This window comes from Aquarana catesbeiana, linkage group LG01 (genome assembly GCF_042186555.1).
Source record: "Aquarana catesbeiana isolate 2022-GZ linkage group LG01, ASM4218655v1, whole genome shotgun sequence".
NCBI classification, from domain to species: Eukaryota; Metazoa; Chordata; class Amphibia; order Anura; family Ranidae; genus Aquarana; species Aquarana catesbeiana.
The window spans coordinates 873447044-873591222 of record NC_133324.1 but is presented as its reverse complement, the minus strand read 5'-3'; the positions used below and the strand labels follow the sequence as shown (position 1 = coordinate 873591222).

At 43.6% G+C, this 144179-nt stretch overlaps 1 protein-coding gene across 1 annotated transcript; it reads right to left on the bottom strand.

Annotated features, from left to right (window-relative positions):
* Positions 1-40747: 40747 nt before the first annotated feature.
* Positions 40748-118996, bottom strand: WDR1 (WD repeat domain 1). Its single transcript, XM_073610112.1, has 15 exons — positions 118750-118996; positions 107291-107412; positions 96295-96385; positions 93566-93713; positions 82747-82927; positions 72199-72276; positions 65496-65576; positions 58942-59175; positions 55211-55303; positions 52254-52405; positions 50927-51014; positions 49133-49240; positions 45606-45779; positions 42964-43108; positions 40748-41391 (listed from the first exon to the last, which is right to left on the bottom strand). The coding sequence occupies exons 1-15, from the start codon at positions 118763-118765 to the stop codon at positions 41282-41284; spliced, it is 1821 nt and encodes a 606-aa protein (XP_073466213.1). The 5' UTR covers positions 118766-118996; the 3' UTR covers positions 40748-41281.
* Between the last annotated feature and the right edge of the window lie 25183 nt (positions 118997-144179).

Sequence of the window (144179 nt, the reverse complement as noted above, 5' to 3'; positions counted from 1 at the left end):
CTTCCCCCGGTTGTTTACCCCAGACCAACACATATGCGTGGATGAGTCCCTTGTCAAATTTACTGGCAGGTTGGGCATAAAACAATTTATTCCCACAAAAGGGCCCGCTATGGGGTGAAAATGTATAAATTGTGCGACCGAGCTACAGGGTATACCTATGCCTTCATGGTATATGAAGGGAAGGACACCCAGCTACATCCTTCTAATTGCCCAGAAAACATTGGATCGAGTGGGAAAGTTGTTTGGGAACTCATAAACCCACTCCTAGAGAAAGGCTACCATTTGTATGTGGACAATTTTTACACTAGTTTGCCCCTGTTCCGCAACCTTCACAGCAAGAAGACTCTAGCATGTGGCACCGTAAGGAAGAACCGCAAGGGCTTTCCTCAAAGCCTCGTCAACAAGAAGCTAAGAAGAGGGGAGACGGCGAGTTTACGGAATGAGGAAATTCTGGCTGTGAAGTGGAGGGACAGAAGGGACGTCTACGTGCTTTCATCAATCCACAATAATACCGTCGTGGAGATAACAAGGAGGAATGGCCGAATCCAAAAGCCAACATGTATCCACGAATACAACATGTTTATGGGGGGTGTCGACTTCAACGACCAGATGCTCGAACCCTACCTTGCCACGAGACGAACATACCAGTTGTATAAAAAAGTCTCTATTTATTTAATTTGGCCATGTACAACAGCTACGTTATTTATCACAAATCCACTGCAAGCCCCAAATCCTTCCTTGGCTACCAGGAGGAAATCACCACTGCCCTTGTATTCCCAAATGGCCCACCAGAAACCATTCGATCCGATGTGATTAGTAGACTCTCCGAACGCCACTTTCCCGAAAAAATCCCTCCCAGACAAACAGGCCAAAAATGGCAGAAAAAATGCCGGGTGTGCATCAAAAGAGGAGTGAGAAGAGACTCCACTTTTTATTGTCCCCAATGTCCTTCCCAACCAGGCCTCTGCATAGTTGACTGTTTCCGCCGTTACCATACTTCACTAAATTATTAGTGAAGTATGGTAAACATAACCCTCACTTCCTGCCATTTACGTTCACACCCCTTATGCCTCTACTTGTTCTGTAACTGACCCTGGCTTGTTATTCGACCATGCTTCTGCCTACCAATTCTGTTCATATCTCTGCCTGATCTGGAACTGACCCTGGCTTGTTATTCGACCATGCTTCTGCCTAACGATTCTGTACATACCTCTGCCTGATCTGGAACTGACCCTGGATTGTTATTCGACCACGCTTCTGCCTAACGATTCTGTACATACCTCTGCCTGATCTGGAACTGACCCTGGCTTGTTATTCCACCACGCTTCTGCCTACCGATTCTGTACATACCTCTGCCTGATCTGGAACTGACCCTGGACTGTTTGACCATCCTTTTTGCCTGCCTCTTGGACTGATCTTATACTCTGCCACTGGACTAGTGGGATTCATAACACAGGGGGTCTCACATATGTGAGGGGCTCTTGAATTGTTTTTCTGGATGAAGAAAACTTTTTTTTGTTTTCTCATTCCTAGATGAGGGTCTGGAGACTCGGAGGCTTCAAAGAGATTTGGGTGGGAGAAGCCATTACCCCTGTCCCCATTCTGTCCTGAACGAGGCCCTACTTCTGCCTGCTGCCTGTAGGACCTATGCCATCATGCCTCTGCCTGTCGCATGAACTGACCACACCACATGGATGGACCATGTTCCTGCCTACTATCAGGATCAATATTTTGGCACTGCTGACAATCTCTGCCTGCACTGACCCTGGACTGTATATGGACAGTATCCCTGCCTGCTGCCTGTACTGACTATGGACAGTGTTCCTGCCTGTTGCCTGGACAATTGCGTTCGCTTTTGCTGACCAAGTCCCTGCCTGCTTCCTGGACCAGTGCTATGCTTCCGTGGACAACTGTGCTACTAAAACCACAGGTAATCTTTTTTTTTACCCTTTGCTCAGCAGAATGTATTTTGGGGTGTAATTCTTGGTATGTGCATGCTATGTGTCCCTAGAACACCTGACGGTGTTCCTTGTATGTGGCCAGGCTGTGTAAAAGTCTCACACATGTGGTATCACCATACTCAGGAGGAGTAGCAGAATGTATTTTGGGGTGTCATTTTTGCTATGTACGTGCTACGTGTTGGAAATATCTTATAAATGGACAACTTTCTGTAAAAAAAAAAAAAAAAGCGTTTTCATTTTTTTCCACATTTTCCAAAAACTTCTGGAAAAAATGAATCGTTCAAAAGACTCATTATGCCTGATAGATTATACGTTGGGGTGTTAGCTTTCCAAAATGGGGTCATTTTGTAGGCGTTTCCATTGTCCTGGTACTCCAGGGCCTTCAAAAGTGTAATAGGTGGTTGAGAAATGAGATGTGTAATTTATGCTCCTAAAACCCTTGAAGGTGCTATTTCAATATTGTGCCTCTGTATGTGGCCAGGCTGTGTAAAAGTCTCACACGTGGTATCGCCATATTCAGGAGGAGTAGCAGAATGTATTTCGGGGTGTCATTTTTGCTATGTACATGCTATGTGTTGGAAATATCTTATAAATGGACAACTTTGTGTAAAAAAAATGCCTCTTCATTTTCTTCCCACATTTTCCAAAAACTTCTGGAAAAAAATGAACCGTTCAAAAGACTCATTATGCCTCATAGATTATACGTTGGGGTGTTAGCTTTCCAAAATGGGGTCATTTTGTGGGCGTTTCCATTGTCCTGGTACTCCAGGGCCTTCAAAAGTGTAATAGGTGGTTAACAAGTTAGATGTGTCATTTATGCTCCTAGAACACTTGATGGTGCTCCCTGCATGTTGGGCCTCTCTATGTGGCTAGGCTGTGAAAAAGTCCCACACATGTGGTATCGTAATACTCAGGAGTAGAAGAATGTATTTTGGGGCATTATTTGTGGTATACACATGCCATGTGAGAGAAATAACCTATTACAATGACAATTTTGTGGGAGGAAAAAAAAAAATCCTCATTTTGCAAAGAATTGTGGGAAAAAATGACAACATCAAAAACCTCACCATGCATCTTACTGAATACCTTGGAATGTCTACTTCCAAAAAAGGGGTCATTTGGGGGGTATTTGTACTGTACTGACTTGTTCGGGTCACAAGAAATGAGATGGGCCACCAGTACATCAGGTGTGATCAATTTTTTATGATTTGCACCACAACTTGTAGACTCTATAACTTTCACACAGATCAAATAATATCCACTAATTTTGGTTATTTTTACCAAAGATATGTAGCAGTATAAATTGTGGCCAAAATTTATAAAGAAAAATTAATAATTTGCTACATTTTATCACAGAAACCAAGAAATATGCGTTTTTTTTCAAAATTTTCGATCTTTTTTCATTTATAGCGCAAAAAATAAAAAACCCAGAGGTGATCAAATACCACCAAAAGAAAGCTCTATTTGTATGAAAAAAAGGACACAAAATTAATTTGGGTACAGTATTACATGACTGAGTAATTGTCATTCAAAGTGTGAGAGCACTGAAAGATGAAAATTGGTCTAGTCACGAGGGGAGTTTAAGTGCCCAGTTGTCGAGTGGTTAACACACCAGAGGATTTATCTTTTTTACTACTACACTGGAGAGCTGTCCTGCGGGATCACAGAGGACATCCAGAGTGGCCGTGCAGCTTCCATTCAGCTTCCATGCAATATATGCCTTTATGACCTCCTGTAACAAGAGGTCCACCTTGTCTGGTAAGCACATTTATGTTTCTGGGGTGGTGATTATCGGTGTTTTACACAGAAGAACTTGTTTCCCCTTTTACTACGAGGGATTTTTTTATTCTCTTCTTCATATGGACTGTTTCTATAATTAATTTTATGCGCTGCACTAATATTGTTTTATAGACTAAAATGTTTTAGTCGTTTTAGTCAAGGAAATTAACACTGCTGTTAGACCCATGTTAATCCAGCAGAGTAACTGATATAAGTATACAGAACAGGAATGTCAGAAAAATGTCAAAACGCCTCATGCAGAACAGGAAAGTCAAGTGAAGTTTGAACTTTTTACCTATGCACTACCTCTGATTAGGAAAGTATTGAAAGCATTAGACCTTCATGACAGTCTCAGAAGTACACTATAATACCAAAAGTATTGGGACGCCTGCCTTTACAGACACATAAAATTTAATGGCATCCCAGTCTTAGTCTGTAGGGTTCAATATTAAGTTGGCCCACCCTTTGCAGCTACAGAGGAACCTTGGATTACGAGCATAATCTGTTCCAGGAGAATGCTTGTAATCCAAAGCACTTGCATATCAAAGCAACTTTCCCCATAGAAGTCAATAGAAAGAAGATAATTCGTTCCACATTGACGTCTATTGCATGCAATACCGCATGTGGCCAGAGTTGGGGGGGGCGCCAACTCGGAAATGGCTCAATTGCATTCGGAAAGGCTCAGAAACACTTTGGAGTATTTCCGGGTGTTTCCGAGTATTTCTGAGAGATTCCGGCGTCCCCGCACACCGCAGAGGCTTGAATCCTGCTCGTTTTGTGAGACACCATTCGCAAACCGAGTCAGGATTTTTTTTTTTTTTCTTAATAGCTTGTATTGTACTCGGAGTCAAACTGTGTAGGAAAGGAACAAAGAGCAACAGAGAACATAGACCTGAAGTGTGCCTGGGTCACGTGGTCAGTATGCCTAAAAGGGGGCAAAAATAAACCCAGTAGGATGAAAGCTTTAAGATTTATTACCCACTGAATAAACTTACAATCTGCCAAATTGACAACCGCTTGTGGCATCTCAAAAGTGGCTCTGGGACATACCCAGAGAAACAAGACGACCTCCACCTACCCAAATAAGGGCCGGGGCCCCCAGCACGAATTCACAGAAGCTGCTCCTATCTAGAATGAATGCCAAAGTATGCTTTATGGTGCAGACCCCGATTGGCCAAAAAAAAGGGGGCGGCAATGAAGTATGCAATGAGCTACGGAGAGGGGAGCACTAGGAAAAGGCAACCGAGGACCACCCCTGGGTTTATCAGATGTAGCACAGCCGAGCTGGTTTAAACCAACACCGGGCACCACGCCTTGCCAGGCTCCAAAAACCTGATAGTGCCGCCACCCGATTGCCGTGTCTTGCGAGCATGCAGATGTAAACACAAAAGGTAGAGGTGCAAAACCAGTTGATTTGGCCAAAAGTAAGAGAGACCCTGGGCCAGAAAAGCAACTCCCCTGGCCTCAGGACCCCCAAAAGGCCGGGTATAGCGCTGCCTTGAGCACCAAGCTGGTACCCAATGCAAAGGAGACCTTAAGAGCATGACAGATACGAAATGAAAATATGACCCATGGTGAGAAGTCTGCTGAGCACAGCAGGAGGGCTACTCTTCAGGATCCCTGAGGACGGCTTAATAGAGTGCGTAGAAAACAAAGAAAGGCCTGTCGGGTTCTACCAACAAGATGAAATGCTGAGTCCCAGCCAGATAAGCCCTGATAGTGCTGTAGGCCAATATGAGTTGAAAGAGGCAAAAAACAAAAAGTAAGTAGGAACTGGATGTTAACCATCAGGACTGGGAAATTTTGACTGGAGCAAGCAGTGTCATGAGCCTTCCTGGTATTCAAAATAAAGACTTAACGATGAAGGCTGTTGCGACAGCCAAATAGAAACCCAATCCAACACAAATGCTGGAACCGAAGAGAAGGCATGACGCCAGCATCTGCGTCCCAGACCTGAGCCTACTGGTACTGGCCACTGAGAATTAGGGATGAGCCGAACACCCCCCTGTTCGGTTCGCACCAGAACATGCGAACAGGAAAAAAGTTCGTTCGAACACGCGAACACCGTTAAAGTCTATGGGACACGAACATGAATAATCAAAAGTGCTAAATTTAAAAGGCTTATATGCAAGTTATTGTCATAAAAAGTGTTTGGGGACCTGGGTCCTGCCCCGGGGGACATGGATCAATGCAAAAAAAAAGTTTTAAAAACGGCCGTTTTTTCAGGAGCAGTGATTTTAATAATGCTTAAAGTCAAACAATAAACGTGTAATATCCCTTTAAATTTCGTACCTGGGGGGTGTCTATAGTATGCCTGTAAAGGGGCGCATGTTTCCCATGTTTAGAACAGTCTGACATCAAAATGACATTTCGAAGGAAAAAAGCCATTTAAAACTACTCGCGGCTATTGCATTGCCGGTCTGACAATACACATAGAAGTTCATTGATAAAAACGGCATGGGAATTCCCCACAGGGGAACCCCGAACCAAAATTTAAAAAAAAAATGACGTGGGGGTCCCCTAAATTCCATACCAGGCCCTTCAGGTCTGGTATGGAATTTAGGGGAACCCCGGCCAAAATTTTAAAAAAAATGACGTGGGGGTCCCCCTAAATTCCATACCAGACCCTTCAGGTCTGGTACGGATTTTAATGGGAACCCCGCGCCAAAAAAAAAAAAAACGGCGTGGGGTCCCCCCAAAAATTCATACCAGACCCTTGTCCGAGCACACAACCTGGCAGGCCGCAGGAAAAGAGGGGGGGACGAGAGAGTGGCCCCCCCCTCCTGAACCGTACCAGGCCACATGCCCTCAACATTGGGAGGGTGTTTTGGGGTAGCCCCCCAAAACACCTTGTCCCCATGTTGATGAGGTCAAGGGCCTCATCCCCACAACCCTGGCCGGTGGTTGTGGGGGTCTGCGGGCGGGGGGCTTATCGGAATCTGGAAGCCCACTTTAACAAGGGGACCTCCAGATCCCACCCCCCCGTGTGAAATGGTAAGGGGGTACAAAAGTACCCCTACCATTTCACTAAAAAACTGTCAAAAATGTTAAAAATGACAAGAGACAGTTTTTGACAATTCCTTCATTTAAATGCTTCTTCTTTCTTCTTTCTTCTATCTTCCATCTTCTTCTTCTTCTTCTGGTTCTTCTGGCTCTTCTGGTTCTTCTGGTTCTTCCTCCGGCGTTCTCGTCCAGCATCTCCTCCGCGGCATCTTCTATCTTCTTCTCCTCAGGCCGCTCCGCACCCATGGCATGGGGGGAGGCTCCCGCTCTTCTCCTCTTTTCTTCATCTTCTTCTTCATCTTCTTCTTTTCTTCTCTTCTTCATCTTCTTCTCCGGGCCGCTCCGCATCCATGCTGGCATGGAGGGAGGCTCCCGCTGTGTGACGGCGTCTCCTCGTCTGATGGTTCCTAAATAACGGGGGGCGGGGCCACCCGGTGACCCTGCCCCCCTCTGATGCACGGTGACTTGACAGGACATCCCTGTGATGTCACGGGGAATGCCACAGGGAAGTCCCATCATGTCCCGTGCGTCAGAGGGGGCGGGGTCACCGGGTGGCCCCGCCCCCCGTTATTTAAGAACCGTCAGCCGAGGAGACACCGTCACACAGCGGGAGCCTCCCTCCCTGCCAGCATGGATGCGGAGCGGCCCGGAGAAGAAGATGAAGAAGAGAAGAAGAGAAGAAGAGAAGAGGAGAAGAAGATGAAGAAGATGAAGAAGAAGATGAAGAAGAAGATGAAGAAGAAGATGAAGAAGAGAAGAAGATGAAGAGAAGAGCGGGAGCCTCCCGAGGAGAAGAAGATAGAAGACGGCGTGGAGGAGATGCTGGACGAGAACGCCGGAGGAAGAACCAGAAGAGCCAGAAGAACCAGAAGAAGAACCAGAAGAAGAAGAAGAAGAAGAAGAAGAAGAAGAAGAAGAAGAAGAAGAAGAAGAAGAAGAAGAAGAAGAAGATGAAGGAAGATAGAAGAAAGAAGAAGCATTTAAATAAAGGAATTGTCAAAAACTGTCTCTTGTCATTTTTAACATTTTTGACAGTTTTTTTAGTGAAATGGTAGGGGTAAAAATACCCCCTTACTATTTCACACAAGGGGGGGCCAGGATCTGGGGGTCCCCTTGTTAAAGTGGGCTTCCAGATTCCGATAAGCCCCCTGCCCGCAGACCCCTACAACCACCGGCCAGGGTTGTGGGGATGAGGCCCTTGTCCTCATCAACATGGGGACAAGGTGTTTTGGGGGGCTACCCCAAAGCACCCTCCCAATGTTGAGGGAATGTGGCCTGGTACCCCCCTCTTTTCCTGCGGCCTGCCAGGTTGCGTGCTCGGATAAGGGTCTGGTATGGAATTTAGGGGGGCCCCCACGTCATTTTTTTTTTAAATTTTGGCCGGGGTTCCCCTTAATATCCATACCAGACCTGAAGGGCCTGGTATGGAATTTAGGGGGACCCCCACGTCATTTTTTTTTTTTTTTAATTTTGGTTCGGGGTTCCCCTGTGGGGAATTCCCATGCCATTTTTATCAATGAACTTCTATGTGTATTGTCGGACCGGCAATGCAATAGCTGCGAGTAGTTTTAAATGGCTTTTTTCCTTCGAAATGTCATTTTGCTGTCAGACTGTTCTAAACACGGGAAACATGCGCCCCTTTACAGGCATACTATAGACACCCCCCAGGTACGAAATTTAAAGGGATATTACACTTTTATTGTTTGACTTTAAGCATTATTAAAATCACTGCTCCTGAAAAAACGGCCGTTTTTAAAACTTTTTTTTGCATTGATCCATGTCCCCTGGGGCAGGACCCAGGTCCCCAAACACTTTTTATGACAATAACTTGCATATAAGCCTTTAAAATTAGCACTTTTGATTTCTCCCATAGACTTTTAAAGGGTGTTCCGCCGCATTCGAATTTGCCGCGAACACCCCAAATTGTTCGCTGTTCGGCGAACTTGCGAACAGCCAATGTTCGAGTCGAACATGAGTTCGACTCGAACTCGAAGCTCATCCCTACTGAGAAAGTTCCAGAATCCACTGAAGCCCCTGAGCCCGTAGAGGCTGCTGGAGCTGCCATAGGCTGACTTACCAATAGTTCTATACTATTGCCACTCCTGGCCGGACGTAGCTAGGAAATTAAAGGTAGTGTGCATTAGGATAGGAAAGAAACTGCAGTCCGCTGGGTAACCAGCTCCGCACTTGCGCTTGACGAGCAAGGGATCAGTAACTTAAAAAGCTGGGTTTCCCACGCCGACGCCGGGAAAGCGGTCCACTGCGTAGGAATACTGCCATCGAGCCAAGAGTTGAAGCTAGCCGAGTGTGAAAGATGAAGCCTTGGGACGGACCAGGTTCTGAGAGAGGGTGAGCTACTTGATGAATTGATGAACAACGTGAGAAACATGAGAAACGAGAGTAACATTGGGAAAACATGAGAAACCTGGGAAAATGAGAAAAACATGCAAAATGTGAGTTGGCATAGAAACATCAAATAGCATGAGAAACGAAAATTGCATGAGAAACGTAAATTGCATGAGAAACGTGAGTTTGAATGAAATATGTAAGCAGTGTAAAAACAGATGAGGAGACTTGCCACCAAATAAGCCAATTAAAAACGGTCTCACCTCAATCTGTTAACCCATAAACGTGAAGGGTAACCTGCAGTGGAAGAACATGGACAACCCAGCTGTGTAAAAGTGACCAGAGAACATTACAGACATTACTGACATAACACCCCTACTACCTGACAAGTATGAGGATGTGGATGCAGACATGACAAGACAACAGCGCATGAATGTGAACCTAATGACAACACCACCCTACTGAATGCAGCAAGCCAGCCCGAGCAACCTGCAGCGCCAAGACAGGAAATTTAAAACGAACACTCAGGGCTAAAGTCCCCACAGACTGTGGTGGGTAGTAGTAAAGGTGTAATGGTGAAGAGGACGTATGACGTATGAACTACAGGTGAGAAGATTGTGGGACGACAATCAATTAAAACCTCAGCCTGTATTGGATCTGTAGACGTGAAAGATCCTGAATGCAAGCACTAACTAACGGAAATGCAGTGAACGAAAGACAATGACATGAAGTGTGAGAAACATGGGAAACGTGAGAAACGTAAAGCACATGGGAAACGTGAGAAACGTAAGGCACATGGTAAACGTGAGAAACGTAAGGCACATGGGAAACGTGAGAAACGTAAGGCACATGGGAAACGTGAGAAACGTAAGGCACATGGGAAACGTGAGAAACGTAAGGCACATGGGAAACGTGAGAAACGTGAGACACATGGGAAACGTGAGAAACGTGAGAAACGTAAGGCACATGGGAAACGTGAGAAACGTAAGGCACATGGGAAACGTGAGAAACATGGGAAACGTGAGAAACATGGGAAACGTGAGAAACATGGGAAACGTGAGAAACAATAAATTGCATGAGAAAAGCGAAAAAATTGCATAAGAAAGCGTAAATTGCATGAGAAAAGCGAAAAAATTGCATAAGAAAGCGTAAATTGCATGAGAAACTGTAAACTACATGAGAAAACCCCTAAAACTGCATGGAAAAAACCCTAAAACTGCATGGAAAAACCCTAAAACTGCATGAGAAATCGTAATTGACATGAGAACATAAATTGCATGAGAAATCGTAAATTGCAAGAGAAATCGTAAATTGCATGAGAACGTAAATAGCATGAGAAACTGTAAAATTGCCATGAGAAATCGTAACTGACGTGAGAAATCGTAACTGACGTGAGAAATCGTAACTGACGTGAGAAACTGTAAAATTGTATGAGAAATAGTAAACTGCATGAGGAATCGTAAATTGCATGAGAACATAAACTGCATGAGAATATAAATTGCATAAGAAAAAACATAAATTGCATGAGAAAACCGTAAAATCGCATGAGAAAGTAAATTGCATGAGAAACCGTAAATCGCATAAAAAAAGCTAAAAATGTCATAAGAAAGCGTAAAATTGCATGAGACACCGTAAACTACATGAGAAAGTCGTAAAATTGCATGAGAAAGCCCTAAAACTGCATGGAAAAACCGTAAAATTGCATGACAAAACCGTAAAATTGCATGAGAAATCGTAAATTGCCTGAGAACGTAAATTGCATGAGAAACATGAATTGCATGAGAAAACCGTAAAATCACATGAGAAAGTAAAATTGCATGAGAAACCGTAAATCGCATGAAAAAAGCGAAACATTTCATAAGAAAGCGTAAAATTGCATGAGAAACTACATGAGAAAGCTGTAAAATTACATGAGAAAACCCTAAAACTGCATGGAAAAACCGTAAAACTGCATGAAAAAAAAACGTAAAACTGCATGAAAAAAAACGTAAAATTGCATGAGAAATCGTAAATTACCTGAGAACGTAAATTGCATGAGAAAAACATAAATTGCATGAGAAAAACATAAATTGCATGAGAAAAACGTAAAATCGCATGAGAATGTAAATTGCATGAGAAACCGTAAAATTGCATGAGAAATCATACTATGCCAAGGACCCCCAAAGAACCTAATAAGATGACTGGCGATGAGCAAGTGTCATGTCATCCGCCTGAATTAACCCCTGAAGACCCACACTATAGACCAGGTGGAGCTCCGGGGGGGTTAGACACAACTCACTACGTGGCGCTCAGTAGGGGGGAACCCATCACACGAAGCTGAGGAGGAGGGGGGGGGAACCACCATGAGGCTGAGGAGGGAGGAGACCCTGTCCATACATACCTATGCTGCAACCTAACAGTGGTGACAGCGGACCCAAACACCAAAAACACTAATGCAGTCATGATCATCCCTAGTCCTGCCAACTCTGACCCCCGCCTCCAACAACAGAGACCCCCAGCCCTGCAGGCAACAGCAGAGCCAGCCTGAGTGCAGCCTGACAGCATCATGCATGCGAGTGACCTGCACACGTTCCCAGACACAAGCTCAGCCCTGAGAGTGCCAGAACCTACTACGTGGAGCTTAGGAGGACGTAGAACCTTACAGCATAAAGATACGATGATTTCCTGCACAATATTGAAGCCCATTCATACTATGTGCAATGACCTACGCTATTTCAAACTGGATAAACACTGCTAGAAAAGAGAGAAGCCCGTAGCTGAGAAGGAACGAGTCAGCGGAGGGGGACATGACAGGTTGTTAAGGCAAGCCAGCAAGGTTAGGTTAAATGTGTGGTATATAAGTTTAATTAAAAGGGTATTATTGGTCAATATTTGGTGCAAAGGGGGGGAGCCAGTAGTTAATAAAATAAGGATGAGTGGGTGGGGCTGTAACAGTCTTTTGAACTGGTCAAGAGCTTCAGGTGTCTCTGGAATTTAGGAGTGGAGTTCCTGTTTAAGATGAGCGAGCTACAGCATCTTTTAGCTCAGTTTAGAGCAGCTGCGGATGTCCATGGAGCGGACTGGATCCAGAGCCAAGCATCGGCTTCGCTGCAAGGGGTCCAGCAGAGTTCTTCCAGTATAGGACCTGCGCCCCAGTGCTCTAGGAGGTCTAAACCCCCGAGCGCTTCACACCAGATAGGACCCCTCAGACTCAGCGCCGCAACGGGAGCCCGCAAGCGGAACCTTCAGGCCCCCCTGCCAAGCGCATGCTGGCTTGGATGGGGTGAGCCTGGAAGGAATCCCCATCCTCCATCGTCAGGATACCGAATACTGCGGCTGGTGTGGGAGAGAAGGAGAGGCGAGGAAGGGCACGTCTGCCCGTGGAAGAGTTGCTGCTGCGCCGTGCACCTCCAGGCCACAGGTGGCGCCTGTGCGCCCGGGTCAGACCGGGGCACAGGCTGATGACGTCAGCGGCAGCGGAGGACAAAGGTCGGATCGGCACAGGCCGGCGAGCCTGTCAGTGCACCGTGCGGATGTAGCGACAGGAGAGGAGAGAGGACGGCCGACGCTGCGGCGGCTGCCTGAGCCTGGGAGACCTGTGGAGCAGCGGGGATTGGATGCCAGCAGTGGCGAAGATGGGGAGCTGGAGGAGGACCCCGGGGACGCCGTGAGGGAAGTCGGTCCGGCGGCTGGAGGGGTTTTCCGACCCATGCAGCCTGGTGAGTGTGCTCCTATTTTGCCTTTTCTTTCTCCTTTAGTGTTGTCAGGGTTGGGGACCCAGGGGCAAGGGGGGTGGTTGCTGGGGACCCGGGGACGGATGGGCTCACGAAAGAAGTGCTGCTGGGTTTAAGAGACTTACTGCAAAGGCTTGGCAGTGGGGGGGGGGGTGCTTGGAGGAGCAGCTGCAGTAGGGGACACATCCGTGGGACCGGCGGAGGCGGTGATGAGCCCCTCTACCCCTCCGACAGTAGTGACAACGGGGGATGTGCCTCAAGGGGCTAGTGTGGTGGAGACGGCGGAAAAGGAGAAGGATTCACAGGACAAGGCTGCAGATAAGGTGAGACTGGCTGACGCGGCGAAGTGCAAAGTATATGTATGCTTCGCAGAGGCGTATCTAGTGAAAATGGCGCCTATGGCAAGCACTGAAACTGCACCCCTGTCAAAAAAAAAAACAGAAAAAAAAACCAGCTAACAAAACTACAAGTCAATCTTTTTAATCTTTCTATTAACAAATTATGGATTAGTACTACATAAACTGCCCAATGGATCAGTTCGCCCCTGGTCATTAAACATTCTACATTCAGTGAAAGTTCATGTACTGCAAAGTTTGCACTGCATGAACTTTCACTGAATGTAGAATGTTTAAGGAGCTTGTTGCACAAATCACTTTATTAAACTTTATGATATCTATTTATTTAATCCATATTGAGCACTATTTGATTGTGTGTATATGCCAAGCAGAAGCAGCCAATCAAATATGGTGCTCAATATGGATTAAATTAATATGCATAGCCATAAATATCAGAAATAAAAGTGTAATAAAGTGATTTGTGCAACATCAGGTACTGCTTTTAACTAGACTGTGAATGTGACTACAGCAGATGACCAGACTGCGAATGTGACTACAGCTGATGACCAGACTGCAAATGTGACTACAGCTGATGACCAGACTGCGAATGTGACTACAGCCGATGACCAGACTGCGAATACAGGAGATGACCAGACTGCGAATGCGACATACTACAGGAGATGACCAGACTGCAAATGCGACATACTACAGGAGATGACCAGACTGCGAATGCGACATACTACAGGAGATGACCAGAATGCGAATGCGACTACAGCAGATGACCAGACTGCGAATGCGACTACAGCAGATGACTAGAATGCGAATGCGACTACAGCAGATGACCAGACTGCAAATGCGACTACAGAAGATGACCAGACTGCTAATGCGACTACAGCAGATGACCAGACTGCGAATGTGACATACTACAGGAGATGACCAGAGACTGCGAATGCGACTACAGCAGATGACCAGACTGCGAATGCGACATACTACAGGAGATGACCAGAGAATGCGACTACAGCAGATGACCAGACTGCGAATGCGACTACAGCAGATGACCAGACTGCGAATGCGACTACAGCAGATGACCAGATTGCGAATGTGACATACTACAGCAGATGACCAGACTGCGAATGTGACATACTACAGGAGATGACCAGACTGCGAATGTGACTACAGGAGATGACCAGAATGCGACTACAGCAGATGACCAGACTGCGAATGCGACTACAGCAGATGACCAGATTGCGAATGTGACACACTACAGCAGATGACCAGACTGCGAATGCGACATACTACAGGAGATGACCAGACTGCGAATGCGACTACAAGAGATGACCAGACTGCAAATGTGACTACAGGAGATGACCAGACTGCGAATGCGACTACAAGAGATGACCAGACTGCGAATGCGACTACAGGAGATGGCCAGAATGCGAATGCGACTACAGCAGATGACCAGACTGCCAATGCGACTACAGCAGATGACCAGATTGCGAATGTGACATACTACAGCAGATGACCAGACTGCGAATGCGACATACTACAGGAGATGACCAGACTGCAAATGCGACTACAAGAGATGACCAGACTGCGAATTCGACTACAGGAGATGACCAGACTGCGAATTCGACTACAGCAGATGACCAGACGGCGAATGCGACTACAGCAAATGACCAGATTGCGAATGTGACATACTACAGCAGATGACCAGACTGCGAATGTGACATACTACAGCAGATGACCAGACTGCGAATGCGACATACTACAGGAGATGACCAGACTGCGAATGCGACTACAGGAGATGACCAGACTGCGAATGTGACATACTACAGGAGATGACCAGACTGCGAATGCGACTACAACAGATGACCAGACTGCGAATGCGACTACAGCAGATGACCAGATTGCGAATGTGACATACTACAGCAGATGACCAGACTGCGAATGCGACATACTACAGGAGATGACCAGACTGCGAATGTGACTACAGCAGATGACCAGACTGCGAATGTGACTACAGCTGATGACCAGACTGCAAATGTGACTACAGCTGATGACCAGACTGCGAATGTGACTACAGCCGATGACCAGACTGCGAATACAGGAGGTGACCAGACTGCGAATACGACATACTACAGGAGATGACCAGACTGCGAATGCGACATACTACAGGAGATGACCAGACTGCGAATGCGGCATACTACAGGAGATGACCAGAATGCGAATGCGACTACAGCAGATGACCAGAATGTGAATGCGACTACAGCAGATGACCAGACTGCGAATGCGACTACAGCAGATGACTAGAATGCGAATGCGACTACAGCAGATGACCAGACTGCGAATGCGACTACAGAAGATGACCAGACTGTGAATGCGACTACAGCAGATGACCAGACTGCGAATGCGACATACTACAGGAGATGACCAGAGACTGCGAATGCGACTACAGCAGATGACCAGACTGCGAATGCGACATACTACAGGAGATGACCAGAGAATGTGACTACAGCAGATGACCAGACTGCGAATGCGACTACAGCAGATGACCAGACTGCGAATGCGACTACAGCAGATGACCAGATTGCGAATGTGACATACTACAGCAGATGACCAGACTGCGAATGTGACATACTACAGGAGATGACCAGACTGCGAATGTGACTACAGGAGATGACCAGAATGCGACTACAGCAGATGACCAGACTGCGAATGCGACTACAGCAGATGACCAGATTGCGAATGTGACATACTACAGCAGATGACCAGACTGCGAATGCGACATACTACAGGAGATGACCAGACTGCGAATGCGACTACAAGAGATGACCAGACTGCAAATGTGACTACAGGAGATGACCAGACTGCGAAAGCGACTACAAGAGATGACCAGACTGCGAATGCGACTACAGGAGATGGCCAGAATGCAAATGCGAATGCGACTACAGCAGATGACCAGACTGCCAATGCGACTACAGCAGATGACCAGATTGCGAATGTGACATACTACAGCAGATGACCAGACTGCGAATGCGACATACTACAGGAGATGACCAGACTGCGAATGCGACTTCAAGAGATGACCAGACTGCGAATGTGGCTACAGGAGATGACCAGACTGCGAATGCGACTACAAGAGATGACCAGACTGCGAATTCGACTACAGGAGATGACCAGACTGCGAATTCGACTACAGCAGATGACCAGACTGCAAATGCGACTACAGCAAATGACCAGATTGCGAATGTGACATACTACAGCAGATGACCAGACTGCGAATGTGACATACTACAGCAGATGACCAGACTGCGAATGCGACATACTACAGGAGATGACCAGACTGCGAATGCGACTACAGGAGATGACCAGACTGCGAATGTGACATACTACAGGAGATGACCAGACTGAGAATGCGACTACAGCAGATGACCAGACTGCGAATGCGACTACAGCAGATGACCAGATTGCGAATGTGACATACTACAGCAGATGACCAGACTGCGAATGCGACTACAGCAGATGACCAGATTGCGAATGTGGCATACTACAGCAGATGACCAGACTGCGAATGCGACATACTACAGGAGATGACCAGACTGCGAATGCGACTACAAGAGATGACCAGACTGCGAATGTGACATACTACAGCAGATGACCAGACTGCGAATGTGACTACAGCAGATGACCAGACTGCGAATGCGACATACTACAGGAGATGACCAGACTGCGAATGCGACTACAAGAGATGACCAGACTGCGAATGTGACATACTACAGGAGATGACCAGATTGCGAATGTGACTACAGCAGATGACCAGATTGCGAATGTGACATACTACAGCATGTGACCAGACTGCGAATGCAACATACTACAGGAGATGACCAGACTGCGAATGAGACTACAGGAGATGACCAGACTGCGAATGTGACATACTACAGGAGATGACCAGATTGCGAATGTGACATACTATAGCAGATGACCAGACTGCGAATGTGACTACAGCAGATGACCAGACTGCGAATGCGACATACTACAGCAGATGACCAGACTGCGAATGCCACTACAGCAGATGACCAGACCACGAATGCGACATACTACAGCAGATGACCAGGCCGCGAATGCGACATACTACAGCAGATGACCAGACTGCGAATGGGACTACAGCAGATGACCAGATTGCGAATGTGACATACTACAGCAGATGACCAGACTGCGAATGTGACATACTACAGCAGATGACCAAGTAGCCAGTTTTAAAATTTAAGCTTTCAGCAATGCACAGCTATACAGGGGGATAAAGAACATTGTCAGGGAGGGTTTAGTAACACTGAGTCTATAGGTAGAAAGACCTACCTGACCAGCCGGGCTCACCTCTCAGAGGTCTGGAGGCGGAGCTTTCCATGGTAGGGGTGGGGCTTACAGAGGTAGGGGCGGGCTTGCGGCGGTAGGGGGCGGCGCTTGCAGCGGTAGGGGGCGGGAATATTCGTGGTCCAGGAGAGGCGATGTCAGTGCTCCGAGCACATACAGAGTACATAGGGCGGGGCAGGGCAGGGTCAGAGCGTCAGTGGAGCTCCCTGCCCCGCCCCTCCCTGCTGACAGAGCCTCCCTCAGCCTAAACCGAGCCCGACAGCCATCTGAACACCAGCGCCGCGATCCTGCAGGCTGGCCGTGGTGCCGGGGCTATATTAGTCTGGGAGGACAGGTGGGGGTTTTTTCTTCATGCAGAGGGCGGCTTTTTGCCGCCCCTTCTCCCCATGGCGCCCATGGCACTTGCCATGGCTGCCATACCTTAGATACGCCACTGATGCTTTGAGGGGGCCCCTGGGAGCACACCTGAAAACGGAAGTTCGGCATAGGATTTGAAAAGGGGAGTATGTAGAGATATTTTCTCTACTTCCCCTGGAAAAATTTAATCTAGATGGCGTCAAGCCGGATGAAAGTAAGAAAGAGGATGAGGAAAGACGGAGGTATCGTCTGATTCCTCGCACGTTTAATAATTGGTTGCAAACTTTTGCAATTTTGGCCAGTGTGATTGGCGAGAAGGAACCGGCGAGCTGCTCGGCCTTGTTCTGTTATCTAGACGCGATCGGGAGGCTAATAGGGTTTATGGCGGCATGGCGTGGTTACGCTATGACGAGCAGTTTAGGCAAAGAAAGGCGGTCAGACCGGCTATCCGCTGGGATCACAAAGACATAGGGCTTTGGATGAAACTTATGACCCTGGCCAGGAGCGGGAATCAGTTTTTTCCAGGGAGGGCTGGCGGTGCTTCCACCTCAGGTTTGTCGGCCATTAGAAAGAAGGGGGTCTGCTGGCAATTCAACAACAGCTCTTGTTGTTTCAGAGGGTCCTGTCGCTTCAAACATGAATGCTCAGGATGCAGAGGCAGTCATGCCTTCACCAGGTGTTTTAAGGCCGGTAAGCACAAGGCAGGAGATGGGTCTGGAAAAAGGGAGGACGCCGGTGATGGTGGGAAGGATGTTTTCCTTTCCTAAATAGGTATCTGGACCGGGAGTCGGCTTGACTCCTCGGGGAGGGATTCTCTGTGGGTTTTAGAATCCCGTGCTCGTTGGATACGGTTCCCCCGATTCCGGCTAATTTACAGTCGGCTCGTCTTTTCCAAGGGGTGGTAACGGAGAAACTATGGAAGGAAGTTTCTTTGGGTAGGATGGGCAGTCCTTTTTCTTCCCTGCCATTTCAGGGATTAATAGTGTCCCCTTTGGGTGTGGTTCCCAAAAAGGAGCCGGGCAAGTTCCGTTTGATTCACCATCTTTCTTATCCAAAGGGGGGCATCGGTATATTATGGTATCGACCCGCAAGCCTGTGCGGTCACCTATACTTCCTTTGATGCCGCGATCACATGGGTACGGAGGTATGGCCGGGGCGATTTGTTGGCGAAAGTGGATGTGGAAGCAGCATTTCGTTTGCTTCCGGTTCATCCGGATAGCATGCACCTATTGGGCTGTCGATGGCAGGGGTCGTATTTCGTCGATCGTTGTCTGCCTATGGGGTGCTCCATTTCATGTGCGTTGTTCGAGACCTTCAGTTCCTTTGTGGAATGGGTAGTATGTGATGTCTCCATTACCTGGATGGTTTCCTGTGCATCGGCCCGGCAGATTCCAATGCTTGTGCGGTTCTGCTGGGGACGTTACAGCACATGGCGGCTCGTTTTGGAATTCCATTGGCACCCAAAAAAAACAGTAGGCCCCACGACTGAACTGTTTTTTTTGGGAATAACGATTGAGCCAGAAGACAAGCTAGTGGCTTTGAGGCAGGAAGTTAGGGACTTGGGGGGCAGACATAAGGTTCGGGTCAAAGAGTTACAGTCTCTGTTGGGCAAATTGAATTTTGCCTGCAGAATTATCCCGATGGGTAGGATGTTTTGCCGGCAACTTTTATTGGCGATGGCGGGTGTCAGCAACCCTAGGCATTTCATCCGTCTGACTCGGGATCATCAAGTGGATCTCGGGGTATGGGACGATTTCCTGGCTACTTACAATGGGAGATCAGTTTGGATGTCAGGCCCCGTTAGCAATGTGGACATGGAGTTGTTTACTGATGCGGCAGGGTCGGGAGGATATGGAGCGTTCTTCCAGGGTAAGTGGAGTGTGGGGGGCTGGCCTGATGATTGGAGGGAGGCGGGTTGATTGCGTAACCTAGCACTTTTGGAATTGTTTCCTATAGTGCTGGCAGTGGAAATTTGGGGTAGTACATTTCAGAATAAAAAAGTGCGTTTCCACTGTGACAATTTGGGAGTGGTTACTGCCATAAACAATTTATCGGCCTCTTCTCTTCCAGTGGTGCGCTTGCTGCGCCATTTGGTGTTGTTATGCCTTCGCCTTAATGTGTTCATCTATGCTGTTCACATTCCGGGGGTTTCTAACAGGATTGCGGATGCCTTGTCTCGTTCGCAGTGGAAGGAATTCTGTGTCTTGGCACCGGAGGCGGAGCAGCATGGTACCCCCTGTCCTCAGCAGTTATGGGCAATCGCATCGGAGTCGCAGCAGGATTGATTCGCAAGTCACTGAGTGAGGCGATGTGGACAGCATACATTGAGACATGGAAGGAATGGAATACGTTGGTGGCAGAGGTAGGGGGGCTTGAGCCCCGGGACGATGGGTCGACGTTGGTCTTGTACTTTATTGTAAATAATTTTATTCGGGGGGCCTCTGTGTCGTCGGTAGAACGTAAATTAGCAGGTTTGGCCTTCTGGTTCAAGATGCAGGGAGAGGTGGATGTCATAAAATCGTTCATAGTGCGTCAGGCCATGAAGGGCTATCGCAAGGGTTACAGGGCCAAGGATAAATCTTTCGATAAGTTACGAAAGATATTGTCGATTATACCGCGAGTGTGCATGACGAGGTACGAACAGCGGTTGTTTCAGGCGGCTTTTTTGTTAGCTTTCTTTGGGGCCCTACGCATAGGGGAGCTGGTCAGCCCTACTAAGCACGTTGCTGGGGGTCTCGGGAGAGAGGATGTAACGCTGCACGGTGAGTCAGTGAGTATTACCATTGGGAAGTCAAAATCAGATCAGACTGGTAAAGGGGCCATTTTGGAGCTGTTCCGGGATGTGGAGGCCGGACTGTGCCCGGTCATGGCTGTATTGCAGCTGGCGGCAGTCAGGCCTCATAGGACGGGACCTTTCTTGATGCACAAGCATGGCTCGTTCTTATCGCGTTTCCAGTTCATAGCGGTTTTCCGCAAGTGTCTGACGGTGGCAGGATTGGATCCGAGTCAGTTTGGTTCGCACTCTTTTCGGATTGGCGCAGCTACGGAGGTAGCTAGATGGGGCTTGGGGGCAGCGGTTATCAAACGGATCGGTAGATGGGAATCAGACAGGTTCAGGCTTTATGTTAGGCCTCATCTAATCTAACCAAGAGGGGTGTGTTTTTTCATTTTTCTTTCTGAATGTTTCCGCTTCTTGCTCCTTCTTTTCTGTGTGGTTTGTTTTTTGCATGTGAAGTGGTGTTTGGGTGTAGGTGGTGGGGCAATGTTTTTTCTTCTCTGTCTGTTTCAGGTCGCAGATGCCTGGTGTGGATCCTCGGGCATTCATTTGTTTACTGGGGGGCCAGGAGGGCGGAAGTCAGGCCCGCTGCTAGGCAGCTAGGTTTACCCTGGGAGGTGAGCAGTGTCCGTTGGATTGGAGTAAGGGGGATGATGTGGAATAGGGTGGTTCCTGAGGTTCATAGATTTGCACAGTGGGACAGGGCCCCAGATATTGTGGTTATCCATGCAGGGGTGAATGATCTGGGTGTCAGGCGTTCCGGGGAACTGATTCGCGACATTCGGTTTGATTTTCTCAGACTTAGATGTGATTTTCCGGGCACTATATTTATTTGGTCGGAGATTGTGGCACGTACTGTTTGGAGAGAGGCCAGATCTGTGGACCGAATCAATAAAGCCCGGGTGAAAGTCAACAAGGAGGTAGGAAGATTTTTTATCAGGAATGGAGGTCTGGTCATTAGGCACTTGGATTTAGAATCCGAGACTTGGAGGTTCCTCAGGGGTGATGGCGTTCACCTCAATGCAGTGGGTACTGATTTATGGTTTTTGGGCTTAGAAGACGGAGTGCAGAGGGCGTTTCAGGTGTGGCGGAGCGCGCAGGCATAAGGAGTCATACCTGCTGCGCTATGGCATTTTGGGATCCTTGGCGGTGGTAGAATGTGATGCTTTCTGGGTAAACGGTGGGGAACCATCAGGTATGGTATCCTCGAGTGGGAACGGTTCACTGGCTAGTGACCGTGTAGATTAAGGACCCTGGGGTGGCTGAGGTCAGCTGGGTTTAGGCCCTGAGTCTTTATAAATAGCGGCTGGGGTGACAACTCAGTTAGATGGGCCTCGGACACAAACAAAGAGGTTTGTGGATACATTGGTACCGCCTTGGATCTTAAAAGTTATACATTTCAGTGAGCATAGTGAAGTTTAGGTGGGTGTTTACAATGTGTAATGTTAAATAAAAGTTGGTTATTAATAAAGGCCATGTTGGCCATTTAACCCACCTCAGGTGTTGTGTGGTTATTTAAGTTTTGTTAAGGGATAGTATGGTATAAATAGGTAAGTGGTATTTAGCAGGGTAAGCTCTTAGCTACCCTTGTCAAGATGTTTCATTGGATTGCTAACCTGTACTCCTGGAATAAAGACGTGCTATGCAGTGCTAGTGACAGAGGCGGGACATCGTGTCATATGAGACTCTGCCGTCATCTGCTGAAACCCCCCCCCAAACACACTCCCCCCAACCTGCAACCCTAAAACATGGTGCTACCCGAACCCCAAGCTGACCGGAGTAAAGTGAAAACGGAGAAAAGAACACTACCCTTATCCCTGCGCCCGAAGCGCACAAGACCCTGTCGCATGGTAACGCTGCCGAGACCTGCCATGAGCAGAGAGAGCAGCCGCCGAACGTCCTCCTCGTTCAATCTGTGACCGGGAAGTGACGTCAGAGTCGCCCGGAAATGACGCTGACACGAGATCCTACGACCACAAGGAAGGAGGCAAAAGAGGGCAGGCTTTATGCAGCCTGACTCCTCATACAATTACAGGCTGACCTGCGGTCAGCCTTACACTTGCGTTACTCGCAATCCATGGTTCCACTGTATAACAGCTTCAACTCTTCTGGGAAAGCTGTCCACAAGGTTTAGGGGAATGTTTGACCATTCGTCCAGAAGCACATTTGTGAGGTCAGGCACTGATGTGGACGAGAAGGCTTGGCTCGCAGTCTCTGCTCCAATTCATCCCATAGGTGTTATATTGGGTTGAGGTCAGGACTCTGTGCAGACCAGTCAAGTTACTCCACCCCAAACTCACTCATCCATGACTTTATGGACCTTGGCAAGACTAAGACTGGGATGCCATTAAAGTTCATGTGTGTCCAAAGGCAGACGTCCCAATACTTTTGGCAATATAGTGTATTTCTATAATAGTCTCAGTACTTCTTTAAAACGCAACTAAACCCATCAATTTAACTGTTTACCAAAACTGTTAAATTCAACGCATACCTTTAAAAATAGCTGTCACAGTTGCTTGTGCTCTCAACTGAACTGTCAAAGCCATTAAAGCGTCACTTTTGTTAAGAAAAAAACATTCCCCTCTGGGTGGTCTATATACATTACAAGGATTTTAACAAACTTTGCTGCAGATTCCTACCTTTTGTAATTCTGAAGAAATCCCTGTTTGTTCCTCTGTGCCCCTGTGCTCAGTGAGTCTAATGAGAATGGTTTCATAATTATCAATCAGCTGCAGCACCTGCAGGGCTCTAATGAGGAAAACTGCTGGGCCTGCATCCCTTTAGCCGTGATGTCCTATTGAAAGTATCTCACCAAAAGTGACATTTTGTTGCAGGGGATGCCTGAAATCTGACTTGTATCTTAGTGCAGACTTCTGGGAAAATCAGTGAGCCAATCACACAAGCGGGAAATTATGTTTCTGGGGGACGTTCTGTACACATTTTCTGTACACATTTTGTGTACAGAACACCTCCAGGTAGCCATATTGCATGGCATTTTCAGAAAATTACAGTGCTGCAGATTGGAAAGGCAATGTAGTTTTTAATAACATTCAATTACAAGAATGACGTGTGTCACAATTGTATACGCCAGGGATGCAATTAGCGGACCTCCAGCTGTTGCAGAACTACAAGTCCCATGAGGCATAGCAAGACTCTGACAGCCACAAGCATGACACCCAGAGGCAGAACCATGATGGGACTTGTAGTTTTGCAACAGCTGGAGGTCCGCTAATTGCATATCCCTGGTATACGCTATATTATTTTTTCTTTATTTGCTATTTCTTTTCCCCAACTGATCAGATTTGTAGCATCATGGCAACTACAAATCACACAGAGGCCAAAATTGCAGTTTCCTTGGCTTTAAAAGATAGGAGGGTTTAGCTCCACTTTAATAAGTTTCCTTTTAATAGTCAAGTGCATGCATGAATGCCCAATCACATCTATGAATGTGTTTTACTGCAACTCCATATGATGCCATTCAATTTGAATGGCACCCCAATGCACCCACACCACAGTGTACCACAGCTGACATGTGCCAGGAAAAGAATAGCGTATGTCTGTTTTTGCCTGCATTGTGGAACGCTGGAAGCCTATTCAAATGAGTGGGCTGCTTTACCCAGCGATCGCATCATGGAGCCGCAGAACGGGGAGACACCTATGTAAACAAGACATTTCACCGTTCTGCCTAGTAACATGACAGAGATCACTGCTCCCTGTCATCAGGGGCAGTGATCGCTGTCATGTGGGTTGTAGCCCCCCCCCCCAGTTAGAATCACTCCCTAGGACACACTTAACCCCTTCATCGCCCCCTAGTGTTTAACCCCTTCCCTGCCAGTGTCATTTATACATTTTATAGTAATCAGTGCATTTTTATAGCACTGATCGCTGTATAAATGACACTGGTCCCAAAATAGTGTCAAAAGTGTCTGATGTGTCGCAGATCGCAGATCGCCGCCATTAATATAAAAAAAAAAGAATAATAATAAAAATGGCATAAAACTATCCCCTATTTTGTAGACGCGATAACTTTTGCTCAAATCAATCAATATACGATTATTGTGATTTTTTTTTACCAAAAATATGTAGAAGAATATGTATCGGCCTAAACTGAGGAAAAAAATAGTTTTTTTAAATATTTTTGGGGGGATATTTATTATAGCAAAAAGTAAAAAATATTGCTTTTTTTTGCAAAATTGTCGCTTTTTTTTGTTTATAGTGCAAAAAATAAAAACCGCAGAGATGATCAAATACCAACCAAAAAAGCTTTATTTGTGGGGGAAAAAAGGACGTCAATTTTGTTTGGCTGCAACGTCGCACGACCGCGCAATTGTCAGTTAAGGCACCGCAGTGCCGAATCGCAAAAAGTGCTTTGGTCAGGAAGGGGGTAAAATCTTCTGGGGCTGTGGTTAACACACTGCAAAGATGTGAATGGACCCTAAATATTCCTATGGGCACTGATGCATGCTTTTAACATATAGTGACGTGCACTTTATGAGCTACTTTTCGTGAAATAGATACAGGTAGGTAGGGTTATATGCAAATCTTGACTTTCCTGCAAAAAAAATCAAGTCCGGCCACATATCCTTCAAACTCCAGAGCCTCCAAACCGGTCATTGAAAAATACCATCACACTAAGTTGGGGAGAATAGGTCTGCTGATTGTTTTGATGCTGTTTTTATAAAGGATAATGATAGTTTATGTAGTGTTGATCATTTTCTCAGTTCAAACTCAACTCAGACTTCACTCTCGAACTTTCTTCCAGCATGGCTACTTTCTAGGTCACGTCCCTGCTCCTTTGACAGGCCTAACGTTGATGATTCACTGTTCAGTGAGTAGGCTAAAGGTAGAAAAGAATTTTTGGAAGGTTCTTTACATTCCCTTTGAATTTCTATCAGTGTTTCTTGCAGTTTTCTATCCAATTGTTTTTGATCCCGAAGCCAGTGTGTGATGCAGCTTACCACATTTTGGCCATAACCGAACCATTCGTTTTATATTAACTTCAGCAATTAAGGGCCCCAAACCACAATAAAAATATTTATGGTAAACAAAGGCCTTGATTGTAACAACTGAATTAAAAGTAAACAGTTTTGCCAGTAAAAGAATACCTGTTGATAACAGCAAACCATTCATACAGATAGTTGTTTCTATCTGTGCCCATGTACACTGTCAATATTAGTGACGGGTTTGTACAGTTCTCCAAAACACAAGAATTAGGCCTCATGCACACTGAATAATGTTATAAAAACGCCAGTAGCTTTGCGGTGAGTTTTTCACCTTTTTTAATGTTTTTGCAGTCACGTTTTTAGCGTTTATTAGTGTTTTTAGCATTTTTCCATGTTAAAGTTTTTTTGCCCTTTTTATTTTTTTTTTTCAATGGATCAAAAACATTAAAAAACGCTGGTAAAAACAGCGTTTTTGAGTGTTTATCGGCCTTTACCAGCGTTTTTTGACATTAGAGCATTTTCACAACTGAAAACTGCTGAAAAACTCCTCTCAGAATCCACTAGTTTTTGGTTTTCTTTAAAGCCAAAAAACGCCCCAGCCAAAAACTGCTGATAACAGCCTATGTGTGCATGGACACATAGGACAACATGATGGGGAGTTTAAGGCTCTATGCACACTGAAGCTCATAAACGGCAGTTTTTGGAGTTTGGGCAAATTTTTTTAACAGCCCATAAACTCCCCCTCTGTGTTATCCTACAGTGCCTTGCAAATGTATTCACCCCCTTTGGGTTTTTCCTATTTTGTTACATTACAGCCTTTAGTTCAATGTTTTTTTAATCTGAATTATATGTGATGGAGCAGAATATAATAGTTTAAGTTGGTGAAGTAAAATTAGAAAAATATATACATAAAACTATTTTTTAGAAATAAAAAATGGATAATTGGCATGTGCGTATGTATTCACCCCATTTGTTATGAAGCCCATAAAAAGCTCTGGTGCAACCATTTACCTTCAGAAGTCACATAATTAGTGAAATGATGTCCACCTGTGTGCAATCGAAGTATCACATGATCTGTCATTACATATACACACCTTTTTGAAAGGCCCCAGAGGCTGCAACACCTAAGCAAGAGGCACCACTAACCAAACACTGCCATGGAGACCAAGGAACTCTCCAAACAAGTAAGGGACAATGTTGTTGAGAAGTTCAAGTCAGGGTTAGGTTATAGCAAAATATCCAAATCTTTGATGATCCCTAGGCGCACCATCAAATCTATCATAACCAAATAGATAGAACATGGCACAACAGCAAACCTGCCAAGAGACGGCCTCACACCAAAACTCACGGACCGGGCAGGGAGGGCATTAATCAGAGAGGCAGCACAGAAACCTAAGGTAACCCTGGAGGAGCTGCAGAGTTCCACAGCAGAGACTGGAGTATCTGTACATAGGAGGACAATAAGCCGTACGCTCCATAGAGTTGGGCTTTAGGGCAGAGTGGCCCGAAGAAAGCCATTACATAGTTACATAGTTAGTAAGGTTGAATAAAGACACCAGTCCATCCAGTTCAACCTGAGTAAGTATGGGTGTGTGGCCACAACTGACCCCATCCCTGTACATTGTGTCTCACCAAGATGCTCCTCCATTATATATTATTTATTTAAGGTACCCATATAGCGCCATCAATTTATGCAGTGCTCCACACATACATCGCACACTCACATCGGTCCCTACCCTCAAGGAGCCCACAATCTAAGGTCCCCAATTATATACTAGGGCCAGTTTTGGACAGAAGCCAATTAACCTACCAGCATGTCTTTGGAGTGTGGGAGGAAACCAGAGTACCCGGAAGAAACACAGGCAGGCACAGGGAGAACATGCAAATTCCAGGCAGGTAGTGTCGTGGTTGGGATTACGTTCAGCAAAAAACAAAATGGCACGTTTTGAGTTTGCGAAAAGGCATGTGGGAGACTCCCAAAATGTATAGAGGAAGGTGCTCTGGTCTGATGAGACTAAAATGTAACTTTTTGGCCATCAAAGAAAATGCTATGTCTGGCACAAATCCAACACATCACCCAAAGAATACCAGCCCACATTGAAACATGGTGGTGGTAGCATCAGGCTGTGGGGATGTTTTTCAGCAGTCAGGACTGGGAAACTGGTCAGAGTTGAGGGAAAGATGGATGGTGCTAAATACAGGAACATTCTTGAGCAAAATCTGTATTCTTGAGCAAAACCTGTGATTTGAGGCTAGGATGGAAGTTCACCTTCCAGCAGGACAATGACCCCAAACACACTGCTAAAGCAACACTTGAGTGGTTTAGGGGAAACATGTAAATGTGTTGGAATGGCCTAGTCAAAGCCCAGACCTCAATCCAATAGAAAATCTGTGGTCAGACTTAAAGATTGCAGTTTACAAGCACAAACCATCCAACTTGAAGGAGCTGGAGCAATTTTGCAAGGAGGAATGGGCAAAAATCCCAGTGGTAAGATGTGGTAAGCTCATAGAGACTTATCCAAAGCGACTTGGAGCTATAATAGCCGCAAAAGGTGGCTCTACAAAGTATTCACTTTAGGGGGTGATGCACATTGACTTTTTCTGTTATTTTGTCCTATTTGTTGTTTGCTTCACAATAAAAAAAAAAAACATATTCAAAGTTGTGGGCATGTTCTGTAAATTAAATGATGCAAATCCTCAAACAATCCATGTTAATTCCAGGTTGTGAGGCAACAAAATGGCAAGGCAAGGCACTGTATGTGTTCATGCACACATAGATGGTTTTAGACATTTATCAGCAGTGGAGTTCATAGGCTGTTGTCTGAACGCCCTAAAATCTCGTTCAGGAGCTATTTTTGTGACCACAAAAAAAACGTTTAAAAACGCGCATAAACGCTGATAAACCTAGATAAACGCTCAAAAATGTGGCTCACCAGCACTTTTTAACGTTTTTGATCCATTAAAAAAATTAAAAATAAATAATTTTCTTTAAAAAAATAAAATGCTAAAAAACACTAATAAACTCTATTGCAAAAACGTTAAAAAACGTTGAAAAACTCACTGCGCAGCTACTAGCATTTTTATAACGTTATTTTAACGTCCAGTGTGCATGAGGCCTAATGACTGTAAAAAAAAAATGTCTGAAGCCAAAAACAGCTGCTGTAAAAACGTCCAAAAACATCCAGTGTGCATGAGGCCTAATCAATGTCCTTAAGACCAGGTACACACTGAGCTGCGGGAATGAAGCCGTGCGAGCTCAGCTGAAATCGCACAATTTCACTCCCGTATGTCAGTTACGATTTTGGCCGCGATTTCAGAGGCATCTGTGCAGGTTTCTGCATAGATGTCAATGTAAATTCACAGCCCGAAATCGCAAAAAGTAGTACAGAAACTACTTTTTGAAATCGATGTGGCATTGCACCGATTAGGACGGTGCTATTGCAGGCAATTGTGAACCAGGGCTTAATGCCATATTTAATAGATTTGTTTTTAGTATTAATAGAATGCCTGATTAGGCTGGGTATCGGTTGTCAGAGAGTGGGAGCTGCATGACCAGTCTGGTGGTAAAGGTTTTAAGGTGGATTGTCAGATGTCTTTCTGATTGAAGAGGACATAACTGAATGTGATGCTGCAAAAGATTAGTTTATTTAAATAAAAAAAACATGTTGCAAAGCATCCTTTTCCCCAATTTTAACATAAGTTTATATGTGCCCTTAAAGTGTTTTTAATGTTATTTACAGGTAAAAGCCATCCTTGTGTAGACATCAAAAAAATTAGGAGGTCCGCTTGCTGGTTGCAGCCATACATCAGCAGCCCCAGCAGACTCACAGCTGTTAATCTAGTGGCACTCTATAGCAGGGGTCTCCAAACTTTCTAAGCAATGGCCCAGATTATGGCCATTTCAGACTTTAGGGGGGCCAGACTGTGGCCAGTGGGAGATGTCCCGCGTCACTGGAATTAAATAATTACTCAGGCTTGGTTTTCAGTGGGAGTAAGAAAATTACATAGTGCCTGTGGTCAGTAGGAGAAGGAATAGGGCCTGATTATTGAATGAATGAATGAATGACTTATTGATATTGAGGGGATGAATAGTGCCCCATCATTGTTGGTGTCAGTAGGGGGAATTGTGCCCCATCACTGATGTCAATTGGAGAAATAGTGCCTCATTGTTGGTGTCATTGGAAGGAATGATGCCTGATTGTTGGGGTCAGTGGAACGATTAGTGCCCCATTATTGGGGTCAGTGGAAGGTTAAGAATTGTGCCTCATTATTGGTGTCAGTGGAAGCAATGGTGCTTCATCATTGGGGCCAGAGTAAGGAATAGTGCCCTATCATTGGTGTCAGTGGAAGCAATGGTGCCTCATCACTGGGGCCAGTGGAAGAACTAGTGTCTCATTGTTGATGTTAGTGGAAGGAATAGTGCTTCATTATTGTCGTCAGTGGAAGGAATAGTGCCTGTATCAGTGGGAGGAATGGTGTCCGCGGGCCAAAGTTTGGAGACCACTGCTCTATAGTATTACCGTTTGTTACTTACCCAGCTATGTAAACAAGGTGAGGGGTGGAGGAGCTGGACCAGAACACAGAAGCTAAACACTTCCAAAAGAAAAGAGAGCTAAAATGTGTAAGGAGGGGCCATTCCCTAGCAAGTCCTGTGCTATGATTTGTGTCGCCAAAACCCTTTGGATGTTCAATTCTAACCACAAGGCTCAGTGGATTTGGATTCGACCAGCTACTATTCATCCTGTCCTGTAGCTCAGTTTGGTAGGAGTTTGGTGATCTAGTCTTTAATTATGGCAGCATGTGTACCGAAAATACTGTAGGGGGAACCCCAGACTACAACATATTTCAGTTACTGAAGATAAATTCAGGGATACTGAGCAGTCAAGCAGCAAATTTCTAACATATAAGACCCATGTTAACAACACTGTAAAAACTCTTTAACACATCTTGGAGCACTCCATGGTCAACTGGGTCAAAAAAAACCTCTGAAGGATCCAAGAACAAGATAAACTCTTATCCCTATCTCCCTCCATGAGCAGGACATGTAATATTCAAAAAAGGTCAGTAATATGTTGTTACCTAAAGCAACTTGAGAAATTTATAGGTGCAGGACATCTAGCTGGATAGTAAAAGTCTTGCTTGCAACCTGCCTTATATGGAGGGGTTTAGAAACTGATATGTACTGTAGATATGCATGGCGTGTGGATCCAGGGACAACTTTTTGTGACTATAAAATCACTGTAACTGGACTTTGACTAGGTTTTGTTGCTGTCATTCAGATGCTAGAGTGAATGGAGAGCATACTGAATGAAAATATAAACAAAAGTAGGGCATATACTGGTAGATTTCCAAATGCTCAGATGAGTCATATGAAGTAGTACATTTGATAATGCCAAAAGAGACTTAACAAATGTTGTTTAAAAGTACTTCAAAATTCAATTTTGGTATAAACAGAATTTCCCATTAGAAATTTGTTTGAGAAAATGTTTCCATCCTGCTCCTTTGAAGTTTCTTGTCATGATTGAAAACCAATATTGATTTGATCCCACAAACCATTATGACATTGAACAAACATTCTTAAAATTTGTAAACATTTTACATGTGTATGGCCAGCTTTGGGGGCCCAGTTATAGTATATAGTATGACCGTAGAAGGCTATGTTGACACTTGTGCATCTGCATTTTTATGTGCTCCCATTGAAGTCTATGGGGTCAAAAAGGTGCATTGCCAAATGAAAAAGCACCTGTGCTTTTTTTCAAGATGCACAGAAGAGAAATGCACAGGTTTGAACGGCCCCTTATTATTAGTGCCTTGTAGGCTGGCTTCATACCTTTTGTGGCACCCCAATGCACCTCCACAACACACCTGTGTTGCAGCACACAACAAAGCAAGGCAAAGCACAACCATTAATTGTGGTGTTCTGCCTTGGGAAAAAAAAAAAAAAAGTGTAGATACGGTATTCTGTCCACACTGGTGTGTTTGCATTCCATTTAAATTTAATGGGCTGCAATGCGTTAACATGCATGAGCCTGTGAAATACAGGGGAAATGTGGAGTAAAATATACAAAAAGAATATGATGAAACTAAATTATTAACTTTAAAGAATCTGAAATAAAACGATTTTTTTCTGTCATGCATATCTCTACAGTAGACCAGGTGACAACCTTACTATACCTTATAGAGGAAGCAATAAAGTCAAAACATTTTAAGTTTTGGATAGAGTGGTGAGGAATTAGAGGCACTGTCAGGCTTTTATTGCAGTGTCCTGATAGGGAGATTCAATCTCTAACTGTCCTTATCAGCAATGTTTCCGTAATGAAAGTGTGGGTAAATCCAAAAATTCTAGTTACCACCAGAACAGCAGAAGAATATTTTCCAATAGGGACATTTGTTCCCATGACACCTAAGAGGGGATTTCCTCTCACTTGAATGAAGGAAAGAGAGGAAAGATATCCTCCCACTTGAATGAAGGTCTGTCAGTTACATAGAAAAGATGGAGCAAGAAATCAGGGTGTCATTCTAGGGACCATCTAAAAATGACAGAGAATTCGCCTTTCTGAAAGAAGCAGTGGCCTCTTTCGGATAGACAAACAGGGCCCAAACCACATCCAAACAAGAGGACATTTTCTTTGTATGAACTGGAGTTGGACAAAGGGGTGCAAGAACAGTATTCTAATTAAGGTGAAAGGCAGAAAGGCAGATACTTTGTATTTTTTCACATTTTTTAAAATCAAAATCAATCTTGTCTTAATGTATAGGTAATGACAAAATACAGCATAACTGAAGTATGATTAAAACAAGACAATTGTCAGTATGTTCAACTGTGTGGATCTGCCATTTAAATACTTTCGTTCCAGTTGGGTTAAACATTAAACTGAATAATAACAGTTTCATTACAGTTAAAATGTTTTTTATTACTGATCATTTATACACATAGTTTGTGGTTTTGTTATCTTTTAGTGTGTTCTGTGTACTGCCTGTGATCTGTTTAAATGTTGTAGGCCGGTGCAATAGGAGGGAGCAATCATGCAAATCCTGAGGCCTTTACCAATTCACTTTAAACTGGCATCTGGATGCTACTACTTTTAAGAGGCTCATTTGGAAATTTTAGGATTATTAACCCTCCTATATAGAACCTACACACATCAATAGTCCTAGACCTTGATGGCCAATTGGCTGAAACACAGGGCAGAGTCAGAACAATTGACATCAGTTGAGGCCTACGCAGAGTTTAAGCCGGAGCGAAGGTGAATAGTTTTTTATGTTTTATGTGGAATGAAGTCCTTGTTCACCCGGTTGTACTTAAGCATACGCCTGTAAGAGGGCTGTGTTTGCCCATTTGGGGATGCACAGGTGTTCTGTGCATCCCCAAGCAGGCAATCCCATTCAAGTCAATTGGAACGCACACTCTATTGATCTGCACCACTTGGGAGTCTTCCTTTCTGCCCATGGGTTTGGAGTGAAAACAGTTGGTGATGATGGCTGAATGCCATTGAGATATGTTGTTTGGTCTTCTTCCATGAGTGGGGTCAAACGATCCAGTAAGCAGTTCTGTGATCCCTGGTGGTGGTGGTGGACTCACAGATGTCCTTTGAATTTTTCATTCATTAAAGGTGAAATACACATTTCATTGGCAAAGGAAGATTGTAATTTAATCCAAATTGTTTGGACTACAGACTTATGGTCCCATTTACAATTGTGGTGCTCTGAATTTTTCATTAAAACCTAGTACACACTGCTAGCTTTTTTTTTTTTTTTTTTTTTTTAACCTAGCAGGCTGAACAGAAAAAACTGACAGCTCAGATCGGAGCCACTGTACTAACAATCCAATGTTAGTACAGTGATCTTCCCTGCTGATCTATTGTGTTCCGACAGGGGGTCCGGTAAGCACTCTACGCCATTAGTCGAGAGCGTTGATCAGGAGCCTGTCAGCAGACCTTCTTCAGTCATGCCCCTTCCACAGAAGCTGGCCAAACAGCTGGCTTCTGTCTTACCAGCTGCAGTACACACGGGCCAAATGTCAGATGGTTTCTATTGAACCGGCCGATGCCTCGCAACATGCGCCCGTGTGTACGGACTTTAGCGAAAAGGCACACCTTATACTGACAGATATCTGAACTGTTTGGACTACAGATCTAGGATTTTATATGAATTACTATATGTTTTTAAAGGTTATTTAACCACTTAAGGACCAGCCTCATTTTGGATTTTAGGTGTTTACATGTTTAAAACAGGTTTTTTTTGCTAGAAAATTACTTAGAACCCCCAAACATTATATATTGTTTTTTTTTTTTTTTCTAACACCCTAGGAGAATAAAATGGCAGTCAATGCAATACTTTTTTTTGCACCGTATTTGCACAGCAGTCTTATAAGCGCACTTTTTTGGGAAAAAATTCACTTTTTTAAATAAAAAAAATAAGATAACAGTAAAGTTAGCCCATTTTTTTTTTATATTGTGAAATATAATGTTATGCCAAGTAAATTGATACCCAACATGTCACGCTTCAAAATTGCGCCCGCTCGTGGAATGGAGTCAAACTTTTACCCTCAAGAATATCCATAGGCGACGTTTAAAAAATTCTACAGGTTGCATGTTTTGCGTTAGAGGAGGTCCAGAATTATTGCTCTCGCTCTACCGGTCACGGCGATACCTCACATGTGTGGTTTGACCACTGTTTTCATATGCGGGTGCTACTCACGTATGCAATCACTTCTGTGAACGAGCTCGTCTGGACGGGGGGTTTTTAAAAAAAATAAATAAAAATAATTTTTATTATTAATTTTTCATAATTTTATTTTTACACAGTTTCAAAAAAAATTGTGTCACTTTTATTCCTATTACAAGGAATGTAAACATCCCTTGTAATAGAAAAAAGCATGACAGGACCTCTTAAATATGAGATCTGGGGTCAAAAAGACCTCAGATCGCATATTTACATTAAAATGCAATTAAAAAAAAAAAAAAAGTCATTTAAAAAATAACATTGAAAAAAATGTGCCTTTAAGACGTATGGGGCGGAAGTGACGTTTTGACGTCGCTTCCGGCCAGCAGTGTCATGGAGATGAGTGGGCGCCATCTTAGCCTCACTCGTCTCCAGGCACAGAAGGGAGACAGACGTGATTGCCTCCACCGCTACCGACGGCTCTGGTAAGCAGCGGAAGTCACCGGATTGCGGCGGGAGGGGGCGGCCCCTCTCCCGCCACCGATAAAAGTGATCTTGCGGCGAATCCGCCGCAGAGACCACTTTTATCTTAAAGCCGACCGCTGCACGAAAACGGGGATACTGGGGTTATGGCAGCTAGCTGCTGCCATAACAACGATATTCCCCGCCAAAGTTTGGACGTACATTGGCGTGTGGCGGTCGTCAAGTGGTTAAGAACGTTTGCTATTATCATATATTTATAAGGTCTATGAAACCATTCTGCAACACAGACTGGACTTACTATAAGCATTTATAGTGCCACAATTTGTAGTTGGAAGTTTTTTTTTTTTTTTTTTTCTATGGAAGTATATATGTCATGATTTTCAGCGGTTTTATATAAAGGGAGCTCAGAAAGGTAAAGGACTAACCAAGGCTAGGTTCCCACTATGCCGGTATCCCGGAGGCCATGTTTACACAGGCACAGCAGCCCATTCATTCAAACAGGCTGCTGCACCTATGCAAAACACAGGGAATAGGTCCCTGCATCTTTTCTAAAATCACAGCTGCAGGGAAACAGCATACTGCTCTGTGGTTCTCAACACAAGAAAAACACACTGGCAGCTAACAGCCATGTATTTTTGATGTGAGTACAGGAAATTTGTGCAATTACACACAATCCTAAGCCTGCATTTAATGTGAATCTAGCCTTAGGCAAGAAGAAAGCCCTGGGATTCAACACCACCTTGTCCCTGTGGAAGACCAAAACATGCTCTTTGCAATATAAGGCCACCAGTTCATACAGATACTCACTTTGCATGCAATACCTACAAGGTATAAACTGAGGTTAGAGAAGGGACTGGGATGCAATAGTGCTAGAACCATGAGGATGTCTATCAAGTCAGCGAAAAAAAAAAAAAAAAAAGGCTGATGTGAGGAAAGATGAGGCCTCTACCAGACAAATTGAACAGGTTCTATGCTTGTTTTGATTATCTGAATAATGATTTGATTAATAAATTCTCTAGCCTACTCTGGGATATGCCTCTTAAGATTTCTGTTCAGGAGGTGCGTTTAGGCTTGTTAGGAGGTAATAAGAGGAAAGCTACAGGTCCTGATAATATTCAAGGGATTTTTTTAAAATACAGTGCATCCGTAAAGTATTCACAGCTCTTTTTCCACATTTTGTTATGTTACAGCCTTTATTCCAAAATTGAATAAATTCATTATTTTCCTCAAAATTCTACAATCATGACAATGTGAAAAAAGCTTGTTTTAAATCTTTGCAAATTTATTAAAAATAAACTAAAAAAAAAATACACATGTACATAAGTATTCACAGCCTTTGCTTAATACTTTGTTGAAGCACCTTTGGCACCAATTACAGCCTCAAGTCTTTTTAAGTATGATGCTACAAGCTTGGCACACGTATTTTTGGGCAATTTCTCCCATTGTTCTTTGCAGGACCTCTCAAGCTCCATCAGGTTTGATGGGGAACATCTATACACAGCCATTTTCAGATCTCTCCAGAGATGTTCAATCAGGTTCATGTCTGGGCCACTCAAGGACATCCACAGAGTTGTCCTGTAGCCACTTCTTTGTTATCTTGGCTTTGTGCTTACAGTCATTGCCCTGTTGGAAGATAATCCTTCGCCCCAGTCTGAGGTCCAGAGCGCTCTGGAGCAAGTTTTCATCAAGGATGTCTCTGTACATTGCTGCATTTGTTTTTCCCCTCGATCCTGACTAATCTCCCAGTTCCTGCTGCTGAAAATCATCCCCACAGCATGATGAGCGGTGCCTAGTTTCTTCCAGCCATGATGCCTGCCATTCAGGCCAGAGTTCAATCTTTGTTTCATCAGACCAGAAAATTTTGTTTCTCATGGTCAGAGTCCTTCAGGTGCCTTTTGGAAAACTCAAGACGGTCCGTCATGTGACTTTTACCGAGAAGTGGTTTTCTTCTGGCCACTCTACCATACAGGCCTGATTGGTGGAGTGCTGCAGAGATGGTTATTGTTCTGGAAGGTTCTCCTCTCTCCACAGAGAAATGCTGGAGCTCTGGCAGAGTGACAATAGGGTTCTTGTCACCTCCCTGACTAAGGCCCTTGTTCACCAATCGCTCAGTTTGGCTGGGCAGTCCACTCTAGGAAGAGTCCTGGTGGTTCCAAACATCTTCCATTTATGGATGATGGAGGCCACTGTGCTCATTGGGACCTTCAATGCTGCAGAATTTTTTCTGTACCCTCCCCCAGATCTGTGCCTCGATACAATCCTGTCTCAGAGGTCTACAGACAATTTCTTGGACTTCATGGCTTGGTTTGTGCTCTGACATGCAGTGTTAACTGTGGGATCTTATATAGACAGGCGTGTGCCTTTCCAAATCATGTCCAATCAACTGAATTTACCACAGGTGGACTCCAATCAAGTTGCAGAAACATCTGAAGGATAATCCGCGGAACCAGGTGCACCTGAGCTCAATTTTGAGTGTCATGGCAAAGGCTGCGAATACTTATGAACATGTGATTTTTTTTTTTCATTTTTTATTTTTAATAAATTTGCAAAGATTTTAAACAAACGCCTTTCGCATTGTCATTATGGGGTATTGTTTGTAGAATTTTGAGGAAAATAATGTAATCCATTTTGGAATAAGGCTGCAACATGACAAAAAGTGAAGCGCTGTGAATACTTTCCGGATGCATTGTAAATGTGCCCATCAATTGGCAGATGTCTTTATGGCATTCTTTAACCACTTGCGTACTGGACACTTAAATCTTTTTCCTGCCTAGGCCAATTTTCAGGTTTTCAGCGCTCTCACACTTTGCATGACAATTGCACGGTCATGCAGCACTGTACCCATATGACTTTTTCCACACAAATAGAGCTTTCTTTTGGTGGTATTTCATCACCGCTGTTTTTTTTTTTTTTTTTTTTGATTTAGCAAAAAATAAAGACCAATAATTTTGAAAACAAAACATTTTTCATATTTTGTTATAAAATTCTGCAAACAGGTACTTTTTCCCCTTCACTGATGGGCGGCACTGATGAGGCTGCACTGATAAGCGACACTGATGAGGCACAAATTAGCAGAACTGGTGGGCAGTAAGGGGACAGATGTCCCTCTAACAGAAGCCGGTGAACAGCTTTCTTCACGTCGACGGTGATTGGCCCTTTACCTACCTACCCACCCCTCATCTGTGATCAGCCAGGGCCCAAGGATTCAGTGAGGGCAGCACGCAAACGGGAGGACGTCCATGTATGCCTTCCCGGCAAAGGAAGCCCACGCTGTAGCTGTCTTTCGGATACAGGGCAGGTGCCAAACAGTTAATGCTTCCTTAGAGCAGAAGGTAGTGCTTTCTTACCTGAAAACATCAGTAACTATCCCAGTTCCCAAGAAATCTAGCTGTTCTTGTCTTAATGATTACAGTCCCATGGCTCTATTACCCATTATAATGAAATGTTTTGAGAAGTTAATTTGAAACCATAAAGTATATTCCACCATGGACAGACATCTACCAATTTGCCTTTAAAGCCAATTGATTCACAGAAAATGCTATTGCACTGGCTTTACATTCTGTACTGACCCATTTGGAAGGTAACAATCAGCTATATTTCATATGCTATTTATTGATTTCAGTTCAGTGTTTAATACAATCTTACTGATGAAACTTGTTGCAAAGTAAAATTCACTGGAGTTAAGCCCAACCCTTTGTAACTGGATTATAGGATTCCTGGCTGTTAGGCAGCAGAGGATAATGGTTGGTAGTTGCTACTCAGACGCTGTGCCTTAGTAAAGGGGTGTCACAGGGATGTGTGCCAAGCCCTTTTTGGTTTATTTACATACTTCTGATTGTCCTAGAATTTGCAAATGACATCACGTATTTGGGGGAATAACCACTTCAGCTCCGGAAAGGTTTTACCCACTTCCTGACCAGGCTATTTTTTGCGATACTGCGTCGCTTTAACTGACAATTGTGTGGTCATGCGAAGCTGTACCCAAATAAAATTTAGGCCAATTTTGTATTCTGCTACACATTTATGGTAAAAAAAAAAAAAAAATAATCCAAAAAAGCGTATATTGATTGGTTTGCGCAAAAGTTATAGCATCTACAAAACTATGGGATAGATTTAGGGACTTTATTTTTAATGACTTTACTAGTAATGGTAGCAATCAGCGATTTTTAGCGGGACTGCGACATTGCAGCGGACAAATCTGACACTTGGTGACTTTTTGGGGACCAGTGACACCAGTACAGTGATCAGTGCTATAAAAAAAAAAAAAAAAAAAAAATGCACTGACACTATATAAATGAAATTGGCAGGGCAGAGATTAACATCAAGGGCAATCAAAGGGTTAACTTTGTTCCATAGACACATCTGTGCTCCAGATTAGCAGGAATCACAGATGTCTTTTGCTGTCTGACAGAAGGACGATCTGCCTTGTTTACATAGGCAGCCCTTCCTCTCTCCAGCGAGCGATCGCGGGTGGCCATCAGCCATCGCAGGCCGGTAAGAATCACATACCGGGCTGTGATTTTGCACTTAAGGGCCGTCCTGCCTCAGTAAATGTATGTAGGGCGGTTCTTAAGTTGATAAGGGATGGTGACATGGCTGCATATCGGCAGGGAATAGGAAACCTAGTGGGTTGGTGTAGATCAGGGATATGCAATTAGCGGACCTCCAGCTGTTGCAAAACTACAAGTCCCATCATGCCTCTGCCTCTGGGTCTCATGCTTGTGGCTGTCATAATCTTGCTATGCATCATGGGACTTGTAGTTCAACAGCTGGAGGTCCACTAATTGCATATCCCTGGTGTAGATAATTTAGAGCTAAATGTGGATAAGAAAGAAAATAGTAGATTTTAGGAGACGAATGAAAATCAATTGTGATTGGTGGGGTGGAGGTCAGGAGGGTACAGCAGTTCAGTTTATTGGGAACAAAAATTAGAGAGGATACGTCATGGACAGGGCACTCACTCACAAAATCCAAACAGCAGGTAGCAGATGAGTGTCAGTGACCAGAAGGTCGTAATGACCAGAGCTGTAAGTGGGCAATCCTAAAGATTAACGTTCCATTGTGGCACACGAGCAATGGTGGGGAGATGCTTCCTTAATGCTGTATGGCAGGACAGAGCGCATAGCACATGCACAACACTACACACAGCAGATTAAATCAGTGCTCAGTCCCACAGTGTTAACCCCTCCCACAGGAAAGCCAGCGGGAAATAAAATAAGAGAGTTTTTCATGCATGGGCAAGGGCAAGAGCAGAGGCAATGCTTGAATCTCCAGAGCTGAAAAGAATGAAGTCTGAAAATTGTCCTATGCAGATCCCAGTGCCCTTAGGGCAATTCCACATCCAGTCCAGCGGGGTCCCTATACATACAGTCCAAAAACCAAACTAAGGACTACCATGCTGGATAGCTGCCGATAAGAGGGAAAACTTTCATAGTCTTTAATGAAGAAAAAAAAAAAAATTCTAAGAAAAAAACTGCTACAAAAAAGTCTTTACTACAGCAGAGCTCAAATAAAGATGTCCTGTCCATTTTTCTTACCCACCAAGAAAAAACTTCTGTTAGAGGTGTGTTTGCCAGTGTCCAGTCTCCCTGTAGACAGCAGTATAACCCATGGGTTCAAGACTTTGTGAACCCCAATAGATGAGAAAGAAAACCTGTGTAGTGCAATGAAATCAATCAATGGGCAGCGCTGCCAAAGCGCTTTGCGGGCGCTATTAACCCTTTCATCGGCTGCTAGTGGGGGTTAACAGCACCCCGCTAGCAGCCGAAAATCTAAAACGCTGCTAAAAAAAATAACGCTTAACCGCTGACGCCCCACTGCGAAGTTGCACATCCTGGACCATAACAAAATAAAAGGCTTGAGCCCATTATCAGAGAAAGGCTGCATTGTAACACATTTAACAACGGTCAGACTATCCCATTTTTTTTTAAGATGGGTTTTCCCAATAATCAAACATTACAAAAACATAAATTACATTAACAAACATCACCGTTAAAAAAAAAATCAGAACATTAACTACATAAAAAATGTTTATTTATTTTTTTTTTCTTTTTAAGGTACCCCATTTAACGTGAGGACTTGTTTCGGTGTTGAGGCAACAGTTTTATGGACAAGCAGAGCAACAATACACAGTAGCTGCACACCAGAGTTTAAAAAATAGATCACCACTTTTGTCACTATAACAGCGGATACAGAAATGTTCTGTAACAGGAAAAAATGAGCAGTATGTACTGTCTTATGTGATTCTACAGCACACACACATATAAACTCTCCATTAGAACCTGTCCCCAATCTGGGTACTTGAGGATATGACTGTTGCCTCTGGAATGTTGGTCACAACACCTGATGCATAGGAGCTATTTACCAGCAAGCGGTCACTGACTAAAGCTTTGAAAAGACTTGTTATAGATAAAAGACACCTTTTTTTTTTTTTTTTGAAGAATGAGAATGTGGCAAACCACAAAAGCATATAACAGAAATATATATTTTTCTTATAGAATCTCCAATTGCAGTAGTCCTAGCTATCCCTGTGCTGGTCCATGCTCTGTGCTCATTTGTAAGTGACAGTCCATTGTTTGACACAGGCATCATGGGATACGGTGACCAACGTGTTCTCATCCAACCAGGACAGTCCAGTCACGTGATGTAGTCGATGGGTATCTAAATGAACAATAAAGGCTTATAGTTATCTCAAGGCAAGAAAAACAAAACAAAACAAGATTGTTTTAATCAAGTCTATTGTGATGAGTAAATGTCATCTAAAGTTATTGATTGAAAAAAAAAAAAAAAAAAAAAAAAAAAAAAAAGTTTCCGCTTCAAGTTAAATGTCATAATGTGCAAGTATGCATCACATACTACCTTTAAACAAAACCCTCCAGCAGTGTGCCGTCACGCCTGTCCGGGGCTTCCATCTTCACCTGCTATTTCTTCTGGGTTCGTGGACTCCAGTCATTTCAATGGTCAAGCCGTGATACGGGAGCCTTGATTGCAGCATGTCACTGACTGCTACGAATGAGACCATCTCCTAAACGATGCACGTTTAGGGGATATTCCTACATCCTTAAAGCGGGGGTCCACCCACACCGCCAAAAAAAAAAAAAAAAAAAAATTAAAAGCCAGCAGCTACAAATACTGCAGCTGCTGACTTTTAATACATGGCCACTTACCTGTCCCAGGGTCCAGCGATGTCGGCAGGCGACGCCGAGAACCCGCTCGGTTCTCGGCAGCTGCCGCCGCCATCCTAGGTGCAGGAATCAGGAAGTGAAGCGTTGCGGCTTCACTTCCCGGTTCCCTACTGCGCATGCGCGAGTCGCGCTGCGCATCGTAAGTGGTCTCCACTCTCTCCTGGGAGCTGTGTGTTTCCCAGAAGACAGCGCGGTGGGGACGGGAAGAGGCGTAGACTCCCATGGGAGTCGATGCCGGAAGTGGGTGCAAATACCTGTCTTAAACAGGTATCTGCACCCCCCTCCCCCTGAAAGGTGCCAAATGTGACACCGGAGGGGGGGAGAGTTCCGAAAAGCAGAAGTTCCATTTTTGTGTGCAACTCCGCTTTAATTATAAGCTTACCTGTAGGTACTAGTGATCAAGCGGTGCTTGCCACCACTGTAATTTCATAGCTGCATTAATTTGTGCCTTTATATCTGCCTGAGGTTCAGGTTTAAATGCTTTGAACCAGAGCAAGTATGCATATATGGACTTGACACTTTTACGGCTTTTCTGATCTGGATATTTAGTGACACAAATATTTAAAAACAAGAGGCAAAGCAAATAGCATTTAGAAGAAAAAGTCACCAATAGCGGTCAGTTGGGGTTCTCTTGTTTTCCTGTAAAAGAAGAATTTCAGGTATGGATATTTTATACACAGTTACTCAGGTCCAGCTTAGACCAATGTAACTATGCATACATATTATATACTATGCTATATCCCAGTTAGCTAGAAATCACCAAAGTAGATATTGCTACTCCAGTGATCTCCACTTGCTTTCCGATCCCTTGCCAAACTGCTGCCCTGCTGCATACTGAGCACAAAGTTAGCTGCTCAGCATGGTCACCATTTAAGAGCATGCTTTGCACTTTCTGAATGAATATAAAGCTTCCTCTGATTGGATGAGGTGGAGAAGCAGGGAGATAATGTAACAAACTGACATAACAAATGACCTTTAGTGAACTTAGTGACAATTTCTCGGCACAGCACCGTTACATTTATGAAGATCATGGAGAAAGGACACGTACCTGGCATCTTAACACGTTTATCTGGATCACTCAAGGTCCAAACAAAAACCATCATATCCATTCCTCCGGAGGCAAAATGTTCATTGTCTGGTGACCAAGCAACACACACAACTTTGGCATGGTGTCCATAGAACTTGTCTTTCTCCTGTTAATATAGACAAAACAGTTTGTAGGCTACATGTTTTTCTAGGGTACATTCCAGTGCTTGCACAATAAGATGATATAAGTTAACATTTCGATGCATTTCTAGCCAAACCTAGGGAGGGGGTCAGGTTTTCATTGCCATTAGTGCCCTCACTTGAAAGATTCACAATCTACTCGTTCTGGTAACCATTGACGGGAAAGAAAGAATCCAGCATTTTACAGTTGTCACCCCAAAAGGAAGAGAGGGGACATTTTTCAGTTAGAAACCTGTTTCAGTCACAGCTATCTAAAAGGCAATTCCTGCTTATTTCCTGTTATGTCTGGACAGAAAGGGAAAGAAAATCTCTCCAATTAGACAGCAAAACCAAAATTCGCAGGACATTAAGCCCGGTTTCACACATGTGCGGTGCGAATTGAAGCTCAGGTTTCACTGGGGAGATAAAAATCTCCTGTTCGACGGATTCATTGCGTTTTTGCTCAGGATTAGAGAGCAGGGAGAGGGGGAGGGAGGGGGGGGGGGGGGAGAGGGGGAGGTGTAGTGAGGAGAAAGAGAAAATCCTTGTTCAGAACGCAATGCATCTGCGAATCAGATGCGTTCCCATAGGAGATAATAGGCTTGTAGTTCGCACCGCAATGCCCAAAAAACGCACACGTTTTTTGTGCAATGCGCAGTGCGAATGCAACGCACATATGTGAACCAGATACATTCATATGAATGCATTTTAAAATGTCCTGCGAATTAGATGCGGTGTAAGCCGCATCTAATTCGCATAGGTGTGAACCCGGGCTAAAAGAATGAGGAGACTATACAAATCTAAAAAAAAGGTCCTGCGATAGGGTTAATTTACCAAAACTAGAGTGCACAAAATCTGGTGTAGCTGTGCATAGAAACCAATCAGCTTCTAACTTCAGCTTGTTCAATTACGCTGACAGAAAAAACTTGGAAACTGATTGGTTTCTATGCAGATCTGCAGCAGATTTTGCACTCTCCAGTTTTAGTAAATCAGTCCCAATGTGTCGGCACGGCTAGTAGAAGATTTCGGCTGAAGAGAATGCTATGGTCATTTTCTAAAATTAGGTATGCAGCTGGGATGGGGAATTTCTAGGGTACTTTAGGTCAAGATGAATAGGAAGGGTACTTTTTTAAATTAAAAACAGACAGACACTCTACAACCCCTGTGAGTGATTTTAAATAATTAATGCACAAACTAGTGATGTTAGGTTTCTCAGAGTAACTGCCCATCCCATACAGTCATGCTCTAATAACCAGGCTGTGTTATCAGAATATGTGCTAAAAGGATTAAATGAGGTGGATAATATGTTGCTACTGTTCAAACTACTTAGTAGGGGATTAGAATCATATAATATAAATCTGCAGGTTATGTAGACTAAAGGACAGTTTAATGATAAAGGAGCGGAAAACATAAGCTAGCTAAAGATATGAGATGGTGGATAGGAAAATCAATAAAAGAGATTTTTATAAACATGTACAAATATTCAACAGAGCATGCACGTTTGCCCAAACACGCACACAAAAAATATATATAAAAATTGGCACCAAAGGCCAAGACCTCAACTTGGAAGGGCTGATCTACCCATTTGTCAGCATCCCAGAGATGGGACAGGCCATTAACATTGTCAATACACATGTAGGGCCCAGTCTACTAGAGCTGTCAGTCCAGGGGGCTCTAACATATACTGTACATAATTATTGGTGCTTACATTTTTCTAATTTCACATGGCCGTTCAGAACCACCTGTCAGTTTTTCAGAAAGCCTCATGTTAGTTTATGGGTAGGCGGATGTAAATGGACATCTGATTACCTCCGAGTTTTTCAAAGACAAGAAAATAAAAAATGCACCCAATTGTGGCAGATCTGGGGTAGTTTGACATAAATGAACAAACTTCCGTTTACATCCGCCTGCCCACAAATCTAGTATGGGCCCATTAAAGTACTAGTAAAGTCATGGAATGTAAAATCCGCTGTCAGGCAGGGTTTTATAACAGAAGAGACCTTAGTGGTCTCTATTATCATAAATGTCCCCCTGCCTATCAGCGTAAAATGTGACCTGAGCCACACATTCCCAGCTCAGATCACATTTAAGGCCAGCTCTGTGCGCACGTGCAGGAGTGACGTCACCGCAGCCCTGCCATTCCAGCGGCAGAAGATACAAAACTATGCGATGCATAGTAGCCCATTATGCTTTACCTTTGCAGGGAAACAAAGGAAGTAAACCCTGATGGGTTTACTTCTTCTTTAAGAATCATGTTTAAAAAAGAATGAACAGACGCGGATGTTACGAAAGTGACATCCGTACCGTTCATCTCCAATTCAGCAGGGGAACTGTTTACTTATCCCCTGCGGATTGTAACACAAATGGCCCATGTGAAGGAGGCCTTAGGCTACATACTACATCAATAAATCATTCTCTATTTACCTCTGTACGAGAGCTTAAAAAGTAAAGGCAGCATAACCCCAATCTTCAGCATTCACTTACTGCATATCCATCAGCAACACTGAAAACTGTGACCACACGGTTGGCATCAGTAGCGGCAAGGAAGGCACCATCGTTAGAATAGGCAAGACTGGTTACTGCAGCGTTGACTGGCAGAGACTTTCCCTCGTTCTTTAGAGTGTTTCCTTGAATGGAATACATGTGGATGTTGCCATCCTATAAAAAAAAAAAAAAAAAAAAAAAGATACCAAAGGTCAGGACAGAATTACTTTTTAGATGCAGGTCTTAAGCTGCCCTCGGCACCAAAAAACCCCAACCCAAGACTGTTACCACTAGTATTGTAGTAATAGTATAAACTGTACAAAACCTGTAAGTTGGTTGTAGTCAAATAACCAACCTATATTTGTATACAGCCAAGTGTTTGCCAGCTGATATACTCAGATGATCCTACCATCTATGATCCCAGTTAATGAAGCTTGCCCAAAAATTTGAGACAATAAGACCACAATATTTGCAGCTGGCACAAACATACAAAGATAAGGAGCAAGCTGCTGTGAGTTATAGTAATTTAGCAATAATGACAGCATCTTGAAGCATAATACAAATATAATTACAGTTGCGTTTACTTCTATATATCACTTGAGGTCAGAATATGATGTTACAATGCCATCTAGTGGTCAAATTATTATTTTAACAGTGATTTTTTTTCCCTTTAAAAAAATTAACATGTTAAAACTTACCTGCTCCGTGTAATGTTTTGCACAGAGCAGCCCCAATTCCCCTCTTCTGGGGTCCCCTGCTTCTGATCCTCCCACCAAGTGCCCCAATAGCAAACGCCTTGCTTTAGGGGTACCCGTGCATGCTCGCTCCAGAGCCCCCGCTCTGTGTCCAGAAGGCATGCAGATGGCTTTTTACCTTAATGCAGAGAATGACATTAAGGTAAGTGTTGGACAGATTTTTGGATCATACAACCCTCCAGTAGGATTAGCCACCGCTTTAAAGACAGACAAATTGCCTGAAATTCCAGAATGCCATTCGGGAGATAAGACCCCGAGGATGATCAAGTTCCCTACAATGGACAAGGTTTCCAGGACGCCTTCCCCAGCCCAAAGAGCTGTATTCCTGAGCCACCGGGCCAGGGAGAGTCTGGTCCTTGGCGATGGATGAACCGATCTGTTTAAGGCCTGGATCGACTTGTCTCGCGACAACAGTATGTAGTGTTGTAGAAGCCTGGAGTGTCCAGTTCTACACCCATATACTCGAAATGATGGGTTGGTCAGTTCCAGCAATGATTTCTGAAGGTTCAGGAACCACCTGAATCGTTCTAACATCTAGACGGTCAATTTCAGGTAATTCAACAGGTCCACACTAACTGTCCCAGGAGATCATCTAGGTATCCAACAATGGTGATGCCACTAGAACGGAGCACTGTTAGATAAAAGGCTAAATGGTTGGCGCAAGAAATGGTACTACAGGAGCCCCACAGCAAAGTGTATAAATCTCTGATGCACTGAAAAGATAGGGACATGCAAGTCAGTAGCTTTGATGTCCACAGAAGCCAGTCTACCTGGTGAAGGAGGGTGATGGCAGATTCCTTGAGGAATTTTTGGACATGAAGACAAGTAGATCTTTGAAATACAGAATAAGGAGAATTCCCCCTTTAGGCTTGGAAACTGGAGTAAAGCCCTAGGAACTGTTCTGCCAAAGCAACTTGGAAAATGACCCCTAGATCCAGAAGACCAAAGACGGCTTAAAGTGATCGTAAAATCCTTTTTTTCTATAAAAATAACAAACATGTTATACTTGCCTACTTTGTTGCAGTGGTTTTGCATAGAGCAGCCCAGATCCTCCTTTTCAGGTACTCCTGGCCCCTCCCTCCTGTTGAGTGCCCCTACAGCAAGCAGCTTGCTATGGGGGCACCCAAGCCGAGCTGCAGCTCCATGTGTCCATTCAGACACAGAGCTGCGGTTCGGCCTCGTCCCCTCTCTTTCCTGATTGGCCAACTGTCTGATAGCAGTGGGAGTCAATCATGCCGCTGCTGTGTCTCAGCCAATGGAAGGAGAGTTCCAGACAGTCGAGACTCTCATGGACATCGCTAGACAGAGATGGGGCTCCGGTGAGTATTAAGGGGCCGAGAGGGGCTTCTGCGCACAGAAGGCTTTATCTTCATGCATAGAATGCATGAAGATAAAAAAAACTTCTGCCTTTACCAACGCTTTAATGGAGATCTGCGCATCATCGTGGTGACACAGGAAGATTGGAGGTACAAAACCAAGAAGGGGTCAGGGAGTGAAAGTCTAGTTTGTAGCCCTGGGACACCATCTCCCACACCCAAGTGTCTGAGATGCAAGCTGTCCAAGCAGCTGCAAAAGTTAAAAAAACAACATTCCTCTGACAAGTTGGATTGAACCTTCATGCAGAGGAAGGCTTGTTTGAGGACTTGGCAAACTGAGTGCCAGTCCTTGCAGGTGGATGTGGTGCCAAGCTTGAGATGTCTCAATGTGGGGGTCAAAAATAAACTAAAAGGGGCTTTTTCTTGACAAGAGGAAAATGTTTGTAGTTCGTTCCTTACACTTCTGCTGAGGAAGATAAGTGCTCTTGCCATCAATAGCATCCTTAATGATATTGTCAAGTGCTGTTCCAGAGAAACGGTCTCTTGAAGGCCAAATGCTTTTTACACAAGGATTCTGCAATCCTGCACTTTAGCCAGTGTGCCCTACGCATATGAGACACATCCAAGAAACAAGATAGAAGACTTCTAGCATACGGTCACAACTGAAATTTCATGGTACAGCCACCTGCTCCCTACCATCAAGCTCTTGGGAACAAGACTCTTGATGCTCCTGTGGTGTGGCATCCTCGATATAAAAAGATAGCAGAACAGTCCGTCCCCTGGTGAGCTTTTGCCTCAATTTAGTAACCTCCATAGTATGCCCCAGCATTACCACTCTCATGGGTTACAAGACCACAGCTGCAAAGCCACCTGGATAGAGTTTTGCAGCTTTCATAGATATCTGTGAGAATATGCAATCTGCATTTAATTTGAAAAGAAACAACCATTAAGGCCCAACTCCTGTGTAAACATCTTTTTGTTAGAGTTGGGAAGGCTTACAACCTTTGATTTGTACTGTCATTCCAATCTGGGAGATTTCACTTCACTTCCCTCCTTCTGACCACAAAAGGAGGACACAGTAAATGAGGAGAAGGAGGAGATCTCCACAGCAGGGACACAGACCACAATAAAAACCTGATAGAAGGTTATCGCCCTTCCTTCCTGCCTACTTTTAATAAAACGTTTTAATACTGTCACAGTTGAAGTGCTAATGATACCTTCCTGTCTTGGACTGGACAGAGGTTCCAGAGCATGTACAGCAGTGAATCCCAGCTGGTATAAATCCAGTTTATATAGAAGGTTAGAGCATTTCCACCCTCATTTACTCCGACACCATCTGTACACATGCTCAGTAATTTGTATGACATTAACTTGTAAAGCACAGCATGAGTAAATATATGTGGGAGTATTAGATTAAACACAGACCAGTTATGCCTTAAAATAACATTTAACTTACCGCTCCACCAACAACAACTGTTCCAGAGCCTTTGTGGACAGCGACCGACTCCGGCTCATAATCCAGAGGGTCAACAAAAACTTTCTTCTTGTCTTTCAGGAGGACAATCTGTGAAGGGAACGGAAAGCAGATCTCACAAAAGTAGAATTCAACTCCTTGATAAACCAAAGTGGTCTGGTTAAGGCTGGCCATTTGTAGACAGAAAGGGCTGCCTGACAATTCTGCTTGGCTGCAAGAGGCCTTTTTCACAATAGATTAGTCCATCCACAACGATGGCCAAATCTGAAAGATATGCGTATTTGATGCAAGTGCCAAAAGCCCACATCATGTGTGGGGACCAAGCAACGCATTTATAAGAGTGGCACATACAGTACTCTACGCAACTCTAGTACGCAAATGTTTAAAGGCAGGTTGGAAGAAATGCTGTAAAGTAAGAATGCTTCAAAAAAAAAAAAAAAAAAAAATAATTATATATAAATTTTTTTTTTTGGTTTATTATTAACAATTTACAAACTGTCTGCAAGCGTACCTAGAAGAATTGATGCTTGTTTGAAGGCAAAGGGTGGTCACACCAAATATTGGATTTGGATTTCTCTTCTGTTCATTTACTTTATTTTTATCAATTAACAAAATGGAAACCATTAACACTTTTATTTCTAAAACCATTCTTTATTTACAGCATTTTTTTTTTTCACACCAGCCTAAAACTTTTGCACAGTACTGTACCCACAGACATAGCCCTCATAACTACATTTTCCAACCCTGACAAATGCTAAAGCATCAGGGCGATTATTTCACTTATAAAAACGCCAGCAAAGACCCATACGCAAACAACTTCTCAGTTGACACTTGACTAAATATAATTAGCCTTTTTTATAGCCTTCTTAATTCATCAATATCAAAAAGTGATGTTCTTTAATCATCGCTCCTTTTTTTTTTTTTCACAAGAAATCATCGCTCCTTCTTAAAGCAGGGTTCAGCAGCACTGGCAGTGGGAGAGACGAGCATTAAAGTGTTACTAAACCCAGGACCCTGCATTCACTATATCTGGTCTCCCACAGTACACAGAACATGGAAATGCAATTATTTTAGTAAATATAAACTGCTAAAATACCTTTTCTCATCAGCAGTATATAGCAGTCATGTGAGTTCTATCAGCGTCCGGCCGAGCACTGGTTAAAGGAGAAGTTCAATTTTTGGAAAAAAATAAATAAATGCACATTTTTTGCAGAAAAAAAAAAGTGCATTTATTTAATCTTTTTTTGTGGAGACTGTAAAGCATTGCACCAGCGATCAGATCACTGGTGCCATGCAGGTCTACAGCAGATCTGCCAGTGTATCTACTTGCCCATACAGGGAAGACAATACAATCTGATAAGCTACAAAGGCTGCCGGACCTTGTAGTTTTCCATGCACATAACCGTCATGGCAGGGATCGGGGAGGTCCGGGGGCTGGTCCGTTCGTAACATGTTACACCCCGAATATGGAAAGTTAGTATTTACAGTCTTTTACAGGTATAGCTGGGTTTAAGATCAGTACTATAGCACTAGGGTTCATGTATAAAATTAAAGAATTACTGCAGTCATACTACTCACTACAGTCCTAGTATTCACCATAACGTGCGTGATTTGACAGAATATTTTAAGCCATAAGATTGTTCTGAAAATAACAATCATTATGGCAAAAAATGATAAACTTGGTGGGTTAGGCATGTCTTCTAATATTGTGTGCTCTAGTAAAACCACTCTCCTCATTCCGTGCCATGGAAACAAACATAACCCACCACTATGTACCTGGCTACTGTTGATTAATACAACATATCCATTAGATCCTACAGCAATACTCTTTGGCTGGACATCCAACTTCACGGCATCCTGAGCACTGAAAAGGTAAAACACAAAAAAAGAAAAAAGGAGGTTACACCGCCAAGTATAAAAGGTATTATATGACAGATTTATAGTAACTGGAGCAAAAAATTAACACAAAAGAATTGATAAAGAAAAAAAATAAAATCTGATTGTTTTCTAACAAAACCTGGTAATTTGCTACAAAAAAACTCCACTTTGATAATTTTTTCCACATGTTTTTCAGGTATTCCTTTTCTGAATAAAAATAGAATATTAATATAGTGTTGATGATGCCCAACCATGGCGACTTTGCAGAGCCCACAGAGAAAGTGACTATATCCCGGCTCAATTATCAAATTAAAAGTAAAACAAAGCAACAAGATTTTGGGTAATAAGAGTTAACTCACTAAAAAATGAATTGTTAAATAAGTTCACCTTTACGAAAAAAAAAAAAAAAAAAAAAAAAAAAAGAAGACATTTGTAGTTACACCGATAGGAAGCATGAATGAACTACCACAGCGCTCAAATAATCCCCTGATGTCAGAACAGGGGAGCGGGGGCCGCTGCATTTGTAACATGGTTACTTGTTACACCCTGAATAAGGATGCAACAGGTTACAAAAGGTGAGCTTATCCTTTAAAGCAGGCCATAGAAAGGCGAAAGATAGTTGCTCGATTATCCCATCAACACAGTCAGTCGGTGTTGATGGGGGAATCTATCCTGCCGTGCCATTATGTTCTGCCCGCAGGGAGCCTTTCCTTCTGGAAGGACACAATGATTAGTGTTGCTGACTTATAGCCAGCAGCGCTAATTGTTCAGGAAAAAACCGACAGGCTGGCTGTACACAACTCAATCGACTTGGATTGACTTGTGTACAACCAGGGTGCCCATATATATGTCAAAATTTGTCTGGTACAAGCCAAATTTCGTGTGACAAGTCACTGCCCTTTTCTCATTACTAAACAATGGTGATCATATGCAGTCTGTCCTTGGGCTGAATTCAAGCATAGACTGAGAGCTCTAATGAAAGATCAGGCCCTATAAATCATCACAGAAAGATATGAGTGGTTTTGACAGACAAAAAAAAAAAAAAAAAAAAAACACATTGTACATAGTGATTTCTTTTTTATTAAGTACACACTTGTGTGCTAAAACCTACACATTTCTCTCTTGAAAACAGCATCAGTTACAGGAACCAGGTAGACACAGCCTCTATCCAGTAAGACACTGACAAATACAGTACAGAAAGAATCACATAATCAGCATTGTTTACCTGTAGGCCTTGTTGATGAGATCAGTATAACGCACAGTGTCATCCATGCTGCAAGTAACAAGCTGGTTGGAGCTGTCAATGGCCATGCTGGACACTTGGTTTGTGTGGCCCTTTCCAGAGAAAGTGTCATTGTCACCTGACGCAGCATCAAAGTAATGTGCACAAGTTGATTAAGGAAAGCACACCGAAATAAATAAATAAATAAAAAGGTACAACCGATATGCATGGGGGATTTCATTCACTATTAAATTCCACTATATATTCAATCTTCATGGATAGGCAATTAAAAGAAGCAGCTCTTTGCATTGTTTGCTTATAGCATTCCCACCTCAGAAGGTGACAGCGCACCGGTTCTCTCAAGTTTCTTGCACCAGACTTTAAGCAGTTGTATACCGCTGGACTTTTTTTTTCCCCCTGCAAGACAAAGTCGCAATGTGCTAGTATGCATCACATACTAGCACAATATGTGGAACTTACCTTAAAAGGTGTTGTAAACCCTCAAGGTTTTTCACCTTAATGCATTCTTGGCATTAAGGTGAAAAACCTCTTGTAGTGCAGCAGCCTCCAAGAGCCCCCCCTTTTACTTATCTGAGCCCGATCGTTCCAGCGATGGGGACGAGCAGAGCAGCACCAGTTGCTGTCATGGGTCCTCATTGGCTGGATTGATAGCAGCAGGTACATTTGCTCATGCTGCTGTCAATCAAAGCCAGTGACACGGGAGCCAGGGGGCGGGGCAGAGTCCTGCTGTCTGTGTCAATGGAAGCAGCAGCACTCGGCAGTGCGCCCGCACGAGTGCCCCCAGGAAATGCGGGTCTCCAGAAGATGAGGACTCGAGAAGACGAGGAGCCAGAAGCGCCACTGGGGGACCCCAGAAGGGGAGGACCAGGGCCCCTCTGTGCAAAACTCTTGCATAGGAGGACAGAAAGTATGATATGTTTGTTATTTCAATAAAAAAAAAAAAAATAAAAAAAAAACAAAAAACAAACAAACACACCCACAAACCTTTACAACCCCTTTAAAACAAAGCCATTTCAGAGCCACAATGTCAGCGCTGCAGGCGCTTCTATCTTCACGCATCTTGCTTCCAGGTTTGCGGGCTCCGGCTCTGACTGGCCGGAGCCATGAGGATGTCACTACCGCGCATGCGCATGGGAGCCGCCATTTGCGGCACATGGCTCGGAAGGAACGGCACAGGTTACAGGAACATCACAAACTTGGAATGCAATTATTTCTTACAATTTTGAGAAGGTGAGATTTTTGCGTCATACCAATACAAACAAAAGAAACCTGAGAATGCCTAAACATTTGTAATTGCAACAATTTTCTGGGCGAAGTGGTTCATTATCTGACAAATGCAGGGGTGCCAATATTTTTGGCCATGCTTGACTGTATTTTCAAATGTTGTTCAATTAAAACTTTTGTTTTTAAAACACAAATTGTTGGATGGTGCAATTTGTGTTTTTCTTTTGCTGGTTAGAGGTGCCAAAAGTCACTGCAGGCAGGAGGAACTGATCAAAGATCAACATTTTGATGCAGCTCTATTAAAGCAGAAGCAGCAGGGAGATTCCTCCTTGAAACTGTATGAGAGCAAAGAAAGCTCGGAAGACACGTGTGACACTTCACCCAGAGGATGACTTCGGCACTCCATCCCACAACATTAATCTTTCTACAGCAAAAAGCAGGAGTGGGAAACAAAAGGCTCCCAGTTAACTAGGCCCAGGGCTCTGCCTAATCGGCCTACTGACCAAGTAAGTGTTCAGAGACAGTTCAAGCACTGAGGCAATGCCAACAGTTCCACACTTAAAAAATGCTTTGCAGCAAACTTTAACCACAACACAGAGTCTGGAATGCACCATATGCAGACACCAATGACGGTTTTAGGCAGTTGCGTTTATAGGCCTTTTTTTAAAGGCAAAAAAAAAAAAAATAGAGTTCAGACGCCGAAATTTGACGATTCTGATGCCAAATGCTTCTAAAACGCGGCTAAACGCATTTAGCAGCTTTTCGTTTATAAGCAGTTTAGTTTTTGGGCATTTAAACGCAAACGCGGTAAAACGCCGCTAAACGGTATGCAGACGTTTTAAACATGGGTTACTATCTGTCAAGTTAAATCAGGGATCCTCAAACTATGGCCCTCCAGCTGTTGTGGAACTACACATCCCATGAGGCATTGTAAAACTCTGACATTCACAGACATTACTAGGCATGATGAATTGTAGTTCCTGAACAACTGGGAAGGCCGTAGTTTGAAGACCCCTGAGTTAAATAGTTCAGGAGAGGTTGTAAAAAACGCGTGCACATGAAGCCTAATGCCGCGTACACAAAAGCGGACTTTCCGGCAGCCTAGGTCCGATGGGATTAGTCCGGCGGACTTTCCAGTGGCCTAGGTCCAATGGGATTAGTCCAGCAGACAATCCGATAGTGTGTGGGCTAGTCCGATAGCTTTTCAGGATAAAAATCCGGAGGACCTAGAAACAGAACATGTTTCAAATCTGTCCGATGGACTAAAATTGTGAAAACTGTTCGTCTGTTTGCTGGTCCAACGGACCAAATACGACGCAAGGGAAGCTATTGGCTACTGAACTTCTATTTTTAGTCCCGTTTACATCATCACGTTCAAACCGAACGGACTTATGAACGGACTTAGTCCTATCGTGTGTGGCCAAGTCCGTTGGTTCGGAAAGTCCGTTGGACCTAGTCAGAAAGTCCGTCGGAAAGACAGTCGGACCTAGTCTGCCGGAAAGTCCGCTCGTGTGTACGCGGCATTACTGTGTCCCTCAATGGATGAGAAAAAGTTGTTTTGGGTTTAGATTTGTATTAGGGCACACAAAAGAAAAAACATTTTTACATGAATGTCTTTGAAAAACATATTAAAAAAAGCCGTTTACCCAAATGGATGCACGTAAGGTGTGCAATGCCAAGCTTAACAACAAAAAGTATACAAAGACATAGAAAAGGATATTAATATGCCCATCGTGGCTGCCAGTATAAATAGTCGATCGGCCATCAAGGTTGTGGACAGTCATGCACTGGATAGACTTGTTGTGTCCCTGCAGAATATAAACAAAACCTAATAGCAATACACAATTATTTTACACCAACTAGATATAGCTAGAATTTTTGTACAGAATTTTTGGTCTTTTGAGTGCAAACAAGCTAGGAGCACACTGTATTTCTGGTAGATCAATGGGTATTTTTCTGTATATACAGCATTTAAAAAAAAAACAAAAACAAAAAAAAAACAAAGGGATAACACATGGGAAGTGCATATATAAATGCATACTGCAGAGTTGTACAGTTAATGGTTTGCTCAAACATACTTTTGGGAGAGGTTAGAAAAATTGGGTTTATTCTGGAATGAGTATTTGTGCCTCCCGCACACAAGCTGACGAGGCCATGCAACGTAAATTGTGGGCTTATTTCAATGCCTTGGAGACACAGCTGCAGTGTACAGCCATCCATAGTAATAAATGGCTGTACATGAGTATACGCCACACTTGCATAAACTCACATGGGCGTAAATCCCTAAACGCGGCTTGTGTGCCTTCATGGATTTATGGCTGTGCACAGGTTTATGCAAGTAGGATAGGACATAAAGTGCTTTGAAAAAGTATTTGCCCCTTTTTTTTTTGCATGTTTGTTTGTCACAGGTAAAATGATTCAGATTTTTTTTTTCTAATTTTATTACACAATAACCCGAGTAAATACTAAATGCAGTTTTTAAATGACGATTTCCCTTTATTAAAAGGCAAAAAACCTGTCCAAACCTGCTTGGCCATATTTGAAAAAAATAATTACCCCCTAAACCTAAATAACTGGTTGTACCACCTGCAACTGCAATCAAGCATTTGTGATAACTGGCACTGGGTCTTTCACATTGCTGTGGAGCAATTTTGGCCCACTCTTCTTTGCAGAATTGTTTTAATTCAGCCACATTGGAGGGTTTTCCAGCATGAACGGCCTGTGTAAGGTCATGATACAGAATCTGAATTGGATTTGAGACCAAACTTTATCTAGGTCACTCCAAAACCCTAGTTTTGTGTTTTTTGAGCCAGAGGTGGACTTGCTGTTGTGTGTGTTTTAGATCATGTCCTGCTGCATAACCCAAGTGTGCTTGAGGTCAGGCACTAATGGCCGGACATTCTCCTTCAGGATCTTCTGGTAGAGCTCAGAATTCATGGTTCAATCAATTATGGTAAGTCGTCCAGGTCCTGAAGCTGCAAAGCAGCCCCAGACCATCACGCTACCACCACCACGTCTGACTGTTGGTATGATGTTCTTTTAATGAAACGCTGTTTTAGTTTTATTCCAGATGTAACAGGATGCACACCTTCTGAAAAGTTCAACTCAGTCAGTCCACAGAATATTTGCCCAAAAGTCTTGGGGATAATCAAGCTGTTTTTTGACAAATGAGACGAGCCTTTGTGTTCTTTTTGATGAGCAGCTGCTTTCACCTTGCAACTCTCACATTTGATCCCAGTCTCTTTCTTATTGTTGAAATATGGACATTGACCTTAAAAGGTTCACCACTGTTCCAAGTTTTCTCCATTTGTGGATAATGGCTCTCACCGTGGTTCACTGGAGTCCCAAAGCATTAGAAATGGCTTTGTAACCCTTTCCAGACTCATACAAGTCAATTAATTTGTTTCTTATCCATTCTTGAACTTCTTAGATCGCAGGATGATGTGTTAGTTTTTGAAATCCTTTAGCGTGCTTCACTTTGTCAGACAGCTTTTATTTAAGCGATTTCTTGATTCAACAGATCTGGCAGTAATCAGGTCTGGGTGTGGCAAGTGCAATTTAACTCAGCTTTCCCCAAAAAATAATGTGGCTTTGTATTTACTCAGATTATCATGGTGTAATATTCAAAATGGTTTGATGATCTGAATCATTTAAGTGTGACAAATATGGAAAAATAAAAGTCAGGAAGTGGGCAAATACTTTTTCACTTTTGCGTATACTCGTGTACAGCCAAGGATGGCAGAATGTTGCTTGCAATTTTATGTTGTATTGCCTCAAGTGCCCATGTGCATTAGACTTTAGAGTTGAGATATACACTCAACAGCCACTTTATTAGGTACACCTTGCTAGTATCGGGTTGGACCTCCTCTTTCCTTCAGAGCCACCTTAATTCTTCATGGCATAGATTCAACAAGGTGTTGGAAACATTCCTCAGAGATTTTGGTCAATACTGACACAATAGCACCACGCAGTTGCTACAGATTTGTCGGCTGCATATCCATGATGCAAATCTCCTGTTCCACCACATCCCAGAGCTTCTCTACTGGACTGAGATCTGGTGACTGTGGAGGCCATTGGAGTACAGTGACCTCATTGTCATGATCAAGAAACCAGTGGTGAGATGATTTGAGCTTTGTGACATGGAGAATTATCCTGTTGGAAGGAGCCATCAGAAGATGAGTACACTGTAGTCATAAAGAGATGGACATGATCAGTAACAATACTCTGGCATAGCCCATGGGGTTTAAAGGATGCCCAATTGGTACTAAGGGGCCGAGACACTATCCCCCACACCATTACACCACCAGCCTGAACCGTTGCTACAAGGCAGGATGGATCCATGCTTTCATGTTGATGCCAAATTCTGACCCTATAATCTGAAATCGAGACTCAGACGAAGCAACGTTTTTCCAATCTTCTATTGTTCAATTTTGGTGAGCCTGGGTGAATTGTAGCCTCAGTTTCCTGTTCTTAGATGACAATAGTGGCACCCGGTGTGATCTTCTGCTGCTGTAGCCCATCTGCTTCAAGGTTCAATGTGTTGTGCGTTCAGAGATGGTATTCTGCATACCTTGGTTGTAACGAGTGGTGATTATGGTTACAGTTACTGTTGCCTTTCTATTATGTCGAACTCGAACCAGTCTGCCCATTCTCCTCCAACATCAACAAGGCATTTTTGTCCAGACAACTGCCGCTCACTGGACATTCTCTTTTTCTGACCATTCTCTCTAAACCAGAGAGATGGTTGTGTGTGAAAATCCCAGTAGATCAGCAGTTTTTGAAATACTCAGATCAGCCCGTCTGACACCAATAACCATGCCATGTTCAAAGTCACTTAAAACCCCTTTCTTCCACCATTCTGATTCTCAGTTTGAACTTCGGCAAGACATCTGCACCACGTCTAGATGCCTAAATGCACTGTGATTGGTCAATTAGCATTTTGTGTTACCAAGCAATTGGACAGGTGTGCCTAATAAAGTGGCCGGTGAGTGTATATTAATAATTCATGTTAAATATAAAGGAGACACAGTTTTACAGATACATTTAGGAAGGAGTTCTTTACAGTAAGAGTAATTTAGGATTTATCTTCTACAGAAAAAAATATTCTTCTCCTAGAGAGGGGATATCAGTCATAGCAGCCTAGGGTGTTTGCTTTCACTAAGTTTTAGGAGTTTGTGAGAGGTTTAAACTTCCTCCTTTTCTCAAAGTAAAGAATGAGGTTGCGACACAATGCATACGCCATTTCTAAGGAAGACAATACATTTACAAGGCATTGAATTTCAATGCCTAGGTTACAAGTTTCATAAACTAAAATACTTTACACATTTGCTGACCAGTCTAAATGCACCAAAGATAGAACATAAACTAGGTATGCATGCAAAAGCATTTTATAATACAAAATGAACATTTAAAAAAAAAAAAAAAAAAAACACTTTTCATAGTTTACCTTGACCACACGTAAAGGTCTGCTTGGATTATTTTTGTCCAGATAATTGATATAGCCAGACAAAGAAACACTCAGCAAGTAATCCCTCTGCCACAAGCATCCCAACTGCTGATCCAGCGTATCTGTGCCGAGACTGAACGTGGTGACTGCTGAGTTAGCCGCAACATCCCAGATTTTTGCTGTTTTGTCCCCAGACGCAGACAGAAGTTGAGTGCTGTCAGCATTCCAGCTAATCTGTAGTAGAAGGGAAAACAGAATGGTTACAGCTTGCTGTACATCCAGACATACAACCTTGTTGAAAGGAAGGAGATCAGAAAAGTAAAACTGCGCAGTCTTGTCAATGTGAAATTAAATTACTGTAAAACGTATCTAAACCTAAAAACTAAAAATGTAATTTACTGAAACTCAGAAGTCCTTATATGTGATGGCTGCATTCCTTTTCTTAATTCAGGCTCTTTTCCCTTTAAGCTATTTTCACACTGGGCCGTCGGCAGTAAAGCACCGCTATTTTTAGTGGCGCTTTACTGTCTTTTTTGCAATAGCTTTCAGCCGCTAGCAGGGCGCTTTTAGTGCCCGAAAGCGGCCGAAAAAGGGTTTCGATGGGTAGGGACGCTTTAGGAGCAGTGTATATATCACTCCTACAGCACTGCAAAGATGCGGCTTGCAGGACTTTTTACCGTCCTGCCAGCACACCGCTCCAGTGTGAAAGAACTCGAGCTTTCACACTGGAGTGAGAGGAGAGGCGCTTTGCAGGCACTATTTTTGGCGTTATAGCACTTCAGTGTGAAAATAGCCCAACTTTCACCTGAAATCTTGCAAGCAAAACCCTTCTCTTTTCCCTTATACATACGACTTTTTTTCACTAGGAGTGCAGTGGTGGGAGGGGGTACAGTGTGTAGAGGTGTTTGTGGGGAGGAACAGTGCTGGCAGTAATGTGTTGTTGGGTTCTCAGTCTTCTCCTTCCCTCTGTCCCCATGTCTTTCCAGCTTCCACCTCCTCCACCCCCACCAGCCTCCAACATTGTCCTCAGCTCCTAAAGCCTCCTACTCTTATCCACTGCTGAAAGTGAATAACTGGCTGACCATACATTCCTTTATTACAGGGATATGCAATTAGCGGACCTCCAGCTGTTGCAAAAAAGTCCCATCATGCCTCTGCCTCTGCGCGTCATGCTTGTGGCTGTCAGAGTTGTGCTATGCCTCATGGGAGTTGTAGTTCTGCAACAGCTGGAGGTCCGCTAATTGCATATCCCTGCTTTTTTATGTTCACAGCCAACAAACATAGCCCAGCCCTCATGCCCTATCCTCTACCACCCCAAAGGTCCCATCCAGCCATTTTCCAGTAACGCTCCCATCCCCCCTCAGCGATCACAGGAAGAAGAAAGAAGAAAGAAAGAAGAAGAAAGAAGGAAGAAAGAAGAAGAGGTACTCAAAAAAAAAAAAAATGGTATCTGTGCATACCTACTGAAAAACGATACAAGAATGCAGGCACCTCATCTTAAGACCAGTAAGCTGCAAGATTACTTTTTGTTTTTGCCATCACACGGATTCATTAAAAAAAATGCATTAAAAAACACACATTACGCATTTTTTGATACATTTCCGGTGCGTTCTCTGGGTGCCCAATTCCAGCATACACCAGTGACTCACAAAACTAACCAAAAACACAAATTCGGTGCGTTTGACAGGTTTTCCCATTCATTTCAATGGGGAGCTGCGTTATTGGTGCAGTTTCCAAAAGTGTACCAAAGATGCAGCATGCAGGATTTTTTAAAAACGTACCACACCCGCACCGCAGTAGTGTGAAGAGTCCCAAAGGATTTAAAGGGAGATATTTTTCTTGCATTTTTAGCAAGAAAAAAAAAAAAAAAAAGGATTAAAAACACCATCAGCGTGAAAGTAGCCCAACTTTAAAATGGACTTGCCATTAGCATCTCCATTGCACATGAATCAGACAAAGGCACGTGTCAGCATTACTAAACCACATTTATATATGAAGCAGCAGCCAAGAGTGCTAATCACATTCCCTGATCTACACATAACCACTAGAGCAATGGTTCTCAACCTTTCTAGTGCCGTGACCCCTTGATAAAATTTCCCAGGTTGTGGGGACCCCTAACAGTAAAATGATTTTCAAAGCGTGGTCTTGCCTTGGGTTGCTGACAAACAAGTAATTTGCGCCCCTAACCCACGGACATTTAGCGCTCCCTGAGTCCCTTCCACTCGTACAATATTAAAACCCCTTATGGTACATTTTAGGATGTACCGCTCTCTTTGTTCTCCTTTTATCTTTCTCTATCCTAATTTTCTTGTCCCCCCCCCCCCCCCCCCATCCCTCTCTCTAGCCATGTTTCTTGTTCTTTCTCTTATTCTTTCCTCTCCCTTTTTCTTTGTTCCTCCCCCTCTTTTCCTCTCCCTTCCATGTATTCTCTATCTTTATTCCTTCTCTTACTGAGTGGGGGGGAATAGACTGAGTGGCAATACTGGGGTGGGAGTTCTGATTAGCCAACTTAGGTGCTCTTGATCAAGGTCATCTGCTGATCTGAGAACTGTAGTGGGGACTTTTAATGGCAACTCTAATCACAGGTAGTGTTACTCACTGTGTCTGACTTTGTGGTGTCTTTTAGCAGTGACACCAATGCGAAATCAGAAGATACGGTCTCCTCCAGCCCCTCACACTTCACTTTCCCCACCATTCAGCTGACCTCTAGTCTCCGCCCCCCAGCCATGACGTGAACTGAATGGGCGGCTTGCGAAGAGGCTGAGTGGGCGGCCGTGGGCTCCAGGAACAGCCCAGCTGGGCAGCCGCGAAAAGGCTGGGAGAGCAGCGTGGGCTTTAGGAACAGCCCAGGATTCAGTGACCCCTGGCAAATCGTTGTTCAACCCCCGATGGGGTCCTGACCCCCGGGTTGAGAACCACTGCACTAGAGGGAGATATTCAAATCAAACCAACGGTTGGTGAATGTTACATGCTCACTGAAAACACAGTATTACTTCCCTTAAAGGTTTATACTCTGGGTGAGGATGTAAAAATAGGGGTCGACCGATATTTACTTTTTTGAAGCATCGGTCACAAAACTTACCAATATTACTTCAAGGGGTTGTACCGGGGTGATGCATGCAGCTGCAGGCATCAACCCAGTATGGTCCTTTAGAGCGGACGGTCAACATGCTGTGTCTCAGCAGCCGTTCGGCTGTTACTATAAGCAGCGGGAGGGGACATCCCCCAGAAATAACTTCTGGATTACTGGCATCTTAAAGGATCCTGTTTAAAAAGTAGAAAGTATTCAAAAACGCCGATCTTGATGTTTTGAATACTTTCAAGTGCAAGAGGGGCTTGGGGTCGTCTTATAGACCCCCGATCCCTCCATAAAAAGAGTAACTGTCACTGCCTTTTACTATCACAAGGGATGTTTACATTCCTTGTGACAGCAATGAAAAAAAAAAAAAAAAAAAAAAAAAAAAAAAGTAAAAAAACTATTTTTTTTCCAAAATCGAAATTTGAAATCTACAGAAAATCGGCACCTGATATCAGCTATCGGCCTGAAAGGCAGCTGAAAAATCATTATCGGCCCTGAAAAAAAGATAACGGTCAGTCCCTAATGTAAGAAAGAAAAATAACCTGCAGTGTACAGATCTGTGGCAGCCTACCATAGAAACACCAAGTGCACATAACCGGACATTAAGGGCCCATTCTCACCAGATGCAGTGGGATGCATTTTTGACTGCACTCCAACATCCAAAATTCAAAGTTATCCTATGGGCATAGTTCACACTATTGCAGTGCAGTGAAATAAGTACAGAAAGCTGCATTGTTCTGCACTGCAAATGGACAGAAACACACACAGAAATGCATGGAAATGCACTGCACTGCACATAAAAGCCCAAAAGAAGAAAAGGACACAGAAGTGATCTCAAGGAAAATGCAAGCTTAGAAAAATGCACCGCAAAAGAGCATTAAAAAAAAAAAAAAAAAAAAAAAAAAAAAAAAAAAAGTGTGTCGAATGCACGTCACTTCACTTGCAAAAATGTGTTTCTGGTGTAAATGGGCCCCAAGTTTGTTGTAGGCATAATCCTGACTAGAGATAGGATAAAAAAAAAATATAACTATACTTGTGGTTTTAAAAAGGCAGAAAGGTTTTTTTTTTATCTTAATGCATTCTATGCATTAAGATAAAAAAAAAACAAAAAAAAAAAACAAAAAACAAAAAACAAACAAAAAAAAAAAAACTTGTGTGCAGCAGCCCCCCTAAACTTTACCTGATCCCCATCTCGATCCAGTGATGTTGCACGAGAGACTCGGCTGCCCGGGATTCTCCCTCATTGCCCGAGACAGCAGCGAAGTGCCATTGGCTCCTGCTGCTGTCAAAGTCAGTGAGCCAATGAGGAGAAAGAGGTGGCGGGGCAGGCAACAGCTCAGTGTCTGTGTGGACACATGGAGCTGCAGCTCAGGTGCCCCCATAGCAAGCTGCTTGTTATGGGGGTACTCAACATGAGGGAGAGCCCAGAAGTGCCAAAGAGGAACCCGAGGAGAAGGATCTGGGCTGCTCTGTGCAAAAGCACTGCACAGAGCAGGCAAGTATAACACGCTTGTTATTTTTTTATAGAAAAAAACCCCCAAACACTTTAGTATAAATTTAAGGTCACATGCGCACACACATACTTCCCCCACCCCCCACCCCCACCCCCGAGGCGGAGGTGGGCATTTGGGTCATGTGCCTGCTGTGATTGGCTGTTACAGCGGTCACATGATCGGAAAGCTCCTGATCGCAAGTATGCATCCCCACCGCCTACTGTGCTGGGAGCGTGCAAGGAGCACTCTCAGCATGAAAAGTGGTTTACACAAGACCACAGATATGCTTAGCGTTGGGACCCACCCACTGAGAGGCTGCAAATATGCATACTGTTGGTGTCAAGGGGCTAATGTCAGTTGAAATTTGTTTGGCTATTGTTTCAGTGGCCCCCCGATGCACAGACAAATCAAATGCATCTAAACCTGGATACACAGGGGCCTTAAATCATCTGAAAACATTCAGTTCGGCAGGAATCGGCTGCCTTTCGGCCCATGTGTACAGCTGCCTGTTCTACAGATTCTCCTCGAGCGGGCATGCTGGAAAACCAACATCTGACCAGTGTTGATCAATATGTTCTGGTAGGGGGCAGTCCCTTTGTCAGAACACAAAAGCTCAGTGGTTAAGATCACCGTACTAACATCACATGTGTTAGTACGGTGATCTCTCCATTTTTTTCGTTCAGCCTGCTGGATTGAACAAAATAAAAAATAAATAAAACATAGTGTCTACCCAGCTTGACCCTCAGTGCACACAGCATATGTAATAAAGGACACATGCTCTGCCTTGTAGTGCACTAATCTAGGGAGGAGCAGCTTTGTAGGGACAGCACTACAGAACACATCACCCCCTTCCCCATAACATAGATAGCTGGAAACCATGCTAACTGGTATTGGTCATCAGAGGCAGAGAACACAAGTAGTGATCATCTCAATAGATTTCTGGTAGGATCAAAAATGTATTTTTTGCACTTACCAAACAACTCTAAAGTGGGGTACATACTAAGAAAATTGGGCGAACGATCGTCCGTTTTTCCTCGTTGTTTCACAGCAAATCCAAACCGATGAACGAAAAATCTCGTGTGACAAAGGCTTTTTTTGTTGTTTATGGTTTCCGATTATGCACAGTCTCTCTCTTTTCTGATTTTTTTGTACGAAAACGGTACACATTAAAACGAAAATCGTTCTGTTCCCATATGAGAAACTTTTTGGAGTTTGTCTCTTTGATAATTTTCATACGAAAATTCGGAATCGGCTGTCAAAAGTTGAAAGTAGTGTATACGCTATACGAAAATTCTTTGGACAAAACGGTTTGCCCGATCTTATAGTGTGAGCCTTAAACACTTTCAATGGTGACAAAAAAGGGAGCAAATATTATTGTTAGGATTTACATAGATCTTAAAAGTAGAACTATAGGCAAAACTTTTTTTTTTTTTTTTTTTTTACCATTTTGGATAGAGCAAGGGAGGGTTATACCCCGTCAGATTCCCCCCCCCCCCCCCCCAAATCATCTGAGTCTTATTGAGGAGATTTACCTTCACTTCCTGTCCCAAAAAAAAAAAAAAAAAAAAAAAAAAAAAAAAAAAAAACCTGTGATGAGAGTATTATGCCTGCCATTACTGGCTTAGTTTTAAAAGAAGCAAGCTTCAGGGCTGTCTTGGCTCCAACTACGCTCCACTAAATGACAAACAAATTTTTGGATAGTATTTACATAAGTTTATGTAAACCTCCATATGACAGTGGCTGCTTTTTGCATACAAGGAAGACTTTTGCTGCCTGTTTAGCAACCCATCCAGGTACTCTTTATTTTTCCAATTAGGCTGCCCATACTTTTACTTACTGTGGGATGTACAACATCTGCATGGATCTGATATTTTGCTTAATGATACTAGAAATTTTACCAGTGTGTAAGAGAAAACAAACTTAAGAAACAGCCTTCAAGGGCAAGAAAGAAGTATTATGTATAAAAGAAAATCAGCACTTACAGCATACACTCCTCCATCATGAGCTTTTCCTGCACCAAGCTGGCCGACTTTCTCACCAGTTTTACCATCATATAAATATATCTGTGAAGAAATGTAATCATTAATAATGGTTGAGCATTCAGCTAAGGGTATGACAGATTCATTTCTCTTGTTAAAGCAGTAGTAAACCCAAAAGCAAACACTATATTGCAGTTTGCCTATTCTTAGCTGCAAAAATTTCCTTTTTTAGGCTTTTTCATCTTGTGATCCCTCCTGCAAGTCTTTTTTTTCAAAAGAACAAGCTCTTGCCTCATCCGCAGTGGGTAAGACTGACCATTCAACACAGACAGATGTGTCTACAATGATCAGCTTTTATTCATTTATGCACAACCTTTATCCCAAAAAAAAAAAAAAAACGACAAGAAAAAAAACACAACAAACACCTGTTGTTGTAACTGATTATAAAAGCGTTAGCTGTAGTTTAGCTTCAAATTGTTAGTGTATTTAAATCTGCCTGTACTTCTAAAACTATCCTCCCCCCAGACGGACAATGCTGCTGTCCAAATCTGCCCCCTGTGCTCATTCATCCAGAGTGGGGATTGCATAATACAGGAGGTATGTTACTGGCCAGATCACCAGGTGAAAACAGTGGGGAGAAAAAGTTTAAAAAAGAAAAAAATACAGCCACTACGTCTTATGATCGGTAAGCTTCAATATACAGTGAGGACAGAAAGTATTCAGACCCCCTTAAACATTTTTCACTTTGTTATATTGCAGCCATTTGCTAAAATCATTTAAGTTCATTTTTTTTCCTCATTAATGTACACACAGCACCCCATATTGACAGAAAAACACAGAATTGTTGACATTTTTTGCTGATTTATTTAAAAAGAAAAACTGAAATATCACATGGTCCTAAGTATTCAGACCCTTTGCTGTGACACTCATATATTTAAAGGGGTTGTAAAGGTAAAAATTTTTTCACCTTAATGCATTCTATGCATTAAGGTGAAAAAACTTCTGACAGAACCGCCGCCCCCAGCCCCCCCGTTTTACTTACCTGACGCCTCGAAAGTCAGCTTCGCGTTCCCGACATCTGTTCCTCCGCTCACCCTGGCCGCTGATTGGCTGCAGTGGATGGATTGAAAGCAGCGCAGCCATTGGCTCGCGCTGCTGTCAATCACATCCGATGACGCGGCGCGCCGGGGGGCGGGGCCGAGTGATACAGCGAGCGGCTATAGCCGCCGGCTGTATCACGGGAGCGCGCCCGCAAGCACTCACCACCGTGCGAGGGAGCTCGCATTAAGGTGGTGAATGCTTGCGGGGAGGAGCTGAAACAGCCGCCGAGGGACCCCAGAAGACAAGGTTCGGGGCCACTCTGTGCAGAACGAGCTGCACAGTGAAGGTAAGTATAACATGTTTGTTATTTTAAAAAAAAAAAAAAAACACCTTTACAAACGCTTTAACTCAGGTGCTGTCCATTTCTTCTGATCATCCTTGAGATGGTTCTACACCTTCATTTGAGGCCAGCTGTGTTTGATTATACTGATTGGACTTGATTAGGAAAGCCACACACCTGTCTATATAAGACCTTACAGCTCACAGTGCATGTCAGAGCAAATGAGAATCATGAGGTCAAAAGGAACTGCCTGAAGAGCTCAGAGACAGAATTGTGGCAAGGCACAGATCTGACTAAGGTTACGAAAAAAAATTCTGCTGCACTTAAGGTTCCTAAGAGCAGTGATCTCCATAATCCTCAAATGGAAGACGTTTGGGACGACCAGAATCCTTCCTAGAGCTGGCTGTCCAGCCAAACTGAGCTATTGGGGGAGAAGAGCCTTGGTGAGAGAGGTAAAGAAGAACCCAAAGATCACTGTGGCTAAGCTCCAGAGATGCAGTCGAAAGTTGTAGAAAGTCAACCATCACTGCAGCCCTCCACCAGTCGGGGCATTATGGCAGAGTGGCCCGACGGAAGCCTCTCCTCAGTGAAAGACACATGAAAGCCCGCATGGAGTTTGCAAAAAAAAAAAAAAAAAAAAACACACCTGAATGACTCCAAGATGATGAGAAATAAGATTCTCTGGTCTGATGACACCAAGATAGAACTTTTTGGCCTCAATTCTAAGCGGTATGTGTGGAGAAAACCAGGCACTGCTCATCACCTGTCCAATACAATCCCAACAGTGAAGCATGGTGGTGGCAGCATCATGCTGTGGGGGTGTTTTTCAGCTGCTGGGACAGGGCGACTCATTGCAATCGAGGGAAAGATGAAAGGGGCCAGGTACAGGGATATCCTGGACGAAAACCTTCTCGAGAGTGCTCAGGACCTCAGACTGGGCCGAAGGTTTACCTTCCAACAAGACGATGACCCTAAGCACACAGCTAAAATAACGAAGGAGTGGCTTCACAACAACTCCGTGACTGTTCTTGAATGGCCCAGCCAGAGCCCTGACTTAAACCCAATTGAGCATCTCTGGAGAGACCTAAAAATGGCTGTCCACCAACGTTTACCATCCAACCTGACAGAACTGGAGAGGATCTGCAAGGAGGAATGGCAGAAGATCCCCAAATCCAGGTGTGAAAAACTTGTTGCATTTTTCCCAAAAAGACTCATGGCTGTATTAGATCAAAAGGGTGCTTCTACTAAATACTGAGCAAAGGGTCTGAATACTTAAGACCATGTGATAGTTCAGTTTTTCTTTCTAATAAATCTGCAAAAATGTCAACAATTCTGTGTTTTTCTGTCAATATGGGGTGGAGTGAAAAAAATGTAAGGGAGTCTGAATACTTTCCGTCCCCACTGTACTACATTTTTTCTTTTGCATTTAATACCGCTTTAAGTTGTCCACAAACATCACAACCAGAATGTACAATAATCTGATTAGGGGAACTCGTCCTACGACCCCCTTTCTTTATATTTGCGGACTGAAGAAAAAGTGAAATATATATATATATATATATATATATATATATATATATATATATATATATATATATATATATATATATATATATATATATATATATATATATATATATGAATGAATGAATAATAACGCAAACTTTTCTTTTACTCATGGTTAGTGTTTGGCTGAATCCATTTATTATCAATCAACTGTGTTTACTCTTTAAATCATAATGGCAACAGGAACTACCCAAATGACCCTGATCAAAAGTTTACATACCCCAGTTTTTAATACCGTGTATTGCCCCCTTTAACATTAATGACAGCTTGAAGTCTTTTGTGATATTTGTGGATGAGGCTCTTTATCTTCTCAGATGGTAAAGCTGCCCATTTCTCTTGGCAAAAATGCCTCCAGTTTCTGTAAATTATTGAGCCGTCTTGCATGAACTGCATGTTTGAGATTTCCCCAGAGTGACTCAATGATATTGAGGTCAGGAGACCGAGATGGCCACTCCAGAACCTTCACTTTATTCTGCTGTAGCCAATGAGAGGTCGACATTGGCCTTGTGTTTTGGATCATTGTCATGTTGGAATGTCCAAGTACGTCCCATGCGCAGCTTCCTGGCTGATGAATGCAAATGTTCCTCCAGTATTTTCTGATAACATACTGCATTCCTCTTGACAACAATTTTGACCAAATTTCCTGTGCCTTTGTAGCTCACACATCCCCAAAACATCAGCGATCCACCTCAGTACCTCCATAGGCCTTGACTCCTCTCCAAATGTAGCATTTATGGTTGTGGCCAAAAAGCAAAACTTTGGACTCATCACTCCAAATGACTTTGTGCTAGAAGGTTGGAGGCTTGTCTCTGTGCTGTTTGCCGTATTTTAAGTGGGATACTTTGTGGCATTTGCGTAGTAATGGCTTTCTTCTGGCGACTCATCCATGCAGCCCATCCTTCAAGTGCAACTCATCTTGAAACAGCCACATCACATGTTTTTAGAGAGTCCTGTATTTCACCTGAAGTTATTTGTGGGTTTTTCTTTGCATCCGGAACAATTTTCCTGGCAGTTGTTGCTGAAATTTTAGTTGGTCTACCTGACCTTGGTTTGGTTTCAACAGAACCCCTCATTTTCCACTTCTTGATTAGAGTTTGAACACTGCTGATTGGCATTCTCAATTCCTTGGATATCCTTTTATATCCCTTTCCTATTTTATACAGTTCAACTACCCTTTCCCGCAGATCCTTTGACTATTCTTTTGCTTTCCCCATGACTCAGAATCCAGAAGCGTCAGTGCACCACTGGATGAAAGATGCAAGGGTCTGTCAGGAGTCCAGAAACTCATTGACCTTTTATACACACACACTAAATTACAAGCAAGCAGATCACAGGTGAGGATGGTTACCTTTAATAGCCATTCAAACCCCTTTGTGTCAACTTGTGTGCATGTTATCAGGCCAAAATCACCAGGGTATGTAAAATTTTGATCAGGGTCATTTGGGTAGTTTCTGTTGTGATGATTTAAAAAAAAAAAAAAAAAAAAAAAAGGGAGTAAACACAGCTGATTGATAATAAATGGAATATATATATATTCTCAGAGTTTGAACAGTTTTAACATGCCTTGAGACTTTGGACCACATTAAAGCAAATCGGGTATGGTGCTTGGCCGCACAGGGCACTGCATCTTACTGGGAAAAAGTAGATCACATTATCCACGATACCCACAAGTACTGAATATTTCAAGGGTCTCCAACAGATGAGGGAGACTAGGGAGGGTAATTATGTACATTTCCCCAAATAACAGCAAAAGTAGATATTCTATAAGCAGCCCAATAAAAAAGTAAAATGCCTATACTATGATTATTCCTGGTGACTGAGTATGCAGAATGGGCACTGTGCTCTTGCTCAACAGCAGCCCTTGCCAACATTTGGTTACTAGAGTACAACTACCAGATTTATATTTAGTGTTAAAGCTTAAAATTGTTTGTTAACTCTAACATATAATTCACTGCCAGCCCCTCTATTAGAGCCTGGCATACCACACTATCAAAGTCCTTTGTAAAAACAAGCGCTCTAAATATCTGTTTAGAGCTGTCTTCAGGCCGATCACGTGACTCGTAGCTGCTTTACAGCTCAGAGATATTGCTTCTGCGGGAGGGGCCATGATCTCCCTCTGACGTCAGTTGGGGAGATCACGTAACCTCCAACAGAAGCAATGTTTGAGCTGTAAAGCAGCCGTGAGTCATGTGACCGGCCTGAAGACAGGTCTAAAGAGGTATTTAGAGCGCTCGTTTTTACAAAGGACTTGGATAGTGTGGTATGCCAGCCTCTAACAGAGGGGCTGTCAGTGCCAATTTTAGTGTTTTTATTTGTAATAGTAGCGGCGGGGGGAGGGGCGGTGTGGAGACAGACACATTAGACGCTGGCATGCAGGAAGGAGGGGGTGAGGGGGGAGAGAGGAGAGCAGAGAGGATAGCTACGTCTGACGGAGGAACGCACTTTGAACCACGGTGATCAGGACAGAGCTGCCCTGGTTATCGTGGTCTGTTTAGAGAGGGGATACAGGAAGTGCCAGGTTCAGTTTTTTTTTTTTACAGTTTAGAGGGGGCAGATTACACAGCACAAGCACTGTGTAATCTGCTTTAAAATAATTTTTATTTTATTTTTTTTGGGTTAACAAACACTTTAAAGAGTATGTAAACCCAACATTTCATATTCTTGATATGTGCCTGCTGTACCATGTACTTGTATGAGAAAGTGTCCTGTTCTCTTTGTATTGCTTCCTTTGTGTGAAACCCCTGGTGTTCCGGCCAGTCCTTCTGCTTTTCTATTAAAGGCTGACCACACTAAGCAGAACACACCGTGGTCAGTTCTCATGCTGAGAACTCAGCCTGCTCTCCTCCAATGATCAGACTTGTCCTGACACTCCTCCCCACACAGTCTTTCATGGGGAGGATTTTTGTGCTGCTGTTGTTTCGCCTCCCCCCAGCTCATATGCAGCTGAGAACAGAGGGCAGGTGATCACCAAAAAAAAAAAAAAAAAGTATTTCTAATATATTTGTATATCTATACACAAATGTTTTGCCTTTCATTTCTATTTTAAACTGAAAAGGTTGTTTTAAAGGAGGTTGTGAACCGCTGGACTTTTTTTTTTTTTTTTACCCTGCAAGGTAAAGGCATATTGTGCTAGTATGCATCACATATTAGCACATTATGTTAAACTTACCTTAAAACAAAGCCCTCCAGCAGCAAGATGTCAGAGCTGGAGGCTGCTTCAGTCTTCACCCATCTTGCTTCTGGGTTCGAGGACTCCAGCTCTGTGACTAGCCAGAGCCTCGATGACATCACTCCCGCACATGCGTGCAGGAGCCGCCGGTCATGGCACAGGACTCAGATTGAACAGCCGGGTGGCCATTTTCAGAGCGCATGCGCCAGTGATGTAATCGGCTGCATGTACGGTAAATATCTCCCAAATGGTACACATTTAGGAGATATTTACACTACCTATAGGTAAGTCTCATTATAGGCTTACCTATAGGTAAAAGTCAGTGATGGAAGTTAACGTCCACTTTAAAGGGTGATAGTTTACAAATCACTTTAGGATCTGTTTGGGCAAAAATAGAAGAAAAAATGTAAATAGAAGAAAAAAAAAATTGTTTGTTTAACTCTGGTTATTTGTGTACACACTGACACAGATTAATTGGTTGCTCTCTATACTTGTGAAATATGAAAGCAGTAGTCACATATTTGTAGTAGCAGTGTCTCCAGTTTGGGAATGAAGATTTAGTGAAAAGCAGTTTTTGGTGTCTAACATACCTGACCATCAGCACCTGCAGTTGCAAATCTATTTCCATCGGGTGAAAACCGCACACAATTTATAAAGCGACTATGGTCCTATGTTTGAAGAGAAGAGAAAAAAAAAATAATTATATACATTATTTTTATTATCAAGGTGTTCCATTTAAGCCACACATTTCTAGCTACTGTAGTTTAAAAACAAAATGTTAGTGCCAAAATTTATGAAAAAATAAAATAAAAATGATCACATCCCAAAATTACATTTTGCACAATTCTTCTGCGTGGTCGCTCTGGGCAATTTATGTAGCTCTATGAATGTATAGTACATTTACCATGCCGTACCATTTACGACGATGAAGATGAACTTCCTGGAAATTGCACAAAAATATGCATTCAATAAAACTGACAGAAGAAAACCATGCACTGAAATGAATGCTACAAAACACTCCATGTGCTTTGAAACAGAATGGAACCTTGTACATTTTCAGTTTCCCTGGACTTTTAACATTTGAACTAGGAGGTGCACCGAATGGAAATTTAGTGCCGAAACTGAAAATTCAGGATGCACTTGGCCGAAAATAACAGTTTTAAAATATATATATATATATATATATATATATATATATATATATATATATATATATATATATATATATATACACACACATACACACACACACACATACTGTATTTATTGGCGTATAACACTCACTTTTTCACCGTGAAAATCGGGTGCAAATAGCGTGTGCGTGTTATACGCCAATACCTGAATTTTAGCTGCCTCTGAGGGGACAGGGATGGGGGCGGGATGAGCGCCGTCAGATTAAATACAGTGAGAATCTCCTGTTTACTTGGCGGCCTCTGTAATAGAAAGTCCCGTCTCCTGGGCCACCATTGGGCCACTGTTCTGTCTATCATAGGAGATTCTCACTGTATGTAATCTGTCGGTGCTTGACCCGCCCCCCTCCCTGTCCCCTCTAGGCTGCAAATGGGCATCGATCAGGCTGCATTGATGGCAGTGGTGAGGCTGCTGCATTGATGGCAGTGGCGAGGCTGCTACATTGATGGCAATTGTGAGGCTGCATTGATGGCACTTGTGAGGCTGCAGATGGGCACTGACCCTTATTTTGCTTCAAAAGTTCCTTATTAAAAATTTAAGTTTTTTTTCCTGAAACTTCCCTCTTAAAATGAATGTGCGTGTTATACGCCGATAAATACTATATATATATATATATATATATATATATATATATATATCTCTATCTATCTATCATGTGATCAGCTGTGTCCAATTACAGCCAGCTAGTCACAAGTAAATGCAGAAGTGCCAGTAACTGGCTCGCCTCACCTCACACTGACAGTGTGTGTGGCGAGAACAGACGATCAGCGGCATCTCCTTGCAGGGGAGACCAGGACAGGTAATCAGGGCACTGATCATCAGTGCCCTGATTACAGTAAAGCCCCAGCAGTGCCCATCAGCGACACCATTCAGTTCACTTTAGTGATGCCAATCAGTGCTGCCATTCAGTGCCTGTCCACCAGTGCCACCTATCAGCGTGGCATAGTGCCTCGTCATCATTGACACCTCATCAGTGCAGCCTCAAAGAAAGTTTGTTTTTTTTTTTCTTCAAAACTTCCAGTCTTTTTTTAAAAAAAAAAAAAAAAAAAAAAAAAAAAAAAAAAAGAAAGCGCAGTGATTAAATACCCAATAAAGCTCTATTTGTGTGAAGAAAATGATTAAAAATTAAAATGGGTACAGTGTTGCATGACCGCGCAATTGTCATTCAAAGTGAGACAGCATTGAAAGCTGAAACATGGCCTGTGCAGGAAGGGGGTGAAAGTGCCGGTATTGAAGTAGTTAAGCAAATTCAACTTCCACTTGCTTCATGAATTTAAAAATCGTGAGAGCAGACGATTTTGCCATCATGTAATGACCGAAATTTGAACGAAATCGTTCAACCGCCATAAATGAATTTGTTTTTTTTTGTTCGTTTTGTCACATATGTCTAGTGCAAACTGTTTGGGCAAGAAACACATTAACCTTTCAATTAATCGTCCGTTAGGCCAAAGTTTTCCAAACTTCTCCTTTGATTTTTCAGCTGAAAACATCACAAACGATTTTTGATTTGTGCCCATTAACTGGACAATAAACGAACGGTCCAAATGACAGATTTTCAAAATGATTTTTCTTCTAGTGGATGGCCACCATTAGCCAAACCTTGTTTTTATCCAAGTATTACACCAGACCTGTGTTTTACTCCTGTGTGCCGCATTATGCCAATGTTTCCACCCTGTGACGTTGAAAGTCACATGGGGTGCATCAGGAACTTCTACAAGGGGCTGTAATCTCGCGGTATCTTGGTGCATTTTCTTAGAGAGGAGATGACAGAGTGACGGCATAGTTCTGAATGGACTGACGGCACAAAGAGCGTGCTGTAAATCAGGGAAATATGCGCAAGCGCTGGTGACAACAAAACGAACTGAACAGATTACAAGCAAACAGAGCAGATTATGAGACATCTACACAGAGCTTTGTACAGTTTTTACTGATAATTTAAATGTGGAAAATTTATGGGGAAGAGTTTACTACCACTTTAAGTGGGTGGAAAGGTCCCCATTTTTGTGAGCTGATCCTTTTTAGACTAAAAAAAAAAAAAAAAAAAAAGGTTTCCTTATAGCAGAAGGTCTTTTACTACTCATCTTTCTAGGTGACCATCACACAGTGCCCAGCGTCTATTCAGTGGGAGAGTGTTGCGGCTTCCAGTGGAAAACGAATGAATAATTGACACAGGATACCTACTCTACCTTTTACCTGCAAGGATTGGTGGCGTCACTTGTCACACTTAGGTCAGCTTACAAAAGAAAGTGAATCGAGCAGACACTGTCTAATGATATGTTAGTCAGATACCTTATACACAAAAAAAAACCCCTCTTATAACCACTTCACTAATTTAAAGTTGTACTTACTTTACACAATACAGAAAAATCGGATTTTGGGTAAGGCAGATCCAAGGTTAGCCATACACACATAGAATTCTAACACATACCTTCAACCACGCTCAACATTGATGGCGGAATCTCTGCTGCCAGCTTCTGTATTCAAGCAGCCATGACACCTGTGTCTACTTCAATACCTGAATAGTGACCGCATCTGATAGGATGCAAAGGCCACGTTCACCTTTATGAGCACATTACACTTGTATCAAGGGTTCCTATCTGCTTTAAAATCAGACATCTGTGAATGTACAAACCACAAGATATAGCTGGGCTCAGATCCTTGTACATGCATATAATCCACCAGGTGCTAAAGGGGTGTGATTCACATATGAACACTAAAAATACTGGATGACCCCTCTGCAGACTGCTATATACCCTGTCTAGCAAGCTTTGCAATAAAAAATAGGGATATTTAGTTCACACATATTGCAATACATGTTTAAGCCGGCCAACTGTGTCAATGTAATCCCTCTTACGGTCAGTCCTTCTCTGCCACTGTGGACACAATGCCAACATGGGGCAAACCAACACAAAATGGAGGGAGAGCTACAGTTTAGGTCTGGCCACTGACCTGCAATACAACAGAAACAATATATACACCTGTGCTCAAATCCCAATAGCTTGTACAAGTATATGATCTACCAGGTGCTAAAGGGGTGTGACCACATAGTAAACACTAAAAATACTGGATGAACCCCTCTGCACACTGCTATAACCTTTGAAGCAAACTCTGCAATAAAAATTGGGACATAAAACATGTATTGGAATATGTATGAAATAAATATCTATTTTTTTTATTGCAAAGTTTGCTTGAAAGGTTATAGCAGTGTGCAGAGGGTTCATCCAGTATTTTTAATGTACAAACTACAAGTCCAGTCCACCAGCATGGCGGACCTGATTTGTAGTTCTCAAAAGAACCAAGAGTGCAACAGTCCCCACACTCAGTCCATTGTGTCAATACACATTCTCCAGATTCCTTCAATGAAGTACCAGCAGGAGCCCACGATCCACTGATCACAAAATGTAGGCTTTTTTCTGCACTTTTTCTGCAAAAAACATGTGCATATTTATACATCCACTGGATCTTTGCAGGTTTCTAAAAACTTGATGGCTTTGTTCTCATGGACTTCAAAAGGTAAAAAACAGTAAGTTTACAATCCCCCCCCCCCCCCCCCCAACATGCCAACATGCTCATGGGAGGCCTAGATACTGCTACAAAAAAAAAATAAAATAAAAAAAAAAAAAAAAAAAAGGAAGGATGAGGACCAACTTTAATTGGCGCTGATTTAAATAATGCAGTGTACAGGTGACATGCATTTTGGAGGATGTCCACCTACCTTGAACAGCGAGTGAGACGCTCTTTTTTTTTTTTTCTTTTAGAGCTGGAATGTGGCAGAAAACAACCACCTCTGTCTCTCGCCTTCCACTCACCACTATCACTTGTAAACACAGAAGCCTTTCTCCCTGTGGCTCTTACAAATCCTTACATCCAAACCCTGCCACTCAGCGCACTGGTATTTTAAGGGGGAGGGGGGGGGGGGGGTTGAACTTCTACACATATTATATTTTTTTTAAATATATATATATCTCTGTGTAAATTTATAGCCTTACAGATACAACCGGCCCTCTGGCAACCAGAATACTGATGCGGCCCGCAATGAAATAGAGTTTGACACCCCTGTACTAACCAATCATATGGCATGTCAACATTGAGAGTAATTATTCCATAAAACTAGAACGTTATGTACTTTGTTAAGAAGCAGTGAATAGGAGGAGGAGAGGAGCATGAGCTCAAACTGTTAAAAAAACAAGAGACCACACCAGCTCTCATTACAGGTCTGTATATATTTCTATTAAAAAAGAAAGCCATTAGTGGTCAGACAAAGGAACTGAGCTATTCACTATTCTGAAAACAGGAATTTATAAAAAAAAAAAAAAAAAAAAGTGTTTAGTTCTGAACGTGCATTTATTTTGTGCCTTTTTAAAATGTATTATTGTGTCACATTTCTAAATTACTATTGTGTTATGCAATTTTCTTTAGAGAAATAGTGCTCTGCAAAGATAACTTTAGCTCTTAGGAAATCTTTACTGAATTATTAATACGCATTCATGTATACTGAAACCAGACTCTTCCTGAAAATCCCTCCAAATGTCAGCAGTCTACTGAATGATGCTGCACAGAACAGACGGCTTTCCCTGTAACATGCATTCGGCAGTCTGACGGAATCAGGCAGCAGGAGAATCAATTATTAAGAAGGGTCAGCCAGAACTGAATTGCTTGGGACACAAACAGAACACAGAAAAGGATAAAACAAAAAAACTCTGTGTTGTATGTCTGCTCAGGACTTGCCAGCTGGGAATTAGAACGCATAAAATTAAACAATGAAGGAGCGACACAAACTGTCTAATGAGGCCTGGCCCTGTCACTGCGATGTGTACACCGCTAAGTGAAATACTGTGTCTTGTTATAGCAAACACTATATTAGAGACAGAGTGGAGGCCTTCCAAACTATACAAAGTTGGAGACATCAATGGACCCCCCACAGTTGGCAGCTGAGCAGCTATAATCAAAGGGCTAGACTATCTGGAATTTTAGGGAGTATAGGACAGTTAGGGATATTGGTGTTCTACAAACTAAAAAAGTAACTATCTGCCTTACATTCAGCAACCCTGAGTTCTCATCGATGACTGTCACCATGCAACACCATTTACATGGGTGCAATATATATCTACATAGTAAACTAGGAGTAACAGCTATTAAAAAAAGAAAAAAAAAAAAAAAAAAGGAAGATTTCTCAGCAGGTTGAAAGCTTCTGTATTAGAATTGTCCTAGTTGTCAACAAGGCATGACCGAAAAAGAAAGAAAGGAAAAAGAAAAGGAAAAAAAAAAAAAAAAAAAAAAAAAAGAAAAAAGAAAGAAAAGTCAACTTCAGCGCAGATCACTCTTATTGGAGCCTGAGATTGCACCTGTGACCTGCTGATAGTTTCTGCTCTGCAGGCACCTTAGAAAAAAAATAAAAAAGCACTTTTTTTTTTATCTGCAAAAAAAAGAAATAATTGCATTTATTATGGTTTTCAAAAGGTAAACCCAGCCTTTGAAAGTAAGTAGAATAGGTAAGAAAATAAAACTCAAAATGTAGAGCTGCAGCCACACGTCATTTCCTGGAGTCAGGTGAAAACCATCATTGGCTCCGGACAATTATGTCTGCACTGTCCTCATCATGTTCCTGCAAATCGAGGTTGCAGGAAAGAAATCTGCACCGTATATGGCCAGGCCTTTATCTATGCGGTTTCAATAACCGAGAAGAGAGATTAAAAGTCACCAAGAAAATTACTGAGCTGGGTAGTCCCTGCAAATTAAGGGAATTCCTAGGGGACCCCCAGGTCACCAGAACTAGTGTCCCCATTGGAAGATTTCTCCTCTATTTTTTTTTTTTACGCTCCTCCCTCGGTCCGAAAACTACAGCAGGAGGGGCTGAAAATCCCCCCGCTGACATCAGACGGAAGGAGAGTGGCGGGCAGTCATGTGAGCACAGAGCAGCGCTATGAAATAAGGTATAAACCTGCATTTTTTTTTTAATAAAGCACGTATACTGGGGCACATAACGTGGTCGAACACAGGGGATTCTAAGAATAAGACAGTTATTTTAGCAGCAGGAGGGGAGGAGAATCGCACAGACAAGCTGACAGGGGGGGAGAGGATAGACAGCGGGATGATGGAGGCACGTAAACTGACCACGGTACCATGGATCAGCAGCCATGATAAACGTGGTCAGTTTACAGAGGGGAGGGCAGCACCAGGCAGGATCAACAAGGTATTTTAGATGATATAAAAAAGGGACACATTGCACAGCACAAGCACTGTGCTGTTATACATGCTCTAAAGCAGGGGTCTCCAAACTATGGGCCTCCAGTTGTTCAGGAACTACAATTTCCATCATGCTTAGTCATGTCTGTGAATGTCACAGTTTTACAATGCCTCATGCAGTTCTGCAACAGCTGGAGGGCCGTAGTTTGGAGATTTTTTTTTTTTTTTTTTTTTAACGGTTATCACCACTTTAAGTTGTCATTGACCAAGCATTTACTGCAGGTGAATCTTTCTAGTTCTTTTGTTTTAAATACACACAAACATTGATTCACCAGCAGTGATTATTTGGTCAAAGCCACTCTGAATGCTTTATAAATGTGCCCCAATATGCTGGGTTTAGTGACAACCTGGCAAAGAGAAATTGTGAGAGAACAAGTTTGAGAAAAATTATGATCCCACGTTAAAGTTCTTATTTGACTGTTTGCGGCACTCGACCAGATGGATACTTCCAGTCTTTAACCCCCATGAATACGATGAGCTACATGAAAATAGTTTTCTATACACTTTACTGATTTACTCAAAGTGTTAATATAAAGAAACATGGTGGTCAATAAAAAGTTTGAAAAACAAAAAACAAAACAAAGAGCAAGGTATTGTGGAAACTCAATACAAAAATGAAAAAACAGAAGCTGGTTTCATTGTTCCACTTTAAATTAGAAATAAAAGATACTGGCTGCCCAGCCCAAGTGTTCCAATTTATAAAATAGATGGTGCGTGCGTTTTTTCCTAATACTAATAACTACATATCCTAAACCAGCACCTGATAAGTCATTACATGTGAAAGTCATGCAGAAGGAAAAAAAAAAACTGACAACTACTATAAAAAAAACAGGTCTAAAAAGCAATAAAGTCAGATGAATGAGGACATTCCAGCAGAGTGAATATGAGCACAAAACAAGCCTCTCAGACACTTCCTGTAATTTGTTTAACTCTCGCCTTTCACATCCCATGCTGGGTAAATATGCAAATCAAGTCATAACTTATTTAGCATTGTCTGGGTTATTTAAGTAAGCAAAACTGGAGGAATACCAGAGATAAAAGCAGAAAGTGAAAATGTGACTTGGGGGGTGCTTACAAATGTCCTGTAGTGACAAATCCTAGAATTAAGGAGAGCTGAAAATCAGGCTTGGAAAATACAAAGACCGACAATTCTGCGCATTCCCACAGCAAAAGATCAATGTGCAAAAATAAGTAACATAATAATGCTGCTTACATTGTTTGGATAACTATAGCACAAATTTGATCCCCAGCGCCTTCCTGGTCACAGAAGCATTTTTGGAATACACTAAATTGGATGGACAGATAAGGGGGAGAAAAAACCTGGATGACATTATTCCCCCTGGGTGCATAGAATTCTAGGGCAGCCTCTTGTCAACAAGGGTGCCTGGCACTACCAGGTGCCTTCTGGAATCTTTAGGGTGTCTTAGTAAAACGACTAAAAAAATTTCCCAAATTGTGTACAATTCAGCTCAAGCCTGCCTTCTTGTTACACAAAGCTACAAGTTTCCACTGTACAGCATTACAAACTTGGGCACTGTAAAGGACAGCTATTAGCATGGGCGGGTTGCAGTGACTGATCACTTTAATAGCCAATCAGAGGCCATCAAAGCGATCAGGTGACTGGAAACCGGGAGTCCCGGGTGCTGATTGTTGATGAGAGCTCAATCTGAAAAGACATGTATGCAGATATGCAGCCCCATGGATAAAGACCCAATTCCGTCAGGCCACATATCTGTGTACTGTCGGTAGGAAGGTGTTAAAGACCATGGCAATCACAAATTGGATTTTTAACCCACTTTCTGAGTCCAGACTGTCCTGTACTAAGGATGGGCTCGGGCGTGTTCGCACACACCACGTGCAGAGCCCACCAGGAAGTCGGCACGGTGCTGCGCTAATCACAGGCAGTGAGACATGTTCCCGATGTGCGGCTGCAGAGATCGGAAATGAATAGTAAAATTTCCTTCGCGCTAGTGGATGTGACAAATACTAATAACACGATAGTGTAGGTTAATAAATGAATAGATATAAAGATAAAATAAAAATAAAAATAAAAATATTGCTGCAAAATAAAAGTGCTCACACAACCACTTAATGAAATGATAATATAGAAGATTTTGCGCAATATTTACTTGAGTGATGTGTATAGGGTGGGGTAAGAGCAAAAGTGATTGTCATCTCCAGATGAAGACACGTGACGTGTCGTAACGCGTAGGGATTGGCTGGAGCGGCACACAGCTGTCTACACAAGTGAGAGGGCGCTGAGAACGCCAGGCTTCTCATACGTTTTTTACTCTGCCTCTTTATATGCTTGTAAATGTAAGAGCATAGATTAAATAAATATCTCCCTTTGCTTAAAAACAATAATACACTAGTGGAGCCTATCTTCTCTCTCCCTCTCCCTTCTCTTTGTCTCCCCCCCTCTCTCTCCCCCCTCTTCCTCCCCTGGGTCTGAGCTACACTAGAGCGGTGGAAATAAGGAGATAATAAGGAGAGCTGAGTAGCAAAAAGGAGAAGTTACCAGACAGTACTTCTACACTTCAAAAGGCATTTCACCAAAGCTTGATTTCTACTGTTTTAAGGTGAGAGTTCTGAGAGACTGAACTAGGAGGCACCACTATAGGAACGACCTATTTAACACATAAAGACATACACAGATCTTAATAGAAGGACTTTTCTACCTCTACAACAGCGCCACCTATTTATAAATCTATGAACTGTTTTTCTTCAATTTTACAAATGCTGTCATCATTGTTTTAAGACACATGTGTCTGGATGATGATGGCATTAATTGCAATTAATTTTCGATATTTTTTGTATATATTTTATTCATCCTTTTGATGGGTTGCACTTTATTAATTATTCACAGTCGGAAATTACTAATTTTGATTTTTTAATTTATGATATTTACTCACTAATATTTAATATTTATTTGCATCAATGTATTTATGGTATTGGAGCTAGCTGTCACTTTATGGTTGTTTGGTTATTTTAACCATTTGCACGGATGCACTTTTAAACACAGCATTATCACTCCACTGTTAATCAGTGGTAATAGATTTATGTTTTAATATAGAGATTGTAGATCCCTATTAACACTATCACAGTTACCAATACCTCAATCACTTTTGCTCTTACCCCACCCTATACACATCACTCAGAGATCGGAAATGTCCACTGCCTGTGATTAGCGCAGCACGGTGCCGACTTCCTGGTGGGCTCTGCATGTGGTGTGTGCGAACACGCCCGAGCCCATCCTTATCCTGGACCAGCAACAACCAGTGACTGGACAGTGAAAGAAGCAGCAGCAAAGTGATGAGCTCATCTCTCTATCACTCTGATTTCTCTTCCTATCAGCATCCTTCTCAGCATACAAACTGATTGTTCTCACTGCTTCCACCTCACATTCCAGCCCAGCTGTACAGGTACTGCAAAAAGCTGAAAGTAGGTCAAATTCTGAAAAAGCATTTAAAGTTGCATTAATGGATACAGAACTGCATTCATTTGTGTCTTCTCTCTGCCCAGGTTTGAGGAAAAAAAAAAACAACAACAACAACAACAACACACACACACACACACACACACACACACACACACACACACACACACCACAGCCAAATATAGACTTTAAAAAGCAGCTATGTGCTGATATTGTTGATATTGTCCGGTAACATAAAAAAAAAAAATATAATATAAAATCTTACTGAAGCTGTAAACTTGAACTTGAAAGGTGGTCCCTCAAAGAAAGCAGAGCAGTTGTCATCGCTGCCAGTCACAAGCCGATAGGGCCGGGTCTGTTTGATGTCCACAGAGTTGATCACTTTGCTGTGTCCTGTAATGTCACCGACAGATGAGCCAGAATCCCAAAGAAACACGGCACCAAACCTAAATCGAAGAGCAATGAGAATATTAGTTCTGTATTTTTACATGTAACAAACTGCCAGTTCCTCCCATCTCATTACCTAGAGATTTGGGTTAAAAATTAGCATTTGCTTGAAATGTGGGGCCTAAGAGTACAGCGATATTAAAGACCCCTGTTTAAACTAGTTATGTATTAATTACAATATAAAAATGAAAAAAAATTGTTCCCTAAATGGAATTTGCCGATTGGAGGCAGAAGTGCAGTGGTAACTTCTGCAGTTGGTTATTCCTTCACTATCCTATCACAGCTTTGAACAAACCCCATGGTTTTACTGAAGTGCAGGAAATTAAATGGTCAGGACTCATTTAGCATCTGACAGTCTTGCAAACTCATGTCCTCAAACTCAAGAGCTCTCCTCCTGTCAGCATGCTCCTTGCACTGCAACATGCCCTGTGCTGCTTTTACCTCTCTGCGCTCTGATGTACAGTACACAACAAACTGATCCCAAGCGGCACTTCTAATCCTTGCATTAATATAGTTTTAGTCAGGTTGAAAAAAAAAAAAAAAAAATGCATCTCATACAGTCCCATATACACAATCCTATACCCACAGTTGATCCAGAGGAAAGTGATGATCCAATTTGCTACAGCAGGGGAAAAAAAATCCTTCCTGATCCTCAGAGGCAATCAAATTTTCCCTGGATCAACATTACCTATAAAAAAGGTCAGTACCCAGTTATATTATGTACATTTAGGAAAGAATGCAGGCCTTTTTTAAAGCAATCTACTGAGCTTGCCAGAACCACCTATGGAGGGCGTCTATTCCACATTTTCACAACTCTTATAGGGCGTACACACGGTCGGACTTTGTTCGGACATTCCGACAACAAAATCCTGGGATTTTTTCCGACGGATGTTGGCTCAAACTTGTCTTGCATACACACGGTCACACAAAGTTGTCGGAAAATCCGATCGTTCTGAACGTGGTGACGTAAAACACATACGTCGGGACTATAAACGGGGCAGTGGCCAATAGCTTTCATCTCTTTATTTATTCTGAGCATGCGTGGCACTTTGTCGGTCGGATTTGTGTACACACGATCGGAATTTCCGACAACGGATTTTGTTGTCGGAAAATTTTATCTCCTGCTGTCCAACTTTGTGTGTCGGAAAATCCGATGGAAAATGTCCGATGGAGCCCACACACGGTCGGAATTTCCGACAACACGCTCCGATCGGACATTTTCCATCGGAAAATCCGACCGTGTGTACGGGGCATTACTGTGAAGAAATCTTTCAGTTTTTGGAGATGAAATCTCTTTTCCTCCATACGTAAAGAGCGCCCCATTGTCCTCTGTGAAGACCTTACAGTGAATAACTCAACACCAAGTTCACTATATGGACACCTTATGCATTTGTACATGTTGATCATATCCTCCCTCTTAAAAGTAGAAGTCCAGCCAAAGTGCATTTGGCTGTACTTCTATGGATCACAGGAGGCTAATTCGTTTCGCACTCCTGTGACATATTTTCAGCAGAGAGCGGACTGAAACAGGCTCTCTGCTGACATCCAGGCACCACATCATTGCGACAGTCTGGATCCGCCAGGTGCCTGGACTGACACCCATCTTGAGCCGCTAAGAGCCCGAGACGCCCCCATCCACAGCTCAGCGCTCACATGAGCACAGAGATACATGTGCAGAGAGCTGTGACTGAGTCTACAGCTCTCTGCTCATGGAGCTGTGAAAACCGAGCGATCAGCAGTGTTCCATTGCTCGGTTTTCAGTGCAGAGGCACCGGGGGACAGACGCAGCACCGCACCGACGCTGTATGCTCAGAGGTAAGTAGAATTCTGAGGAAAAAAAAAAAAAAAGAAGGAGGACCCCATACTTCTCTTTTAATCTCCTCTTCTCAAGAGAGAATGAATTCAGTTCCTCTAATCTTTCCTCACAGCTGAGCTCCTGCATGGCTCTTATCAGTTTGGTTGCCCTTCTCTGCACTTTCTCCAGTTCCCCCATATCCTTTGAGAACTGGTGCCCAAAACTGAACTGCATATTCCAGATGAGGTCCTACTAGTGATTTGTGCAGGGGCAAAATGTTATCTCTCTCTCTCTCTGGAGTCCATACCTCTCAATACAAGAAAGGACTTTGCTCGCTTTGAAAAACACAGCTTGGCATTGCATGCTATTAAGCTTATGATATACCAAAACCCCAAGATAGAGAAATTTATATATATATATATATATATATAATTTTACAATAATGTGGGCCTTCTATCTGCTTGAGTTTAGCTTTAACAACTATATATTTCAGCTAAGCAGTTTGCCCACACTGAAAATATGCAAGACCTAATTATAAATATATTACATAACAAATACAAGTTTTAGTTTCCTGGCAACAATGAAGCAAAGAGCCTTTCGACAGCTAAAGCCAAGATGACAAGATGGAGAATGGGACTAGATACAGAAACACATTCTATGTGCCAAGAGCTCTTCACTCTCACAATAATCACACACCGAAGCTTCACCAACTGACACTCGGTCAACTGAGAAGTTTATTTTAGGTATATAGTTCCGGCACTTTACATACTCTGCACTCATTAGTCCTTGGCCTCAAGGAGCTTACAACCTAAGGTCTTTATCTTATGAAGCGCCCCATAGAGTTATTGTTCTTGTTAAATTTAGTTTTTGGCCTCCCTGTAATCAGAGTCATGGTTTGATTAGTTAGGTCTGCACTGTAGGTTTGGGCTCAATTGCTTCCCCATCTCCCAGGGGATCCTGGGACATAGAGGTATTAATATGCAGACAGGGGTCCTTCTCCCACCTACTATGGCCAATCTCTGGTCACTAAGGTAGGTAACCAGCAGGGGGCTGTGGGATGTATAAATGGGCTAGGGCCCAGAGCAGATGTCTCTTGTTCTTGGGGGAGCAAGATCCAGCCTCATGGCTGTGGCATCCCTGGGAGTTTCACCTTGGACTGCAGCACTTTGTGGGGTCCCAGCTACCGCTTGGCTGGGGGACCTCAGCTCCTATCCTTCCTGGAGTATTTTCAGAAAGTCCACTACAGATTCAGGACACAGGCTGCTGGAGTACTGAAGTTTGCTGACCCTGCACAGGGCTGCCTGGAAATCAGAAATAGTGAGTAGCAGCCTTTTTATATTTTAGAGACTTTCCTAAACACCTCTGGAAGATCTTTAAATACTATTTTCTGCATTCAGGACTGCATCTCTATTGGGATTACAAACGTTAAAGTGGGTGCCTTCAACCTCAAATTTAGATCAGATTTGAGTCCTCATTGCCAAGTTATAGTGCTTGGTTTGAGTATCCTTAGGCTCACCCCTACACAGAGGTGTAACTGGCCCTGGTGCAAGAAACCATGAAAGGCCCCCCTCTTCCCTCCGAGCCCTGCGGCCCTTTCCCATTTTTTCTGGGGCTCATTACTCCCATCGTGGGGCCCCACAGTGGGCACCCTACCTGCCATCTTGGATAGGGTTGCCACCTTTTCTTCAAGTCAACCCCAAACACTTCAGCGGTGCACAGCAACTTTTTTATTGTAGTATAAACTATACAAATATTTTGTGATTACATAACATTTCTAATATGAATTTAATCACAAGAGTTCCCCTTTACATCTGAATCCACCAAGTTCCCTTACGCTGTAAAGGGCAACACTGCAGACTGATATAAAGGGAGAACTCTGGGTACTCTAATTTAAGGGGGGGGAAATACTAAAAACTCTAATGTAAGGAGAGAACTTTGAAGTAAGAAGGAACACTGCAGACTCTGGTGTAAAGGGAAATTGTGATATAAGGGGGTCTCTGGTAACCAGAGCCCCCACTTACAGAATCTGCAAAGTTTTCCCTTACATCAAAGTCAGCAGAGATTTTGCTTACAGCCAGCAACACTGCTGGGGAGCCACAGTCTGAGCTTTTGGGGCTCCCCCACACTGCTGGAACCCAAGGGCCCGGTAAAAAAAAAAAAGTGTGCCGAACAGGGAATAGAAGCTGGCACCAAACAGCCAAACCAATTCGGTCTGTGTGCTACACTTACATGCATAAATAAAACACACTAGGGCCAATGTAGACAGGAGCCAATTAACCGACCAGAATGTCTTTGGAGTGTGGGAGAAAGCAGGAGTACCCAGGAGGAAACACATGCAGGCGCAGGGAGAATATGCCAACCCAGCTAGGTTGGGCTGGGGGGGGGGGGTGTGAGGTGTACATTGTTACACTAAGTCTGTAAATAACTGAGTATATAAAATGGCAATGCGTGAAAAAGTGCAGGCATCGTAGATGGTGAAAGCAGGGGAAAAAAAAACCAAAAAACGCGACATGCAGATGTGTTGGGATAAAAGCGCGTGGGGGGGGGTTAATGTTGGTGTGTTTTCACCTGCAACCTTGGTAGTGAGGGGGGGGGGCATGATGCCAAGAGCAAGAGGGAGGTGTGGTGGTGATGAAAGGGGAATCTCTCAAAGGCTCAATCAGCCATCAAAGGCAGCTTCTGCATACCAACACCTCTTGTACAATGTGTAAAGCCAAGCAACTGACCAGCAGCAGCTTCAAACCATAGATTGCCACTGCAGCTCAGATATAAGCAGAATCCTGAAATATATACCTTTTTGCTTACAATTCCTCCTAAAAATAACAGTGCACTTTCTGGAGAGCTCACAGTGTACAACGAAATGCCGCTAGATCAGCAGGGACTGACCGAAGTGTGATCAGTGTGTGTCTGTCCTGCATGACAGGCACCCCCCTCAACACAAGTTGATGGTTTGTTCTACTTCTGTCAATGTGACCTGTTGAAAAACATACTGAACAGCAGCTGCAGAAAACAACGTCCCAATGGAAGGGATTCCTCCATCCACCATCTATGGTCAGCCTCTAAGCATTTTCAATACAGGAAGGGAGCTTGTAAAAAAAAAAAAAAAACACACACACACACACACACACACACACACACACACACACACACACACCATGCATGACAGAAGGCGAGACTGGAGTGCAGCTTTAAAAACATAAAGCACTTTCGAGCAATATTCTATACACCCATTCTCTGTAAGATCATGTAGGCTGCTAGTTGCATGAAAAAAATCTGTATACGTATTCTAATAATTCTTTCCACCTACATTAGTAGGAGTGAGCCGAGTTATATTCTATTACTGTCAAGTAAATTCCTGACATCTTCATGGAAACCAAACTCTTGACAGTCATTACATCTGTCAGAGATGTGTATTGTCTTTAAAATGTAGCTTGTCAGATCTCTGTATTCCTGCATTGTATAAGGAGATGGTATATAAAAGAGTTCTACATAGTGTTTGCAGGTTAATAAATACAATCACTAACGTAAGCATGTGAATTCTGAACACAAAGCCGCTGCACAATGCAGTAAACAGAGATGAAACCGCCAAATGGCAACTCTGACAAATGAAGGCAAGAGGCCTTATATAAAGATGTGTCCCAATAACATTAAAAAATAAAAATATATTGCTGACCTTCTGCTCTCACAGCAGTTGAGTTTTGCACATTTTTATAAGCATTAGCTTGTATATAGTACTTTGTTGCTGATATATTACAGCATTAGGCACACATAAGCACAGTGATATGGGGGTTAGTCAGCTCAGAAGTGGTGAGCGTTTTTAAAGTGAGACCACATCAGTCAGAACTGTATTTAACCACTTGCCGACGGTAAAACCTAGATTCACGGCGGCAAGGTTGTGCCTGATCACGTACCTAGGACGTGATCTGACACTTCCGGTAAGGGGGGCGTGTGCCGCTGGCGACCCGCCTTACTGTGATTAAAACACAGCAGATGTCGATCACCGGGTGCAGGCCAATTAATAACTGCCGACACTCGGCGATCGTCCTGAATTTACACCACACAGAGCACTGCCTATGTAAACAAGGCAGAGCCCTGTCTGGTCAGTGGGGAATAGATTTTTTTTTTTCCCCGCAAAGGCGGCAATTCAATCTATTACTTCCCCTAGTAAAAGCACCACACAAAAACTGGCTAGGCACACATTTAACCCTTTGATTGCCCTATATGTTTAACCCCTTCCCCAGCCAGTATCATTAGTACCGTGACAGTGCATAATTTTATCACTGATCACTATTAAATGTCACTAGTTCCCAAAAAGTGTCAGTGTCTGAATGTCCGCAGCAATATCGCAATCCCACTAAAACTATCGCCATTATTAGTAAAAAATAAAATTTTGAGTATATAACCCATAGTTTGTAGGCACTATAACTTTTGCCCAAACTAATAAAATTAATATACCGTATATACTCGAGTATAAGTCGATCCGAGTATAAGTTGAGGCCCTAATTTACCACAAAAAAATGTGAAAAACTTAGTGACTAGAGTATAAGATGAGGGTGAGAAATGCACAGCTACTGTAAGTGGAAAAGAGGGTCAACAATGCCCATTTGCAGCCATAGGTCCCCCGAACTTCAAACTAGGTAGTTAAGGGTTCCTAGATGCCCCCTAGCTGCAGCCAAAATTTGGGGTCTCTGAACCCAAAGGGTCCCGAAATGACATTGCTGCAGATGGACACAGTTGACCGACTTTGGGGCCCCGTATCTCTGGGCCACTTATTGCTAGGAACCCCAAATTTGGTGTGCAAACCCAGTGGAATTAGCAGCTTAAATTACCAAAAGCTAGGGTTTCTAGCACCAAGTGGCCCTGAGATACAGGGCCCCAAAAATCAGTTCAGAAAATGTCAAGCACTTTTCTGCAGCAGAGAATGACATTTTCCGAACCAATTTTGGGGCCCCATATCTTGGGGCCACTTGGTGCTAGGAACCCCAGCTTTGGATATGTTGTGGTTCGGAAAATGAATTTTTTTGCTGCAGAAAAGTGCTTGACTCCAGTATAAGTCGAGGGGGGCACTTTCAGCACAAAAAATGTGCTGAAAAACTCGACTTATACTCGAGTGTATTGCTTGGCAATGGTCTTGTAGCCCATTCCAGCCTTGTGTAGGTCTACAATCTTGTTCCTGACATCCTTGGACAGCTCTTTGGTCTTGGCCATGGTGGAGAGCTTAGAATCTGATTGATTGCTTCTGTGGACAGGTGTCTTTTATAAAAAGTAACAAACTGAGATTAGGAGCATTTGCTTAAATGGAGTGCTCCCAATCTTCGTTCCTTACCTGTATAAGGACACCTGGGAGCCAGAAATCTTGCCGATTGATAGGAGATCAAATACTTATTTCACTCATTAAAATGCAAATCAATTTATAACTTTGATTTTTCTGGATATTTTTGTTATTTTTCCCACTGTTAAAATAAACCTACCATTAAAAATTATACTGGACATTTCTTTGTCAGTGGGCAAACGTGCAAAATCAGCAGGGGGATCAAATATTTTTTTCCCCTCACTGTACATCCCTTTCCTAATCTCACACCCTGGCAGGGACTCGCACTGTTGCAGCGTTTGCATCACTCAGTCTGTTCAAAATGGGCATACGATGAAAGATGCCTATCTGTAGCTGGATAATGTCCAGTGAGGACTAAAGGGTCAGTCCACCCAATTAGATTTTTAGTATAAAGGGCCTAACATCAGATATATTTTTATGTTAAGTTTGCACATGTATAAGGTATTTATTATTGCTCAAAGAGGTTGCAGCTATAATGCCTTTGTTTTTCTTCAGGCATTATCCAGGGCCACGGGAAAACCCTGCAGTTAAGCCGTGCCTTTAAATGCCCCCAACCATTACCTCTTTAGCTGCTGTTGCCAAGGGTGTAGACCTGACGGCTAAAGCAGAAATTATACCGCCTGGCCACTTCCGGTGGGCACTACCACCAGCAGAATGCAACCCATACAAGTTAACAGGGCCGCTATGCAACCACATGCAATGCGCATGGTTGCAGCGCACTGGTGTGGGGTTAAAACAGATGGAAGAGGCGATACAATGAAAAAAGGTGAGCAGCTCTTCAGAGAGCAAAGGCGAACAAGCCCTTATATAATAAAAAGGTACAGCCTTTTTTAAACAATTATACAACTGCTGTATATGGTGGTACTTCGAGAATTTATTCATGTCCACTTTAACAACAGATCTAAAACAATTTCCTCCTTGATCCATATTCTTAGAAGACAACATATGCTAGCTACTCTTCATTCTTAATGTTACCCAGTGTGGTCATGGTAACACAAGGAAAATGGGAGTTGAGACCAATACACACAGAGCTCTAATTTGCACTTTAAAATGTACAATATCCTTCACAACTTCCAAATCAGCACAAGTCTCACATTCTCCCTTCCAAGTCAGCAATATAGTGGTATAATGTCTTCAAAGAATTCATTCACCAAGGGGGGTTGGTTGATATGAGGCCTGGTTATTAAAAAGAAATGGTTCAAAACGATAGAAGTTACATTAGCATTTGAGGTTTTTCCTTCCACCACATCGGACCCAGCCTGAGATTACACTTCAATTATAAATGAGCTCTTAGCATACATTAGTAGGCTTTCTGCCATCACACTAGGAACATTTATGTTGTGTCAGAGCACATAGCTGAACGGTCGGTATACGATATAGAACTTCTCAGTCTATATTGCCGCCCCATTCCCCAAACTTAAAGGGCAAATAGTGCAAAAACATTCAGCCATAAGTCATTACAAATAAATGCCATTTCCAATTTCAAATAGTTTTGTTCCACCTAGTATAGATAATGTGGGAAAATAGGAAACATCTGTTTTTTTCTTTTTAATATAATAAATGTTCTAGAATACCATTACTGATTGAAAAATAAGTAGCATTTTTCATATGCTTCTCAAAGCAAAACTTATGTTTATGTTTGATAGGAGTGGTGAGGAGTTAGAACCTCTGTCAGATTTCCATCTGTGTCCCCACTGGGGAGATGCATCCTTTCTATTTGTCCTACTTACCATTGTCTCCAAAGACAGTAACACACTTGAATGTGTGGTAGCAGCCAAACATAACTGAAACCACTGTTACCCCATCAAGGTATAACGAGGAGATCTGGCCTCTAAAATTAAGACAAATTATTACACTCCCAGAATTGTCTGTCAAGGATGGAACCGGATTGAGTAAGGTAGCTTAAAATAAGAGATAGGAGAATAAGGATGTCAACTGCAACGGATGCAAGCTGAGTCTGTGAACACTGAATTTTGGAAATTTGGAGGAGAAAAATTGGAAAGGAAAAGGAAACAGGAAAGGAAAAGAGAAAAGGAAAAAAGAGAAAGAGGAAAAAAAAAGGAAAAAAAAAGGAAAAAAAGGAAAAGAGGAAAAAAGGAAAAAAGGAAAAAAAAGTAAAGAGGAAAGAAAAGCAAAAGGGAAAAAAAAGCAAAAAAGGGGAAAAAAGCAAAGCAAAGGGAAAAAAAAGCAAAGCAAAGTGAAAAAAGCTAAGGAAATAAAAGGGGGGGGGATGTGTGTAAGGGGAGAGAGTTTTCAATATCGAGGGAGTGGCAGGGATCATTGCAAGTCGTTGGGCTCAGGTTTTAGTCATGTATACTGGAGGTATTCGTCAGAGAAACAAAAAAAAGGTCCCAATAGAAACACCTGGTTTTAGGTTTCTCAAAGAATTACTTGCTTTCTAGCAGCTAGAAAGTAGTTGCACATGCTTGGTGTTTTTGTGTCAGTTCTGTACAAACGGGGTACAGACGTAGCTGTCAGAGCAGACATTAAGCTGTGACCCCGGTCCTGTTTACTAGCCACTGATCTGGAGCTTGAGTGTAGTGGAAGTTACAACACACACACACTACTGCATCCTGGGTAGCTGCTCTTCCTGCCCACCCCTTGTCCCCGGCCCTGACTGTACCATGTCTGTAGTATTTGACCATTTCTTGGATCAAATACTGCAACACTAAATGTTATAGGTGTACCTTTATTGCTTTCAAGGGCTATAGCTGGGGTACCTCTATACTTTAGAAGTTTAAAATCACTGTTTTCCCATGTACTGCTTCTATTACACTCTCACACTGAGTGGCAGACACCTGAATGCATACAAGCATAGGAAACCATAATGTAGACCCAATGCAAGGTCTCATCCTAGTACTCTTATGTATATACTCAACAGTGAGCTTTGTACAGTACAGATAAGAACAATCCGATCATGTTGCAGGAATTGAGAGAAATGTACAAAGACTGTAGGGAAATAAAAAAAAAAAAAAAAAAAAAAAAAAAAGGAAGTACAGCTGCTGCCAACTGCTATACAAAAATCTAAAAATAAATGCTTTGTTTTCTCTTGCACTGGAATACCCAAGTGTTTTACTCCAAGGGAACAAAATGCTGTTATTTAAAATAAAGAAAAAAAAAAAAACACTGATTGTAAGCCTGCTAAGACAAATAAATTTGCACTTTTTAAAAAATGTTCACATTATTAAAAGTACATTCATATTATGTTGCAATGCATTGTGACTGTTTTTGTGCATTTTTGGATGCATCTCAACATAAAATGAAAACCTAAAACATAAATAGGATGTTACACAACCTAATCAATGATTTTCAGGACCTTTACAAATAAACCAAAAATTTACCATGGTTGATCACTAAAGATGCTTCAGACCCCCACATGTGTAGTACCCGTGGATGTCAAGTAAAATTGTGTACCATATACAGGCCTGCCAAGCCTTACTGAACTGATTGACATCAAACTAAAAAAAAACATTTCTTTATTTTGCTATAAAGAACCGCAACGTCACTTACGAGTCTCTTCCTTCACCGACCACTGCCATTCTCTTGCTGTCTTCCGTCCAGGCAATGTCTTTAACAATCCCAGCGAATGGCTGGTATTCATATTTCAGCAGGTGTTCCTTCTGTGTGGTGTCCCAAATTCTTATTTTACCGGTAACGTCTAGCAAAGAAGAAACATCAGTTTATCCCCAAACACAACATTAGATGCTATTTCTTTCATCAAGCTTATAATTGTAGCTCATTTCAGTTTTGCAGAGTGCAAATTTAGGAATATGGTCAAACAGTCACAGAAAGTAAACTTCCATCCAAGTCTTCTCATCAATGTAGATTACTTGGGTGACTCCTGCAGGGCTAGTAGTCATGGTTGGCTACTTTTAGGCAGCATGAAGAAATGGTCTCTTTCACAGGAGCCTTCTGTTCCGATTAGCAGGGGACCTGTGAGCTGATCCCCTACTGGTCGGAGCAGAGCAGGGCAGGGCAGATAACAGGTCCATGTCACCTCAGTTTAAGCAGAGCAGATGACAGACCCCGCTTGGCTCTTTGGCCGTCAGTAAATGGATTCCACTGTCCGTTTACAGCCAGCAGGCTCCGATCTGGTCCACCCAAAATGCAAAAGGGACACAGTTCTCCTCCATTTTTTATAATGGGCCTGGTCTTACCGGGAGGTAGGCAGGTGTAAAACAGACAGAAGAAATACATGGACATTCCAATCAGGGCCACCTGTAAAACTGACTAGAGGAGCTGAGTGGATCACCCGTGTAAAAGGGCCCAAAGTTGTTCGTCAGCTGCATTGATCATCTAATTTCCTGTAGATATGTGCCCCTAGTTTTTCAGATTATCTTCATAAGAGGGTTCAAATTTTAAACAGGAAAACAGTACATTGATGGATGAAGACAGAATCTATTTCATAAAAATATATAGGTTAGGAAAAAACAAAAAACAAACAAACATGTCCAAAGGACTTTAGACCATGAGGAACCATGAGCAGAGGCTCAAAGTGATTGTAAAGTCGTTTTTTTTTTCCTAAAAAAATAACAAACATGTTATACTTGCCTGCTCTGTTGCAGTAAATTTGCACAGAGCCCTGGTCCTCCTCTTCTCGGAACCCTTTTTGGTGCTCATGGCCCCTCCCTCCTATTTAGTGATCCCTTAGTAAGCAGCTTGCTATGGGGGCACCCGTGCAAAGTCACAACTTCCTGTGTCCATTTCAGACACGGAGCTCCAACCCAGCCCCCTCGCTCTCCCCCGATTGGCTAGCTGATTTGACTGAGAGCAGTGGCAGCCAATGGGGCTGCTGCTGTATCTCAGCCAAACAGGGAAGGAGAATCTCGGACGGCTGAGACACTCGGGGACATCACTGGACAGAAAGGGACCTCAGGTAAGTATTAGGGGGGCTGCTGCAGACAGAAGGCTTTTTTTTTTCTTAATACATAGAATGAAGATAAAAAAAAAAACCACACACACACACACACACACACACACAAACACACCTTCTGCCTTTACAACCCCTTCAACCATCTTCTACAAAGGACCTCCAGAGGTAGGGACCCAAGCATGTTACTACACATTGGCCTCCCACTCTTCTTGAGCATTTCCAATTTTCAAACAATAAAGTAACACAACACTCAGAAAAAAACCCTATGCTCATAGATGGATGTGGCATTAATCATTGCTATACAGCAACATTTCACTGGTAAACAACAGTCACAGATAAAAGCTATTGAAAGAACTGTCTAAAAGTCAGCAATACATGGATCAAAAAATTCAGCCAGGTCAGCAGGAACTGGACAATTTCAATCCATGTATGGGCAGGGAAGTTATACAGAAAGCGATCTACTGATCAACTACTGTGCAACTGCCCTATCGGATCTTCCCCACTTAATGCTATAGCCTGCAATGCTGATCATTGTATTCTGACAACAGGGATGTATCCCCACTGTCAGAATACAACAGCGTGGCGGGGAGGATTTCTCCATTCACATTGTGTGTGGAGGAAAGGGGAAAAAAAAAAAAAAAAAACAAACACACACAAACACACACCCCTGACTCAGTTATATGCTTAGACCAGACAGCACATAGCCGTTTCAGTCATTGTTTTTTCTTTCAGTACACTTTAGCAAAAGCCGAGTAGAAAGCAATTTAAAATGTTTTTTGGGTTCTTTAAGGGCTTCTATACATTTACTCCTAGCATTAACTACAGAACTCAAGACCAGTGAAAAGTGAAGCCATTATCAGAATGTTTTTGACATCTGCACCATCCAGTATATCCCCTAATAGAATCTGCTGCCTTGGGCAAACATTCTTGCTTAGGCCTGTGAGCAAAAGGCTTTCTAACCTGACTAATGACTTCTCTATCTAATGAACTTCAGCCAATGGTGTCTGTGGCCATCCACAGACATTAGACAGTTTGTTTATATGGCTGTCAGGTTGTCGAATACCTATATGGACACCTTTTTGCTGGCTCTCGCTGCCACATAAAACTAGGTATATCTGCTATTAAGCCAGTCACAATCCCTTTAATATCTTCCCTGGCTGCACAGATTCCGCTGCTTGCAGAAAGTGTAGGCACAGCTTTGGTGTTTCTTCTATAGTTGGAAGCCGCAGCAGGCGATATTTCCCAATTCTGTAACCTAAAATAAGATCTCACAATATCCAACTCACCATAATAAATGATGCATGATAGTTGTCTATATAAACAAACAATTGTAACCTCTCAGAAAATACATTTGAAGATAACCTACCTCCAGATGCGATGTAAAATCCACTGGGAGCATATTTGGCAACAACCACCTGATGGGCATGTTCAGTGTAGACATCGGCAATGGCTGGGTTCTGTCAAGAAACCACAAAGGGAATATCTACAATGTAAATTTAGATATGGCACACTGCAAGGTGAGCAGCTGCATTAGAATGAAAAACAGTGTAATACATTTTACAGCATTTAGTAGCATAGGTTTTGTGAACAGCAATAAATGCCTTGTCCCATCCCTGCCTCAAAGAGTGAAAAAAGACTTCCTTTAAATACAAACCTAGATATCCAACAGTGAAATATAGGCACAAAAATGTGTGGTTCTTTTTTTGCCCCGCATTTTGGAGATCACTGTGTTAAACCAACTTATTACACAATCCATATGCAGTGACCAGTTGGAACATCATTTAAAAAGTGGAAGTCCATGCATCTATAGCCACCAAAATTCTAGCACTAACCTATCTAGCCCTGAAAAGAAAGGAAAAAAAAAAAAAAAAAAAAAACCACAAACAAATAATATGGAAGATCAGTATATATAACTTTTCTGCAGACGATCCAACTCGATCTCCAGCGGCGGAAGCTCTGATCCCACGCTGAGCTGTCAGCTGGGCCTGCCTGATTACATAAGGATAATTTAAAAAGTACCCGCACTCTGGAATCCATCCAATTTCTTTATTCGATTATCACCAAGGACAAGGTAACTACTAACCTGTTTCGGCGAAGAGCCTTGTTCACACCTGTGTTGGTGATGAGTGGGAAGTCATCTGAACCTGGGCACCTGGTGTAGAGGTACCAGTAATCAGCTACTATAAATGGAGGTTCTCACAGTTAGAGCGGTGCCACTTTTGTGTACCTTGCACTACATGGTTTTGGTAAATCTAAAGGAAATCAGACAAAAGTTGTATAGTATGTATGGGGTCTAAAGCCTCGTACACACGGTATGATTGTTGGCCAACCGAGCGTCTGATTTTTTTTTTGTCAAAAGGGTGTGTGCCAGGATCTTGTCTTGCATACTAACGTTACACAACTGTCGTGCCACAAACACGAACGTAGTGAAGTACTACGAGGAATTTCAGCTCGAGCGCCACCCTTTGGGCCCCTTCTGCTAGTTTCATGTTTAGTGAGCACTGATTTCGAGAACGCGTGTTTGTACTTTCGACTTTGTGTGTGACGGATTTGTGTACTGACCATACGAAAACCTGAAGTCAAACCGCTGTCCTCCGAAAATTTACTAGCCCATCCAACATTTGCTGGCCGAAAGTTGGACAACAATTGTCAAAAGGAGCGTACTAATGGTAAGATTTTAGGACAACAGTCTGTCAACAGACAATCCCTTGCCAACAATCGTACCATGTGTACGAGGCTTTAGACAGCTTATCCGGTTAAGTGACACTGCCAAAAATTGGACCAATATAACTATGCACTGTATATACCATACCTGTATGATGCCCCTGAATGCTGGAAATCACTGAAGCAGACAGCACTACTCCAGTGATCTCCACTTGTTTCCAGGTCTTGCACCAAGCGGCTGCAATACCACATTATCAAAACAGGAGGTCAGCCGCTTGGCACGGGTATCATTTAGAGAATGCTTTGCCTTTCCAGAATGAATGCAGTGTGCTCTGATTGGATGAGGTGGACAGCATGACATCAATACACCTCATCCAGAGAACACTTTGCAATCATTCAGAAAACGAAAAGCAGTCTCGAAAATGTTGCCTGTGCAAGGCAACCACCCTCCTGTGTTTAGAATGCAACATGGCAGCCACTGGGCATGGGACCCAGAAACAAGTGGTGATCACTGGTGTAGAGGCGTCTACTTCAGTGATATCGGCCAGGTAGGATACAGTATACACACACACAGTTACGTTGGTCCAAGCGGGACCAATTTAGCCATATATAAAAGCATCTATAAACTGGAATCAGTGCCGGGACAAGGTCAACCAGCACTCAAGGGAAAGATGCCAAACTGCGTCCCCTGTTGCCTTAGGGTCAGGGCGCCCTGATCCCTGCAATAATCTGTTGTGCCCAGGGCATGCGTCCCTCACACCTACCCCTTGTCCTGGTCCTGCCTGGAATCCCTTAAAAAATATAGAAATGCTGGAAGTCTGGCTTGCTGTCCTCTTGAAACTACGACCAGTAAAATAAAACTTCTGATCTCTAGGATAGTTCTAGGTCAGTAGCTTAATAAGCAATAAAAAAAAAAGGCAGAACATAAGCATGACCTCAAGGCAGCCAATGTGTCAAGATATCACGTCCGCTCTCAAATTTTTTTACACGTTTTCTTTAATGTTTTCAGCAAATCCTGTAGATGGATTGGTGATCACATATATTCAGCATGTATGCGCATACAGATGAATCAAAGGCTCTATTGTCAACACAAAAATACTGGAGTAGGCAGCATGCATTATTCATTTCCCATTTTCAGAACTAAACTTCCGTTTTGTGAACATGCTATATAAAAATCCACAACATTAAGGCCCATCAACCAATTATTCCCAGACTGTTCATAAAACCCACACAACAAAATCCAGTTTTTAAAAAGCATAAAAGATCCATAGCAACACACACAATCCAATCTATGGTCTTTAAAAATTCAAGGGCAAATAAGGGATTTAATAAAACATTACACTTGAATGATCATCTATAAAATGCAGCAACCAGATTTCAGAAGTCACAAAGGAGATACGACTGCTGACAAGTTGCTATAGGTTACTTTAGTCTGTCCTTTGCTTTATACCAGAAACTTGGCAGAGACTTCTTAATAAAGACTGACGGAAATCTGCCTTATTGCCAGGAACACCCACCAATAGCTGACACCTTATACGTGAAGTTTAACTGCAACCACGGTCCCTTCCCTTTAAAGTGCATAAGTACCGGCAGTACCTGAAGGACACAACACTTAAACATTCTGCTGCTTGTACTGTGATGCATCCACAGAAGGGCAACGCCTGTGATCGCAGGCTAAGCCTCAGGCGTTACCGATTACCTTTTTCTTTAATAAAGTGGTAGTAAACCCTGAAATGTTATGTTATTATTGTTACCGTATTTTCCGGCGTATAAGACGACCTTTTACACTTAAAATAAACGGGCAAGAATGGGGGTCGTCTTATACGCCGGGTATCAAATGCAGTCGGCTGTATGTCAGCCCATCGGATGTGCGGTAATACTGTATGTAGCTTCGGCATACAGTATACACCACTGAGCCAATCCCAGCGAGCAATGTATTCCAATAATGAATACAGAGCCTGCTTGGTAATGACCTCTTCCAATCTGAGAAGGCTACATAGAGTAGCCTGCTTGGATTGGCTTTGAGAGTCAGAGAGGCGCAGGCTGATGATGTTACAACCTCTGCCAATCCGAGCAGGCTTTGTATCCATTAATAGAAAACATTGCTCGCCGTGATTGGCTCAACACGGTATGGTGCCAAGAAGGAAATATAGGCAATATGAAGCCTCAGAAGGGGGGGGGGGTTGTCCTATATAGTGAGTATTATGCAAAAACTGTAGAAATACAGTAGAATCGAGGGGTCGTCTTATACGCCCGGTCGCCTTACACACCGGAAAACACGGTACCTACAGGTAAGCTTATAATAAAACTTACCTGTAAGTTAAACGAATATCTCCTAAAAACGTGCACCATTTTAGGAGAAATTCTTGGGAGCAGCAGCCGGTGACGTCACTGGCGCATGGGCTCTGAAGGAACAGCATACCCGTGCCATTCCTTCAGAACGGTGTGCCACTGCCGAGACTACCACACAATATTGTCTTGCAGGTGGAAACTTTTTTCTTATAGTTTACTACCGCTTTATTGTAATCTTTAATAAAAAAAAAAAATAAAATAAATAGTTTTATATTGTATTCTTATATGAACGTGAAATCAACATTAAAAAGGAAACTCTGAGCAAATGCTATAAAACCTTGTGTTTATGTGCTGCAAGAAATATTTTGACCTCTTCTGAAAGCGGTCTGGCTGTTACATTGACCCTGATAGTTTCAAACACTCTGAGTAACTAACACACAAGTAGAGATTTGTATTTGTGACTTGACTTCCTTCACACTTGAATCATTGACTCAAAGTGCTAAAGCTACTTGATCAGCTTGTAGACAAACAAAAAAAATCCAGCTCTAATGCTCCTATCACCGATATCAACAAACAAGACATGTAATGAATTGGCGCAGATCGTATAAAAAAAAAACAGCTTGTCAGGCTACAATATGGGATAAAATGGCAACCGATTACACATAGAATGCCAACTTACTGTGACCAAAACTAAACCAGGTAAAGCAAGACGGCTTCAGCTCTGCACTCCCCCCCCCACCCCCCCGGGGTCTGCACATTTCGCACCCTAGTAAGCCACAAGGGGAAAACGCATCAGAGAGACCTCTCCTGCGGGTGGAGAGCAAAGCTGAAGCCATCTTCAACACTACCCGGTTTAGTTTTGGTCACAGCGAGTCAGTGTCCTGTATATGATCGGTTGCAAATTTGTCTGTAGCAGTGGATCAGCTTAACAGGCAAACCATTTCTCTCAGCACGGGCCAAATACAGGGTTTGGGCAAAAATATGGAAACACTACATGATTTACAGGTATCAAAAGGAAGACGACATGCTTTGCGGAAGAGGAAGTGACATGGGACAGTAGGCGGAATTAACTCCAAAAATACAAAGAAATGCTATATACACACCCCAGACTGGATTAATAAGGGCCATGGCCTTGTTTATTGGTTTTCACAAATGGAAACCACTAACAATTCACCATAACTCTTTTAATCAATATTTAAAACTATAAACAAAATCTGTCATAATCACTGGGGCACTCTTCAAATATCCTTCTAGCGACTGGCAAAGCCCCCCCCGCCCCCCATCAGCCGTCTGCTTAAATAGGGGTCCTGGGAATTTATGGAATGTTTTTGGGGGTCAGGTGACCTTAACGTGACTGTAAAGCTTCATTTTTAAAAAAAAAAAAAAAATAACCAACATTTCACACTTACCTCCACTGTACAGTTCGTTTTACACAGAGTGGCCCCAATCCTCGACTTCTGGGGTCCCCCCCCCCCGGCGGTGTTGGTAGCTCCTCCTCACGTCATATAACCCCCTAGGAGAAGCACTCTCGCGCAGGGGGGGGTGTTATCTTGCAGGCGCGCTCCCGAGTCCAGAATTTGCATCCATAGACGAAGAGTGCCGGACTCGGCCCTGCCCCCCACATCATTGGATTTGATTGACAGCAGTGGGAGCCAACTACTGCACTGCTATCAGTCTATCAAATCAAGAGCCAAGACAACAGAGGGGGGGGGGGGGGGGGGGGGGGGGGTTGGAAAGAGCGTGTCTCTGGCATGGGACTTACGGGGCTCAGGTGAGTAAAACCTGGGGGGGGAGGGGCGTGCGGTCAGCAACAGAAGTTTTTTCACCTTCATGCAGTAAAAAGATGGGGGTTTACAACCCCTTTAAATGACTTATCCTAGAAGACCCCCCCAAGAACATTCCCAATCAGCTGACCTTTTTTCACCCATCACAAAACACTCATCGAAATCAATCCATGGAAGGGGCTTGAAACTCCTACCGCCACCATCCCATGAGGAATAAGGGAGCTTTAAAAACAGGCTATCACCCCGTTCCTCACATCTCTTTGATTCCGCTGACGAGATTCCGCTCTTTGATTCCGCTGAAGAGTCAACTAGCAAGCAGGTGGGAAGCCTCACTTTCATCATTCACTGCATGCGCTGCTAGTAATACCGAGTCATGTCAGAGCTTACCGACTTTCAAAGAGGGCAAATTGTTGGCTCCCGCTTAGCTGGTGCCTCTGACTGAAGTTGCCTATTTATTTTCGGTGTCGCAAGGTGCAGCATCAAAGGTTATGACAGATTATACAGTTTCCGGGAATATGTTGTCTGATAACGCATAAGACATAGTCAACCTACTGAAAGAGACAAAAAAGGGCATTGTGCAGGATTGTTACCCAGATGTTTGCATGAACAGTGGTATCAGATTCCATTTTCCACCATCCAAGACTTAGGCCTCTTTCACATGGACGATCCGTATGTCCGTTTTTCATCCTTCCGTTTTCGGATGAAAAACGGACATACATTCATCCCTATGGAGCGTCGGATGTCAGCGGTGACATGTCCGCTGACATCCGACTCCGCTCCGATCCGAAAAGTGTAACGGAGGAAAAACCTACTTTTCCATCCGTTTTCGGATCGGATCGGGTGACGACGGACACTACGGTCCGTCGTCATCCGATCCCCCCATAGGGGAGAGCGGCGCTCTGACAGGTCCGTCGCTGCACAGTGTGCAGCGATGCACCTGTCATCTTCCTGCTCAGCGGGGATCGGCGGAGCGATCCCCGCTGAGCCAGCGGATGTTCACGGGGCGGATCATCACTGATCCGCCCCGTGAGAAAGAGGCCTTACATTTGTCAGTTCTCAGGAGAATTTAGGCCGTCTTGGATACCAAAAAGGTGATCCAACACCATATTAGGTAACGATTTTGTTTATTTACCTGGTGTTTGCAAATATAGATTTTTGTCCAACCCCTGTACATTATAAGAGCAATAAAAGGGTTGCCATTGCTGGCTTCTTCCTGAAAGAATCTTGCCTGCCTAGAAAACCAACTCTCTGCCTTCAAATACTTTGAGTGATTGACAGAGAAAAATATATTCTCCCATGAGAGGCTCCCTATAGGAAAGGAAGGATTTCAAGTACAAATCACTAAAAAAAAGGAGGCATCTGAAAATCTATATATGAATTACAACAACCTCTGAACACTGCAAGCAAAGTCTATTTCTGAATCACCAGTTACAAAAGATTATCTGTACAGAACTCGAAAAAAATCAAATAACGCAGGAAAGGCGGGAGTGGCCGTGACTCAGCACACTCACATACATCCTACAGGCACCTGAAACACACAATGTGCTGTAAAGTCACCGAGGCAATGCCCTACTTCATGGAGTACTTGAGTCTATAAAAGTAAACAAGTTCATGCATGTCCCCATTCCATCCTTCCATAGATTCAGTCATCTCATGTAACTGCTGCTCTCCAGGGTATATCCATAGAGGTACAGAATCCAAGACTGGGGGCAGACTGGTCTCTTCAGAGTTTTTTTTTTTTACTTGGAATCAGTCCTGACTTGAGTTGAAGTGTCTGCACCAAGCCCCATGCTAAAGGTAGAGATATGGATCTTCAACACAGCAAATTTGCAAGAAGGTTTTTTAAAGAAAATAAATGTTCTACAATCTACATGGTCATCCAAAAGGTACCTTTAAAAAGGTGAACACTTGTCTACTTACCCTTTGTACAGTTTGCATATGTAGGTACAGAAGACAACTGGATTTTCAACACAGCAAATTTTGCAAAAGGTTTTTTTTTTTTTTTTTTAAATTATAAAAAAAAAAAAAAAAAAAAAAAAAACACAACACAGTTCTACATGGTCATCCAATCGTCAAAAGGCCATAAATGAGAGATAAGGTGCTACAACCCAGTGATATGCAAGACTCATCCAGAGTGGACAGGTGCGTGATAAGCAGTCTCACAGCTGCAGGCACAATCAAATGAAGACAATCCGCTACTCCGTACATGCCCATTAAAAATATTCAAATTGTTTCTGCACAATAAAAAATGATATCGACACAGCAGTTGTTAGAGCCTTTCAGCCTCTGTCGGCCTTATTATAGGAATAAGGCCAACAAGGCTGAAACGCGGTAACTTCTGTATCAAATATTGTGTCTTGTACAAAAACAATAAATTTAAAGATTTTTAAAGAGTCTGTAGGAGTAGCGGATGTCCAGCAACTCTCTGGCAATACACATCAAACTGAGCACGTGCAGGAGTGCTCCCAGGGCTCTGTACTATCAGGAGATGGATTGGGGACAGTAAATAGGGAGGATCAGAGAAGACAGGATCAAACAGCCTTTTTACACAATGCAGAGGATTAACCCCTTAGCTTCCACAGGGAGTATAAAAGCATGCTTTGCTGCATATACAGACTGATTTTTACTGTTGTGGGTTAGTAACACTTTAAAAGTATCAATCAACTCCAGTATGAAAATGTAGAACAAAAGATTTTAATGGGACTGCCGACTTCCACGTAAAACAAAATGCTAGAAGGATTTAGTGCTACTTGATGCTTGTTGAAAGCCTGCTAGCAGTTTCTTTAAAGTGTCAATAAGCACTCCTGTAATATCGGTGTATAACATTTCCAAACACTAGCCAAGAGACACTTTAAGTGCCAGTTCACACCAGACACAGTTCTGTGCTTTTTTTTTTTTTTTTACACTAAAAATGCATGTGCAGTGTTTTCCATGTATTCAAATGGCTCTAGTTCACACCATGCAGTCAGTTTCCCAGTGCAGAAACTGACTGCATGGTATGAACTAGAGCCATTGGAATACATGGAAAACACTGTGCATGCATTTTGTGCAGAAAAAAAAAAAAAAACTGGTTTGAACTAGCACCTTAAACAGAAGTGTCCAACCTTTTGACCCTCCTGGGCCACATTGGAAGAGGAGGAACTGTCTTGGGCCACACATAAAATACACTAACAATAAGGCTGGCACACACGATCCAACTATCAGCTGGTTCAGCAGAAACCGATCGACATTCATAACCTGTACAGCTACTTGTATCACAGTAGCCACAAATGGGCATCCTGGAAAACCAGCATCCAACCCACATCCAATCAGCACTGGCAGCCAATGGCTGCCAGCACTGATCAGTGTGTTCTGGCAGGGTGGTAATCCCCCTGTCAGAACACGATAGCACAGTGGGAAAGATTGCTTCTGTTAGTACAGCGATCAGTGGGGTTGGAAAAAAAAACTGAGTATGTATACACAGGTTAAGGATAGCTGATGAACAGAAAACTTTGGGCAGATCACAAGTGGTATGTGGGGCCACACCCCAGCACCCACCCTAGATCCAGCCATGCAGCATTTACTTGCCTGGAGCTAGCCAGGAGTCCCTACATTCACTGCTGCTATTACAAACAGGGCAGAGCATATCACAATGTCCTAACGTGTTAGACTCATCTTGACAGATTAGTATGAATGTGAATAATGCACACCTCGCTGCCTTCCAAAGACTGGGGAAGTCCAAATGAACTAAAAGCATGTTCTTCTATGCTTTCAGTACAAACAGGGCAGCCCTGCCATCCCTCCAGACATAAGTGGGCCTGGCTTGTCTGTGCTGGGTACTGTGGAGGCCGTGCTTGCAAAACATCCTTCCAGATGTTTCCTGGGCCGCATGCTTGACAGTCTTGCGCCCGGCTCCCAACAATAGACCAAAAATCAGAAGCTGGTAGAATGTGATCACTGCAAGTCACAGTGATCAGAAAGCCCATGAAACGCTGCAGTGTGAAAAGATTTGGCAACCAGTACAGCGGTGTTCACGCATCACTTTCCATCACTGCTCTGGTGGTTCTGGTAATAACAGTGCATTACTACTTATGTAATCACTATTATTAATCCCCCCCCCCCCCCCCCCCCCCCCATTTTGGATAGAGTAAGGGAAGGTTATAACCCGTCAGTTTATTTTTCACCATCTGTGTCCCATTGCGGAGATTTCCCTTCACTTCCTGTCCAATAATCAAACAGGAAGTGGGAGGAAATCCGTGCACATTAAGGGGATTCCTTGGGGACCCCCAGGTCACCAGAACTAGTGCTCCCATTGCAAGATTTCCCCTCTATTACTTTTCTTGGATTTTTATTTTTTTTAACTTTCAATGATGATGGTAAACCAGGCCAAAACAGGGACACAGACCGCAATAACCTAACAGGTATTCAAATCCCTCTCAAAAAAAAAAAAAAAAAAAAAGTTTTGCCTTCAGGTAGACTTTAACCACACGCCGACCGCCGTTGTTTGACGGCGGCAGAATGGCTCCCCTGCGCAAAGCGCCACTGCTGTATGGCGGCCGCTTTAAGGGGTATAGGGGGTGCGCACGCCCGCCGCGTCACTGAAGAGCCGATGCGTGTGCCCACGATGTCTGCCGGGCACCCGCGATCGCTCGTGACAGAGCAGGAACGTGGATCTGTGTGTTAAATCCACGTCCTTTCAGGGGAGAGGAGACAGATCGTGTATTCCTAGTATATAGGAACACAGATCGGTCCCCCCCCCCCCCCCCCACAGTTAGAACACATTTAACCCCTTGATTGCTCCCCAGTGTTAACCCCTTCCCTGCCAGTGACATTTATACAGTAATCAGAGGCTATTTATAGCACTGATCACTGTATAAATGTCAATGGTTTCAAAAAAAGTGTCAAAAGTGTCCGATCTGTCTGCCGCAATCCCGATTAAAAAAATAAAATAAAAAAAAATAAAATATAATGTATAAACAAAAATGACATAAATCAATAACCTATTTTGTAGGTGCTATAACTTTTGCGCAAACCAATCAATATTCACTATTGCGTTTTTTTTTTTTTACTAAAAAATGGTAGAGGGTTACATTTTTTTTTTTTTTTTTTTTTTTTTTTTTTTAAAGACAAAGATAGGGGATATTTATTATATCAAAAAGTAAATTTTTTTTTTTTTTTTTTTTTTTTTTTTTTTTTAAATTGTCCCTTTTTTTATTTATAGCTTAAAAAATAAAAACGCAGAGGTGATCAAATACCACCAAAAGAAAGCTCTATTTGTGGGGAAAAATGGACATCAATTTTGTTTGATTACAGCGTTGCATGACCACGCAATTGTCAGTTGTTAAAGCGACACAGTGCCGGATCGCAAGAAATTGTCCAGTCAGAAGGGGGGAAATTCTTCCAGGTCTGAAGTGGTCAAGGTTCATTTTACCGTTTGCATTCAATGGTCATATATAAAATAAATAAAACAAAAACACACGACCATTTTCAGAAGACAGTCCTATTGGTATTTATTCAGAGAAAGCTTGGATTATGTGAAAGGCCAGCATGCACTGTATGGATCAGGGATGGCCGAGTGACCCTGGAACAGGTCTATGTTTAGAGGATGATGCAGTGTGAAATACACATCCAGTGACTCCTTACCTCAATATTCCGGATGATAACACATTTCCCATTTGTGTACAGAAAGTTCTTGCCCTTTGGGTCTCCTCCAAGAATTTTGGCCACTCCTCTTTCCATCTGAGGAAGGCTGGCATACACACTTTCTGCAAAGAAGGAGAAAAAAAATTAAAAATAAAAAAAACGCAGAACATTAAAATATATGATTTACTAAATAACTATAATACAAGTGTGGGAAAAACTACCCAGAATGCAGGAGTTGTAGTTAAAATGTGTGTATGACCCAAATATTTATTTTAATATTTTTTGCATTCTGTGTCCCATTAGGGATATTATCCTTCACTTCTGGTCTCAGAGATAGAACAGAAATAAGAGGAATGGCTGATTTACTAAAAGAGTTGAAAATCACCACTAATGCAAGGATGTGAAAACCATCTGCAAATGTCTGAGTATTTAAAGCAGTATTAAACCCAAAAGCAAACATATTGCAGCTGACCAAATCTGTAGGATGTTTATAATCGGTTACATCAAACTGTTTTGTACCTTTTGGGATAAAGATGGTACATAAAAGCTGATCATTGTAAGCACCCCGTGTCAGTAGTAAATGATTTGTCTCATCTCTGTAACTAATACATTTGCTGCAGAGCTTGGCTTGTTCTTTGCTGGCTCGATCACCGGATGAATAATAAAAAATAAATAAAAGTGCGCTAATTATATGAAAATACACACATAGATGTGAATACATGTGGGTGGTAGTAAAAACCACAATCTACTGAGATCACCGGATAAAAATCGAAGAAAGAAGGACAAAAAAAAAAAAAAGAAGGGGGAAGGAGAGCTTTGCTCATAGTTCTACTTTAAAGTGGTTTTAAACCCTTTACAACCACTTTCACCTACAGGTAAGCCTAGATTAAGGCTTACCTGTAGGTGCTGGTAATATCTCCTAAACCTACACGATTTAGGAGATATTTACAATTCCCCGTACGATGAGTTGTTCTGCGCATGCGCCGATGTATTTGCGCATGCGCACTTTAGAAAGGGCATGCTGTGCCGTTTCTAGCTGGGTTCATGCCGTGACTGGCGGATCCCGCGGGAGTGACATCACGCGGCTCCGGCCAGTCACAGAGACGGAGTTCGCTGCCCCGGAAGGAAGAGGGGCGAAGATGGACGCTTCCAGCCAGCGGTGACATCGCAGGCTTCTGTGTCAGGCAAGTGCATAGTAGCCCATTAGGCTTTACCTTTGCAGGGAAACAGAAGAAGAAGTAAAACCCATCAGGGTTTATTTCCTCTTTAAGGCCTCAGAAAAGTCCTGAACAAAGTTGTGCTTCTTAACTGCAATACAGGCTACACAGATTTTAAAAGCAGAAGTTCACCCAAAAGGGAAAGTTCATCATTCGGAATACCCAAAAGTGTTAATGATGGAGAGATCGGGAGGGTCAGCTGTAACCTAAGGTTTATCACCTCAAAGATCTCAGCCCAGTACTGTACAACATAAGACTCATGTGTAGGGAAGATCCAGACTAAAGTCTACAACGAGGGCAGATAGGATATTTATCAATAGCTTATCTCTACTATGCAAAGAAGGAAATCTTGATGAAGTAGACATCCTTAACACCCAACCCCCACCCCAGAGTATAATCCTGGGAGGCTATGGTGGATGCTGCCCCTCCTATAACAATTGGGGAAGGCTTGTAAGTTTGGTTTGGCGGTGCTGCCCTATTGTTTTCAACGGGCAGGGGCGCTTTAGGAGCGGTGTATACACCGCTCCTACAGTGCTGCAAAGATGCGGCTTGCAGGACTTTTTTTTTTAACCATCCTGCAAGCGCACCGCTCCAGTGTGAAAGCCGAAAGAGAGGTTCTTTACAGGCCCTATTTGTAGCATTGTAGCGCCTGTAAAGCACCTCAGTGTGAAAGTAGGCTTAACTATAGGTATTGAAAAAAAAAATATATATATATTTTAATAATCTCTTAAACCTGTACAGTTTAGGAGAGATTTCCAGGGCATGCAGCCAATGACATCACTGGCGCATGCGCTCTGATGGAACGGCCCACGTGTGCGGGATTTTTTTTTTCTGAGGTTTACAACCTCTAACTGGCAAGTGTTCTAGGTGTCGAGTCTGGGTTATCTGTCAAGTATGCTCATATTTGATACAAACCATGTAAAAGAACAAACGCATTATAAATTCCTTATCTCTTGATGAGCTATTTATATCTTGTGACTTCAATTGGCAATGTAATGCACTGTACCATGTTTTGTGTACAATATTTGTGGCAATGTGAAATCAAGCACCCTTGTTGCATAAATAAAAAAAAGGGGGGGGGGGGGGATTTCCACTCTAAGTCCACCCCCCCCCCCCCAGTTTTCCATAAGTACAACATTAAGAAAGACCAAAGAAACAGAATAACTTTAGAAACCAGGAGCTAAATGCTAACGGCTGCTTCTTCAAGTTCTAGCAAGCACATCCTGAGCATGCCGCTACCCCAAGCTCACAGCATCCACATTTCTCCTGGTTACATTTAGTCCACCCCCTTTCTTCTGTGACAGAAGGCCTCAATGACCAATAGTGACTCGAAGACAATCCGAGGGGGGAGATTTACTAAAACTGGGCGCATGCAAAATCTGGTGCAATTTGTGCATAGAAACCAATCAGCTTTCAGGTTTTATTGTTGAAGCTTCACTGATCTAGTTGAGGATAAAAGCTGATTGGCTACCATGCACAGCTGCAGCAAATTGAGTGCTGCACTTTTAGTAGATCTCCCCTATTGGGTGTGTTTTGTTGTGTAGGTCACAGTGAAGACAAGAGGAGTGCTCACCATTTGCTTTATTGGCAATCTCAGATTTTCAGCATATCAAGGTGCTCTGAAAAATGTACGCAGGCACGCCTACCACCCCTTAAAGCTGTAATTTCCTCATCCACCTGACCCTCATAAATGAGACCCACAATTTGTACTTTCTATACGCTCAAGTTATACAAAACCAGTCACAAAGGAGAAATGTAAGCTCAAACCTATTATGCCATAATGACAGCAGTTGCATCACATTACTTACTGATTCAGCTCTATTTTTCCCTTTCCTGTAAAGAAACCCAAAGGCATTTTTTACCATGCTGACCGTTGTGGGTTCCTTACTTGTACACACATGTCCAACATCTTACAAATACCACATCATAAGATTCCCAATGTCGGGCAAGCATAGGAATGCCTGAACAGACCTCCTTTGCTCTGTAAGCGCATTCACAGGATGATAACACACATGCTGTCAGTAAACTATAGAGGTCATCAGAGAAGAGGAAGACAACATGGTGCCGGATTTATAGATCATGTGAGGGGATGAGGAAAGGAGTCTGCGGGGAAGACATGGAAGCAGCAGAATACTATAATCAGTGTATTAGAAGCTTGGCTCATTTTTAGATAGCTAACTTGTGTCTTGATCTGCTCCAGTCCAGCTCTGAGGTGGTTGTAACTATGAACAAAGTATATCCCTCTATAGTGTGCCTCAAATAAGAGCACCGAGTGTCATTTCTGTCTGCTGCTTCATTCCTCTGCAATCAGCATAAATCACTTCTGATACGTTTTCCTGACACCAAGAAAAAAAAAATGGTGGCAAGTGAGGGACCTCCAGGTGATTGACAGCCTCAGCTCTGTTCCTGTGTGTGCGTTTTGAAGAGGGGTGTGTCTCTTCCCTCCAATCAGGTCTCAGAGCTCTCCTCACTGAGCTCTGCAGGGTGTGACTTCAGCACTCCACCTGTTTTTTCTGCACTTTAAACGAATGTAGAAGACAGAAAACTGCAGATAGACAGATACAACTTATGTAGGATTTATTTAATCTCTTTGTAATCACCAAGCATAGTCCCTTCACTGGGTATATGTGAATGTTTTGCAGTGCACAAGTCATGAGTTAAATATATACGCTTTATTTTTTTACCACTATGACTTAGCAGTAGTAGACTGTTGTACTATATTAGCCACTGATTAAGAAAGAAGGGTTGGAGTTCAAAGTTGAAATAAGCCCATAGTTTTTAACCATTTCCTAAAGCAATTACATTAAAGACATGGCTTAAATCATAATCCACAGTTGCTTGTGCTCTCAACCAAAATATCAAGTCATCAAATGTCTGGGGGCAGAAACATGGCAACTGGAGATCAAACAGAGGCAAAGCTTCCTCAGCTGGAAAGGAAAGGAAGGTTTAGTTCTGCTTGAAAACGATACCCTTTATTGGCTAAAGTGGAACTAAAGACAATACTTTTTCCTACCATTTTGGATAGAGCAAAGGAGGGTTATAATCCTTTTCATTTTTTGCAATCTGCGTCCTATAGGAGAGTTTTAGCTGCACTTCCTGTCCAATAGTCAAAACGGGAAATGAGAGGAAATCTCTCTAAAGCCCAGCAATCCCTTGTTGTCATCAGAACACAATTTCCCCTTTATCCCTGTTCTCGTGAGTGACCTTCACTGCAGGCATCATCCCGGGACAGTTTTTTTTTTTTTTTTTTTTTTTTTTTAAATAGCTGATGGTGGGCTCTTTTGTAATAGCAATCTTAGCGGCCAACTAGCCGCTGGACTGCTTTTTTAAGCAGCGGGAGGGGGCGTCGCCCTCCCTCCCAATGCCTTCCCGGGATCTCCCATCCCACCTGCCATCCGCCCACTCCGTTCATTGTGGTCTGCGACCGGTTACCATGTCGTTTAAGTAGCCCTCGCTCTTCAAAAAGCTTTAGGAGAAGAAAAAAAAATTTTTTTGTAGCGTTTCTTGGAGCGTTTTTCCAGCAGAAAAAAATAAATAAAAATGCTAAACACTACTTAAAAAGGGGTTGTAACGTCTCATGGTTTTTCACCGTAATGCATTAAAGAGGAAGTAAAGCCTGATGGGTTTTACTTCTTCTTTTGTTCCCTGCAAAGTAAAAGCATAATGGGCTAGTATGTAACGCATACTAGCCCATTATGTGGCACTTACCTGCAAACGAAGCCTGCGCTATCCCCGCTGGAGGCCGCATCCATCTTCGCCCCTCTTCCTTCTGGGGCCATAGATTCCGGCTCTGCAACTGGCCTTAAGTCACATGACATCACTCCCACGCATGCAGGACCCCATCTACAGTGCCTTGAAAAAGTATTTATACCCTTTGAAATTTTCCACATTTTGTCATGTTACAACCATTGGGATTTTATGTGATAGACCAACACAAAGTGGCACATAATTGTGAAGTGGAAGGAAAATGATAAATGGTTTTCAAAAAATGTTGCATCTGAAAAGTGTGGCGTGCATTTGTAGTCAGCCCCCTTTACTCCGATACCCCTCACTAAAATCTAGTGGAACCAATTGCCTTCGGAAGTCACCCAATTAGTAAATAGTAAGGATGCACTGAAATTCCAGCAGCCGAAAATGGTGTTTACGACATATTGCCGAAAGAAAAGAAAAGAAAAGAAAAAGGGTGCAGATAAGGCTCCGATAATTGCGCAAGCGAAGTGGACGCACCACCAGGTGCCGCCCATAGCGAGGTGTCATCCTGGCGGCTCAAGGTCCTGTCCTCCCCTCCCGCTTCCTCTCCTTGCAGAGCAGCGATCACCCAGGGTGCTGAATTTTCCGGGCGGCCGCAGTAACAATGTCCCACCTCCTGTGATAGAAGGCATACTTATCCAATGCCAGGACATTGAATCAGTGTGATGTTATCACATGAGGCTGGACATTGTTACTGTGGCCCGGGCAATTCAAATCCAGCTCTATGACACAGCGGGAGATCCGGGCACAGGCACGCTGCATCCCACAGGCACTGGCAAGGCTGCATTTGATGGACACTGGTGAGGCTGCACTGATCTCTTGTATCATCTCTGCAGTCTCTGACCATCTCCTGTATCAGGTCTGCTAGAGGTGCACTGAATGGAAATTTTGTTAATACTATTAAGAGATTGCAGACATGATACAAGAGATGGTTAGAGACTGTGGACTGCATTTTTCTTAAGCTTTTCTTGCACAAAAAAAAATAAAAAAAAAAGTGCCAATAATGACCAACAATAAATATTAATTAAAATTGATGATATTAATTAAAAGGGTGAACATATAAAAATATAAATACGGTATATTTTTTAAAAACCTGTCCTTTTCAGTTTAGTGCATCCTGCATTTTCGGTACCAAAATTTCCATTCCGTGCACTACTAGTAAATAGAGTCCACCTGTGTGTAATTTGTCAGGATAAATACAGCTGATCTGTGAAGCCCTCAGGAGGTTTGTTACAGAACCTTAGTGAACAAACAGCATGATGAAGCCCAAGGAACACACCAGACAGGTCAGGGATAAAGTTGTGGAGAAGTTTAAAGCAGGGTTAGGTAACAAAAAAAGCTTTGAACATCTCACGGAGCACTGTTCAATTCATCATCTGAAAATGGAAAGAGTATGGCACAACTGCAAACCTACCAAGACATGGCCGTCCACCTAAACTGACAGGTCGGGCAAGGAGAGCATTAATCAGAGAAGCAGCCAAAAGGCCCATGGTAACTCTGGAGGAGCTGAAGAGATCCACAGCTCAGGTGGGAGAATCTGTCCACAGGACAACTATTGTTTGTACACTCCACAAATCTGGCCTTTATGGAAGAGTGGCAAGAAGAAAGCCATTGTTGAAAGAAAACCATTAGAAGTCTTGTTTGCAGGTTGCGAGAAGCCATGTGGGGGACACAGAAAACATGTGGAAGAAGGTGCTCTGGTCATATGGGACCAAAGTTGAACTTTTTGGCCTAAAGGCAAAACGCTATGTGTGGCAGAAAACTAACACCGTACATCACCCTGAACACACCATTCCCACCGTGAAACATGGTGGTGGCAGCATCATGTTGCGGGGATGCTTTTCTTCAGCAGGAACAGGGAAGCTGGTTAGAGTTGATGGGAAGATGGATGGAGCCAAATACAGGGCAATCTTAGAAGAAAACCTGTTAGAGTCTGCAAAAGTCTTGAGACTGGGGCAGAGGTTCACTTTCCAGCAGGACAACGACCCTAAACATACAGCCAGAGCTACAAATGGAATGTTTTAGATCAAAGCATATTCATGTGTTAGAATGGCCCAGTCAAAGTCCAGACCTAAATCCAACTGAGAATCTGAGGCAAGACTTGAAAATTGCTGTTCAGACGCTCTTCTTCCAATCTGACAAAGCTTGAGATATTTTGCAAAGAAGAATTGGCAAAAATGTCACTCTAGTAGAGACATCCCCAAAAAGACTTGCAGCTGTAATTGCGGTGAAAGGTGGTTCTACAAAGTATTGACTCAGGGGGGCTGAATACAAATGCACGCCACATTTTTCAATTTTTTTTTTTTTTTTTTTACAAATAAATATGTGAAAACCATTTATCATTTTCCTTCCATTTCACAGTTATGTGCCACTTTGTGTTGGTCTATCACATAAAAAAAGATTTACATTTTTGATTGTAACATGACAAAATGTGGAACATTTCAAGGGGTGTGAATACTTTTTCAAGGCACTGTATATTGATGTGATTTCGATATGACATTACAGGAAGATTACCCAGGCATTCCCTTTAAGTGGCATTAAAGTAGTACTCAAGTCGCCTGGCAAAGTTGAACAGTAGGTCAGGGCAGTGTGAACTGATCCAGAACCGTCTCCTTGGGCTGAAATGTTCCAATTTATTTTCATTCCTGAGCAGAACATTTCCATTCTGATACATTGTCTGCTACTTACTGTCCAGTGCAGAATTCCCCTCATTGTCATTTTGTACATTGCTAAAATACCGACTGCCTACACCAAGTGACAAAAATCAAAATGTGTGTTCTTTAGTGAATTGACTTGAATGATTCTTCTCATTTTATTTTATTTTTTGCTGCATTTACCTCACATTCTGTATTGTATGAAATCTTTATCTCATGCAATATTTACGAAAAATCTCACGTGACCTTCATATCGCATGCGGAATCCTTTAGTCAATTGACCCCGTAGTTTCTGAAATGATGTTCAGAAATGTTCTTGCCTTGTTTAAATATTTCAGAATGAAAGCAATGAAGACACTTCCTCATCTACAGCTCATTATAGAGATCACGTGTCATAGGGAATGTTATTCTATCAATAAAGATCAGATAGCCATATACACCAATCACAGGGCCCTATAATAAAAGTGTGAGGTCAATAGGAGCCGCAGGGTGTGTGGAGGAGTCAGGAATCACCGTGGGCGCTGTAAGGTGTGTACAGGGAGGGAGAACACAGCAACAGGCTGAGGAAGAGGGAAGTGGAAGGAAATGAGCGGCACTGCGGTGTATAGGGGTGTGGAGGAGCAGGGCGAGGGGACTGAATGTCTGTACACACTACACACCCTCCATCCCTATGTACACACAACATGAAATATTTATACATACAAAGCACATACATTGCCAAGGAGCGCAGAATGATCCCAGCCCCTCACTGCATGCAAGTAAATGCTGGGAACTTAAAGAGGCCATGTACTGATAAATCCATGCAATACATTCCCCATCTCCACATATAACCCACCAGTATCCACAGATAAGAACACATTATAGGGCTCGAGCAACCTCTGAAGATTTCTAGCAAAGATTCTGACATGTACAGAATGTGCTGGCCTTATGATAACTTTGTGCTGTAGAATGGTTTATAGATCATCCCACTATCACCCAACGCCTGCTGACTGCTCCGGCCTACAATGAATGAGCCTCTGAAATGTACACAGCACACCCCATCCCAACAAACCTGGGGGGGGGGGGGGGGGGGGGGGGCTGTACAGACACTGAGCTCCCCCCCCCCCCCAGGACCTGGATCCCCCCCCAGGACATAGATTTACCCCCCCCCCCGGGACCTGGATCACCCAGGACATAGATCCCCCCCCAGGGACCTGGAGCCCACCCAGGACATAGATCCCCCCCCAGGGACCTGGAGCCCACCCAGGACATAGATCCCCCCCAGGACCTAGATCCCCCCCCCCAGGGACCTGGATACACCAGGACGTAGATCCCCCCCAGGGACCTGGAGCCCCCCCCCAGGACAGATACCCCGCAGAACCTGAAGCCCCCCCCCCCCCCCAGGACATCGTTACCCCGCAGGACCTGAAGCCCCCCCCCCCAGGACATAGTTACCCCGCAGGATCTGAAGCCCTCCCCAGAGGACATAGTTACCCCGCAGGACCTGAAGCCCCCCCCCCAGGACATAGATACCCCACAGGACCTGGAGCCCCCCCCCCGGAGGACATAGATACCCCACAGGACCTGGCGCCCCCCCCAGAGGACATAGATACCCCACAGGATCTGAAGCCCCCCCCCAGGACATAGATACCCCACAGGACCTGGAGCCCCCCCCGGAGGACATAGATACCCCACAGGACCTGGAGCCCCCCCCGGAGGACATAGATACCCCACAGGACCTGGAGGCCCGGCCCCCCCCAGGACATAGATACCCCACAGGACCTTGAGCCCCGCCCCCAGGACATAGATACCCCTCAGGACCTGGAGCCCCCCCGGAGGACATAGATACCCCACAGGACCTGGAGCCCCCCCCCCAGGACATAGATACCCCACAGGACCTGGAGCCCCCCCCGGAGGACATAGATACCCCACAGGATCTGAAGCCCCCCCCAGAGGACATAGATACCCCACAGGATCTGAAGCCCCCCCCCAGGACATAGATACCCCACAGGACCTGGAGCCCCCCCCGGAGGACATAGATACCCCACAGGACCTGGAGCCCCCCCCAGAGGACATAGATACCCCACAGGACCTGGAGCCCCCCCCAGAGGACATAGATACCCCACAGGATCTGAAGCCCCCCCCGGAGGACATAGATACCCCACAGGACCTGGAGCCCCCCCCAGGACATAGATACCCCACAGGACCTGGAGCCCCCCCCGGAGGACATAGATACCCCACAGGACCTGGAGGCCCGGCCCCCCCCAGGACATAGATACCCCACAGGACCTTGAGCCCCCCCCCCAGGACATAGATACCCCTCAGGACCTGGAGCCCCCCCCCAGGACATAGATACCCCACAGGATCTGAAGCCCTCCCCCAGGACATAGATACCCCACAGGACCTGGAGCCCCCCCCGGAGGACATAGATACCCCACAGGACCTGGAGCCCCCCCCAGAGGACATAGATACCCCACAGGATCTGAAGCCCCCCCCCAGGACATAGATACCCCACAGGATCTGAAGCCCCCCCCCAGGACATAGATACCCCACAGGATCTGAAGCCCCCCCCCAGGACATAGATACCCCACAGGATCTGAAGCCCCCCCCCCAGGACATAGATACCCCACAGGATCTGAAGCCCCCCCCCAGGACATAGATACCCCACAGGATCTGAAGCCCCCCCCCGGACATAGATACCCCACAGGACCTGGAGCCCCCCCCGGAGGACATAGATACCCCACAGGACCTGGAGGCCCGGCCCCCCCCAGGACATAGATACCCCACAGGACCTGGAGCCCCCCCCCCCCAGGACATAGATACCCCTCAGGACCTGGAGCCCCCCCCGGAGGACATAGATACCCCACAGGACCTGGAGCCCCCCCCGGAGGACATAGATACCCCACAGGACCTGGAGCCCCCCCCGGAGGACATAGATACCCCACAGGACCTGGAGGCCCGGCCCCCCCCAGGACATAGATACCCCACAGGACCTGGAGCCCCCCCCCCCCCCCCAGGACATAGATACCCCTCAGGACCTGGAGCCCCCCCGGAGGACATAGATACCCCACAGGACCTGGAGCCCCCCCCCCAGGACATAGATACCCCACAGGACCTGGAGGCCCGGCCCCCCCCAGGACATAGATACCCCACAGGACCTGGAGCCCCCCCCCCCCCCAGGACATAGATACCCCTCAGGACCTGGAGCCCCCCCGGAGGACATAGATACCCCACAGGACCTGGAGCCCCCCCCCCAGGACATAGATACCCCTCAGGACCTGGACCCCCCCCCGGAGGACATAGATACCCCACAGGACCTGGAGCCCCCCCCCCCCGGACATAGATACTCCACAGGAGCTGGATCCCCCCCCCCCCCCCCCAGGGACTTGGATCCACCAAGACGTAGATCCCCCCCAGGACATAGATTCCCCCCCCCCCCCCCCCCCAGGACCCGGATACCCCAGGACGTAGATCCCCCCCAGGCAGTGATATCCCTGGCAGTGCCCCCACCTAACATTGGTCCTCCTGGTAGTGTCCCCCCAGGATGTGGTCTCTCTGACAGCGATCCCCCCCCTCAGGCAGTGTAGAGGATCTCTGCCATGTATGAGGAGTGCCGGGCTCGGTGTGGTGATGAATGTATGAATGCTCGGTGTATAGATGAATGGTACGCTCGGTGTATAGATGAATGAGATCAGACAACCTGTGGCTCCCCGGGCCGCACTCTGGGTGTCCTGGGATTTGTAGTCCCCCCTCCCCGCAGTGACAGGTGGGCTGCCCCGTGTGCAGGGTGTGGAGGTCCGATCCTTAGCTCAGTGACAGCGCCCCCCGGTCAGTCAGTGGTATGGCCCGGGTGACTTACTGCTCTCGTACGGCATGTCTCCGGTGCAGTGGGCCGCTCCGCTCTGTCAGTCCTGCCGGCTCTCTCTCCGCCGCCCCGCAATACAAACCCGGAAGCTGAAGCCGCTTACAGCTGCGATGTCTCCCTGTGGCTTTGACTATATATGGTCAACAATGAGCTCCTCCGCTGGAGCTCCAGCCCGCTCCCTCCCGGCCGCCTCCAGCAACAAGCCAGCTCTGTCTGTCAGAGCGCCGGGGGGCGGGGACAAGACTGAGGGCGGGGACTCGGCCTGCGCCATCTTTACTAAGGGCGAGCCTGGATATTTTTTTTTCACGTTTTACAGCGAGAGGCGAGAGCTGTATACTAATCTGGAGGATAGAAGGAGAATGTCCCTGTAAACTGCTTTTTTGTTTTTGTTTTGTTTTGTTTTTTAGCACAAGCTATACAGAAAAAAGTTACAAATTAATAAATAAAACAAAAATGTCATATATTGCAGTTTACCCATCCTAAGATGTGAGGACTGCATTCGTTTTGCTTTTTGTAGACTTTTTTTCCTTTATTTTTGAACCAATGTTTCTTATTGTGCTGTGCAGTACTTTATACATAAATACATGAGGGTTATATCCCAACATAGTCTTCATTTCTTCAGTATTTCTTCTATTCAGTTAAAGCAGAACTATAGGCAAACTTTTTTTTAAAGAGGGTTATATCCCCTATCAGGTTTTTTTTTTTTGCCATCTGTGTCCCATTGGGGAGATTTCCCTTCAGTTCCTGTTCCATAGCCAAAACAGGAAGTGAGAGGAAATCCCTCCAAACTGAGGGAATCCCTGACTGTCAACAGAACTAGTGTCCCCATTGGAAGATCCCCCCTCTATTCCTGTTCTGGTGACAATCCAAAATGTGTGATTTGCTTTCACTTTCACCAATAACAGTAACGCTAGGTTCACACCTGTATATGTGGCTGCAGGTACGGGAATCACATCTGTTCCTGCACCAGCAGCCAAATCACGCTGCTCCTCATTCTGAATGGCATCTCAGCCCACAGCGCATTTGTGGGAATTAAATTGACTGGGTTGCCTTGTCTGCGCAAACGCGGGCCGCAAAAATGGTAAGGTGTGAACCTAACGTAAACAGGACAAATAGAGAGGGCAAATCTAGAGCATGAAGCCTCTCAGGGCATTACACATTTTGCTTTCTGCAGGCGGTACTCCTGCCAAACACAACCCATTCAACTGAAAGGGGTCATGCTACAACCCCCTGCAACCTCGGGGGGGGGGGGCAGTGGATCCGTATATTTAGGGTAAAACAAAGCGTGGAGGAGCTGTCATATCAACCCCTCACCGCCTGTAAAAAAAAACAGAGAATCAGCAAGGTCTACTGCACATAGGAATGAATCCTGAGATTCCATGGGGGTTATGGGGGTTATACTAAAGGAAAATTCACTTTGCACTAAAAGTGCACTTGGAAGTAAAGTCGCCATAGATCCGAGGGGGACATGCAAGGAAAATACAAAAACAGCATTTTAGCTTGCACATGATTGGATGATAAAATCAGCAGAGCTTCCTCTCATTTCAGATCTACACCTTAGATTTACAGCTACTGCACTTCCAAGTGCACTTTCAGTGCAAAGTGGATTTGCCTTTCGTAAATAACTCCCAATGCCTGCTATGTACCCCATTGCTGGGGCACAGAGCTCAGAGCTATTGGGACAGATGGGGGGAGCACACTGGAGTTTTAAATCTGAGAGAAAGCCCGCTCTTGTGATGATAGCTAGAGTGTCAACTGCAGAGTCTTAGCAATGTCCTAGCAACAGGACAGGATAGGGCCGTGGCGGCCCATCCATTAGGGGCGAGCGGGCACCGCCCCCCTCTATCCACGCCACCCCCTATATGTATAATAGATAGATTCATGCATAGCATGAATCTATCCACGGCCGCCGCAGCCACCCCCTATTCAGGCATCCAGCCCCTTTCAGGACACCGGGCACCTGAATTACAGCAGCGTGGGTGTTTTCTTGAAGCACCTTATTGGAGCCAGAAGCTCTAATAGGCTTCAAAATAGGGTGAGCACCAGGCGCAGAGCATTGCGCCATGAGCCCACACAGGTGTTACAACAGCGAATGAATATTCGCTGTTGAAACACTGACCCTCAATCCGGCCAATCAGAAGTGAGTGTGAGTGTTTTCAAAAGGCCAAAAAGAGAAGACTCCCGAATGGTCGCCGAGGAGGAGGGAGGAAATGAAAGCCGCGATGACCCGTGGAGGGCAGGGGAATGGGAGGTTGCCGCCAAGCAGGGGAAGCCGCCGGTGAAGCGATGGGGTAAGTGCTACCAACCGGGGGGGTTGCTGTTTGCCGCCCCTCCCCCCCCAAAAAAAATTACCACCGGCCGCCACAAATGGTGCTGTGGAACTATGCGATTTCACATGCACAAAAATGTGGACATTTTGCCAATACATGGGGGTGCTAAGAATTAATGGCACCCCCACACCTCTGCAAAACAGCAGCACGCTTCTCTCGCGTCTCAGGAATGAGTGCAATTGTGTACGCGTTCCCAACACAGAATAGAGTACAGTAAACCTTGCCTGCACGGGCCTTCATTCACAGAACAATCTCCCTCTAGTACAAAGTTACATTTTATTTACATTCCTGAGCTAAGGGCCAATAACATGTCCACATTGGATACTTTTAACTTACTAGGAAGTGCAGCATTCCCCTCATTGTAAATGTGTACATTCTTAAAAAATGGCTGCCTGTACCATAAAAAAATATTACAAACTTTACTTTTTTTTTGTTAGAAAATTGGACTTAATGATATTTCAAATTTTTTTTCCATATTTACCTCACATGTTTATTGAATTGGTGGTATCCACCTCACATACAGTATTTGATCAAATATTTACCTCACATATTTACCAAATTTATTGGCTTTAATTATGTATCTCAATTTTTTTGCAGGATTTACCTCAAGTATTAGTGATATTTACCTCACATATTCACTGAAATTTAAGTATTTAACTCACGTATTCACTGAATTTGAAGTATTTACCTCACATATTCACTGAATTTGAAGTATTTACCTCACATATTCACTGAATTTGCAGTATTTACTTCTAATTTGATATTTTATTTTGATGAATTGACTCTTTATTTATTGCATGCAATATTTCCAAGAAAAACATAAATATCGTATGCAATAACTTTTCATGAATTTGCATCATAATCACTAACATGGCACTGTGTCAGTAAAAGGGGTCCACAGGTTGAACTACTAGATGATGATTTCAAGTCTATGGAAGCTGTGCAGCGGTCTGCAGGAAGCAGTAACCAGATTCATTGGAAGACTATGAGGTTTATTTACTAAAACTGGAGAGTGCAAAATATGGTGCACTTCTGCATAGAAACCAATCAGCTTCCAGGTTTTATTGCCAAAGCCTATTTAACCGCTAGCCTACCGCCCACCGTCATATGACGGCCGGACGGTAAGCCTATTGTTCTGAGCGGACGTCATATGACGTCCGCCGTTTAAACAGGGCATGCGCGCGATCGTGAGCGCGCAGCCCTGTACTGTCGGTGGCGGCGTGTCACCGAGACACCGCTCGTCACCGACAGGGGTGAACAGCCACTGCGCATGGCTGTTTACCACGTGATCACGGCCGATCACTAATGGTACATCCCGCATTGCATGGCACATGCGCGCGATCGTGAGCGCGCTGCGCGTGCACGTCGGTGGCGGCGTGTTCCCCGGGAACACTGCTCGTCACCGACGATAGTTTACAGCCATTGGCCAGTACTGTGTACCATGTGATCGGCTGTGATCCATTCACAGCCGATCACTAAGTGTAAACAAAGACCTGTCACTAGCTGTTACTAGCCCTTCTCTCCTCACACACCGTTTCCAGTGTGAGGAGAGAAGAGCCAGGAGCAGTGAGTTACAGATCTTTGTATTTGTAGTGTCTGCACCAACACCACTTCTGTCCCATCGCCCCCCCCAATTGTCATCTGTCACCCAACAGTCACCCCATAAAAAGTGCACCTGTCACATAGAGACTGCCATTAGTGACCATCAGCGGTGCCCTGTCACCCACCAGTGACCGTGCCCTGTCACCCGTCACCCATCAGTGACCTACCCTGTCACCCGTCACCCATCAGTGACCTGCCCTGTCACCCGTCACCCATCAGTGACCTGCCCTGTCACCCGTCACCCACCAGTGACCGTGCCCTGTCACCCGTCACCCACCAGTGACCATCAGCGGTGCACCAGTCACCCATCAGTGACGTCGCCTGTCAACAATCTGTGACTATCACCTGTCACCGTCCGTGGCCTGTCACCCATCAGTGACCGTGTCCTCTCACCCGTCACCCATCAGTGACTGTACCCTGTCACCCATCAGTGACCATCAGCGGTGCACCTGTCACCCATCAGTGACCGTCGCCTGTCAACTATCTGTGACCATCGACCATCACCTCTCAGTGAACGTCACCTGCCACCCATCGCACAGCCCATCAGTGATCGTCACCTGCCATCCATCTGTCACCTGTCGCACAGCTACCCGCCACACAGCCATGTCCAAAAGAGGATATACAAGTGAGGAGGCGTTCCAGATCCTCTCTATGACTGATGAGAGCACCGGGGAGCTCTCATCAGAGTCCCATTCTGATTCCGAAACAAGTTCGGCATTTGAGCCGATCGAGAGTAGCAATGGTTCGGATGAAGAATGGGTCCCTGCTAAAAGGGCACGACACTCTGGAACCCAGGAAACCGCCAGCAACCGGGATTATATTCCCAGTACCAGCTCTGCCGCCAGCAATAGGCCCCAGGAAGAAAGGCCCAGTATCAGTGCTGCCACCAGAGATGGGCCCCGCGCACAAATGCCCAGTACCAGTGCTGCCACCAGAGATAGGCCCCTCGCACAAATGCCCAGTACCAGTGCTGCCACATCACACCTGAGTTCCAGCACAGGAAATTCAACTCCCCCAACTACTGGAGTGTCACGTCCCCCAAGAGCCAGGGCCGCTACCTATATGCCAGATGGTCTTGCCAACCCAACATGGCTGCCTTCCAACTCGGGATCACCAAATATTCCCCCTTTCACAGCACAGCCAGGTGTGCAGGCCAACACCCAAAATTTTACAGAGATCAATTTTTTTCACCTGTTTTTGCCCGACACTTTGCTGCAGTTCATTGTGGACCAGACAAATTTGTATGCCCAGCAGTATATTGCCAGCAACCCCCAATCATCTTATGCCCGTCCGTTTGAGTGGAGAGATTTGAATATGGAGGAGTTCAAATTGTTTTTGGGCCTCACCCTAAATATGGGGCTTACAAAAAAAAATGAAGGACATACCTATTGGTCCACCCACCCCATCCACCATATGCCCATGTATTCTGCCGCTATGTCCAGGTCCCGATATGAGATGATTATGAGATTCTTTCATTTTAACGACAACACCCAGTGCCCTCCCCGCAATCATCCAAATTCCGATAAGCTGTACAAGATTCGCCCACTAATAAATTCATTTTCCCAACGATTTGCAGAACTTTATGTCCCCGAGAAGAATATATGTGTGGATGAGTCCCTGGTACCATTTTCAGGCCGGCTAGGAATAAAACAGTATATTCCTACCAAAAAAGCCAAATATGGAGTCAAATTTTACAAGCTGTGTGAGAGAGCCACGGGATATCTATATGCATTCCGCATATATGAGGGAAGAGATTCCCAGCTCCAGCCCCCTGAGTGCCCAGCCTACATGGGCACAACTGGAAAAATTGTATAGGACCTGGCTTACCCACTTCTAAAAAAAGGCTATCATATATACCTGGACAACTTTTATACCAGCCTGCCCCTTTTCAGACACCTTTATATTGAAAAAACCCTGGCCTGCGGAACTTCAAGAAAAAATAGGAAGGGCTTCCCACAATCCATTGTGAACAAAAGGCTGAAAAAGGGGGAAAGAGCAACACTGAGATGTAATGAAGTGCTGGCCTTGAGGTGGAAGGATAACAGGAACGTGCACATGATGTCCACCATTCATGATGACACTGCAGTTGTAGTTCAGCGAAGACGAGGTCCCATTGAAAAACCGACATGTGTCCAAGACTATAATCTCTACATGGGGGGGGTGGATTTCAATGACCAAATGATTCAGCCCTATTTGTCAATAAGGAGGTCCCGATTCTGGTATAAGAAGGTAGCAATATATCTAATCCATTTGGCCATTTACAATTCCTACATAATCTACACAAAATCCACAGAAAGCCCCGCCTCCTTCCTAAAATTCATAGAAGAAGTAGTCACGTCCCTCATCTATCCACAAAGACCCCTCCCAGAATTACCTCGTTCTGATGCTGTTAGCCGACTTCATGAACGCCACTTCCTGTACAACATTCCACCATCGGAAGCAGGCCGAAGACGGCAAAAAAAATGTCGTGTGTGCAGCAGAAGAGGTTTTAGAAAAGATACAAGCTACCATTGTCCCCAGTGTCCCTCCCAACCTGGCCTTTGCATTGGTGAATGCTTCGAACTGTATCATACATCCCCAAGTTATTAGCCCATATTTTCCCCATTTTCGCTGATCATTTTCCATGCTTCCCCAAAATAACCATGCCACTGCCTTCAATGTGAACTGACCCTGGCCTGCTTTTTGACTATGCCTCTGCCTACCGTTTGGACTGCTTCCACATGAACTGACCCTGGCCTGTTCTGACTATGCCTCTGCCCACCGTTTGGACTGCTTGCTCGTGAACTGACCCTGGCCTGTTATGTGACTACTCTTCTGCCTACCGCTTGGACTGCTTGCACGTTAACTGACCCTGGCTTGTTTTATGGACTATGCTTTTGCCTACCACTTGGACTGATCTGTTGCCCTGCTACTATAGTACACAGGGGTCTCACATATGTGAGGGGCTCCAGAATAGTTTTTCCGGATGGAGATAACAATTTTTTTTGTTTTCTCCCGGTTTTGTAATTTCCGGATTAGGGTCTGGAGTCCGGAGGCTTCATAGAGATTTGGGTGGGTCGAAGCCTCTACCCCTGTGCCCCTGTGCACAGGTCTTACCCGATTGCGGCCCTCAGCCTTCTGCTGACTTACTGCCATCATGCCTTTGCCTGCCGCATGAACGGAGCACACATCTGCCTGCTACCTGGACTATGCAAATAATTCGCTGTAGCAAGAGGCAGTATGTTTATGAAGGGCTGGAGAGCGGTACAATAATGTGTGTCTGCAGGTAACAGTGTACCAGGACCAATATTATGGCTGTGCTGGCTGTCTCTGCCTGGACAATTCCTATGGACTGTGCTGTGACGACTATAGACAATATTCCTGCCTGCTGCCTGGATAGTTATTGCTGTCGCTAAGCACATCCCTGACTGCTGCCTGGACCAGTGCTCTCTTCTGTGGACACTACTAAAAGCACAGGTAATACTTTTTTTTTAATCCTTTCCGCAATAGAATTTATTTTGGATTGTAATTCTTGGTATGTACATGCTATGTGTTAGAAATATGAAGGGCCTTCAAAAATGATAGGTTGCCAGGAAATTATCTATGTAATGTATGCTCCTAGAACGCCTGATGGTGCTACTTGGATGTTGGGCCACTGTATGTGGCCAAGCTGTGTAAAAGTCTCACACATGTGGTATCCCCATACTCAGGGGGAGTAGCAGAATGTATTTTGGGGTGTCATTTTTGCTATGTGTTGGAAATATCTTATAAAATGGACAACTTTGTGTAAAAAAAATGCGTTTTTATTTTTTTTCCACATTTTCCAAAAACTTCTGGAAAAAAAATAACCGTTCAAAAGACTCATTATGCCTCATAGATTATACGTTGGGGTGTTTGCTTTCCAAAATGGGGTCATTTTGTTGGCAATTCCTTTGTCCTGGTGCTCCAGGGCCTTCAAAAGTGTAATAGGTGGTTGAGAAATGAGATGTGCAATTTATGCTCGTAGATCGCCTGATGGTGCTACTTCAATGTTGGGCCTTTGTATGTGGCCAGGCTGTGTAAAAGTCCCACACATGTGGTATCGCCATACTCAGGAGGAGTAGCAGAATGTATTTTGGGGTGTCATTTTTGCTATGTATTTGCTATGTGTTGGAAATATCTTATAAATGGACAACTTTGTGTAAAAAAAATGCGTTTTCATTTTTTTTCCACATTTTCCAAAAACATCTGGTAAAAAAATAACCATTCAAAAGACTCATTATGCCTCATAGATTATACATTGGGGTGTTTGCTTTCCAAAATGGGGTCATTTTGTGGGCAATTCCTTTGTCCTGGTGCTCCAGGGCCTTCAAAAGTGTAATAGGTGGTTGAGAAATGAGATGTGCAATTTATGCTCGTAGATCGCCTGATGGTGCGACTTCAATGTTGGGCCTTTGTATGTGGCCAGGCTGTGTAAAAGTCCCACACATGTGGTATCGCCATACTCAGGAGGAGTAGCAGAATGTATTTTGGGGTGTAATTTGTTGTATGCATATGCTCTGTGAGAGAAATAACCAGTTAATATGAAAATTTTGAAAAAAAAAAAAAATAATCTTCCTTTTGCAAAGGATTGTGGGAAAAAATTACACCTTAAAAAAACTCACCATGCTACTTACTTAATACCTTGGAATGTCTACTTTCTAAAAAGGGGTCATTTGGGGGGTATTTGTACTTTTCTGACTTGTTAGTACCTCAAGAAATGAGATTCACCTGATGTACTGAAGGCCTGATCAGATGTTTTCAATTTTCAGTGATTGGCACCATAGTTTGTAGACTCTATAACTTTCACAAAGACCAAATAATATACACTAATTTGGGTTATTTTTACCAAAGATATATAGCAGTATAAATTGTGGCCAAAATTTATGAAGAAAAATTACTAATTTGCTAAATTTTATGACAAAAACAAAGAAAAAGGCAATTTTTCACAAAATGTACGGTCTTTTTTTATTTATAGCACAAAAAAATAAAAAAAACCATTAGTGATTAAATACCACCAAAAGAAAGCTCTATTTGTGTGAAAAAAAGGACACAAATTTCATTTGGGTACAGTGTTGCATGACTGAGTAATAGTCATTCAAAGTGTGAGAGCACCAAAAGCTGAAAATTGGTCTGGGCAGGAAGGGGGTTTAAGTGCCCTGTATAGAGGTGGTTAAACAAGCTGAAGTTAGAAGCTGATTGGCTACCATGTATAGCTGCACCAGATTCTGACTGCACCAGTTTTAGTAAATCAACCCCTATGTCCGATTATACCAATGTAAAGGATAAGTTCATGTTTGGAACATGTAACATGTTCCAGCTCCTGCCCCCTCGCCGCCTGATCCCCATCTGTGTGACAGAGGGTGGGGTTTCTTCTCCCCGCACCCACTGTCACTTTGGCTGAATGGGGCTCCTGCTCACACAGCCATGGCATTCATTCACAGAAATCTGTGAATTTAAAAAAAAACCATGTCCCGTACTTCACCGTGGCAGACAGAAATGTAGTTTGAATGAACTGCGGGCGCGCTAATCAGCACACCTGTAGTCCAATCATACTGCCTAGAGCTCAGAAAATGACAGTCTGTACAGAGGTACGAGCCACAGAGCTGCCGGCAGTGTGCGCAGGAGCCTGACATCTGCTGAGCATGGGTGCAATACTTTGCAGGCTCCTGTTTTAAAAAATAATAGACGTACATTTTTTTACCTGCAAAAACATGTGCATTTATTATTTTTTATGGAAAGGTGAACTTAGCCTGGGACGTCACATGTTCCATGTGATTATTTCTCTGTCTTTTTGGGGTTCGAATACATTTTTAAAAATGTAATGTTGGGCTCAGTTTGGTATTTTTTAATAATTTATTTTTGGATGTGGTTTGTTATGTATTAAGATGTCTTTCTGTGGTATATGTGTTTATTAGGAAAAACATTTTTTTAAAATAACAAAATATAGATTTAAAAAAAGGGGAGGGGTTGTAATTGGGGAGGAAATTAAAAATAAAAACTTTTTTCTCCTTGGAAATTTTCTCTTTTGACATCTTGACAAGGAAATTCTGCCCAGCAACACACTCCAGTCAGTTCCTAAAATATTAAGAAAGGAACAACAGCTGAATTGACAGGAGGTTTAAATGGGAATTTAATTTTGGAGGCTCTAATAGTATTACTAGAAGGTCCCACTTATCAAAATGTCAGAAATAAAAACTACCTGTATTGTCCTTTAGCAGATAGTTGTATCGTGCTTTAGCAGATATTCATATTTCATATTTAAAGTGGTATTAAACCAAAGCAAACATTGATTATATTGCAGCTTAACAATTCTTAGATGCTGCATTTGTTTTCTTTTTTAGATTTTCTTTCCTTTATTTTCACCTGGTGATCCGACCAGTAAGTCTGTTGTTTTTAGAACAAGCTCACCTGCAGTTGTAGTAGTTACAGAGATGAGACAAACCATTTACCACTGATAGGGGTGCTTACAATGATTAGCTTTTATTTATTCATGTAAAACCTTTATTCCAAAAGGAACAAAACTGTTTACTGTTACTGCTTATAAAGTGTGAGCTGGAGTTTGACAATTGTTTCCTGCGTGTCCCACTCACATTCACTGGAGCTGCACTGCAGCATGCTGCGATAAAATGTAAACGTGCTGCATTTTATCACAGCAGACTGTACAGAATCACATGGCACTTTACATCAGCACAGCGTATCACGCTGCTTTACAGCGCCATGAATGAAGTGTATGTTTTGTACACTTCAAATAAAGTTTGTCCAAATAAAAAAAAATGTAAAAAAGGAGCTGTGTAAAGTGCTGCATTGCGCACCACACCGCCAGCTAGCGCAGTTGGGAGCGGACAGCTATCAGACAGGTAAAGCACACTGGCAGCTGTCTGCTCTAGTGTGAACCCAGCCTAAAAAAGAAAATGAGTGCAGCCATCACATCTAATGATTGGTACGCTGCAATATAATACATTTTTAGTTTTGGGTTTAATACCGCTTTAAACTCTGCAAGACCAGGAACTAATCCAATTTGGTTCTTACCCAGACAGTTTTAATTTCGTATACTTCGATAAATAGGGCCCCAATGTGCACCATATAATGTTTTCAAGATACAGCTGTAATTATTCTAAACTGTTTTAAATTTTTTGGAAGCTGTTCATAAAAATCGAAATGTGATTTGGCTGTCACATGGAGCTCATGGGACCATCCCCTGACCAATAAAGCTAAGTAAATTATTCTGCTGACATTTACTCATGCGTTGGAGAGCAAAGGTAGGCATACTCAGCCAAAAAGTGACCCACAGAAAAGACATCTTGGTGGTGTTTTTCCCGAGAGAGCCATTCCTTGAGGAATGAAGGATATCTCATGCTGGACTCCCTGTTATCATCTCCAAGATAAGGCTTGTGTCAGGGCTGGTTCATACCACAAAAACACACTCCAGATCAGTTCTGGTAGCGCTTCTGCATGATTTTGACGCATTTCGATGCGTTTGCAGATGTATTTCAGATGGTTTTTTTTTTCCTGTTTTTTTTTCACTGTGCTGGGGTGCATTTTTGATGCGTTAGCGTGCATTCTAGTGCATTTTTGTTTTCAATCCCTTTTTATTCGTTTTATACACAATTTATACAAATACAAATACATTACTACAATACTTTACTACTATAATTATACATGTTATCCTGTGCCCTGACAAAGGGCCGTAATTTCTTATTGTTTAAATCTATCTTCCTCTTTTATATCCTCTCCCTTGTCCTTTACACAGGACCACATTATTATCTTCTAATCCAATCACCCATCTACATTCACTCAAAATTCCATATCCCAAAAAAAAAAAGTGAATTTTTGAAGCACTTTACCACGTTCTAGTACAGTCCAGTGCCGGAAAAATGCAGCATCTTCTACTTTTTTTTCTGGAACTGGAAAGCCCTAGAACTGACAGCACTGTTGTGAACTATGCCATTGGAAACCATATAACCTATATTCCATGCATTTTTGATGCAGAAAAAAAATACACTGAACTGCATGTGGTGTGAACTGGCCCTCAGAGATTTCTTCCTGCTTCTGCTTTGCCCGCCTATAATCATTCAGGTGATCCCAACCTTGTTTCAAAAGATCTCACAAAATATAGATCAGGGATTTTCAGCATCTTGGATGGGCCCACATATTTCTCTATCCTATGATATCCTAAGTAAGGCTGGCCATACATTATACAATTCTCTTGTACAATTTTCCTTTAGTATTACCAAAACCATATACCGTATTTATCGGAATATAACACACACTTTTACGCCCTGAAAATAGAGGGCAAATCATGGGTGCGTGTTATACGCTGATATTTACCTGGCTGCCTCGGGGGGAGTGGCGAGCGCCGCCGGATTAAACATAGCCAGGATCTCCTGTTTACTCGGTGCTCAGTCACATGCACAGTCCCGCCTCCTGGAGGGCTCATAGGATAGAAGTCACATGTCTCGGCATTGGACCGTGTTCTGTCTATGATAGGAGCAGTCCAGGAGGCGGGACTGTGTGTGACTGAGCGGTGAGTAAACAGGAGATCCCTCTGTGTAATCTGGCAATGGCAAGACTGCAGATGGGCACTAATCAGTCTGCATTGATGGGCAATGGAGAGACTGCAGATGGGCACTGATCAGGCTGCATTGATGGGTAATGGTGAGGCTGCAGATGGGCACTGATCAGGCTGCATTGATGGGTAATGGTGAGGCTGCAGATGGGCACTGATCAGGCTGCATTGATGGGCAATGGTGAGGCTGCAGATGGCCACTGATCAGGCTGCATTGATGGGCAATGGAGAGACTGCAGATGGGCACTGATCAGGCTGCATTGATGGGTAATGGTGAGGCTGCAGATGGGCACTGATCAGGCTGCATTGATGGGCAATGGTGAGGCTGCAGATGGACACTGATCAGGCTGCATTGATGGGCAATGGTGAGGCTGCAGATGGGCACTGATCAGGCTGCATTGATGGGCAATGGTGAGGCTGCAGATGGGCACTGATCAGGCTGCATTGATGGGCAATGGTGAGGCTGCAGATGGGCACTGATCAGGCTGCATTGATGGGCAATGGTGAGGCTGCAGATGGGCACTGATCAGGCTGCATTGATGGGCAATGGTCAGGCTGCAGATGGGCACTGATCAGGCTGCATTGATGGGCAATGGGGAGGCTGCAGATGGGCACTAATCAGGCTGCATTGATGGGCAATGGTGAGGCTGCAGATGGACACTGATCAGGCTGCATTGATGGGTAATGGTGAGGCTGCAGATGGGCACTATTCAAGCTGTATTGATGGGCAATGGTGAGGCTGCAGATGCGCACTGATCAGGCTGCATTGATGGGTAATGGTGAGGCTGCAAATGGACACTGATCAAGTTGCATTGATGGGCAATTGTGAGGCTGCAGATGGATACTGATCAGGCTGCATTGATGGGCAATGGTGAGGCTGCAGATGTGCACTGATCAGGCTGCATTAATGGGTACTGACCCTTATCTTGCTTCAAAGTTATTTATTTAACCACTTGACCACTGGGCACTTAAACCCCCTTAATAACCAGACCAATTTTCAGCTTTTGGTGCTCTCACATTTTGAATGACAATTACTCAGTCATGCAACACTGTATCTATATGAATTTTTTGTCCTTTTTTTCACACAAATAGAGCTTTCTTTTGGTGGTATTTAATCACCGCTGGGTTCTTTATTTTTTGCGCTATAAAAGAAAAAAGACCGAAAAATCTGTAAAAAAATAAATTTTTCTTCGTTTCTGTTATAAAATTTTGAAAATTAGTAATTTTTCTTCATATATTTTGGCCCAAATTTATACCGCTACATATCTTTGGTAAAAATAACCCAAATTAGGGTATATTATTTGGTCTTTGTGAAAGTTATAGCGTCCACAAGCTATGGTACCAATATCTGAAAATTGATCACACCTGAAGTACTGACGGCCTATCTCATTTCTTGAGGCCCTAACATGCCAAAAAAGTACAAATACCTCCCAAATTACCCCTTTTTGGAAAGAAGACATTTCAAGGTATTTAGAAAGATGCATGATGAGTTTTTTGAAGTTGTCATTTTTTCCCACAATTCTTTGCAAAATCAAGTTTTTTTTTTTTCTTTTTTTTTTTTTCACAAAATTGTCATATTAGCAGGTTATTTCTCACACACAGCATATGCATACCACAAATTACACCCCAAAACACATTCTGCTATTACTCCCGAGTATGGCGATACCACATGTCTGAGACTTTTACACAGCGTGGCCACATACAGAGGCCCAACATGCAGGGGAGCACCTTCAGGCGTTCTGGAGCACCCAGGCCAATTCTGACATTTCTCTCCTACATGTAAAAATCATCATTTATTTGCTAGAAAATTACATAGAACCCCAAAACATTATATATGTTTTTTTAGCAAAGACCCTAGAGAATACAATAGCGGTCATTGCAACTTTTTATCTCGCACGATATTTGCGCAGCAATTTTTGGAACGCGTTTTTTTTTAAAAAAAAACAGTTTTTTGCTTTAAAAAAAAACAAAACAGTAAGGTTAGCCCAATGTTTTTGCATAATATGAAAGATGAAGTTACGCCGAGTTAATAGATACCTAACATGTCACCTTTCAAAATTGCACACGCTTGTGGAATGGCGCCAAACTTCACCACTTAAAAATCCCCATAGGCGACGCTTTAAAATTTTTTACTGGTTACAAATTTTGAGTTACAGAGGAGGTCTAGGGCCAAAATTATTGCTCTCGCTCTACCGATCGCAGCGATACCTCACATGTGTGGTTTGAACACCGTTTTCATATGTGGGCGGGACTTACGTATGTGTTCGCTTCTGCATGCGAGCACACGGACAGGGGCGCTTTAAAAAAAATTTGTTTTTTTATTGTTCATTTTACTTTATTTATTTTAGTTTGACACTTTTTTCCAAAAAAAAAAATTTTTTGATCACTTTTATTCCTATTACAAGGAATGTAAACATCCCTTGTAATAGGAATATGGCATGACAGGTCCTCTTTACAGTGAGATATGGGGTCAATAAGACCCCACATCTCACCTCTAGGCTGTTCCTGAAATAAAAAAAAAAAAAAAAAAAAAAAGATCCTGGCTTCGATCATAGCGGTGAGTCGGTAGAAGCACCGGAGGGCGGCGTCCCCTCTCGCCTCCCGTAAGAACGAACAAGCAGTGTAACAGCCGCTACGATCATTCTTATGGTGTAGGGAATTGCCGGCTGAAAAAGATGATATCTGAATGATGCCTGTAGCTGCACCCATCATTCAGATATCCCCGCACAAAGTCAAGGACGTTGTATGACGGAAGGCGGGAAGTGGTTAAAACGCTTTTTTTTGTTTTTAACACAAAGTTGTCCATTTATACAATATTTCTAACACATAACATGTACATACCAAAAATGACCCCCCAAAATAGATTCTCCTACTATTCCTGAGTACGGCGATACCACATGTGTGAGACTTCCACAGCCTGGCCACATACAGAGGCTGAGTACGGCTGAGCATGGCTGGGTATTGTAGAGTATCGCCGAGTATGACTGGGTATGGCAGAGTATGGCTGGGTATCACCGAGTATTGCAGAGTATGGCTGGGTATCACCGAGTATTGCAGAGTATGGCTGGGTATTGCAGAGTATGGCTGGGTATCACCGAGTATTGCAGAGTATGGCTGGGTATGGCAGAGTATTGCGGGTTATGGCAGAGTATTGCAGATTTTTGTGGGGTATTGCAGAGCATGGCTGGGTATGGCAGAGTATGGCTGGGTATCACTGAGTATTGCAGAGTATGGCTGGGTATTGCGGGATATTTCAGGGTATTGCAGGGTATGGCAGAGTATTGCGGGGTATTGCAGGGTATGGCAGAGTATTGCGGGGTATGGCAGAGTATCGCAGGGTATGGCAGAGTATCGCAGGGTATGGCAGAGTATTGCGGGGTATGGCAGAGTATTGCGGGGTATGGCAGAGTATTGCGGGGTATGGCAGAGTATTGCGGGGTATTTCAGGGTATTGCAGGGTATGGCAGAGTATTTCGGGGTATTGCAGGGTATGGCAGAGTATTTCGGGGTATTGCAGGGTATGGCAGAGTATTGTGGGGTATTCCAGGGTGTGGCAGAGTATTGCGGGGTATGGCAGAGTATTGCGGGGTATTCCAGGGTATGGCAGAGTATTGTGGGGTATTCCAGGGTATGGCAGAGTATTGCGGGGTATGGCAGAGTATTGCGGGGTATTGCAGGGTATGGCAGAGTATTGTGGGGTATTCCAGGGTATGGCAGAGTATTGTGGGGTATTCCAGGGTATGGCAGAGTATTGCGGGGTATGGCAGAGTATTGCGGGGTATGGCAGAGTATTGCGGGGTATTGCAGGGTATGGCAGAGTATTGCGGGGTATGGCAGAGTATTGCGGGGTATGGCAGAGTATTGCGGGATATTGCAGGGTATGGCAGAGTATTGCGGGGTATTGCAGGGTATGGCAGAGTATTGCGGGGTATTGCAGGGTATGGCAGAGTATTGCGGGGTATTGCAGGGTATGGCAGAGTATTGCGGGGTATTGCAGGGTATGGCAGAGTATTGCGGGGTATTCCAGGGTATGGCAGAGTATTGCGGGGTATTGCAGAGGGAATTGCAGAGTATTGCACAGCATTGCAGGGCATGCAGAGTAGTAGGGATGGCTGAGCATGGATGGATGGCTGGATGTCACTGTGCAGCGCTGTGGGCACTACAGATGCAGCCCACAACGCTGCAGCCATCCATCCATCCGCCTCTTCGGTCACTGTGTACCGATCGGTACACAGGAGGGGAGGAGAGGGGGAGGAGAGGAACCGGCGTCATCAGATGACGCCGGTTTGTTTACATGTGATCGCTCCGTCATTTGACGGAGCGATCACATGGTAAATGGCCGCGATCAGCGGCCATTTACCGGGATCTGTGATGCGCCGGGTCCTGTGGACCCGGCGATCACGGATGCTCTCGAGTGCGCGCCCTAGGGGGCGCGCGAGAGCAGAATTCTGGGAGGACGTCCCTGGACGTCCTCCCAGAGTTAAACAACCGCCCTGTAGCCGTCATTTGGCTATGGGCCGGTTGTTAAGTGGTTAAAATTTAAGTTTTTTTTTCTGAAACTTCCCTCTTAAGATTAAAGAGGAAGTAAACCCTGATGGGTTTTCCTTCCTCTTTTGCTCCCTGCAAATTAAAAGCATAATGGGCTCGTATGCATCGCATACAAGCCCATTATGTGACACTTACCTGAAAACGAATCCGTCGCTGTCCCCTGTGCAGGCTGCGTCCATCTTTGCCCCTCTTCCTTCCGGGGGTCGCGGACTCCGGCTCTGTGACTGGCCAGAGCCGCGTGATGTCACTCCCGCGCATGCGCACGGGAGCCGTCAGTAACGGCACACGCTGGGGAAAAAATGGCACAGAGGTCCGTTTCTTCAAAGCGCATGCGCCGATTACATCATCGGCGCACTACAAGTGAAATATCTCCTAAACTGTGCAAGTTTAAGAGATATTTCCACTACCTATAGGTAAGCCTTATTCTAGGCTTACCTATAGTTAAAAGTCACTAGGGAGGGTTTACAACCAGTTTAAGGTGCCCGTTATATGCCAATAAATACAGTAATATGAGGTAAAACCTAAACACTTCCAATTTGTATTCAGTCAGGCAGGTCCTTGCACTACATAGCTGAAGGTAAATCTAGAGGAAATTGAATAAGAAAATTGTATAGCCCCAGTATACTCCACCAGCACAAGTCAAGCAAGGCATTTGAATCAGCAATTCCACTTCTACAGTCACAAGTTATTTACATAGGAGATGCATAGGTTGTGACCACTTCAAAGATGGCTGCTGTGTGTCCTCTACATCCTGTAAAAGGAGCTGATAGGCTCTTGGCGTAGGACTGGGAGGTGTGAATGGTCAGCAGACGCCACTGTGACTGCTCACATTACACCTCGTATGTCACTGTCTGACTGGCTGTGAGAACAGAATGAGCTCATAGATATATGTGGCAGTTCCTCGCTGTCAGAGCTGACTTAGATTATATTGAGGTGTTGTCACTTATGACATTTGATAACCAATCGTATTCTTCGCCAAACTTGGTGATCCTGAGGAAAAAAAAGACAGATCTAGGCGTCAGCTCACATATCCATGTTTGGAAAAATCTGCAGAGCCAATAAAAAAAAAAAGCAAGGCTACATTTTTCCTTCTCCTCCTTTTCTGGAGAACTATAAACATATTCTATACATGTACTATGAACATCCCCATACTGAGAGATGTGAGGGGTATAATCACATTGTACACAGACCACAGTCTCAATGTTGAGGCAGCATTAAACCCCAAAGTAAACATTTATTATATTGCAGCTTACCAATCCTTAGATGTGATGGCTGCTTTAGTTTTCTTTTTGGTCTTTCTTTCCTTTATTTTCACCTGGTGATCTGGCCAGTAAACCTGTTGTTTTTCAACAGAACTAACTCTCCTGCAAATGTAGCAGTCAGAGGGTTAAAGTGGAGCTCCGCTTATCCCCCCGACCTGTGGCCACATTTGCCACCTCTCGGAGGGAGCAGGTACCTGGTTTTGACAGGTAATTGCTCCCACTTCTGGCTGATCTTGCCGCGGCACCCCACCTCCTTCCCCCGGCGACGGGCCGTTCACACAGCACAGCTGCTGTGCTCTGTGGAGTCTCCCCTGCCTCAGCTCTAGCAGATCCCTCCTGTCTGTTTCCCAGACTACAGAGCTATAGTCTGGGGAGCAGACAGGAGGGATCTGCTAGAGCTGAGGCAGGGGAGACTCCACAGAGCACAGCAGCCTGTCTAGAGACCGGGGAGAGATACGGGGCTGAGGTGACACTTTGACAGGCACACACCGGTCCACAGATCATCTCAGGATCTTCTTTAATCCTCTACGGAACTCTATCAGCCGTTTATCACTCAAGCTTGTTTGACCCAATTGAACGTAGGTTTTTTTGGGTTCAAACGTTATGGTAAGCCTCCCTATTGTTGGTGGTGGTGTCTTTCCATTCCAGATGTCTACTGCACACTGAAAAGTTTTATGTATGAAGTCACACATATACTGAGGACTATTATCCCACTTCTGTATGATATATCTTTTGAGGACCTTTATCATTTTTGGATATACCTTTTTATGTCCCCCTTTTTTAATTTGGATCAGCTGATTTGAGGAACGTAATGGTCTTCATGCTACATAACATGTGGTTATTTGATTTTTTATATTAGCGCTACACTTATTTTGTTATTTATTGGAAACCACTAGACAACCAATTTAAGAAGAGGATGGTCCAAAAGGGCCACTGTCCCATTCTCCCCTGCCTATATCAACTTACAGTCTAAGGCAGCCTTTCTCAACCTTTTCAACAAAGAGGAACCCTAAAAACAACTTTCCGGCCTCAGGGAACTCCTGCTGAAAATGACTTTATCTACTCATTATTAACTCATGATACATGGTCAGTGGGAAGAATGGTCCTTACACTTGTGGTCACTGGGAAGAATTACCCCCTTATAGATAAATAAAAAGATAAATGGTGTCACTGGGGAACTTATCTAAGAGGCAGAAATTGCTCATTGATCAAGGAACCCCTAGCAACCTTTGGAGGAACCCTTGTTGAGAATCCCTAAATGGTTCGTTATGGACATTTTTAATTTAAAAAAAATGTTTTTTTAATTTTTTCTCTTTTTAAATTTTTTTAAAAATGTTTTCATTTTTTAATTTTTAAAAAGTTTTTTAAATTGTTTTTTTTTTTTGTTATTTGTTTATTCATTTATTTTATTTTTGTTTTGTTCAGGTGGAAAAATTGTTAAGTTTAGTCTACCTGAAAGGGGGGTAATTGGCTATGCCCTCAATTAGCAACTGAATAGATGGTGATTGGATATGTCCTCAATTAGCAGCTGAATATATTTTGTTTAAGACAAGAGTTGGTAGGAAGCTATTTTAGCCACTGGAGTTATTGTAGTTTTTTTTCTTTGCTTTTATTTTCATTCAGGCGGAAAGAGTTCCAAAAGGTTTAGGCTTTGTCCACCTGAAAGGGGAGTTAGTGCATAGGTCTTAAGATATGAATAAATCCATTGGGTTTTTTTTAGCGTTTAAAATTGAGAATTTTTGAAAAGCGACATTGATGTTCTTTTTTTTTTTTTTTTTTTTTATCATACCATGGGGATCCATTTTGGAGTGGGTTCATCCTAAAGAAGTCATGGTTGTTTTGCTCAGAGTTGCAGAAGCCAGGAATATTAAAGGGGTTGTAAAGGTAAAAATTTTTTCACCTTAATGCATTCTATGCATTAAGGTGAAAAAACTTTTGACAGTACCGCCGCCCCCAGGCCCCCCGTTTTACTTACCTGACGCCTCGAATCTTCGCTCCTCGTCCTCGTCAGCTTCATTGCAGCTCAGCCTAGTCGCTGATTGGCTGCAGTGGATGGATTGAAAGCAGCGCAGCCATTGGCTCGCGCTGCTGTCAATCACATCCGATGACGCGGCGCGCCGGGGGGCGGGGCCGAGTGATACAGCGAGCGGCTATAGCCGCCGGCTGTATCACGGGAGCGCGCCCGCAAGCACTCACCACCGTGCGAGGGAGCTCGCATGAAGGTGGTAAATGCTTGCGGGGAGGAGCTGAAACAGCCGCCGAGGGACCCCAGAAGACCAGGTTCGGGGCCACTCTGTGCAGAACGAGCTGCACAGTGAAGGTAAGTATAACATGTTTGTTATTTAAAAAAAAAAAAAAAAATAACTTTACAACCCCTTTAAGTTCCTGGGTTCCAAGGAAGGACTTATAAGTAAACATAGCAAGATGTTGTGGATAAGAATTTGGTTCTCCTCTTGTTTTTCACTTCCAGAATCCTGGTGGAGCGAGATTGGAGAGGTTTCTGGAACATGGATGACAGATGTTTATCTGGTTGGCAGTTTGTCTGTGCCACACCACACTGCAAATTTTTTCTGATAAACATTCAGGAGAGAAGGAACAAACGAAAATATTCAGATTAATACTTGTTTTTTTCTTATGGACAATTTAGTGCTAATGCTGAATCTGAAAGACTGTGATTATCAACAGGACTTGTGAAACATTTTGCCGGAGTCTCTCTTGTCATTAATGAATGCAACTGTGCTATTAATACATGTGCAATGGATTGGAAGTTGAGGAAGGAATATAACCTGTCCAATCCTTCAGAACATGAACTGTAAAATATGTTTTTTTTGTTGGAGGAATTGAAAGAAGAAAAGTTTTTAATGTCTGACAGGTATTAACATAACGGAATTAATATGGTGCAGGTACCCAGGAGGCTGGCACTTATGCATAGTAAGGTGTCTTTTGGCCAGACTAGAGGGTGCCAGGTGACACAATGGGGTAAAAATTTACTTGTAGGGGTGGTATCTCAATCTTAGCAGTCCTACAGAGAGGTTCTCGGTTACTGGACATGTGGGACACCAGAACTGGACATGGGCGAGATACGCCTGATTGATGTCTCACCTAAGAGGTTGGAACCTTGCACAGATAATGCCAGTGGGAGCATGCTCCATTAGATAAAGGGAACAAACGCTGGCTACCAGGGTACAGTATGCCTTCACTACATGGCGCTTCAACATCTCACAAGTGGTTGATAAAAGCCTGTTACCCTATATGTGCTGAGTATACACTGAATCAAGTGCGGTCATTGTACCAGTGACTTACTCCCAGAGATGTGCAGACACAGCATGCAATACGCTTATTTCTGAGAAGTAATGGAAAGAGGAGGGATGTATTCAGCACTATATTGGGGGGGAATAGGAGCTGGGATGGGTGTTGTTAATGGAGTGGACATCGATATCGATAACAAACTCTCAGTTTGAGACAGTAAGCGGGGCTTTGGTACTCAGCGAGATTGGTGGCATTCAACAAAGTCACATAAACACCCAGGTTAAAGTGGCTCTGGATTTTGTCAACCATGTTGAGAGGTTGGTAGAGAGTGTGGTGGTACAGGACAGAAATCTGTCATGGGCTCTGGGGTGCATGCAGGGGTGGGCGGAGGTATCGGTCAGCTTCAAGCTGGAGGCAGGTCAATATTTCCCTCTGTCAGAAGCATGGCCATGACGTCCTTTGTATGCCAGGTCAATGCATGGTGGTGAACGAAAGATGTTGGGAAGATATTTCACTCTGGGTTCTGGATGGAGAGATCATTGCTGGGAAGGAAGCACCTGGGTATTATTTGGGACATAGACGAGTTTGTTTCTTTGTCCTAAAGTATACCGATGTATCGTTAGTCATGGAACTAGGGTGTTCCTTGAATCCTGACAATGGGCAGAGGTGCATGATATACCCTGGGCATGGTCCCTGGAATCCAGGCACAGGGATGGAATTTTGTGGTTTGTCATTGTTATAGGTTTATATGTGTTAGACTCGATATTTATATAGAAGGGTCGCCCATTTATCTATGCAAGTTAAGGGACGAATTGACGGTCTCTGTGTACAAGTTAGAGGCTTTGCTGCCAATTTAGAGCCCTGAAATATCACTGACATGCTAAAATTACGATAGGAAAGACCATTGTGAGCAAGCCTGCCTAATTCCGACCCGTATTACAGTAAAGGGTTATAGGAGGTTGGGAGCGGGATGCGTGATTTGATGGGTCACATACATATGTGCTGGTGCTGGTGAATGGTGAGTGAATGGACACTCCTTGCCTGTACTGCACCCTGTCCTGAAAATACCAGAAAGGAGAAGATACTGAAGATACAGAATGGTGACATGGAAGCTGTCGCTGAAGCATGATGGTGTGTCACTCGGTAGCAAAGCGGCACATGTTGGGAAGCACAACCCATTAAGACCATCATGGACTGTTCCATAGGAGCTGTTTTTCAAGGACCTTTTGGAAAACCTAACCTGTTAAGACAGTTATGAACTGTTCCGTAGGAGCTGTGTCTGCAGAAGGGTGGTATGCGCCCTTTAGGCACAAAGCGGTAATTGTTGGAAGTCAACATAATTTAATATCATATTTATGGTATTTCATTCCCTGGCTGATACAGGCAGATAGCCCCAAGTTGGAATGTAACCAGCTACACATCAAAGCTTTGTAGCATATCAGAATAACAAGGGCTTGGCTCAAGCCCACCTGGTGTAATATGTGTGATTACAGGCTTCAAAGAGAATAAGGGCTAGCTAAGACGGCCCAGGGCTCATAGAGATGATACATGGACAGAGCTGAGGCCAATATAATATATTACAAGGACTACCTCTTGGCAATATCTATTGGACAGGAGGCAAGTGGGGGTGGTTACGAGTGGGTGTTAATGTTTGAGTAAAAAGGGCACACAAAAGAGAAATAGTCCTTTTTTCCTTTGGATCCTGGCTTGGGCCTAAGCCTCATGGCTATGGCCCTCTCTTGGTCATCTGAGCACAGTTGGAAGAAACAAGTCTCGCGGAGAGCCTTGTGATAAGTATCTTTGATATTCTGATATGATGTATTTTGTTGGTATATGTTTGTAATATCTATTTATTATTTTGTGTTAGTGTATTTCTATCTTCTTGGGAAATAAATAAGACTTTGTTAATAAGCCGTGTGCTTGGTTTTATAGCTAACCTTGTATTATTGTGATATCAATAGTAACATGTGGTCAGAGTTTTACTAGACTAGCTAACTAGGGGAATAGACAAGGTAATACATAGGTACAATAATATTTATTGTACCATTTACTTCAGTGCAGCATTGATTTTTTTCTATTTAGTGTTGTATATTATGCACAGCTGTATGCTTGTTGAGGATTTGACTATATTAATAGCTAAAACAAAAGCAATTGTCCCTGAAGTTTAAATACATAAACAAATATGTATTATATTACAGCTTATCAATTCCTAGAATTGGTGTCTGCATTAATTTTCTTTCTTAGGCTTTTTTCACCTGGTTATTTTTTTTAACTTCTTTTAACAGACCAAGCTGTCCAGCAAAGGTGGCAGTTAGTGGGTTGAGACAAATCATTTACCACTGACAACGCTTATGTAGCCAGGTCCCGGTGTTCTGTCGAGAAGTGCACGCCATCAGATAGTGCCCGCGCATGCGTAGAACGGAGCCGCACTTCAGCTGATTTGCCGATCAGCTGGAGTGATGTGACCAGGGCACAAGCGCACATCGTAGGAGGCATCTCTCAATGGGAGATACCATTTCACGGCCACAACTGAAACCTATACAAACAGCAGGGGGAGACCGTAGTTCTCACATTGTGCCTCGCTTTTGTGGGGCGGCTTTACAGTGTGCTGATGGTCCGGTTTTGTCTGTGTTGCAGGGCTGGTTTGCTGTGTTGAACAGCCGGTTTTGCCTGTGTGAAAGGGCGGGTTGCAACACAGACAAAAACAGCTCTTCAACACAGCCATTAGCCACCCTCCAGCAGCAGCAATGCACAATCTGAGAATTACGGTCTCCCCCGCTGTTTGTATAGGTTTAAATTGTGCCTGTGAAATGGTATCTCCCATCAAGAGATACCTCCTACGATGTGCTCATGCGCCCTGGTTACGTCAGCCCAGCTGATCAGCAAAACAGCTGTTGTGCTGTTCCGTACGGCGCATGCGCAGTACATACTTCTCAATACCAGGCACTTCTCGACAGAACACCGGCTAAATTGCCTGTGCGGGGGGGGGGCACAGTCTACAACATTAGCCATGGTGAGGCTGTTCCCTCCAGCACTCAGCTTAGTCCCTAGGGAATGCAGAGCAAGACCGACAGAAGAATAAAGGATCTTGGGACATGTAGTCCAAAGGGTCAAATGTGCACTGGAGACAGATCATTGTGGACTACAAGTTCCAGCTGGCTGGAGAGAAAGAAAAGAATACTGGGAGAAGTGATAAATGGTATGTGTTGGGGAGGAGTCAGCCTCTTGGGACCACGGCCTTCAGCTGGGAGCGGGGACCCAGACGCTTGGAGTGTCTGACAGAGAAATAGGTAATTCTTCCCCCTTTTATCACTGGGGTCATAGATTCCATAAGAATCTACTATTGTTTAGGGATGAGCCGAACACCCCCCGGTTCGGTTCGCACCAGAACCTGCGAACAGACCGAAAGTTCGCACGAACGTTAGAACCCCATTGACGTCTATGGGACTCGAACGTTCGAAATCAAAAGTGCTCATTTTAAAGGCTAATTTGCATGGTATTGTCCTAAAAAGGGTTTGGGGACCCGGGTCCTACCCCAGGGGACATGTATCAATGCAAAAAAACTTTTAAAAACGGCCGTTTTTTCGGGAGCAGTGATTTTAATGATGCTTAAAGTAAAAAAAAAAAAGTGAAATATTCCTTTAAATATTGTACCTGAGGGGTGTCTATAGTATGCCTGTAAAGTGACGTGTGTTTCCCGTGTTTAGAACAGTCCCTGCACCAAATGTCATTTTTAAAGGAAAAAATCTCATTTAAAACTGCTTGCGGGTTTAATGTAATGTCGGGTCCTGGCAATATGGATGAAAATCAGTGAGACAAACGGCATGGGTACCCCCCAGTCCATTACCAGGCCCTTTGGGTCTTGTA

What these genes read in the sequence shown, in the direction of transcription:
- WDR1 (XM_073610112.1), bottom strand. An exon ending in GTCGGTGAAGGAAGAGACTC is followed by an intron (nt 82,928 to 93,565) that starts GTAAGTGACGTT and finishes TCTTCGATTTAG; the next exon opens with GTTTGGTGCCGTGTTTCTTT. An exon ending in GTGTTGCTGATGGATATGCA is followed by an intron (nt 43,109 to 45,605) that starts GTAAGTGAATGC and finishes CTATATTAACAG; the next exon opens with GAGAAAGACAAGTTCTATGG.